The sequence below is a fragment of the Limanda limanda genome, chromosome 5 (assembly GCF_963576545.1).
Source record: "Limanda limanda chromosome 5, fLimLim1.1, whole genome shotgun sequence".
In the NCBI taxonomy this organism is placed as follows: Eukaryota; Metazoa; Chordata; class Actinopteri; order Pleuronectiformes; family Pleuronectidae; genus Limanda; species Limanda limanda.
Window position 1 is genome coordinate 27,297,900 of NC_083640.1, and position 144,179 is coordinate 27,442,078.

The 144,179-nt window shown below is 41.2% G+C and overlaps 1 protein-coding gene and 1 long non-coding RNA gene across 2 annotated transcripts; one reads left to right on the plus strand and one right to left on the minus strand.

Moving 5' to 3' along the window:
• The first annotated feature begins 19,834 nt into the window (after nt 1-19,834).
• Nucleotides 19,835-74,822, plus strand: nsmfb (NMDA receptor synaptonuclear signaling and neuronal migration factor b). Its single transcript, XM_061072394.1, has 16 exons — nt 19,835-19,905; nt 38,740-38,801; nt 40,066-40,836; nt 41,074-41,146; nt 42,383-42,388; nt 44,125-44,193; nt 50,424-50,476; nt 51,351-51,440; nt 52,067-52,194; nt 52,758-52,841; nt 54,071-54,104; nt 55,221-55,291; nt 56,091-56,170; nt 57,371-57,473; nt 67,941-68,016; nt 70,153-74,822. The coding sequence occupies exons 1-16, from the start codon at nt 19,835-19,837 to the stop codon at nt 70,248-70,250; spliced, it is 1,869 nt and encodes a 622-aa protein (XP_060928377.1). The 3' UTR covers nt 70,251-74,822.
• A 37,128-nt stretch (nt 74,823-111,950) lies between these two features.
• On the minus strand, nt 111,951-112,562 carry LOC133002428 (uncharacterized). Its single transcript, XR_009678255.1, has 3 exons — nt 112,481-112,562; nt 112,268-112,361; nt 111,951-112,176 (listed from the first exon to the last, which is right to left on the minus strand). It is a non-coding gene; the product is annotated as an uncharacterized LOC133002428 (long non-coding RNA).
• Nucleotides 112,563-144,179: the final 31,617 nt, after the last annotated feature.

Below are 144,179 nucleotides of genomic sequence, written 5' to 3' on the forward strand. Positions count from 1 at the left end.
TTGTGCAGCAGATTGTAAGAAAACTGCTTCATGTCAGCCTGGTGCCAGGTAACTGTTGACTACAGGCTCAAGAGAAAATCACTCACTGCACAGGCAACCTTGTCTGCTTGCTTGTATCAAAATATACTGCAGCTCACATGTAATGTATGTGTAGTGAAAGTCAGACACAGTTTCACACATTTGCTGTACACACAATGTAAAGAAAGCTCCACACTCTCCTCCTACACATCCACCACCCTCCACTTGGACACATGTCCAAGTTGTTTTTCATCCCAACTGCAGCACTTCCTTCGCTCCTCCTGGGTTTTTCCTTTTTCCCCGTAAAACAAATCAGGTCACACGGACAGGTAGGTCAGTGCACAGCTGAAGCTGTGATTGGCTCTGGCTTCAGCACACATGCTTATGTACTGTTGTGGGGAAATTGTGCCAGTCGCTCCCCCAAGACATGAGGCATGTGGAGACAAGGCACGTTTCTCCACAGGAATGACCTGCTCGCTCTCCATCCCCCTCACAGCCTGCTTTAATTGAATTGTCACTATAAAAAAGGATTCGTATTTATTCTTCTTCCTTCTTCTCATTGCAGTAACATCTGTTTTTTGTTTTTTTTTATCTCTTACTTATTGGAGGACTATTTCACTATAATCTGTTTTAGTTGTTACATATCTTCTCTGGCTGTAAGGATGACCTACTCAACCCGCTGTCGCCCGGTTCAGCCATCTTTGCTTTTGCAATGTGTTGCTGATGCTGCTCTGCTGTCAATCAGCTGTCACTTCTTTACTACAGTGTGTAATAAATTCTCGGCATCAAATGCACTTCACAAGACTACAGGGTCGTGCTTATTTTCCACAGCGTGTATTTATTGGTAACAACCAAGCACTTTCTTCTGCGGTCCATGTATTTTTGATGCATGGACCTTGAGAAAAGATGTAAACTTGATATTGTTCTTGGTTTTCACCTTCAGCTTTATGTCTTTAGACCTGTGATTTGACCAGTTGATACATTTTATCATGTTTTGAAAGCGATGCAGTGATGCCCTGATACTGTTATTAGGAATCAGAAGCCATTTGAACATATCTGCAAGGTGAAATGGCTTTGATTTGCTGTCAGATCACCTGGAGCCATGTTTTGAATGCAAGAGGTGACTTTGTTTTTTAGGAGCTGTTATTTCTGTGTTCATCTGCACATATTTTTTGCTGTAGCCTCATATTAATCATACAGACGTGAGAGCAATATCAATCATCTCACACATAACTTTCAGCAAGAAAGTGACTTTCTTTCACGAAATGTGAATATATTCTTTTACATGTTAAATCTGTGTCTGAATGAGTTGTAAACAGGGCCGAATTGTATTAAAAACTGCCTTATAATAACAGAGTCGATTTACTAGGATGGGAGGCAGCAGTCTGTGCTCTGCCATGAAGATAAAACTGCACAGACATACTTAGAAAGCAGAGGGAACATATACAGTATGGTCAGTGGAGGATAATTAAGGTCTGCTATTGGTGCAGGTTGCAGCAGGACATCAGTGAATGTATGGTAATTCTGCAGGATTTACATAGTAATAGGTAGGAGAGTTTAGCCAATGGCTGATCACTGGTCTATTAGAAAACAAGTAAACTTTTCAGACGTTTTTTCTTCTGAGTGTGCAGTCTCTTGTGTAGCCCCTGATGATATCTGGAGCTCAAGATAAGAGGCATCTGTCTTTGAACAGCAACAATATTTGGAACAGCACTGGAGTTTTATTTCGAGAGGAAGCGATGATGTAAGGAATCAGGTAGTTTTTAGCGTGAATAATCTCTCTGCTAATTACAGATAAGTTATGGATAATTAATGAGCGGAGAGCATCATCTTGGCTTGGTGGTTTTGAATTATGTCTGAAGTTGACTCAAATGTTGTCATTTTTATCTTAAAGTTTTAACAAGCAGCGCTGCACTGGATTAATTTGAAATCACATACAGTATACTTCATATCAAAATGCATTATAGCAACTACACAACTAAGTGGTAGTATGTGGAGCCAAGGTCACAGAAGGCCAGTGATGAGATGAAGGAATTCAGGACTGATCGGATACAATGTTAAAACCAGTTAGCTGTGTGTCCGTGTGTGTGTGTGTGTGTTCATGGACAGAGGATGGGGGAACAATTCTTGAACCACTGTACACTGTATGTAGGTTATAAGTTTGTATGTAAGTTTTTGCTGGCAACTGTAGAACATTTCCATTAATCTGCTGATTGTAGCTCCTCACATTTATCTAAGTCTGAGTCATCCAAGCCTTTGATTAGTTTGCTCAGTCACATGTAAGTTGGAAAAGAAAAAGTGAGGCTGAGAAGCTGATGAAGTTTCTGTTCCAATGGCTCCACATACTCACTCACACACCGAGTTTGGCATTTGCCAAGTCCTTGAGGACTGAATGTTCGAGGGCCCTGTCACTGACGTCCTGAGCCCGTTCTGCACACTTTCTACAAGTCTGCCTCGCTGCTGACTTTGCCAAGCAAAAAAACAACAATGCTGAGCACTGTGATGTTGAAACTGCAATGAGGAGGAATTTTTCATCTTAAAATAAGAAAATAAATCATGAAAGGAGCTTGAAAGATGGCCTTTTCTAGAGAGATTTGACCTTATATAAACATGTGTCATTTTGTGTTTTTATTGAAATCATGAAGGTGTCCTTTTGCATTTCCTTTTGTGTTTTAGTTATTTGACAAAACCCCTAATATAACCTCCAGCAATAGATCATGTTCATTACTTTCTCCTTTAACATCAGACCAACATTACTTTAACATTTAGACATTTTAATTATTCCGGTTTTTACTGAGCTAAATTGTGTGTTAGATTTAGGTGAAAGGCATCTATTGCCAGTAATTGAATATAAAATAATCGTAGTGATGTTTTCACTAGTGTGTTTCATCGGAATTGTACAAATGTTTTTTTCCTTTCCCTATAACGGGCCTTTTATATTGAAATACTTTATATTCATATCGGGAGCCATTGCATTCTATGGAGGCCGCCATCTTTTCACAGTCGTCCAAACTGGACAAACTACACACTTTTTGTGTTTTTATGACAACTGAAGGCTACCACAGGTTCTCCATCATGTTTGGAAGGGGGGCTGAGGTGAGGGGTATTCAGCTGCAACATGCAACTTCACCACTAGATCTCACTACATTCTACACACTGAAGGCGGGTTCTCTTCTTGTGCGTCACCCTCTTGTGCCGCATGCAACTAAAAACAGCATCACGAACATGTGAACTACATGCATGGCCACCATCACCACAGGCTCTCACACCTTCTGACTGGTGTCCAGTTAATTATGATGTAGCACCTTGACACCCAGGTTTAGCATCACTGCCACATTTCACTGAGAGGCTGCAGAGTGATGAAAGACAGTGAGCAGTTGCTGTGACACATTTGGTTTTGTTTCAACATGATCAAGTAATAGCATCTGTGCTCCTCCCCTCCTGTGCTGCAGGGATGTTGAACACATACCTGTACAAAGAGTCGACGAAACCATCATTTATCAGGTTTTGAATTCCCCTCAGCAGCTGATAAGTTGTAAATACCTTCACTAATTGATATTATTTTAATTTTATTTGATCATCACTTGCAGCAGAAGCCAGTTTGAGTTAATGTCGTGCAGTATGTTGAGGCTGAACTGCTCCTATCAACCCCCTGTAGGTACTTCCTTTGATTAAAATAAACTGTGATAAATCCACTGCTGCTGATCGTTCAACAGGAAGTCCAGGGCAGATTAAAGGATTTGATGACCCCAGTCCTCCCTTGATCCTCATCTGCATCTTGGTGTTGGCAGTCGTAAAAGATGTATTTAGCTCTTTTTAACAAAAATGTAAGTCCTGCAACACAAAACATTTAAAGATGAAAGAACAGCAGAATTATTAACAAAATGCGTAATGAAAATAATTTCAAGGTGGAGCCCATTTTAACTACTTCATATACTGGATGATTCATTCTATAATATTGCATTGTGTGTTCTTTGTTTAACATGTGTTTTGTATACAAAAACTAAAACATGAACAATCTTTCTCTGTGAAAGAAGAAAGTGAATAACTAAATAATTAAGTATGCATTTGATAAGATATCAACTAAAGGGGTCGAATTTAAAATTGATAAATGTATACAATAATATAATAAAATTGAATTAGACTAATTAATAAGTGCTGATTTATGTAAATTTAAGAAAAACAAATAATAAATCAGCTGTGGTGCTGGGGGACCGGATGGGGGCGCTCTGGTCTGGCATCACACCTCAACAATTTAGAAATGCATGTTTATTATAAATGTATATTATTATATAATATTCTAATAACTTACAATATTATTTTTTTTATTCATTTGTTTACTTACTTACCTAAGCCAAGACACCTTGATCGCCCCCTGGTGTCTGGCTGCAGTATTGATCATAAACCTCAACTCCTCCATGTTAGCAGATCAGACATAAGTTGAATACACAATATTATGGTTTTGTGTTGAGTTTAATATAAGCATACCCTCTAAATATCCGGTGTTAATGGAACATTATTCTAGTCACATATAATAAACAGCTAAAGTGAAAAACTTTGCACCATTTCTTTAGAGGTTGTTTTGTCTGAATAATTTATGAAATGAAGTCGCCTGTTTTGAGGATAAATCATCACAAGCTTAGTTACAGTTTTATTCTTGGCATGTATTCAACAATGCAAATTGAGGATACATGCATTAGTACATGACTTGAAGAGGAATTTGCCTTTTAAATTAATGAAGGGCACACCGATTAAATGCTAAATCATGACAAATAACTTCATTGCAAGAATGAATACCAAGTAATACTAAAAAACACTCCAGTAACTCACAATATACAAAAAGGATCTGTACTTATTCACCCGACACTATTCAGCATTACAGTAAAAATTATAAAATCACAGTGTAAAAATCTTATTTCATCATCGATCATTCACTTTCCATAGTATATGTCTTATAGTGTATTTATCATAAACTTTAAAGACACGTTTTTCCTAAATGAAAAGTCAAAGGAGGATAGGAGGAGGATGTGAATGCATGTAGCTAATCTAACAGCTGTGATGACATTTTACTAAAACAAAAATGTTAACATCATGGTGATAATATAGAAAAAGTCAGGGGATTTCTCTAGTATCATCCATTCAGTAATTGTATTTCAGAATTCCACCAAATGGTGCACATACCACCTCAAGCCATGCTGCTGTATGATTGTAATTATTGAGCCTCCTTTACTAAACAGTTCAGTTTGTTTTGTATCGAGTCAGTTAGTCACCTGCCAATACTAATTAGGCTAATGACATGAATCTCATTCATCAATCTCACATAAAGCATCGATCTCAGTCTTATAATTAAAATGATGTCAATCCATCTGATGGAAAGTCATTTGTTGATTGTACAGAAACTGCTGTCATAATATTTTTAATGAATAAGGAAAGGAGGAATAAAATATAATAAAAAACAAAATCTGGGGTGCTTTCAGGTTCTGGTGTTTCTTTAGGGAGGATTTGGGTTAACAAAGGTGTGAGCCAAAAAGAAAATAGAAATACCAAAGCGTGAAAAATAACATAGTCGCAACAACAACACAAAACACAGAGAAACATTTAGAGTGACGAAAGAAAAACAAAGCTGACACTGAAATTGATGTATGGACTAATATGAAAATGTGTGTTTGTGTGTGTGTGTATACTCATGTTTGTTACTTCTTTAAGACCCCTTCCAGCATAAACACGGATCTTGTCACAGCCAGTACACCTCTTTAGGAAAAAACCCTGGTCCCATTAACCCAAAACTCAGTTTCTGAGCTCCTGGTTAAAGTTAGAATTGAGATTTTAAGTGTGTATAATTGTAGGGTTAAGCATGAATTGGTCATTGTTAAGGTTATGTTAGGCTAATGATTGCAGGTCCATATCTGGACATGTTGTCCTGCCTGTGTTTTCAGATTTAATTCTAGATATTGTTGAAAAATTGGAAGCAGTTCTTCCTCTTACAGTTTAAACTGAAGCAAAGGACGGTTGTTTGTGACAGGTGTTGGATTTGCTTGTTGCTGGAAGTTTAATGCAACACTTGGCCCTTTAGCTCTATTTGGCTTGTTTGTTTGTTCTGTACAGCGGCTCAGAGAGAGTGAATGCGTCCAAATTGGTAATTCAACAGCTTTTAGCAGTGTGCTCTTTGCTGTGCGGCCTCCACTATCTGTTTCAAATGCCTTGCCCATCAATGGTGGTGATCGACTAATGTTTTTATTGTTAGAGTACTTGCTGTATTGGGCTTCCAAATGTGGCTGCTGCTCACATTACTCCAACCTTGCAAGTGTTACATACGGTAATTTGCTTGTCTTCTATGGGGCTGATCTACAGTCTGACTAGTGCAGCATCATACATTGTATATTTATAACTTATTAGTAGTAGTGTCATAGACTGTATAGAAAGATCAATGAAGCAAAGATATTCTGTACACGGATGCGGCCATCTTGTGTTTTTGACTTCTCCTGGATTTCTATGGACATTATACTACAAGGACAGATGAGGAGACTGTGGTGTTTCTCACTTTCTTACATTTGCATTCACAAATAAATCCCGTCCAGACTGCAGAGTTCAGTGCATGTCTCAAAGCAGCATATACCATGACCGCTGTGTTATTAATGAATTTGTGCTGGGAAATATACAAGTACATGTACAAGTGTCAAAAGGGGATTTTCCCTCTGAATTGTTGGCAATACAGCTTATTACACATCCATTTTTTATTTTTACATGGCCTATGTGAAATTCAGTGCATATTTCCCTTTATATGCATCCCCCAAGACTCTGTGACAATCAATGCTCTGATCCTAAACATTTATTTCAAACATGAATTGGTATCTCTCCTCATTAAGGTGGGGCCACACATCAGTGGTTTTCTGTCGTGTGTTTGCTGGCAGCCTCAGTATGGTGGATATTTAGGTCAAGATGATCTAGTGTGTATTTCTTGAGACACGCAGGATGAGACTCAATACTTGCTAATGGGAGGCCTGCCTAATTTTCCTGGCAACATCCGTCACAAGCTGAGACAGAGAGAGGCTGCAGGCACACTGCAAACAATGGTCCTCACAAGTCAGCAAATTCACTGTAGAATATTACAGTAAAAATAGCTTTACTGGGTAATTCAAGGGCATGTTTCCAGTCAAACTAAATGTCACTTCTAAAGTGTCCTGGCATCGGAGTAGTCTTTATTTTAAGATTCCTCAAGATATTGTGTTTACATAAGGTTAAATCTTACATAGATGATAATATAAAATACAGTAGTTCATGAGCTTTAGCTCTGCTTAAACAGATTTTCAAATGTACCAAATTTATAGTCGTAACCCAGATTCAGCGTTGAGAGGCCCTGTGCGCATGTGAGGAAAAGTCTAAGGTTTGTGTGTGTGTCTTTCAGCGTGAAAGACTATGAGGAGTAGAGAGTTAAAAAGTTATAATGGAAAGAGACACTGCAAGGACGTGTTTGTGTGAGTAAAAGAGAGCGAGAGAGAGAGAGAGAGAGAGAGAGAGAGAGGGAGCGATATATGGATTTGATTGGTGCGTTGACATTGATGGCGCACTGTCTTCCAGGCCTGCCAGAAGGCATATCCAATTTATCCCAGCCAAACTGAATAGACCAGTGCCCACTGGTTGGGTGGATCTCAGTTTTTGTCTGCATGAGCATGTGTCGCACTTCCAGACTCACAATTCCTCCCCCACATCTCACCATCCTGTCCTTCAATCCCAAAGCTCGCCCTGACTCTTAAGTGGCTACAGGGTGTCGTGTTGGTAGCATCAGGGAAGTCAGTGGGGCCCAATCTATCATCAGGGGCCGGTATTTCAAAATGATCCGACAGGATTAATCCACCTGGATTGGATTAAATCCTGATCAGATCCTAAAAACGGGTATTTCAAAGCAAATCTGATCCTGAAGATTCAGATTCAGATTTGGCAATCCAATCCTGCCTTTGATCCGGATTAAAAGCTGCTGTTGAGTATTTCAAAACTTAAGTGGGAAATCTGGATCAGTTTGATCCTAAAAATCAGGATCACCCTGATCCCACCTCGGAGGTGGATTTGAGGGAGATTACATGTTAAGATTTGAACAGTTGAAGTGTAACTGCTCCCAAAGTTCTTTGTTTAATACAACTAAGCTTCACTGCTGTTTGATCAATGTTTATTTCCTTTTCACGTTCCTTTTTTTTTTCTGCAAACATGCACGCTGTTCACTGCAATGCTTTAACAAATCGGCGTCAGAAGTGCAACACAGAATAAACATTACACTACTGCGTGTAAGTGACATTACAAACTCCAATTAACAAGGAATTATGAAGGAAAAACAATGTGATTTATTAAACAAACAGTGTTAAACTATGTAGTATACATTTCAGTCTTTTAACTGCTTTTCCAGCAACTGAATTCTTAACTTCACTTCTTCTTGTTTAAGAAGTGTTAGTTTGATTTGTTCATTTGTTAGAATTATTTGTTGCTGAGCCCGTTCCGTTTCCACCTTCAGTAGTTCATTGTAGCCATCCCCCTTCTCAGCTTGCCTTTTGCACTTACATGGTGGTTAATTTGTATTTCTCTTGATCCTCATTGATAAGGTCTGGTGCTTTTGTTTAACAAAACTTCGATTTGTATGTTTCAGTTTGAATATGAATGCCTTATTTAAGTAACAGTTTTTTTTGTTTAGTTACCCACTGATAAAGGCCTCCACTGAAACTCTGTCAAATGTTTTTATTCACATGCATTCAGCACACACACTTAATTTTCATAGCCAAAGCTCAAAAAGTAATGCCATTTGGAGCAAGTCTGTGCAAGTCTCTTCCCACAGACATCTGTAAAGAAAATCTAATATTAAGGTTTTAGGGCTGTCCCCTTTGTTAACAACTGTTTCCTAAAAAGATATGTACAACACATTTTAAAATCTACACACAATGCCTTGCGAGTGAATGCATTCAAATGGACTGTGGACCGCGACATACAGACGCTAGCCTATTTACTAGCTTGTTAGCTCCTTAACACAGGAGTCAATGGAGCAGCGTTAGCTCGCATTAGCGCGAACTCTGCTTAATTAGAGATCGCCGAGCTCTTCTTTCAACTTTGTGCTGATTTACATAATTGGTTAACTCAATATAATGATTGCCTTTCATCTAGTCTGAGGACGCATCAACACTGGCTAAGATTATATTTTAATTCAGAGACAATAGTTGAGCTACTTTCTCCTTTTTCTGTAAAATGTTGGCTCCATTTCCTGTTTCCTGTCTGTGATCCAGGGGGCGGGACGGATTTGGACATCCCAATCTGCCGGTATCAGGATCACTCTGATCCAATCCAGCAAAGTTTTGAAATACCGGGATAGATCAGGTTGATCCGTGGCTGAGGACAGGGGGATTTGGTTATCCGGATCATTCTGATCTGGATTACAAGTTTTGAAATACCGGCCCCAGGAGATGTTGGCTCGTCTGGGAGGCGCTGCATGGGTGGGGGGGGGGGGGGGGGTGTACAGTATTTAAATGACTGCTTTTAATGTTCGCCTCTGAGCAGCTTAGAGAATTGGATTGGACTCTGTGTCCTTGAGCAAGGTCAGAATTGTAATGAGTCCAAATATAAAAGCATCTTTAATGTGCAGATCAAAATACAGCACAGCAGCGGTGGCATGGGTCCTTCAGCAGGATGGAGGGGGAGGCTTTTTCGTCCTTGTTATCCCAAACGTTTGAGAGGGGATAGAGTCAGGGTGTGATCTAATGAGAATAAATGACTTGTGAACGAAGGTCTCCACTCTGAATCGACCTACTGGATAGAAAAATGTAAACATGTGACTTTAGGATATCTAATTTGCATTTCTGGGTAATAATAGAGAATGTAGGCAGCCTCTTAATGATTCTAAAGCACATTGAAATCGTATTGGACAAAGAATACAAAATACACAATGTATACAGATTGCAGAATTGAAGTGGAGATACAGATTGCAGAATTGAAGTGGAGATATATATATATATTATATATATATAATACCTAGAATGAAATATAACTAATAATAGTGATTGGTATACCAATTAATATAGAAATAAACATCTAGATTAATTTCAAAAATCCTTTTGAATTCATAATTCAGTGCAGTTGCAAATATAATTCAAACATCCTACATACATGGGAGCATGACAATAAACTTTAGAGCTCTGTTGCTTCATCACTTAGTTTTATTCCTGACTTTGAAATCTGATGTGTTCACAAATGGATGGCAGCTTTTATTCAAATGATGATGTGCACTGCAAGTGGTTGGCACTTCCAATGACAGTTGGCTATAGAGCGTCTTTAAGCTGTGTTATTTTGGCCTGAGGTAATAGTTGCGCGGGAAACTAATAATCGACGGTGGCCCTAATAAATGTAAGGCACAACCACTAATAGCTGATTCAAACTTATGATGAAAAAAGAAAGAAAACTCTGATGGAAATCTAGGGCCAAATCAACACAGACTACAAAGGCTGGTTATGCTTGGTAGTTTTTATTTAGGAAAGGTGAACAAATGTCTTATTAACCGTGTGCATGACTGCTTCTGTTCTATAGGTTCTTTCTAAAGTGATAATTAATGTTTGTTCCTAAAAAGTTATCACAATGAATCAATAACTAAATGGTTGTGTGGCCTCTGGCAGCATAAATTAAGGCATTATGTGCTGTAATGATGTACAACTTAAGGTCCATTGCACCTTAAAACACAGACACAAAAACGTTTTTGCAAGTCCTGCTGTAAATGCTCTTTCTAAGGAAGACAACAGTTACTTTCAGCTGCTCTATAAGATGTGAAAAAGGCTTTCGAGGAAATACATAAAAATGTCTGTGAGGGAATATAGATTTGAAAGAACAAAACAATTTAATAATTCTTTACAGTATAAACCAGCTTACTCATCACTATATTGTGAATAAATGTTATGAGGTGACGTGTGCAGTGAATATGCTCCTTGTTTACTGCAAAACATTAGAAAATGTAAATTTGTACTATTTGAACGGTTCAGTTATTATATATATATTAAGAATGTATTAGCAACTGATGTTGGACCTTGACAGCAGAGAAGGCGACAATCACTCAATTATGGACACTTAAAATGACTTTTTTGTTTTTTGCGGATCTGGTGAATTTATTTTGAAGAAATATTATTGTTTTTAGCCGCACCAGTAGATAAATGACCTCATTCTGTATTTTTGCAGGACAGAATGTTTTCCTGGCTTTATTTCCAGTGCTGCCCTGTTTTCCCACAAGCAGTCTGTACATTCACAAACACTTTTCTGTCCAATGTCCTGTGACCATTGCATTTTACAACCCTGTACAGCCCCATGACAGCATGGTATATCACAGCTATAAACATGTTTTATCATGAGAGGGTGTTGAACATGGCCACATAACCACAAGGATGTCATTGCTCACTCCCCTGAGCAATACATTTCCACATATATATATATACATAAAATTGTCTATGTTAATTCATGTTGTTATAGCCTGTGTGCGATATTAGATGCAATTGTTTTTAGTGCTGATATGATAATCCACTCACACAATGTGGGCAGACTGGGAAGAACAGGAAAAACCCTTGTTATTCAGTTTTGATTTGAAAGATTAGATTACAGGAGCCAGTGTGTCGTTGTGGAAAATGTTTCCACTAGAGAAAAAAACCAGCAGAAATCCTAATCTAGAGATAAGAGGATAAAAGGGAGACTGGAAGGAGGCAACAGGAGGAACATACAAACCATATATTTAGTAAGTGTACTGTTTAAAAACAAAATTACCATTTTTTACTGATTAACATATAGGGAACAACTTTGTTTTGAAAGAAGAGGAACCACATAAAGTACATCACTTTGTATATATTAGCTGAATTATTTGTGTAGCTGTTAATACTGGATTTATAGTTAGTTGTATTTGCCAGTGCAATTTTCAGTGCAAGCTTCGAGAGCCCCTCCAGAGCCCATCTTCACACTTGGTATGTGTATTGTTGACGAGGAAGTCCAATGAAGTGCAGTCTTGAAATTGGTGCAATTTGAAATGTGAGATTTTCAATATTTAAAAAGATGTGATAAAAAGCAACCAGCCCTCTGTAGCTGTGGTTTGGCATGGGGCCGGATACCTTCAGTCTGAGTTGAACATGCCTTCTTTTACGTCCTCGGACAAACTACAGCAGTGGTCGATGACTGGGTCAAAATCGTAAACCACATCCCAACACACAAACAATAAAAAGTGACGGTATTGTAAAACAGTTTGAGGAGGACTCACTAATGAAGGAGAAGAATTCTGAAGTTGCTCCAGAAAAAAAGAGTCCATTCCAAACCGGCTGGTTTAGAACAACCACTGTACTAGTCATTACAATAATATGCCAACATGTAGACTCACAACGCCACAGGTAAAGTCTTTCAATCAGCTTCAGCGTCTCGGTAAAGTACATTTTAAAGTTATCTATAGATCAAAGACGTGAGCTAAGATTGGCCACCATAAGCAAGTGAGGCTGAAAACTCCTTCGTACTGCAAAGAGCAATGGGATGTTTTATTGTTCATCAGTTTAACAACTCCCTCCATCCATGCATTCAATTTACCCACCAGAGGGAGGGCTGGAGCCAATCCTTCCTGAGATTAGGTGAGAGGTGGTAAAACCAGAACAGGTCTCCAGCCTATTGCAGCGCAGACACATAAAAAACAAACATTCACTAACCTGTCTTTAGAATGTGGGAGGAAGCTTGAGCTTTAGAGAGGAAGAACTCCACTCGCTAACTGTGAGGTCTAACTGCTTTCAGAAGGGCACTGAACTCTGGAGGTCCTCCGGACTTTCTCTGGAGTGGGTGCTCAAAGTATTATCTCCATCCATATCCTGCTCTCAAGTTTACGTCTAAATTGTAATTTTCTTTAACACCCGGACCAAACCGGCTGCGTGAGTGGTGCGTGTGCGTCACCAAATATCTTGCTATTTGTTTAGGCTCCCATGTGAACAGGTCAGACCAGCAACACTGCCTGTGCGAGCAGCGTGCCTCAGGCACCTGAGCTAGTGAGTCAGAGTCTCGCCTATTTTCTCTATGGACTGACCACTGCTTTCCCTCTTTGCCTGGTCAGCCTCCATCTGCAAAGTTCTTCTGTCTACTGTGGTTCATCAAAGTTCCCTCTTGTCTTCACAATGAACTACATGGTTGCTATTTTTCTTTTATCCGTCATCTCTAAAAAAAGGCTGGATTTATGACTCAAAAAGCTGATCTGCATTGTGTTTATGTGTAGTAATGCAGACATTCAATGGTTGATGGTGACAGAATGAAAATAAAATTATGAAAAATTGGTATATTCTTTATATAATTTTTTTTGGTAGTAAACTAACTTCGGATAAGTAGCTCATACAACACCACTTCAGATCATCCAAACTATCCCTTGAAGTGGTTACATAAATATCCTGGATCGTTCTTAGTGGTCAAATGCATATATCTGCATACAGTGTTGTACATGTTGTACTGACATGTGTGGAAACCCAGAGTTTGAATCCTACACGGACAGATCCCCTGACTTTTCTCGTAGCTCAGCCAACCGTTTTACATCTTTGGCTTTAAGTGAAATACATTATATGTCAACTGCTCTAGCATTAATTGGCATTCATTTGGTAAGATCTTAAATATCTAATAGTAAATACCTAAGTTTTCCTATGTTCCTCTCTAAGTTATTGCTTAGTTGTACTGTTAAATATCTCAACAAAATGTTGAACACATGTTGATGGTTTCTTGCTGATGTTGATACTATGAGGTTTGTATCTGTAAAGTAATATATATATGTAATATTCCTCTGGATCAAAAACCTACCTAACAACCTACTTACTTCGTGCAAAAGCAGCTGTTTGTCCTTGTGCCTGGGTGAAATTATATCATAGAGATGACTTTTCTTTCTTAACAACTTGCAAAGTCTCTCCTCAAAAGGTCAGCTATTGTTGAAATGTCTTACTCATGTCTTAGGGTTGTCTAGCTTGATCTATTGGTGACACTAGCCCCCACAATTTCCAATGGTAATGCTTTGTCTGTTTCACCTGTACCTGTAAGTTTTCATAAGTGGTGCATGAATACAAATGAAAGGAACAAAGACTATGGACAAAAGACTCCATCTGTTTCTGAATACATTAGAGCCTGAAAGGAATAGTTCACTGAAAAATGAAAATTCACTCATTATCTTCTCACTATTGAGTTGATGGAGGGCTGGGGGAAGTGTTTGAGTCCACAAAACAAAGACTCATCCAAGTATTAGCCCCGACATTCAAGTTGGACTCAAACCATGTTGATTACACCATGTTGTAAGCCGAAATGTCTGCTAGCGGTATTAGCGATGCAACCGCACACCCTGTGAGTGCCCTTGGGCGAGAGCTCATGTGAAAAAAATACAAATCCATGTGCAGTGTGTGCCAACGTGAATGAGTGAATTTGAATTTCGGGCTGAACTATCCCTTTAAGTCTATTGCTTTGTCTTTTCTGTATCTGTATTGAATCCACATGATCAGATGGGACTAATGGATGGAACTTCACAATCTACCCATGGCTAATTGAGCCCATAACACACTGTTACACTGGGACCACTTTTTGCTGCTCTTATACATTTTTTATTTCTTCCACCTTGGAAATGGCTGATCTCCAAGGTGCTATTTTCTTTCTGTTAAAAGTATGCTTGGATCGACATTATGAAAATCATCATATTATTTTGGGACACAATCTTCTTGGAGTCAACAAGCTCACTAGGCAGTGAATATTAATAGAACTTTGCTGGACATTGACAAAAAATCAAATGCATGTTGATTTATTTCATATTTACTGAAGGACTGATCAACGCTATTCATACGATTTTACTGGAAGGGATGAAGACAGTTGGCCTCAGGCTAAACTGCCTGGAAAGGTGCATTTTTGAGCCTCCCAGGCTGGAAAGGCTCCAGGATGTTTACTGCCCCTGACAAACTGTTCCAATCAGATACTTTAGGTCATCTATAGGTGAGGTTTGCACCATAGACGGCCAATTGAGATTGAATATATTAAGCCTGGTGGTTCCACCTCAGGCAATTAAGTGCTCTGAGGTGGCCAGTTTTCTCTCCTCTCCCTCCCTGAATATCAGTGCTGCCGTACATACAGCATATTCTTTGTGAGTCTGTCAGCTTCACTCTCCTCATTACTCTACATATCCGTGGGTGGTATGAGCTATATCAGTAGTAGCTGATCAGCAGTCTTAGGCTGCCATTTATCAACCTCTGAAAAATTCATGTAAGTGCCACTCACATTTACATCCTCTAAGACAAAAATTGCATCTCACTTTGATAAGCAATACTTTTTCCTTATCCATTCTTGCTGCATACATTAGACATGTTTTGGTCGCATGACTCAGATTAAAGATAAAAAGAAAACATGCTGCGTGCAATGCCACTGTTGCTGCAGATGATTTCAGCCTCATCTGCAATATATATGTGAAAATATCCTTCACTGTCTCTGCTGATGTTTCCTCTGCCTGAGCCACATCACTCCTGCAGCATCAGAGTGGATTCTGTCTGTTTGTGTCACACATGATGTGTGTGTTTTGTGTGCGCTTGGGTATTAAATAACTGTCTCTTTGGATGGGCCTGTGAGCCACACACTAACAGCAAAAAAAAAAAACAGAAGACTGCTTAAAAATTCATGCAGTCACTTTGTTAACGTGCTCTGCTAATCTCTGCCTGACTGGTCTCACATGCTGCAGGAGGAGGAGGAGGAAGAGGAGGGGAGGCGGAGTGAGAGAATAGCAAAGAGGAGGTTTAGGCGATAAGATAACGAGAAAGGACATTAGGAGATATAAGGAAGGAGTGAAGGAAGGGTGATAGTGATAGATGTGGATTTGAGGGTTGTGGTCTCTCATATGCATATATCAGTGAAGCAAGGAGTCGATATGACCCTGGTTCAAGGAGGTCAGCTCGGTTGCTTTGCTAAATTCCACTTTGAAGTCGAGCTACTAAAAGCAATATTTATAGAGGTGCAGGACCTCTCTCCTCAGATGACTTTACGAGTGTGGGGTCTAAATCTAACTGGTTTATTATCTTGGTAGCAGCATCAGTGACTAAGACATGTTTGCGACTGTCTATCCTCTTCAGATGAGACTGGAAATCAGAGGAGAGAGCTCCAATTTACAGCACTACTGCACTTAAGTGATGTAAACACGGCAGTTACGTTTGTAGACGAAACTTGTGAGGATGGTCCAAAGCCTTTACATGAATAAATGTGAGCATGTTAGCATTACTGCACTGGTGTCTTAAACATGCTAATATTACCATCACACACACATGATGGTCGCACTTTTTCTGAGAATGATGGAAGTAATTATTTTATGAAATGCCTAAAGCAGCATATCCTATTTATATTCAGTGATCAATGACCACAGGTATTTTGTTGTGCGTTTTTTTGGATGGAAAGTAAAAAGGGTGTGACGATGATGACTTTGAATATGGCTGTGTCAAGAAGAACTAGATATCACATTCTAAGATGGTGGTCCATCCATTATCAAAAGAATTGTTCATTGGGTGTATGAAATAAAACAATATCATCACACAGCTCTGTGAGACTTTTCAAACATTACTGAGCTGAATGGATTCAATCTGATAAGAAAAGGACTCCTGTGTTGTTTGGGATGCTCAGCTAAATATTAGTGTTGGACTTTAACCGTCTTTAAAAATAATTGATCGCTATTAAAGCTTTAATAAGTGGGACTCTGATGCTCTCAGGATACCCCGTCCGTTCTGATACTCTCAGCTTCAATGTTTCCAAAAGTGGAAACCGGTGTTCTGCTGAGTTAACGTGGTGTTAACACTGGCTGACAATGCTGCAGATGCCCTAGAGGAAAGAGGCTGTGGTGTGGTATGGTTTCATCACTGAGATATCACCCAAGACAAGACAAAAAAAAATGTTAGCACACCCGCATGGCCAAGTCAAATAGCTTCCAAAGTTTTTACCTGTTTTTTTTTTATCCACAATCCCCTTAGCCATAGTCCCTCAACCCTTATGATAGAGACATTGGGTCACTTGCATTGCTCCATTTGGAAAGCAATGATAAATTATCTCTTTTGTCACTTACTTTGGAGGAGTTGCTATATGTGTGTTAGAGTTTGTGTGAATCCTACTTTAATAATATTTAAAGATGAAAAAATGAGTTAAATTAATTAAATGTTCACCATCAACTACAGAAGTCCTTTTTAAGGTAGGGTTAACAAGTTGTTGAATAAAGTTGAATTAAAAAAGGGGGGTGTCTAGCTCTCAACTGTAATATTAATGAAAAGACCAACATGCCTGCCTGCACCCCTCGTGCTCTCACTGCACACAACCGGAGACTTTTCAAGCCGGAGAGAAGTACACCACTGAAGCAGAGACGTTAGCCAGAAGTGAGCTAGTCGGAACAGTTATCTTAGCAGTTGTCAGGCATACCATGTTATTGTTCATAAGGGTGTAGCTTCAATGAGAGGTTCGATGGGAGAGGGTGAGATGTATCCTTTTTTTTCAAAGCGTAGCCAACTCTGCAGCTTTTCCAGGATTACCGACCCTACCTTTAAGTCTATACAGTGATAACACAGTGTGTATTGTAAATCCTTTGCCTGAACTCCCATCCTCTGCATGTCTGTGTTTATGAACAAGTATAAAGTCTGTTCCTGAGTGACCTCTGTGCCTTATGTTGTACCAACGGGCCTGACCCTGTCGTTATTTGCAGAACTGGAATATGTTCCAGCAGGAGAATCTCATCATAGGTATTCTTTTTTTTTACACTGCCAAGTCTTATGGGCTTTCTCTCAATATTCAAGATAACGATTCAAACACAAAATCTTGGATCGGTAGCCTGTACTATGTTGATTATATATGTTTCATAATCACAACAGTGTTTTGGTTATATTGTGGCTAAAAGAATTGTTGCTTTTTCCTGGAATTGAATATTGATTTTATATTGATTTTGTTTCCCTGAACAGCAAAACAATATTCTGCATGATTCTCAGGTCAATAGACGCCTTGATGGGACTGGATATGAAATACGATCCTCATTGTGTTTACTGTGCTCTACATTTGTTAATTTGCGGTGGGGTCCCTGGGTATCTCGTATTCCTTTATTCAGAGGATCCAAACAGCTGGATTATTCTTAAAACGTTTTTTTAAACCCAATCGCACCTGCCCAGTTATTAAAGTGTAGAATAATAGTAAAGGTATTGGGATATTAAATAAATGTGATTCTCTGGTGCTTTTCTAAGGAAAAGTTTCTGTTTCTCAGGCTATAATCTACCCTTGTAATATGTTACATTGGGGATTCCACTTAATGGAACACTGACATCTCAGTCAGTACAAAACAACTCAAAGACGGTGAATACTTCTGTCACACATGCCAACCTGCTTCCGAGAGGCTTCTCAGACACTTAGTGCTGCCACCAGAGGCCACCAGATATAAAACGAGACCAAACAAGAATGTCCATGTTCCAGAAGTATGGAAACCTTAAACACTCAAGTTACATTTGTGATGTACTAGCTACTTTATACTTCTAGTCCTTTACTATTCAGAACAATTTACTTCCCTATTCCTAATCTAAAGGATACAGACACTGATTAGTTTGCAAATAAACGCTGTGCCCACCCACATAACTATTCTTAGTTACCTTGGATGATTCAATCTCTGGTCAGGTTGCTGTTATTGGAAGCTATCCTGTGGGACTTATTTGATTTCAGGAAGGGCAAAGTCAGTCAAAATGGGTTGGATGGACATCGAGTCATGATGATGGAAGTGATCTGACTCCTACTGGTGCTAGCAGAAGGTTGACATTCATGGTCTTGATAAAATGTCCAAGGCCTCTTGCACACTAGAGGATTTTTAAGTCTTAACAGATTTTAGTGGTAGACCACAGACATAATGACTGATTCTACCGAATTTAATATTGTAATCGCCAGAACGAAAAAGACGATTTGGCCAGAACCTGATACCTGCAGTTTTCACAGTGGTGAGTGCTAAAACTTGGGATCTCACAGAAACTTGCATGATTTGTCTTCTTCTTATATTCTTTATGGCGGCGGTTATAGGGTGCATTAACATTACCTTCTGAACTGGTGTGTGGGAAATTTGCATGATTAAATATAACGTCAGAAAAAAATACTCAACATGAAGGAGGATACAGTCAGCTGGCAGCATGCGCCTGTGTCTTGTTATTCAGTTGAAAACAAAAAGAAGCCTAAATGTAGATGGCTGAGCAAGCTGGAAGTGAGTTGGAAAAGTATTTTTGTTTTAAGCCTCACCTACAAGTAAACAACATCCGGTTGGTGACGCCTCCCTTTCAGCTCGCTTCCATTGGCTCTTGTGGGAGACAATTTCTAACATGTTTGATATTTATGATTCAAAATGAGGGAGGCTCTGGATCAATTCATATTATTTAACTTCAGGTGAGATGACCAGTGCCATTATTAAAGTTATTCAGCGTGTTTTTAATAAAAACGTGTGCAGTGGAACAGGTCTGATCTGTTATCCGCGCTTCCTTTTATGGTCTGTTTCCTCCTGGAAGCCTCCGCTGGATGAAGCGCGCAGAGCGCAGCGCACCTCATCCACTCTGCCTCCATCCTCCAGCGGAGCTGCAGCGCTCTCCGCTCAGCTCGGCCACCTTGTCTCTCTTTAACCGGGAGACATGATGCTGACAAACATGATATAATCACAGACGCGACTTGTCGGACACTGATGATTTTTTTATTCTAGCCCATTGGGTGATTTTTCTCTCGTTTGCTTCGTTTCCACGTCGTCGACCAGTCTGTGGAATGGTGTGCGTGTTTTCCCCGGGGTCGTGTCCACTTCAGCATGGGAACTGCAGTGTCCAAAAGGAAGAATCTGAGGAGTGATGCGATATCTTCCGTGGCCGCAAAAGTTAGGTGAGTGTGCCCGGGGTCTGTGGTGCTCTGAAGCCGGGAGGAGGAGGAGAAGAGCCGGCTGCCTTTGAACTAATACCCATTCTCTGATGGAGGATTTTACACGAATAACTACAGGATGCACATATTAAGGTGAACTTTAAAGTGAACTGACAGTGCACAGTAAAATAATGAAATCTCATGAGGTCGTGACTCCTCTATGAGTTCGGCTGGTTTCAGGGGGAGCGCAGGTTACTCTGCTCCATTTAAAGTTTCACTCTGGCTTCTAGCTTCTTTTCTTTTCTTTTTTTCAAATTCTTCCTATTGTTATTTGTATTGTCCAATTTGATTTAATTATTTTCTGTCTGATATGAATGTCTGCTCATTTTAATTATTATTATATTATTATTATTATTAACATGAATAATATATATGAGTTTCACCTGAATGTAGAAAAACCTCTCTCACGTTGTAGCCCCTCGTTTTGCAGTAAAAACATTTCTAGCAGTTTCGAACCTGAAGCCATTTTATTGACTGCCCTTTTTGAATTGTGTGTGCATCATAGGGAAACATCTGGCTTGTAAGCATATAGAAGTACCTCTGATGAAATTTGAGAGTCATTAACATTTTTGCATTATATACAATGAATGTTGGCAAAACTAGAATTATATGACTTTGACCTTAATACATATACTTATTATAACATCAAAGTTTTTTCTTAACACTTTAGTTTTAAAGTCATTGCTTTGCAATTATGACATCAAGAATTTATTTTCTTTTCTTTACCTGTTTCACATTTTATTGCAAAGCTGAATGCTGCATATCATCAATCTCAATTTGTACAGAACATTTCTGACAGAGGTGGACACAATGTTCTTTACGGCAAAACATAGAAAACATTGGAGAAAATGAGAAAGAAAATATGTATTGATTCTCCACACCAATTAAATATCCGAATATTCACATTCAGGACATGGGGTATACACAGTGTGTATTCCCTTTGCTTTAATGAGATGGTCACTGGCTTCCAGATAGACTGTCTTGGACTCATGACAATTATAATGACATTTAACTTTGTATGTGTGCGTAATGTCATGAAAGGTCGTTGTGTCATGGCTGTGAGATCAGTGTATTACTCAGTTCCCAAGGCTGCGAGGATGACGAATGTTTCCCAGTGGGAGATGCCCTCAGTGTCGCCCACCTAACCGACCCTGAGAGGCCAGGCTGCAGACAAATGAAGCACTCTCCAGCTCTACATGATAAATCAGCTAGTGTGCAACGTAATGAAGGCACATATGCTTAAAACACACAGCGCTTTTCCATCTCACTTACACACTCGGCACCACGCTGACTTATGCACACATTCGCCAACTCTATTTGTCTCCGTCTTTCTCGTGCTGTTTGCCTGTTTATCGCCTCCCTCTCTCCGCCTCGCTTGCTTTTTCCCACCTCAACTCCCCATAAATCACTCCGATCGCAGCCAGCATCCCAGACGTGGCACGTGGACTGCAGCCAAGGCTTGTATGTACTTCCCTCTCTTATCAGTAATCACAAGCCACACTCTAGTTGACAAGGAGTATAATGGCTTTCGGTGAAGAATAAGCTCTTCCCCTGAATCCCAGCCGTCCCGTCTGAGCTGAGTCGGGATTAGTAATGTTTCTCCATCCTGCTAGGAGATCTGAGTTCATCTGTTGTACAGCGAGTGAGCCAACTCAAAGCTGCTTCACCTCCACCAAACAAATCTAATAGCATGTCTTTGTTTTTGGGTGAGTGTGATAGTAATGCCATTTAGGGATTATACTGGAAGTGTTATTAATAGGATCCTGTTTTCCTGTTCACTCTGCTTTTAACCCTGTGCCTCATACATCTGACCCTGGGAGAGTTATTACTATTTTACTTGAAAACACTACAAAGATCTGTACCTTCACAATGGGTCATAGACGTTTATGTTGACACAGGTTACACTGGTTGGGTTCTCAGGTATTATTGTAAGAGACAACATAACCACACAAAGTTCCACAAGTGACAAAATCAACAGGGCAGGGAAGGCAGACTTCTAGGACCCCGGGGCAGGGGGGTACCAGGTGCAGGCTCATCTCATACTTGCTGATGTTGATGAAGAAAAAACAAGAATTAAATCACTCCACATTTTAAACTCTTTACTGAGCCACTCATTGTGTGTGTATGGCTGGGGCGTTTTGGATGAATGCACTAAGCTCTTCCCTATAACTACAGTTCTATATTTATGAATGTTAGTGGGTTGAATGTTAGATTAAGGTCACTTAACATGCTTTGTGGATGCAGGGTAAATCTGTACTTAATTGAGGTAATGTTCAGATGTTACTTATGCCAAAGTATAATCATGATGGCGTTAATGGTTTACACATCATCACCCTAAACTAAGATTTTTTGCATTGTAGTATAATATTGTTTTATAATATTTGAACCTTAACATGCTGTTACTGGGGGCCTACCCTGACCTTAAGGAAGGCCTGGACCAGGGGTGTATACACACTGCTCCCCCCAACCAGTCACTGTGTTGTATTTGTACCATAGACTGTATATAAGCATGGTCTACTCATCAAGCCTGAAGCCAAAGCATCTCAATCGCCACCTGGCATGCATAGGTCATAAGTCCCTCATCCACCATGGTAGTGGATGGGACAAAGTCTAAAAGTAAATCTCAGCAGTTTCTGTCTGTGTAGGCAGTGTAACCCCAATTTTTTTTTCAGTATGTCTTATTTTAATGAGTTACTTGATGATATAAACATCGTTAAACATCATGATTGCCGGATGAAACTGTGTCAAGCTTGCTCGAGAACCACTGCCTTGGCTCCTGTGCAGACTCTGGCTCCAAATGTGCAAGATGGCAGCATCACGATCCAATATACTTTGGCTTCATTACTGGATAGTGGGAGGAAGTGGAGATGTGTTGTCCAGAAAATAAAGCTTCAGAGAAAAGCAAACCAAGCTCATCAATTCTGCAGACAGAACGGTGTGTGAGGAGGTCCAGAGCCTGATGCCTTGAAAACTCTAAAGGGCAAAAAGTAGGTTAACATATATAATAAATCAATGTGTGAAAAAATTATGTAGATATAACACATTTTGTAGGTTATTTTTAGTGTCAGCCTGACAAAGGAGAAATGCGAACATTATGTTACTTAAAGTAGAACAGCCAAGCTGAATCAACACTAGATCTTGGTCCATTGTGATGCTAATAGGAACAGTTTTGACACAGGTTATTTTTTTATACCGTGACGATTATGCTTAGATTTAAAGTTTTCAGTAAAAAGGGCTTAATCCTTACAGAATCTCTGATATGCAGTCAATTTTCTGTGTTTAATTTTGATGTTTTGCGAAAATTTCCTGCACTGTGCATGGAGAACTGAGTATTGCCTCACACTATCTCCCTGTCCTGTTTATAAGAGATCTCTATATGACAGCACACCAAAAACAGGCCGTCTGTTTTGATTAGCCACTTGATAGATAACGTCACCATTAATATTTCAAGAATGTTTGAGTCACCTCTGAAATGAGTTTTTCAGGTCTTAATAGTTTCCACTTTGGTGAAAATGGGATTTCATGGCCTATTTCCCACAGGACGGTGCGACCATCAGCGAGCCTGTCCTCATCGCTGCACAGATTAGCTGCAGTCATGGTCCACTGAGGCTATTAGCTAAAAAACATCTGGGTCCCCACTCTGAAACAAACCTGTCAGAATCACTGGTGGAAAATTATACATGAGGCTTTGAAGGCTTAATATGACACATGATATTTGAACCCACAGTGCTGATACATACTTATAATCCTTAATTATGCTAACGTTGAATGACTTTATACGGCACATCGTAACACAGCAAAGTCAGAATGGGAGAGATGGAGGCCATGAGGCAGCATTCCTCATATGACTGGTAAATTGACTAACTAACTAAAGAAGCCAGCCAATGCTTGTCTAACTTGATTCATTCTAGAGTACAATCAACAGCTGGAATCAAATAACAGATACAGTACATAGCAGGTAGTCCTCCTGCTTTGCAGATTTTTCGTTACGCCATCTACACTGTCTGTCTAGACAGAAAATATGTATTGTCCAATCGCAGGTGCCACCATAATAAGTTTGTCCTCCTTTACTTCTCAGTAATGTCTGGAGAATTTAAAAGCAAATTTGCTTAGCTATTGATGTTTTTGCATATATTTAGTATGTAATTGTACAGTGTTGAGGCCAGTCTTAACACACCCAAGGGACGTGGTCTTGCCCTTTTCAAAGCAGGCTATGTGTTTTCAGGGGGTTAGGAACTCGGAAAGCCTCCAAAAGCTTTATTTTTGGTTCATTTAGCCATCGCACTATGGTCATTTTGTGCCCAAATGCTTCTAGTACTTTCTTAAGGATGCTTTGATGTTGTCCTTACGAATTCTGAGATAATCCTCTTTGTTCCTCCTTATTCCTTTGTGCAATGCACCAGTTTCATAGCAAAACAGTCTTAGGGCATGACGGCCCCTATTTCTAACAGTATTTACACTGGGTGTGTGTACAGTGCAGTGAGTCTCTGGTATACTGGTTAGTACAGTGTATATAGTACAGTGAAGTGTCTCCATCACCATCTTGGCCAATTATTGCCAAAGAAAGTACTTGAACTGCATTTCTACTAAAGCACAAGTGGATTAGTTGGGCAGTGGTTTGCCTTACCCCTGGCCATTGGAGTGGCCAGAATCTGTGCACTCCAATGGCCAGGGGAATGTAAACTAAAAGTCTAATCCCAGTGAATCCTTACAAACAAGCCCAATTCTGAAGGTCTGGGAAAGGGTCGAGCAGAGGAAGGGGTCCCTCTTGTGAGGGTCTGGGGGTGATCCAAAGACAGATTGTGTAGAAAGTAGTTGACAAAAAATTAAAACAAGAATTCAGTCGACAAAAGAGCAGTGAGGTAACTATGGCTGTAAAAGAGATGAGATGTCATCAAAGGGAGCAATCGAAGGGTCGATTCTCATGTCATTTGTCAAGGAACTATGGTGGGGGGGACATTTACGGGAAAAACCCCAAGATACCAGAGATTGATGTCACTCTTAATCTGTGATGTCAACAGTCATGAAGAATGACCTCTGCTAACCTTCACTGATGACCAGAAGGAACTGTAATATCAATAAAGCTTGCCCACACTGTGCCCTTGGCCTAATGGATCCTGACCTGTAATTGCCATATTTTCACAATTAGTCTTGTATACTGCGTCTAGTACTGCGCAACCTAATTAAATAGAAAAGAGTAAATAATAATGCACAAGCCAACATCCAATAAAAAACATTAGAAGGGTGTCACTCCATCTCACCCAGAACCTGCTTCTGCATGAGCAATTATCCTGCCTCCTCCTTGTCTCATGTGATGAGATACTTAACGTCTGTTTTTTTCCGCTCGAGCGGCCATTGATGAACCTTCTTACATTCTCTTGAGAAATATGGGTAATTACATGACTCATCGCCTTTGTTTCAGTGATAGCGGAGCAATTGTCTCTTAATGAAGTCATCAGCCTTTTATTAGCCCACCCTCCTATAGTGTACAGCTTGACAGGCAACAACCGGACAGAGAGATAACAATAGACACGGACCTAACTGGTGGTATAAATCTACAGCAGGTCACGTAATCTGCTCTGCTGCTTTGCCTTGTCCTTCCTTTTGCATTCAACCAACCAATCAATTATGAATGAATGGATAAAAGTTTCATGCATACAGTTATACTGGCCCCTTTACGGTATGTTATAACAAGAAGTCTGCAAATCAAGAAAAGCTACAACAATCCAGAACAACAAAATTCATAAATCACGGACAAATGCTGTGCTGTAAATTTGATAAATAAAATAATATTCTAATACAACATTGGCAACAGATACACCCTTAGGCAAACAGTAGGAAATGAAAGCACTGGAAGTGTCTGTTAAAAAGATAAAAACATTTTTAAACAGGTCAAATATAGCTTTACAAGATAAGCAATGAAGGTAGTCAAAATGAAAACTTTCATTTTAACCAGTGTTAGCGTATGAACTCTCAGCCGAATGTTTATAAAGGGATTTCTGTTGACCAGTAAAAAAACGGTTAAAACGTCAGTGCTCTTTTGCGGGCTTTTCAATTCAATTCAATCTCAAAGCACTTTACATAGAAGGTCAAGACCTTAACAATTATAGAGAAACCCAATAGTTCCCACAATGAGCAGCATTTGGCGACTGTGGTGAGAAAAAACTCCTCAATAGGTTGGGTTGAGCAGGGAAAAATGGGGAGGAGAGGAGAGGTGGGTGGAAAAAAGGGGAGAGAAGACAGAGAGAGCGGGGGTGGGGGGACTTATAATAATAATAACAATAACAATAACAATCATCATAATAATAACTATAATAATAGTTGTCTGAATCCTGAGTCGGAGTCAGAAATACCTCCAGACAGAGAGAGAGAGAGAGAGAGAGAGAGAGAGAGAGAGAGGGAGAGAGAGAGAGATTATTGGAGGCAAAAACAAAGTTAGTTACATGTAGTAATGAATTTGGCGGCAGAGAGACAGAAAATAGGGGAGAACTGCTCAGTACATGATGGGAGTTCTTCCAGTGGTCTAGACCTATAGCAGCATTACTAAGGGTTCAGGTTAACTGTATGCTTTATCAAAAAGTTTCAAGCTTAAAGCTAAAGATATCATGCCTCCTGAGCCCAGAGTGGGAGCTGGTTCCTCAGGAGAGGAGCCTGGTAGCTGAAGGCTTTACCGCACATTCTACTCTTAAAGACTCTGGGAACCACAAGGGAGCCTGTGTTTTGGGAGCAAAGTGATCAATTGGGACAATACGTAGTTATGAGTACAACTGTGTTCCGTCATGGTAAGGCTACACGTATAATACAAAAGGAAGTGAGACTCCTTATCTCCCCATTCTGGCTGCTGAGGTTGTCAAACTTCGATACGGGAGGAGTGCTGTCCTTCTGTTTTTGCAACTCAGGATCTGAAGCTTGAAGATGTGTCAGATGTAGCATTCTGCATCCTTCTTCTGGGTATTTTTAACACTATAAATCATTGTTGTGTAAAGAATCTGCAGTTATAGATTTTATCGATATATTCCAGTCTTATACTCCCCCTCTCCTTTTTCCCTTCTACCCATCCTGTCCATGTCCTCTCCCATCCTCCTGTACTTTTCTCTCCTGATTCCATCTCTTCTCCACTCTTTTATCTTTGTGGGCTTTAATGTCAAATAACTATCTCGGCTATAATGATGCCCTTGTAGTGAGTGGGGGACTTACATAATTCAACCTCCGCGCTCAGTTTGTGTTCGCACCATTGTTTACTTAATGCGGTCGGCGTCAGGCTCCTGCGTGGGTGATGACGCCGACCCCAGTGCATGCCGGGTGGCGTGATGACGTCAGGGGCCCGGCGCGACGGGAACGTAATGACGTCCGGGACCCCGGGGCATGCTGGGGGGTATTTAACGCCATCTTGTTTGTTTTGATAGGAGGCTAACTGATGCTAAATAAACGGAGCACCACTCGTGTTCCAGACTGGATGGAAGTTGTGATGTGCTTTATCTCAATTTCCACACTGGTGACCCTGACGTTAGTTTGATTGACGTTTTTCACAAACGGGACCTGACCATGGCTGTGCACGCTGTGGCCCTCAAACTCCCCGAATTCTGGGAAGCATCAGCGTCAGCATGGTTTGCCCAGACGGAGGCGCAGTTTGCCCTGCGGGACATAACAGCTGACACAACACGTTTCTACTACGTTGTGTCAGCTCTTGGAAGTTCAACAGCATCCCGGGTGGTGAGTCTGCTGAAACACCCTCCAGCTACGGACAATTATGAGGCACTCAAAGCTCACCTGTTAAAGACTTTTGAACTGTCAGACGCTGAGAGAGCCAGCAGGCTTTTCTCCCTCCAAGGACTGGGTGATAGCAAACCATCTGAGCTCATGGACCATATGCTGGATCTCCTGGGGGAGCACAGCCCCCATTTTCTTTTCACCCAGCTTTTCCTGCGTCAGCTGCCTTCCCAAGTCAGAGCTGCGTTGGCCAACACCACAATCACAGACTGTAGACAACTGGCTGAAGAGGCTGATAAATTTTTTGTGGCGAGTCAAGAGCGCTATGTAATGGCCGCGTTTCTGGCACAGCACGGCGATCCAGTGACAATGGAGGATTCCACACTCATCGCAGCAACCTCTTCTCGTCGGCAGCTACCTTCAGGCTACCAGCAGTCTTCAGGTCGGCAGCAACCTTCAGGCTACCAGCAGTCTTCAGGTCGGCAGCAACCTTCAGGCCCCCAGCAGTCTTCAGGTCGGCAGAAACCTTCAGGCCCCCAGCAGTCTTCTTTAGGCTTGTGCTTCTACCACGAGAAGTTTGGACCGAAGGCTTATAGATGTCGGCCGCCCTGCAGGTTCGGCGGGTCGGGAAACGCCAGGGCCGGCGCTCAGTAGTGGACATGAGTGTCGGCCACATCGGCAGGCTGCTGTTTATCCGGGACAACATCTCCGGACGACGTTTCCTGTGCGACACGGGAGCACAGAGGAGCGTCCTGCCTGCATCCCGTTTGGATATGGTGACCGACAGCCACGGGCCCCCTATGGAAGCGGCTAATGGGACCCCCATCCGCACGTATGGACTGAGGTACGTTGAGTTGTGTTTCGGGGGGCATCGGTTTGGCTGGGAGTTTGTCACGGCAAAGGTCGCCATTCCCCTCCTTGGCGCTGATTTTTTGTGTGCGCATGGACTGTTGGTGGATGTAAAGAACCGCCGTTTGATCGACGCCGTCACGTTCTGTTCTTATACGTGCACACTCGGCGGGGCTGGCTCCATAGGACTGTCTAGCATGCTGTCCACACCGGATGACTTCCACCGTTTACTGGCTAGTTTTCCATCACTCACTCAGCCCACTTTCTCCGCGTCTGCCGTGAAGCATGGTGTGGAGCACCACATCGCCACTACTGGTCCACCCGTCTACGCCCGTGCTCGCCGCCTCGACCCGACCAAGCTTGCCGTGGCTAAGGCCGAGTTTTCCAACATGGAACGCCTGGGAATAGTCCGCCGATCCGACAGCCCGTGGGCGTCACCCCTTCACATCGTCCCCAAGCCTGGTGGTGGCTGGCGCCCATGTGGCGACTACAGGCGGCTTAATGAGGCAACAACGCCTGACCGATACCCAGTCCCGCACATACAGGATTTTTCAGCACACCTGGCCGGGATGGTGATTTTTTCTAAGGTAGACCTCGTCCGGGGCTATCATCAGGTGCCTATGCACTCACTGGACATTCCAAAAACAGCGGTGATTACGCCGTTCGGGCTTTTTGAGTTCCTAAGGATGCCGTTCGGACTTAAAAACGCAGCCCAAGCTTTTCAACGCCTCATGGACTCTGTTTTACGTGACCTGCCTTTTCTTTTTGTGTATTTGGACGACATTCTGGTGGCAAGCACGTCCGAATCTCAGCACCGGTCGCACCTCCGAATGCTTTTTGAGCGGCTCAACCAACATGGCCTGATTGTTAACCCTGCTAAGTGCCAGTTTGGTCGCTCCACCATTGATTTCCTGGGACACAGAGTCACTAAGGACGGCGCAGTCCCTCTCCCATCAAAGGTGGAGGCGGTCACACGTTTTCCACGCCCGCTCACCGTGAAAGCCCTGCAGGAATTCCTTGGCATGGTGAACTTTTATCATCGGTTCATCCCTCGAGCCGCTCAGCTCATGCAGCCCCTGCACGAGGCCTTGAAAGGCAAGCCCATGCACGCTGTGGCCTGGACTGAGGGCAGGGATAAGGCTTTTGCTGACACTAAGGCAGCCCTTGCGCACGCCGCTATGCTGGCACATCCTTCTGCCACAGCCTCCATCGCCATCACCTCAGACGCCTCGGATTACGCTGTCGGGGCTGTCTACGAGCAGTGGGTAGGCGGGGCCTGGCAGCCGCTTGCTTTCTTCAGTCGACAACTGCGCACCAACGAGCGGAAATACAGCACGTTCGATCGGGAGCTGTTGGGTCTCTACCTCGCCATCAGACACTTCCGTTTCCTGCTGGAAGGTCGACACTTCACGGCTTTCGTTGACCACAAGCCGCTGGTTTTCGCCATGGCCAAAGTGGCTGAGCCGTGGTCCGCCCGCCAGCAACGTCACCTGTCCTACATCTCCGAGTTCACCACGGATTTACAGCACGTGGCCGGTAAGGACAACCAGGTGGCGGACTGCCTGTCACGGGCTGTGGCAGGAGCAGTCCATCTTGGCCTGGATTACGGCCGCATGGCAGCGGACCAGACCACAGACCCAGACTTACACACCCTGATGACCTCGACTACAGGTTTGAGGATAGAGGACGTCGTGTTTGGGGAGGCTGACACCACGCTCCTGTGTGACGTCTCCACAGGCAGGCCTCGGCCGATCGTGCCCACGGGGTGGAGACGCCGCGTTTTTGATGCCATCCATGGCCTCTCCCATCCTGGGTCAAAAGCGTCGCAGAGACTGGTGGCGGCGAAGTTTGTTTGGCACGGCCTCAAAAAGGACGTTAGAGACTGGGCTGCCACTTGTCTGGAGTGCCAACGGGCCAAAGTGCACCGACACACTAAAGCCCCGTTAGAGTTGTTTCCGGTGCCAGAGAGGCGGTTTGATCATGTCAACGTGGATCTGGTTGGCCCGCTGCCCTCCTCTCATGGTTTCACCTACCTGTTCACCATGGTTGACAGGACCACCCGTTGGCCTGAGGCTGTGCCACTGACATCACTGACATCTGTGGAGATGACACGGGCATTTATCGGCACCTGGGTTGCCCGCTTCGGCACCCCTTCGGACATATCCTCTGACCGGGGTGCGCAGTTCACGTCTGAGCTGTGGAACACGGTGGCCCAGAGCCTCGGAGTGAAACTCCACCGCACGACTGCATATCACCCGCAGGCTAACGGACTCTGTGAGCGGTTTCACAGGTCGATGAAGGCTTCACTTCGGGCTGGCCTCAAAGACTGCAACTGGGTCGACAAGCTCCCGTGGGTGATGCTGGGCATCAGAACTGCACCAAAGGAAGACCTGCAATCCTCATCCGCGGAGCTTGTCTATGGCCAACCTCTGCGGGTTCCAGGGGATTTTGTTCCTACCTCCAACGTTCCTTGGGCTGCGGCTCCCCAGCGGGCCACGCTACTGGACAACGCGAGGCTTTTCGCACCTGTCCCTACTTCCCGGCACGGCCTCCCTCAGTCGCACATCCCCGCTGGGCTTCAGAAGGCTGAATACGTTTTTGTTCGCCACGACGCTCATAGGGGACCACTAAGGCCGCCCTACGAGGGCCCATTTCGCGTGTTGGAGAAGGGGGACAAACATTTTGTGGTGGACATGGGAGGCAAGCTGGAGCGACTCTCCATTGACCGCCTCAAACCAGCTCATCTGGACGTGGCTAAGCCCGTTGAAGTAGCCCAGCCCCCACGACGCGGGCGGCCTCCAGTTAGGCATCCACCCCCTGTTCCCCTTATCAAACCTCCCACACTCCATGCCCCACACTCCTGTCAAGGCGGGATACCTGCCACGGTAGTGTCTCCTCCACCCCCTGTAAAACGCAGTCGTTTTGGCCGGTTAATACAACCACCTGTGTGGTGATATTTTTTGTCTGCTATGTTGAATTCTGGGGGGACGTGTGTAGTGAGTGGGGGACTTACATAATTCAACCTCCGCGCTCAGTTTGTGTTCGCACCATTGTTTACTTAATGCGGTCGGCGTCAGGCTCCTGCGTGGGTGATGACGCCGACCCCAGTGCATGCCGGGTGGCGTGATGACGTCAGGGGCCCGGCGCGACGGGAACGTAATGACGTCCGGGACCCCGGGGCATGCTGGGGGGTATTTAACGCCATCTTGTTTGTTTTGATAGGAGGCTAACTGATGCTAAATAAACGGAGCACCACTCGTGTTCCAGACTGGATGGAAGTTGTGATGTGCTTTATCTCAATTTCCACACCCTGTTGATGACTACCTCATTGATCTGACTAATTATGGTCTGGATTGCTGATCAGCTCCCAGTGAGCGGATGGAACATGGAGGGCACAGCAGGGTCAAAACTTGAACAAACCTCCTCCATCAGCCGGGGTTCGGTGCAGAGGCTGTACCCACATAACAGCCTGGTACAATAAACATAAAGCCACAGACTTTATGATGGTACTGCCTTAATTCTAAGATTAATTATTTTTAATTTCTGCTGTATCAGTTACCATAATATATTGCTTGGATGAAATATTTGCAGTGATATTCAGACAGGTGTTTTCCATCCATGAATGTTAGGCAAATACAAGGCGTTGGTTCATTGAGAAAAGCTTTATGTTGTGCTAATTCACCAGTTTGGTAATTAAAAGAGTGCCATTCAAACGTCACATAATGGAGACCATGGACGTATCGATGTCATGGAAAGTCCAGTGGTTTGTTTCTTGTATCAATTCAATAATCCTAATTGATTTGCTGAATCTGTTTCCATTTTACTTAATCACTTATACCTTTTATTGATTCAGTAACTTTTCCACCTCTATCTGTTGTAAATACCATTGTGTGGATTTTTTGTGTGTTTCCACTTACTATTTGAAAAGCCCATAAACCAAGCTTTCCAATGAGTAAATACATTCATGATTTTCCATCACTTGAGGTCTGATTGGCACTTTTATCATCTGGTTGTGCCTTCTTCCTCTGCAGTAGTATAATGGCTTAAGAATTTGCACCACAAAATGATTCAATGAAACAAGTCTATACTAACCTGCATCTTACCCATGATGGTAGTGGATAGAAAAGTATATAACTTTCTACAAGTTATACTTAGTAATACAAATAGATGGAAACTCAAAGAAAGCATCAAATCAAATTTAGATTGCTTTGCACATTTCAGTGTCCCTGATCCTTGAAATGGATTTTCATGAATCTCTGTACATTACACAGCTAAGTCAAGCAGCAGTGCACAGTTTGATACAACTGTGGTAATAAGTAATGTATGCTCAATAATTAAAACATTAAAACCAAAGGGTTATGCTAACCATTTATAGGAATTGCAAATGAACAAGCATTGCGTAGCACTTTGACCTTGACATTAGCATTATGTACAGCCACAATATGCATACCTAGTAGCCTGAAGGCAACCCAAGCGCCAGTCAGAAGATTACTCAGCATACCCAACAGAATTATGCACATAGTCTCTGTCATTGCTTGTTGACATTAAGTTGCACTAATCAAAACATGTATATTAATAAGGGGTCATATGTCTGCAGGTAATGTGAAAGAAGCTGCTTATGGCGCCGCTTCCAGCTGCAGCAGGTGAATGTTTAGACAAACCCAGTTCACAATAGCTGTTCTTTTAGAGAGTGAACATAGAGGAACATTTAACAGTTAAGGAGCCAGACATTTTTCTCCAAAGTCACTATAAAAGCCTTATGACAGTCAGTTGTCATAAACTGTCATAGTACAGCAGTCAAATCATCGCACTCTTCACCCAAATGATGCAAAGGGTTATACAGAATTTATAGTTTTATTTGTTCCCCTGGTCCTTTTCTGGGTTAATCACTGAAAGAGCTGGCGAACTACCTGAATTATTGAGTCATGCTGGTCTTATTTCCGTTTCAGCCTGATAAATATTCCACAAGGGACAACGTTTTCTGAACTAAAACAGGTCAAAATAAAAAAGAGGTGTATATATGATTGGTGTTCATTAAGCAGCTCCTCAGTCAGACTTGTTTAGCTTCCATCAGATTAGCAATGAACATTCCTGGTGCCAAAACACCATCTACCAATCGTTTAATCATCTGAGGTTTGAATTGAGTGGAGCTCGAGCATTCAGCCAAATCCAGTTATTATACTGTCAGGACTCCCTGATGACGGCGCAGCAGGACATACAGAGAGAGTTTCCTAATTTTGAAGGACTTTGAATAGATGACGAATGAGGGAGTAGAGGATGATGGGACAGATAGAGGAAAGGGTGAAGATAAGGAAATGTTGGAAGAGTAGAAATAGTCAAAGAGTAAGAGAACTGAGGAAGAGAAGAAGGTGAGCAAGGCCGAACACAAGAGCACACTGGAAAGGGATACAGGAAAAGGAGCAGAACGCTGTTGGTGTGGATGTGGGGATCTGAGCACTGGCCTCATTGGTTGAAGAACCTTAAAGAGGTCAAAAGAGAGTCAGCACCAGTACAGACTCACAGCAGATCCTGTCATAGACTATAGCACAAACACATAATATTTTACACTTGTGAATCATGAAGAGCAGATTAACACTGTGTAAGCTTGACCAAGCCCCTGCACAAATTTCATCTATCTACCCATCCATAATCTATACTGCTTATCCTGCCATGAGGGAGCTTGAGCCAATCGAAGCCGAAAGTGGGTTAGTACACTCACAGTTCACCGGGGTGTTGCAGGGCCAACAAATATAGACAAACAACCATTCATGCTCACAACCACACACCTATGGTCATAGAGTATCCAATAAACCTGCATACTTTTGGACTTCCCCCACATAAGGGCCCCAGGCCAGCTGTTATGTTTGAACCCAGAACCTTCCTACCTCTCCAACCAATAGTGCAGTTCCAGTTCTAAACCTGCTTGTTTTGAATGGGATGCTTGCTTGGACTGAGGTGATGCTGGTTGCAGCTTTATTTCCAAAACTGTCAAAGCTACCTGCAGCAATTAGGCCACAGCAAATAAAGGCCAGTTGCTGGAATCAGTTCACAGAACCCAAAGACTGGAGGATCAGTTGTGGCTGTCGTGAACAAGCCCCTTCTCGTGAACACTCTGATGTCCTGATCGACAGCGTCAGTCCCAGCTGCTGCTGCTACAGAGCACTGGTCGCCTGGTAAAAATCCACCTATTCATCCACCTTTTTTCAATATTTTAGAGTACACACATAAACAAAACCAAACTTAAAGCAACTGTTGAAATAATAACTTGTACTGTATGCACAAAATCTTTTACTCACAGGAACACTGAGAAAGCATAGCACACCTTTATCCTTGTGTCTGTCTTACTGAGGCTCTTCTGTTTGTTCTTCCAGCTCTGTAACGTTCACCACTGAAACCATTAGATCTGAATGTTTCCCCAGGCATCTTTACCCTACAACCCTCATATGTGCCTCATATATAGAGCACTCCCTCACACATAGAGTGAAGGAAGGAGGAGAAGCCTGGCATATAACCAACCCGTAAGAGGATGAAATCATCTTGTTCCTGGATCATCTGTCTCCTCTGTCCTCCCTCCACCTCTTATTTTATTAGTCTTTGCTTCGCTTATTATTCCTCCCCCCGTCATTCCACTTCCCACTCCACCCTTACTTTATATTTTAGTCCTATAAACACATCTCCCTCTTGTCACAGTGTTTCTTCTTTTCTCTGCTCATATGTCACATGGCTGCAAACATGCAGTGTAGAAAAAAAATCTGTCCAGAAGCACAGAGCAGATATGCTGGCACAGCAGCAGCAGCAGGAGGATGACGTACAGCTGGATGGTGGTCAGCAGAGTTCAGCTGTGATTTGTAATTGTGTTTAAACCCACTAACATCGAAGTGTTGTGTGGTCTCTGTTTCTGAGTGACAGTAGAAAAAAATCATACATTTAGAAACTAGGCTGACGAAGGCCAGTTATCTGAAAACCCTTATGTATTGGCATAAAATTTACTCAAAGGAATAATTTGGTAAATGTTGTAATAACCAGAATCCCTGTTTTATACCTCAGCACTGGTGACAGCCATGGCTACAAGATTATGTTTTACATTAGCGTTCATGTGATCATAGTAATTACAACTCACATTAATACCTTTTATTAAATTCCATATGGTCCTCCTGAATGGGACTTGGACTGATGGGCAGGAGTTTTGAATCAGTAGGATACCAGGCCCTGCTATTACGCACTGGCATGCTATACTGAAACACTTAGATAGACATCATCAGTATTTATTAGTTCCAGTTATGGTGTGTCAGTTTTCAGTCAAATGATGTGGTCAACCTGATTCCACTGGGGGGAAATGTTGGAAGTATTCTGTCATAATAAATGGGATCAGATGGTGAATAATGAAGTCATGTTTTTGTATGAGGAGGCTTAGAAATCTTATACCCTGTGGCTCCACATGTCAAACTAATGGTCTAGTGCATTTGCTAAGCTGATACTTATGTAGATTCCCCATACATTTTAAATATATAATATTAATATATTGCTGTTAAGATTATAGCTTTTTCAGTTTTTAGCGGTAGGCCATTTATCTTATCACCGAACTCTACTTTTATAGGATGGGAATGAGGGGAAATGTGTGGTGCAGTAAAATAGCAAGTGACAAGATTTATTCCTCAATTTCGGCCTATACAAGTCCAGTCCGTTAGCTTGGGACACTGCGACGATTTGTCCTCTGTGAACTGAGAAAACGTTTCGACATCCCCTCCTCTCAGCATAGTATATGGAATCTTTATTGGAATGAGTTCAAGGAGTCAAGCAGATATATCAGAGATGATTGCATTTTCTTTCATGTGACCTCCCTCCTCCGCTTCTGCCGTCATCCAAGCTGGGGGGGGAGTTTTTCGCGGGGAGAGCTGCCGCACGTGCCGTCTCATATTTAATTAGAGTGTCGTCAGCAGGAAGGCATATAGGCTACAGCAACAACGGAGCAATTCCATTTCACTGCAGCCCCCCTGAGATTTAGCCCTGCGTGCATGTAGAGAGCATATTGAGTGTGTTGTGTTTATTTCTGCATGCTTTTCTACATGCGTGCTCTAAGGATGTTGGAGATTGCCTGTGAGTGCAGATGGCAGGAATGCCAAGGTGTAGTGAGGAAAGTGATTATAAGCTTCACTGTGTCTTTATAAGTATGTGTGTGTGTGTGTGTGTGTGTGTGTGTGTGTGTGTGTGTGTGTGTGTGTGTGTGTGTGTGTGTGTGTGTGTGTGTGTGTGTGTGGCCTCTGTCTATTATGTTGTCTATTAAAATGTGGGTGTTTGAGGTGCAGAAATATGTATCTGACTATGTAACAACCTATTTCACACTTAAGTTTGGTAAAGCTGCTAATATTACTTATCTTGTTCCTGTTACACTGAACAATAAAATATCTAATTGTGGCAGGAAATTATTATTCAAATTAAAGTTGAAGTAAAGTCAATTTCTCCTAAGGTTTTGAGTGAGAGCAAATGAACCACAGTATTATGATACTGAAGCTGTAAGTCATTTTCTCATTTTCTATTGAGAATAAAACAGCTATTGGGTTTCACTATTTTGTACTGAGACAGCTTCAGTGCCCCACCCCCGTTTTTCAGCAAACCTACATAGTTTAAGTAATGTACTGTTAGCGTTTGAAGATGTCTCTTTACAGCATTCAGCTTATGGAAGGGCATAATGTGCCATTAAATTTGTATTTCTCTCATAAAGTGTGGGAAAGAAAGCTTAGAAAACTAGGCCAACCAGCTGGCGCTCAGACCGGAGAAGCACTATGGTGACAACCAATTTTTGCCGTGAAAAACTAAAAGCACCAGCACCTTTCAAGATCAACTAAGCCAAGATAAGGAAATACGTTATCAGTACCACTTTGGGGATATTTGCCATGTAAACATAGCAAAAGTGAAAATCAAACTCCATAAAGTAAAGATCCAATACAAACACAGGAAAAATATAAATGAAGTATATGGATGGAAATCTGTTGAAAGACCTGAATGAGATTTAAAAAGTACATGTGGTAAACTGGCAGTCTACCTCAGTAATGTCTGACCGAATTTGCTATGCTGTAGAAGTCTCCTAAGGCCTTTCATTTAGTGAGGCTGTTGCTCAGGTGGCAGAAGTGTTTGGATTTAAAAGAATGTTCCTGCCTACACTCACATTGCACCAATAAAATTGCCAATCAGAGTATCGATACAATCAGTCACTGTCAGATGGAATCAGAAATTCAACTCCCTTGGTAATAAGCTAATTCCATGAAATGTCAATTAAATGTGTCATTTCATTTCTGAAAAGGTTGAAATGTACTGCATGATACTAATGTTCCACTTGTATCATGCAGTATAAAGCTTACAATGGCATTGATTGATTCCATTATGTGCTGAGAGGTGTTTTTTTTTTTTTTTTTTATGGACTGAGGAGTTAATGTCTTGAATGCTTCAAAACCACAGGGCTTGGACCACTGTGCATGCGCTAATGACAGTCATTGAAAGCTGCTCCCTCTCTCAGAGGTGAGACATGGAGCCTTTTTTCATGCAACACTCTGGGCTTTGACATAGTTTCAATTGCAGGTATGGCTCTTGTATAGTGGTGCTTTGTTTCCACTTTCCACCAATGCCAAAAATAAATGAATGTACAAAATAATCTATGTGCTTTTAGTAGAGAAAATTATAATTTTTGTTTCTACTGTTCAGCTAAAGGCTGATGTCAGCAATGATGAGAGCAATATCTGAGGATAATTACATGTAAGAGAGAACATTATGTGTCAGAACCTAGACACTGTCTGTCACTTAGGTGCTTCACACCATGCCAGTTCTTTGCTGCCCCTGCCAATAAGCAAGATTTCATTACATTCCTGAGTATGTGCCTTTTTTCTGAGTACGTCTGGCACACGCAATGTCACAGTTCCCTATGGGGGCTATCAGCTGCGCAGGGGGAGACAAGCTGTACCTCCCAAGCTGATTCCCAGTCCTTCAGTCACTGTATAAGAACATCATGTTACCCTGGAGAGAGACAACTGTTATAAAGTATAGATTGAGGATGATGACAAAAAAGCAGCTTCTTACAGACTGGTGTCCATCTACTTGGCTGGTAGCACATATATATATAAACAGTATATAGACACCCACAGTTATAAAGCTCAGACATCTTGCTCAAAAATTATTTAGACCATGACTCTCTGTGTTTCACATTAGTGGTTGAGGCTGAACTGCTTGATTGTTGTGTCTCTACAGAGCAGCCAGAGCATTCGGAGAATACCTGTCCAATACCAACCCAGAGAACCGCAACGGAGCAGGTAGGTGACACCAACACACACACTGGAAATTAAATCTAGCGACCAACCCTGGCACTGTCTGGTATAGTATTGCACCAGCCAGTACAACAACATTGGAAGCAAAGGTTTGGCAAGGTTTTGCTTAGTTGAAAATATTACCCCAAAGAATCAGGCCTGGCATACATTGTATCCTCACTATTGGAAGAAAAACTACAAGCAGAGAAGTTTATTCTGTGATGGGGATGTTCTATTCCACTAAATCCTCAAAATGAAATGTATTTTGTTAGCACAATGTAGCTGTACCTGCTTCAACGTCAATACAAGATATTTAGGAAAAATTCAAATAGCAAGGTGTTCTTAAATGACTCTTGTCAACTATTGAATGTCAATACTCTGCTGAACTGTGACATTTTTATTTGAGACATTTTTGTAAGCTATACATTAGAAACTAAATTGTTTACTAACAATTAGTAAGTAAGCCAGCTAGTGTAAGAGATCAAGATAAGCCCCTCCGACTTGACCGGACTCGATCTGAACACAAATATAATTTCACAGTGTTTGTCCAAACTTAGTTCCTGATAGACTCGGGTCGGGTATCCACATTTTAGTGTGCACGGTCAGTAAAGTAGTTAACCACAAGTATTGAAAAGCTCCTAACACCACAGGTATTTATCAGCCACCTGAGGGCCTATGGATATAATTTGGCAGACCCCTTTGAGTTCAATAAAGGCTTTACTCTTTTAAAAACAGAACCCTACTCAAAATAGTAAATCTTCAATTTCACTGAAATCCAAGAAAAAGTTAGCTTTCTGCTCAGTTTTTGTCAATTTCATTCTCACAAGTATGACCTTTACTTGTTTATCACCAGCATAGAGAGCAAAAAAAACCTTCCCATGAGCCAACACTTATTTACAAGGCTGCAGCATTGCAGCTGCTTTCTCTGTGAGAGGGAGCATCCATCTTCCAAGACCCTACAGGACGACAGTTCCTTTGTCTCTGTTGAAGCCCTTCATGTTCTGTACTTATTTATCCATTTTTAAATCTGTCATCATTTGTCTTGTTGCTCTTTTCTATCCCTCATCCATCTTTTGGATTTTTCCTTCTCATCTTCCTAAGAGATTTGCTGCTTGTAAATGTTTATCACACAACTGGCAATTTAACAAAAATCTCTCCATTTAATTTTTGTTTTGATTGAGGTATTTATGTGATACACTTTTGGAATATTGAAATAAACGTATTGATCTGTCACCTTTTTTTCTTTCTCATTATTTCTTTCTACATCCAGATCATCTATTATCTGACACCTTCCCTGGCCAGGACTGTGACTCTCCAGACGTTAGCCGCTTGCATAACAACAATCTACCACACCAGAGCCGCTGTTTCCCTGTAGCAAAACTCAACCAATCCAGCCAATCAAATCCCAGTGCTCCTCCCCAGTGTCAGCCTCCAGCCAACAGCCTCCAGGCCCCAGCACCTTTGGGACCATCCAAACGTCGACTCTCTGTTGAGCGCAGCCTATCTGCAGAGGATCCCCCAGTTGCCAGAAGTCCAGAGGGGAGTGCGACAGTCAAGCCGGCCAGAGTTTACACGATCACTAGGGAAGGAGGGATGACCCTGGGGGGCCGTGGCAGTGAGGAGAGCCTGGAACTGGAGGTGCTTAAGAGCTCCAGGGAGCAACCTCTATCACAGACTCCTACCACTGCCAACCACAACCCATCCTGCACCAGCCAACCCTCCGCCTCTGCTGCCCACGGGAGCCATCATCGTAGTAGCCACCACCGCAGCAACCATCACCATGCCAACCAGCATCACGGAGGCCCGCCAGCATCATCTCAGCCACTGCAGAGCTCAGGGAACGCCAACAACATCCGGGACTGGGGGATGAGAAGAGGGGGGTCGCGGGACGACAACACCCCAGACTGCGTGACCTGCATTCGGGCTCCATGTCAAAGTCAGCGCTCCCTTGACCTGGATACTTCACCGCGGGATGGAGAGAAGCATCGCAAGAAACTGGAGAGGATGTACAGCGAGGAAAGACCATCAAGTGATGACAGGGGTAAGGAAAGAGGGATGGGAAAGGGAACTGTTGATATATTCTCCATCTATCATGGAGCTCTGTGGTTCATCACTTCTGACAAAATGTGTCTACACCAGAACAGTAAAACAAGGAGGAGGTTACCCCATTCAAAAGTGTCTTGTCAAGCTGCATTCACTAGCCTCCTCCCCTAATTGTAAGGCCTGTGTTTGAATGCTCTGCTCGATACGACACACTTCTTTTGTTTTGTGTTTACAGAGGACACTCCTAATAGCTGGTTCCCCAAAGAGAATATGTTCAGCTTTCAGACAGCCACCACCACCATGCAGGCGTGAGTATGGCATGGAAATCCACCCTCACTCCCACTCTGTGCATTACTGTATCTTAAACCATCACCTTGTGGAAGGATGAGGTTCAGCCTTGTTATTCAAAGACTTGCACTGCTCATCTCAAATGTGTTGTTCTACTACCAAATTGCAATGACTTTCATATATTTCTCACTTGCTGGTTTCACCGATACAAGAAGACAGCACAACTTGTTATAGATAGTGTTGGACATAGTCCAGCTGAGTTTTTCCTTTTAGGTCCCTCTGTATAAAATGCCTGTGACTGGTGCTTTACTTTTTCACATTGAAATGTTCACCTATAATATACGCCTGTGAATAATCTTGGTAATGAGCAGATTTATTAAGTAGAGAATGTGTGCTGTCCCAAAAAGTGCACATGCTTCACCAGCACACTCACACATGCCCTCCACTCTTTGTAACTAATTGTTATCTATCACCCAGATGTTTTAATTATGACCCTCAGTCGAAGCTCACCCACTACAATTTTTTTCATCCTCTCTCTCTCTCTCTCTCTCTCTCTCTCTCTCTCTCTCTCTCTCTCTCTCTCTCTCTCTCTCTCTCTCTCTCTCTCTCTCTCTCTCTCTCTCTCTCTCTCTCTCTCTCTCTCTCTCTCTCTCTCTCTCTCTCTCTCTCTCTCTCTCTCTCTCTCTCTCTCTCTCTCTCTCTCTCTCTCTCTCTCTCTCTCTCTCTCTCTCTCTCTCTCTCTCTCTCTACGTCAGCATCGCTTCTCCCTTTGTCTGTTTTCATATCTCCATGTCTCTAATAGGGTCAGACTGATATATGGTCCTGACACAGGCCTTTGATTAAAATTACTCACCAACCACTGGCCTGCACCTCTAATGTGATTTGCATGCTTACTTTAGAACTGATCAAATTATTAGTCAATGGTCATTTGATTAGATTTACAGGTTACATTTGTATCTTCATCTGTGTTATATCCCTGTCTTCTTTTCATCATCCATACCGATGTGCATGCCCTGATAAGACTTCTATCCTTGCTCTTTGATATTTTGAGTAAACAGTGGCAGGACTGCTCATCTCAAGTTGAGTGTTTTTGCCCCTAGTGTCCTCAACTGAAACTGGAAGATGGAACATGAGGCAGTGTGTGAAATATGTGTGTGGACACTGTGGAGTATCTGGCTAGCCCTGCTGCTAACCTATATTTCTTTGCTCTACTTCCTCTCCTTTCCATGTGGCCGCTTTCCAAACCATGGCTGAAGAATATCGTGAGTATCTTTTTGAACCTCCCCCACTGTTCTTCCTCGTTGCTCTCCTTCTCTCACTCCGTCAGTTAGGTAACATGTCTTGAATCCTTTTCCCTCATGTGGCTTTGCTCTATTCAGTCTTTTGTTTCCTTCTACCCCTGAAAGTGTGTCCTCTGGACTGGGTGTTTGGAGTTACACATTCAAAAGTGAAGGGAATGTACAGTACATTACAGATATGATAATCCAAAACTCTGAACTCACAGGTGGTACTGGAATATTCTCCATCGGTGGGTTGCACAAGTAGGTCATCAACATAGATTGCTACAGTAATAAAGCCTACCTTTCTGAAAGTGTTCTTTCATGTAAGACACCAACACAAAGCAACACCTGCCTAAAGCCATACACTTATGCAACGGTCATGAAAAGCCTTTTGTCAGAGCGTAGCTTCAAGCCATTTTCATTGTTGCTGAATCTAAAGATAGACACAGATGAAGCTGATGAGTAGGAACAATGTGGATTTATATGAAGAGCTGTAATGTAAATTACATTGATATTGACAGAAGATGTCTGTACTATTTCTGCTTTGAAATGGAGCTTGTGCTTACGACACAGGATATTTAGAACCCACAGAAGCTAACAATAGAAAAAGCTTGCAGGAGTTCTTTGGAAATATCAACATTTCCGTGGCGTCTGTCACATTTGGAAATATCAGCAGATGCGTCATAACTCTGAGCTTTCAGAAAATTATTTTTATTTATGGCAGATGGTGGAAGGAGTGAGAGGATGAAGGGAGAGTCACTTCTTCAGGAAAAGAGAAAGGGTTCATGAGGCAAAAGTATTGTTATAGAGGTGCACAGGCAGAACTATGGAAGTGTTTGGATAAGGAGCACTGGAAAGACTTCAGCCCGCTGTTTGTCATCCTGGACCTCATCAGCTGTCTGTCTGTTTGTCAGTCAAAGTCACACTACAGGACATGACTTCTTTTCAGACATACACTGTCACAGATGATTCTCGTTATGTCTGACATCCTGTCGGAGCCATTACTGTCCCCTTTGGCAGCGGCAAGCCCACGTTGACCAACGTACACACTGACAGAATGAGAAATAATGGATATCAAAACTGTCAAACAAGCAAAACGTTAAATTCTATTTTAAAAATGTTCAATTTATAATTGTCTTCAGGTTACAGTTACTTCACACTGAAAAGAGAGAATTGGTGGTTTAGTGGTAACTCCTCATTGTCTTTTCTTGCATTGTGGTCCTAGTGTGTGCGTGCGTGTGTGTGTGTATGTAGTACGTTACAATGTCCACAATGGTGGGTAAAACACCCCTGTGCTGCTTACTCTAACTACTGTAACCACTTACCAAAGCTAACCAAAATCCACACTAACCCCTGTTGGACCCCAATGGACCACTCACCTTGAACCCTTGTGCTGTGGCCCTATCCCTCCCTGACTGGAATTGTATATTTATGCCCGAACCCGACTCGACCCAAAGGGCTTAAGTCTGGTCAATTTCTCTCAGCTTTGTGACATTCAAGCCAGGCCAAGTTTAAAGAAATACATAACTCATAACCAAGAGTATGAGGACTATAATATAAATGATTTATGAGGTAAACTGTGTAAGTTCTGTGAAGGTTATTTACCCCTTGGGTCAGTTTGGGTTCTGACAAAAAATATTTGGTATCAGGTTAGGCGCAGCTAAAGCATAAAACTTTATATCCCCACAAAACCACTTAATGCTTTGACATCCCGGCAGGGCATTCCGAGGCATTGCTGAGAAAAAGAGGCGGAAAAGAGAGCAGGAGGCAGCCACCATGATGGAGAGGTACCGTGTCCTGGCTGTCCTGTCCTGTCCTGTGTGGTGCAAGACTGTCCCTGTCAGAGTTCCTCTGTTACACAGCAAAGAAACACATCACATCAGAGAATCTTAAAATCTCTGTGTTCTTAATGGACCATTTGGCCGATTTGTCACCTTGACTCCAGGTGTCTGTGTGTGATGTATATTTTCAATCAGTGACTGAAGCCTTTATGTATCTAAATGCAGATAGAATCTTCTACTCTGTCGTCTTTGCTTGATTTATGTTATATGAGCTACTGTCAATTAATCTAATGAATCACTAATCTTGCAGTGACTGATACTCCTTCATGGTGTAGGTGGGCTTTTATTTTGAAACAACGGCAGGAAATATTACATTTCTATGATGGTAATTAAATCCTGCTCATGATCTATCTCTATTGCTATTTACTGTATTTGTTCATGCCAGCCAGTTATGGCTTTTAGTTGAGTATTTACTGCATTATTCAACAAACCTTATTGTACCTATACTAGCTGGGACGATATTTTGTTGTTGTTGATTTGATTAGATACACGATACAGGATTTACCATTTGATTCAAGTGCAATTACACATTCAAGGACAACTATAATCATAAAAATAATCAAATAAGGGTAAAATCGACATTAACATCTCAAAATAAAACAGTGAAAGAGAAAAAGCTCTTTCACTTTCAAATACAGTTGCCAGTTACTACTTTATATGCAACGTGATCCATTTCAGGGTAAACAAAATAACTGGGCTGAATACTTGAACAAACAGCTCGCAAAAATATTCAATATGCAGCCCACAGTGTGTCCATATTTCTAACGTAGTCTGTCACAACAGTAATGCTGTGATATGGCCTGTCTGGCTCCCCTTTCATTACAGCCTGTTAAAGGACTTCGGCAGCGTAAGCTCCCATGTATCATTCAGTTTGCTGGCTTAGCTCGCCATCTCCCAGTTCTCCCTCATAGTGTGCGCTGATATTGTGGATATACCTTAGCTCTGAATAGTGGCCTGCTGCTCTCAAGCTTTCCATTGCACCTTGTCTTGTTTTTCTATAGAGATTCAGTATGAATACACTAGAACTGTTTTCTTGATGGAACTCATTATTTTGACTCCAACACTGTAAGTAACCATTAAAGCCATTTACTTTTAACTGGAGGAAATGGCCGTATGGCAAATCATTGAGTGTTTTTTAGTCATGTGGCAGTTTTTTTCATAGTAGTTTTTGTCATGTCTTCGTGGTAGTGGTGGAGGAAAGTGCTCATGTAAGCGGTTGTACAAGTCATTATTTTATGCACAGCTTACAGTCTTCATCTTGCCCCAAAATTTCTCAACATTTTACTGGACAGCTGAAATACTGCCCCAACCAGGACTTCACTAAAGGTGGAGCGTTTTCTGTTTCTGTATACATCATCATGTCCCAGTGCTTCCATCTTAGAAGGAGTGTAGGACCCAGACGCCTTCTGTTTTGTTATCATATAGCTCTTTTACATCAAAAATCGCAAGTATTTACAGGTTTTCTTAATGTGGGTAGAGCCGCTAAAATAAGGCAAGTAACTATTTCCCCTTCACCAGGACTTTGCCTTTCTGTTTGTTCACCTGGTGTTGCCACTGAAAAAATGGCTGTTGGACATTGGTCCCAAGATGTGAATAAAACAATGAATGCCACAACCTGGTTCATAGCTGGAACAATTAGGCAAAGCCACACATTAGCTTAACTTAGAAATAAGTTTGTTGAAAGAAATGAACAGGAAATGTTTATATGGAAGTACAACCAAAACCAAATATTGTGGAAGCCGTTGGGGATGGGGGGGAGGCAGACTGAGATGAAACACCCTGATGACCTGGCTCCTCCCATTAGGCTCTGAAGGGAGAGGCCTGCTTTGAGAGGGTCGTCACAATGAATACACAAACATTCATGCCTATCTGCTCGCCAACACCTGGGTGTTCAAAGTGCGTCACAAAGCTGTGCCGGACAATGTTCAGTGTAAGTGTCAAGACAAAATAAAGAAGAAGAAGAAATTAGCTGGCGCACTCGGGTGTTGTGTTTCTATCACTGCTTATTGGATGTGTTTGACCCGGGAGTGAATGCCGATTGTTTCCACTCCCATTACAGTCAAAAGCCAGATGTTAGTGGGTGTTGGTGGGATTTGTGACCATGAGAAAAGGGCATAGTGACAAAATCGACCCATTGCTCCATCCTTGCAACACAAACAATGTAGACCAATAATCAGCAGACTCTAAATAATGGGATAGATTTCCCATTTGCTCAACCAACTGACGACACCAGGCCATTTCCATGACAACCGAGCAGACATTAGATGTAAAAAACTTAAGATGTTAAAACTATTAAGCAAATGACTGTACATTTTAACACAACATCTGGCTTTACATGTGACCACAAGAGTCAGGATGAAGAACGTATAATAACTGTCTGTCCATCAATGACAAAACAATGTTAGAAGAAAAAAGTACAGAATGCCTGTCAATGTCATTAAATAATAAACTGTTGAATAATACAGAAATAACTTAGTCATACATCATCAACTCATAATTGATTAATTATTTATAAATTTAGCATCAAAAGCAGGTGAACTTAGCTCATGCTCGGTGGCAAATTTCCTGTCACTTCTACTGTTATCGCCAAACACATAGTGAATCACTCTTGACCCATTGTTTGCTTTTTTCTTGATGATTCAGCAATTTGAAAGATTGACTCTTGACACCTACACAAACAACTCCTCATGATTTCTGATTGTGCAACCTATTGATAGCCAATTACACACAAAGCAAAACACTAAGTCCCTCAACTGCTGCTATCGGGCCATCAACAACTTGTAACAGCTTATGTGTTTGTGTGTGGTGAATCCTGGAGGCTGTGGGTGGCAGGTTTAATCAGTGTTCCTCACTCCAAACTGACGTGTAAAAGCAGTGTCTCTCAATACAGGGCCGTAGCTCACTGCACTGTGACTTACTCTCAAAGTCAACAAATCAATATTTGGCAGAAGGCCGCACATACACCAACAAATTTGACACGCCATATGTTTTTTGAGCGTGTGTAGAACGCTGTGTCAGGATGCAATATTATTAACAGAAAGATAGATCTCAGTTCCACAAATCTTATTTTGCATGTTTGAATAAGAAAGCCATTTTATTATTTGAAGAGCTTTTCAAAAAAGGTCATAGCCCAATCTAGAGAGTGGAGTGGGATTTTTGCAGAATTGCAGTAACACGTATTCTTGCCACACACACACATTGACATGAATATGACTCTGTTGTCTTGGTGCATGGGGGTTTTTCAAAGCTGTTGCCACTCAGTATGAAAATATAAGGCTGGCTTCCTGATGGATCCCCCTCTCTGAGTCATCCGACTATTTCAGGCTCTGCCTTCACGACTCCTGCAATCTTCCCTGACACGTCAACCGTGTTTCTAAGAAAGCCTCTAGACTGAACCCTGGATACAAAATAGCTTCAGACAAACAATATGCACGTGGGAGGCTGTGTGCTTTGCATTTCCTCTGACATTTAGATGAACATTGCTGCATCTCGAGTTACTTTAATATGTTAGCTTAATAATGTTGTTTATGTGAACATATTGAAAAGATTTAGTTCATTATTGATTAGTCCTATTACTCTGATTCTATATCAATTTCCCTATTGATTCTTCATTGATTTAATGGATAATTGATGACCTTTCAAAGAGTTTGACAGTTTTGCCGTGTTCACCCATTCAAGTAGATAAGTTAATATATCACTTTCTCAGCTTTCAGCGGTAATTCAGGGCTTAGCATCTTGCCCAAGGACACTTCAGCCTGCAGAATTTGGGAGACTGGGATCAGGCTGCAGACATTCTGATTAAGGGACAACCTGTTCTTCCTCCTGAACCACAATTAAACTGAGAGCTTCTTGCAGCACACAGTACACACAGGTACAGCTGGTGTATCACAAAATTACTGGTTCTAAAACATTTTTCACATTGTGCAGAAACAATTGAAACTGAAACATAATTTTTTGCCCAGCCTAATAAAAGTGTACTTAGACAAATGCTCAATAATAATGTGGGAATGGGAAGAAACTGATTTTTTTCATAGCCAGTGACATGACGTATTATGTCTTCAGGTCGTCCTTCTCTCTGTCTGTCTGTCCCATTCCTTTGGACATGATATCTCTAGAATGCCTTGAGGGAATTTATAAAAATTTTGATTAGTTGTCAATTGGCGTCAAGATAAACAGGTCAGGCTAATGGAGAATTTGAAGGAAAAAAACATGATGTAGTGGTGGCATACATCTGCAGTGCAGTTTTTATACTTTAAATTAATAAAAGGAAAAGGTGGCATTTCTCAAACAATGCCCTGCCGATCCACTTATGCAACTTGAAAGCTTCTCTTTTTTAGAAAATCCATCCCTGTGTCCTTTAAACTGAGTCTGTAACATAGACTTCCATTTAGATTAATAGTCTCCAAGCCCAGTCTGAGATATCCCCTCTTCACTGGGGTTATCGCCTCTGACTTGAGCGCCAGACATTCGGAAGCCATTACACAACTGTCTTCACAGGCTGATTAGTGCTCTCAGTAGTGAGTAAACTGATCTTGATGTGGACAATCTTTCAAGTGGCCTTTAATCAACTACACAAAGATGCTCCTAGCTTCACTTAAAATGTGATAAATTCAGGGATAGGTAACCAGAAAAAAGGGACTGCGAAGCCAGTTGCACTAAAAACACAACAGTCAGACAAGATTTGATGAATAATAAAAAGCTGTGTTTTAGGCCGCACGTTGTTGCACTTTTGAATCACTTACAACTGCTTCTGTATTCTGTTTTCTCTCCTTTCAATGTGTTTCTCCTTTAGAATTCTAATACGTTGACGCTTGTGTTAAGAGCATGTGCATCAGCTGATGTATGCACATAACAGAGGAAAAACAGGGGTCCGGTGTTGTGCATTCCTCATTAATGCACCACTCTGAAATTCCCATTGTGGTGGTGCGAGAGAAAGGCCAACGTTTGCTGCGGTGCTACTGTGTGTAGATTGCTCAAACAGCGTTTTTCTGTTTCTCTCGACAAGTGAATATTTGTATTTGTCTTGTCTGCATCTGAGGTCAGCTTGTTATTGTAAATTAATAGCACAAGTTATTTTTGAGTCCTCCCAGTTCAAACTGTGCTCGCCACTGATTGGCTTTGCACAAAAGAGCAGCACAACTCAGGTCAAAGTTCAACAAATTTATTTAGCTTTCTCTGCAGTAATGTGAAGAGCCATGCCAACGTCCTGTTGGCTCCCTGCAAAACTGGGTAGGATAAACTGATTTATCATTTAGCTTTCACAGACCTTCCCGATGTTACTATATCAAATAGATCATACTCATCAAACTGATGTTGCTATGTGTAGAGCAGGAGGACCTAAATGCAAGAGCCAGGTTAAGGTGAAAAATAGAAACAAAAAAGTCCTTTAATACAGACCAAGTTCAATACGTTGAAAAGCAAAGTTACCAGGAGCAAAGCATTGTCCAAAACAAAGTCCAAAACTCAACATGCAGAGAAACACTTGGAAACAAGGAAAGACTGAGAAGCACAACTGATATGGGAAACACTTATTTACACAAGGGAGGCAGGGTTAATTTAACACAGTTGAAACACAACAGGACAAGGTACAGATGATCACACAGGCGGAAAACAGGACAAAGGAATTTATTTCAAAATAAAACAGGAAAGGGAGAACTCAGAATTAACAACCAAACAGAAACACAAATCCAAAAACAAGAAAACACGGCAAATGTCCATAAACTAAAAAGTCCATAAAACCCAAAGTCCGGACCAGAGAACAGTCTTTTGATAGTTATTACTTCCAGCTACAGAATCATGACAACTGATTAAAAATATTAAATTCACTAAAATAATGTAATCATCGTTTTACAGCTGCTCTTTTTACAATACTTGCATAAGGAAAATATGCTTTTTGGGCCAATGTATGTTGCACAATTAACGTGAAAGTTGCAATACTGTAACTGAAATGTACTGTTCCTGAGGGCTTGATATGCAAAGGAGTTGTCTGTTCACTTGTTGGATAGTGGCCAAACCTCCCATCATTTTTTAATAATCCTTTGTGTTGTGCACCACCTGACATCTGTGAAGAGGATCTGGAATCGTCGTCTGCCTCTGTTTTCTATTCATCTGCCGGCTTGACACCATTCTTGATATCTCTGTGTCTGTTTCCTCTTCTCTTTCTCTTCAAATTCAAGAAATTTCCGCAAACATCTGAGGATGGTGGGCAGCCGCAGGATGAAGGTGCAGAGTAAGTCTTCACCGGATCTGTATGCATGTGCGTGCCCTGATCTAACTATGTTTTCATGCATTCATGCTCTACAGAGTGTAACAATCATCACATCGGATGGTTATCAGAACTTAATCATGCTTTATGCATCGAGCGACTGTACTGTGCATGTTAAGGAATATTGTGTTACACTATGTTCATGAAACAAACTTAATTACCTGAAATACTTGTTTGTCATTTGTTCAGTTGGCACTGGAGTTCAGACTGGTGTGGGTGTGTGTGCAGTATGTTCACACTCACATTTTGCCTTGGAATGTATCATACTGTTTGTACACATGCAACTTCAGATGCCATTTGTGTCTAATTAGTTTCTGTCCATCAGTTACTTCACAGCTTTGTCTTGAGCCACAATAAAATGTCTCTTCTTTCCCAAGCTTCACAAATAATGCTAATAATGCTACATCCTTCATGTGCTCATACATAGTAAAATAATCAAACAGGATTTTATGCCAAATTTAATTTCAATGATATCCCAGATTTAAATACTAAATATTTTTGGCTTTCAGGTTCTGGTTTATGGGATCATAAATGAAATGTCTTTTTATTCATTTTATTTTGTTTTCAAACATTATTAACAGTATTAACCATGTCAATTTTAATGTCAATTTTATTCATAAAGAACATTTAAAACAACGTGTTTGACCAAAGTAAAAGCTATAACAAAATAATCAGGTCATTTATCTAACTGCGACATTTGTATCAGTTAAGTGGCAGTGCTCTTCACAATCACTGGACCTGCAGGACAGAACACTTGATTTCTGGGGTCAATTATGCTTCTGGATTGTGTGTGTGTGCATGTGTATGAGTGACTCTCTCCCCCGCCTAACTCCATCAGCCTACGCAGATCGCCGAGCCAAGAGCTTCAGCCGCTCATGGAGTGACCCCACCCCTGTCAAGCCTGACTCACTGCATGACTCCAGAGACAGTGAGTTGACATCCTCTCAATCACGTGCAGACATGAATAAAAAAACACACATACACTGATTCGACGTGCACACTTCTTTTCTGCAGACACACAAACACATGTCATTATTCAAAAATACACATGGAATTATTCACATACACTGGAAGAAAATGCAACTATGTGATGTTTACACACTCAGACACACAACAAATGAGTGCAACAAACACGCATACAACGATATACACAGGCACAGGCTCTTATTGTAGTGACTGTGTGACTTGTATCTGTGTGTGTATCTGTTTACAGAGTGTGTGGCCTTTATCACCATGCAGCCTGTTTGTGTTCTCCTAATCTCTGTACTTGTACATGGCTGTTGCCGTTCATCCACACAGCTGTCCACAGTCCTGTTGTACATCCGCCTGGTGCATTGTGTTGTAGCTGTCTGCATCTGGCTGAGTGCATAAGGAGAGTGTTATTGTGTCGGTTTGTGTCGTCTGCCGTCTGATTGTAAATGCTCTGTTCCTCCCCCCACTGTTGCCGGAAAAAATGAAATAACAGGTGCAGTGCTTTTAAATGGAGCACCCTTTTTAATTTCATTTGTGTGTTATCTTTTCATCTCGCCCTTTGTTCCTGTGTGCATGAGCTAGGTGGTGATCTCCAGACCTCCTCAGGGACATTAGATGAAGGGCTGGATGAGGATGCCGAGTGGGAGGAGGAGAGGGAGATGGAGAGAGCAGCCTGTGACGGCGAGGACTTTATCCCACCGAAAATCATGGTGAGGATCGAGGCAGTCACATTTCAAGCTGATTGAGTCACCTTGAACACCATTCTTTGTATAATGGTTCTCCGATTGTAACGCTGCACATGATGATCAGCAGCCTCTTACCATATTTATCTACAAAACATTGAAAAAATGTCACTTTTTAAATCAGATTCACAGCAATATTTGTGAAGTTTGTCACATTTACCATTTTTTATGGAAGAATATAGTGATATTAATGTTTTAAATCTTTATACTACATTTTAAGTGTTGAATCCAAATGTGAGGTCCAAATGTTAAATGTTTAATATAAATGTTTAATATAAATCTTAATGTTAGAAAAATTTATCTAAATGTCAAACCTTAGTGTTAAATCAAAATGGTAAATTTAAATGTTAGATGTTCACAAATATTGCTGTAAATTTGAGTTTAATAAAGTGTCATTTAAAATACACACCACTTTTTAGGGCCAAATATGGTGAAAAGTTGCTGTTGTTTTCAGCATGCCCCATATCCATAAAGTTCATAACACCTATGCAGTAAGACGTTTTTTTAAGCTTATTTCCTGTTTTCCACAGCTGATATCGTCCAAGGTCCCAAAGGCTGAATATGTTCCGAACATCATCCGCAGGGATGACCCCTCCATCATCCCCATTCTTTATGTGAGTAGCAGCAATCGACAGCTTTACACCAACATTGTGGCTTTATTACATTATGTGCTCTTGGCTATGTATTTCTTTGTGTACATTCACTAAATGCAGATAAACGCAAAGTTGTTAGATAGATGAAAAATAAAGATACAACATTGACTTCTCACATTCTATCACTATCCTCAGGAGTCTCTGCACAGAAAGGGCGTCAGCCTTACAGCCCTATTCTGTATGGGGTGGCATGTATTATGTTGTATGATTGCCGGTCAGGTAGTGCAGCCTCAAAAATACATTGTCTAAGTCATGCTTGTGTTTTTCTGCATTTTGCTGGAAGAAAATCATTAGGCCACAAATCATCCCCAAGCTTAAAAAAATGTATTTTGCCATATTTCCCAACTCTCATTAAATTCAGCTCGTCAGTACAACTGAGGCTGATGAGAATTTGATTACTTTAAGAGGTATTCTGTCATAAATTCTGTGAACATATTGATTTGTTAGTGGCACAAGATGAAGTCAGATAATCACCAATGTTATTCAAATTCACTAATGTCTTTACCAAATTTTTTGGCAATTCCTTATAGCTGGTGGCCTATTTAAATCTGGACCAACACGTTAAGGGCGACACACTGGCATCATCTTGAGAAACCTACTGGTGGGTTGATGTGTGTCAGCTTGATAGGATACAGCACATTTTGATTTATATTTATTAACATTTCAATGTCAAGAAAATAACACTGCCAGAAAAATGACGATAGTAAGTTGATCAAAGTTCAGGCCAGTTTGACAATCATAAGTCAAACCAGCAACAGCCTAGTAAGTGATGGCTTCATTCAGGCAAGTTTGACCTTCAGTCCACTTGTAACTATGTTTCTCCCAAATAATATATAGACTCATAGTCTGTAGGGAGGATAACTAATCATAGTCATCATGGTGATAAACCCAAAGTATAGAAAAACATTGTCAGGGTGGGCAATTTTAGCGGAACATTTGCACACAAGGTGGTGAATACTGTCATCAAATATGCCAATTCCAAGCAAATATAAAAAGACATTATCATTAAATGACAACCGTCGACTGTTCAATATGGAGTATTGATTGAATTGGTGTGGAATTTTAGGGTATGTCTAAAAATCCTGTCCTGTCCTGTTACCATGTGGGTCTGAACTAAACGTTGGGAACTACAGTCATACGGCATCGAGAATACATTTTATTTAATTATGAATTCTGTTTCTATTTCCCAGGACCACGAACATGCCTCATTTGACGACATCCTCGGTGAGTGTGACATGTTGTTTTTTTTAGGGCTGTCAAGCCATTACAATTTTTAATCAGATGAATCACAGGGTAGCTGTGATTAATCAGGATTAATGACCATTTGTAAATGCCAGATTTTTTTTTTAATAAAACTCAAAGATAACCTTTATCCTAAACAATTGGGTGATCTTAGCCTTTGCTCTTCTACTTTTTTTAGCAAATAAAGGGTGGTTGAATAAAACTTTTTTTCTTTTCTTTTTTAAATCATACAAACAAGCAAACCTTTACACAATTAAATGTGAATGTGAAGTCTGAATCTTGGCCCATCTGTAGAAGTAGTGTTGAGCCAGTTCACACTTAAAAATAACGAGTTCCAAGTTCAGTTCATGCAGATAATAATGAGCTAGTTCACGTTCATACTAACTTTTTTTTACTGAGATGATTTAGGTGACAAACATACGGTCATATGTTTGGTTATGAATTGATGGTGTCGGATCGTGTCTGCGTGTCGCTCCACTCATTCTGAGTCCTCACTGTGACGTCACATCTCGTGATGTACTGAGCACAACATGTTGACGAGTCACTTTCATGATGTTTGATGCAGCCTCACAAACTTTGGAGAGAATCATACAAACACCTAGTGACTTCATGTACTGATCAGGTCCTGATAGCTAGTGATGAGGGTTTATTAGTTCAAGTGAGAGCAGAGTGGAGGAGGACACAGAAACTCCAGCTCGGTACAAACCACCTGCAGCTTCTGCTCCTTCTGCTCTGATCATGACGCAGCGGCGCTGATCACTGAGCAGCTGAGACCAGAGAAACTGAAAGTCGCTTAATTTTGAACAAGCTCTGCTCATTAACGCATTAATTTTGACAGCCCCAGTTTTTTTTAGCTCTCAAGTGAAAATTACTCTCCCAGTGTAAATGTGGAAAAGATGAGGGTGGGATATGTTTGAGCTTGTTGGAGTGCAGAAATGACTCATGGTTTTTTGACACTGAGTGTGTGTGTTAGTGTGTGTGTGTGTGAGAGCGAGAGACTCAAGGGACAGCTATTTTATGTATCTCACCATAATCGCTGAGTGTGAAAAGTGACACCTCTGTTTCTCCCCCTCCCTTCCCCTGACTGTGTGTCTCCAGAGGAGATAGAGAAGAAGCTGAGTGCTTACAGGAAAGGCTGCAAAATCTGGAACATGCTCATTTTCTGCCAGGTGAGTGACAGCAGAGGCAGGCTTTCAAACTATTGTGACATTATTGGGTCATGGTTTCCTTTTAGTTAGAACTTAACTAGTTATAATGGATTGAAGGCATTATTTTTCTGTGTCAACAACAATAATTGAGCATAATTGAACTTCTATTGTATATGTTGTGACAAATTCAGTTTGATTCAGATTTTAATAAAACTTTGGACCAAACACAAAACTTAGTTTCTTTGGCTGTTGTAAGACCAGAATTCTGGAAAATATCCAGACAATTGGGTCCGGACCTTCTCTGCAGTTTAACTTAACTCAGCAGTAGATTCTCTGGTCAGAGTTTTCACGCGAGGGGATGGTGCTGCATGCAGGTGACAGGACATAATGTATTTTTTATTCTGCTGTATATATCACATGTTATATCACTATAATTTCACAACTGTGCAAGATGCAGCCACAAAACTAATCAAGTGCATAGTTGAGATTAAAATAATGGCCGAAGATGGGTATGGTCCAATCAGTATTCCTGTAATAATTTAGCCCTAAATACTCATGAGTCAAATGTCACTGCTCGTGGGCTTATTTGCAGTCCTGTTGAATATTGTTACCCATCTTTTGCTGTCTTTGATAGATACATTTGGCATAATCAATATCAAATATCACATTAAGGCTATTCTTCTACGCATGGAATAATGGACCCAGGACTTCAATGTTGTTTATCTGGTAGAATATGGATCTCATTGTTGAACTAGAATTTTACAGATTAAAGACTGTTACACTTACCTGAATCCGTAGTAACACTAAATCCTTTCCACAGGGAGGTCCAGGACATTTGTATCTGCTGAAGAATAAAGTGGCCACTTTTGCCAAGGTGGAGAAGGAAGAAGACATGATCCAGTAAGACTTTATTCTTGTTCTGAAGGTGTGACCAATAATCTGTAAGTAAAGGGTTGGAGACATCACCTCAAAACACAGGAAACGTTTGAATAAAAAAAGTGGCCTGTGTTCTTGGTAATTGCATCACAATGACTAATGCTCTATTCACACCTGCCACTAAAAGGCATTTTGGGCATTTGGGTGACGTATTGCGACTCACTAAGCCAAACCACCTCTGGGGTTGTTTACTACATAGACCACAAGTGTAAATTAAATTGTGTGGTTGATACACAGACAACAACTATGTGGCTGGAAATGTTTAATAACTCATCAGTCCTCCAAACCAGTGAGGTTGCAGCAGCTAGGGACCTAGCAGCCAATAGCCAGTAAACATAGGAAGCCGTCTCCTCAGTCCTCAGATTACTCAAGACATCTGTGGATGGAAATAAACACAGTAACACAGAGTCACTGATGGCTTCCATCTTCTTCTACTCTTCTTCTCTGTTCATTTTGTTCTGATACTGAACAGACAAATTTGGAAACACAAATTATTACATGTACAGCTAATCATGTTAAAATCAAATATGATATGAGAAACATTAAAACCAAAGACTTCCTGTTTCTATTCCTGTCAGCAACTCTTCATTAGAACCTTCAGCAATGTAAAATCCTCCTCCAGCGAAGATGACATTTTTAAACGTGTTCCCCTTGTGCCTTTTTATGATAAAAGACTTATTTTGAGCAAAATAATCGGTCAGCATGGCTGAGTTGTCTTGTGTAAATACTCCAGTGAACAAATGCCGGTCCTAAAAAAATGGATTGATGTTTTGTGATGTCACAAACCTAAGAAACCAATCCTCCCAGCTTGTGGGTGGAGCTCAGTAGCTGGGAAAGGCTCCGTGTCAGCAGATGGAGCTGTTAGACTCATAGCTAAATTGGCCTATTCATGGATTCCAGATTTCTTTATAGTAAACCTTTTAAATGTGTAGTTTTGAGTTTGAGTGTGTTCACACTACTTGAGAGGGACAATTAAAGGAAATAAAGCAATACGTTTATGTAATAAAACGACCCTTTCACAAACAATTCAATGAATTACATCAACGTGATCACAGTTGGCACAAAAGCATTTAGTGAAAATCCTTCACTTTTTTTTCACTTCCTCTGATTCTCCTACCTATTTGTTGTTGATCCTCTAACATCTCGCCTCTTCCATGTGACCAGGTTCTGGCGTCGGCTCAGCAGGCTGATGAGTAAACTGAACCCGGAGCCCAATCTCATCCATATCATGGGCTGCTATGTGCTGGGGAGCGCTAATGGAGAAAAGGTACAGTTGTTTTTGTATTCTGACTCGTAACGAGCCTCCAGAGTAAATCAGACTCCCGCACTCTGCCGGTCTGTGTAAAGGTTTACTTAAAGTTTCTGATTGCATATGCAGCACGCTTACTAATGATTACATGCACACTCACAGCCACATGCTTCTGTGCAGATAAATCATTCAGACAATCTGTTGGCTTTGTCTCCTGATATCGCAGAACACTACAGAGTCGAATGAGGTCATCACAAGAGCACTTTTTGAATTGGTTTGCTAAAATACTGAAAGGACAAGCAGTTTTTGTGCAATGACGTATGGAAAGGTTGTTTTTTTCATAATCTTGGGAGCAAGATTTCTAACCTTACCAGCACTTTCTGCAGCTGTCACCCTGCTGTCAGGCTGTCACACAGCACAGGCAGGGGGGAGGACAGTGAAGAAGAGGGCACGCACACACACATGCACACAGCACCTACGAATTGCAGGAAAATAGACTCCTTGACACCCACTCAATTAAACCACACACACACATGCACACACTCACTCATTGCAATTACACTATACACACCCACACACCTCCCTCCTCCAGTGCTCCTGCCACGACCTCTCCAACTCAACAGACCTATAAAGACTTGCTATATGCAGACACACACATACAGAACATGTCCATGGACATGCAAACACACTCAAATATTCATACGTTCTCATGCTGCCCTATCTAGGACCACTGCACCAACCCGGCTTCTTATGGCTGTTTACTGCAATACCTCACTCTCCTCTTCACTTTGGTGGTAAAACTCCATGTCGTTCCCGACAGCCTCTTACAAATCTGGATAAAATGATAGTCCTAGAATATCAGAGATAGGTGCAGGGTTAAGAACAATTAAAGCTTGAATATAATATTTATTGAAATATTGAATGCTTGTGTTACAGGGAAAAAATAACTAAACCATCAATTACCACAATATACCATCACTGAAACTAGCAGGCCCTGCAATACAATGTGTAGTGTATGAAACATTTAGCAAAAACAAATAAAACAAAACTACAAATATGCTTGGTTATTGGTGGGTGAGATGTTGAAGCACTGCAACTCTGAATTGAAAAATATGCAAATAGATAAAAGCAAACATGAGGAGTGCAGATAATTATAATACAGAAATCAACACACTGACCAATTTGACAATACTCTGGCCGTGTAAAAATGGTTCTGCAAATACAAAAAACACACACAATTTAAGAAATTCTGCATGTTGTGCAGAAAAATACATTTAGTCACAACATGAAAAACAGCAACTTCCCCAATGACCTTTGCAGGAACTCAGGGGTCAAATTAGGTACTGGGATAATATTGTTACCCCTCAAAGGGACACTAATATTCTGATATTTACCTGATAAAGACAATAGTCTGAATAAAACACCAGCATGTAAGCAGTATTTTATGATTAATTTACCCTGAATCAGGTCATATGCAGAATAAGAGATAATCAAATTAAGACATCGTTTTATAAGGTGCTGTTGGCAACAATAGGCAGTTAACAACTGTTATATGTGTACATGCCCTGTGTGTAAACATGATGGAAAAATAAAAGGAGTTGCAAAATTTTTAAGAAATCATCCAAAATGATGAACAATACATAAATCAACCTATTTGAAGTTGGGTTTTTAGAAGTGGTGAAATATTTTGGACATAATGACTTGAGTCATATAACCTGTCCCAATGACCCCTTAGCACTACCACTTGGCCCGAACCCTTCATTTTGCATGTGACCATGAAGGTGTAGTGTTGTCCCTTTTCTCATGTGATGTAGGGGTAGGGGCCATCTAACCCTTCAAACATCACTTCAACTGGAGTTTTTTCAGAACCTCTGAAAGGGATAGACAGAAATTTACGAATGCTTCACGAACGGACGATGTGAAATAACATGCTAACCGCTGTGGGTAAACAAATGTGAATATGAAATCTTGCAAAATAACCATGAAATATTTTGTAAAATCCAGCAGAATATCTTATTTTTAATCCAGTAGCAAATTAAAATGTCATGAATCACTGTGAAAAGCATTTCGAGAAAAGTGAGTGAGAGAGTAACGAGTAACAAACCTTACTCACATGTTCCGCATATGAAGTTTGAAAAAAACTTTCCTGCTCTTGTAAAACGTTTGCAGCCCCTAGATAAGTTTCTATGGACAGGACCGATTTAAACATGCTGACTGCATCATTCAAATGCTCCCGTTTGTCCTGCAGTTATCAGATTCATCAGTATTATAATTGGTTGATAACGGTTGTTGATATAATAATGTTTGTTGATATAGATTGTCACTGTTAAACGTTGGTTGGCTGCTGATGACATAGCAAGTGTGGTCACATATTATGGAAGAAGATTTTCTTGCCCTCTCCCTTGTGGCTCTGTTTTGAGGGGACACTCCCAGTGATGGTAACTTCATATCTAGGGGTAGGACATAGGGAAAGGAATTGGGACAGGGCCATAATTACACTTTGCTCTCTAACATGTAAACAGGAATATAAATGGAATATTCTATTAGCAACTCATATAATCATAATCGTTGAATAATTGTGAGCTTCCAGCCACTGTCTGACGTCAGAAGTTATCGAGAAAAACAGATGGCTGCAGTTGTAAACATGTTAACATGTTGTTAATTGTTTGCTTTATGTTTATTTGGAGAAGGAGAGGTCTTCTTATTGCTACACACAGATACAATGTTTTCATCTGCTGTTATTTCTGTTCCCTGCAGTGGAAGCTTGAGTGACAGATAAGTCACGAGATTCATGAAAATAGAATGTTTTTATCATCCAGTGAGACGACCTGACCGCAGCACATCTCTGTCTCAGGGATACATAGAATATTATATTATGACTCATATTCTACCATTTGCATTAAGCAACTTGTGAAAATAGATGTTTCACAAATTGTAGGCCAATGATTGTAACAGATGGATTATAAATGCAGCAAGGATTAGGCCCCCGAATTGAGACACAGCTCCCACAACCTCACTCTCTGTTAAGTCATTTCATCTAGAAAATAACATAATCTTTGTCACTTGTGTTTTTAAAAATGACAACCAAAAAGAAGCATTTAAATGGATTAGCAAATTAAACTGCACATATTGTTCAGGTCTTGATAGCATTGTTTAAGCCAGTTCACATTTCTATAATCACTTTATGTGGGGTCCTCCTCCTCAGGGCTCCCAGATTGGCCCTGAGGCTGAAGAAAACGCTTTGCCACATGGCTGCTTCTTATTACAGTTATTACAGTACGAGGGGAACATGGCACAGGAAAAAGCAATTGGTTTATTGAAAATAAAGTTTGATGAAGAAATCACAAGCCTCAACAACCCTTCATTAATCTTCACTATGCTTTTATTTGTTAATGGTACTTACAACCAGCTGTTAGAATTAATCTGAAGGTGATATATGAAGCTTTCAGGATGGAGCGAGAAACACATTTACAACACTCATTGTTTGCTTGTGGGAGCAGAATGAAACAGCTCTGCACTGTAGAGCTGTAGTGTGCTGTGGGAAATGAAGGATCAGGGGACAATGCCGGCAGGCTGCTATTAACAGAGCACAAAAATAACCAGCTGTGTGTGTGATAAAAATACCCTTTTCTCAGGTATTCCATGATCACAAAACTACACTTTTGCAAACTGATGATAACACGACCTTTAAACAAGCTTATCAGAAAAAACTTACACCCTGACTATCAAATGAAGTCTGGTTTCCAGTTGACCCACAAAAAATCTTAGTTAAATAGTTCAATTTATATGAGTATCACAAAATAACCACTGGAAGAAATAAAGAAAAGTGGGTTAGCTGTAAATATTGCTCTTAACACCACAACTGGGCAAACCTGTTTAAATATATTTATGAATAGGTATAACGTATAGTATAGTATGTAAGTATAGTATGAAAAATCTAAATTTATTATGAGGCCCATAGCATTAAATAAAATGATGCAAAATTGAAATAAAGTACATTTAAAGGTAAATTAAGATTTTGTTGGCCACTTGCTGGTTTAAAGTCCATGAAAATTCCTTTTATTAATTATTAATACAATTATTTATGGGGTCTTAAAACACCTTTTACCATTTGAGTTTCAGAAGTTAACATACTTGAAATAATTAAAATAGCCCATGAGTAAGAGTTCATCTTGCATTGTACAAAGAGTGTTTCGTTTCAACCTTACATCAAATGAATTATTTAATTAGTCTTCACATGAAATTCTGACGTCATATTATTTATCACTGTATCAAGCACAGAAAACCGTTAGCTGTGTGTGCGTGTGCGTGTGTGTGTGTTTGTGTGTTTGTGTGTGTGTATGAGAGTGTCAAACACACACAAAGACATATACTATGCAACACAAAGACACACAGATTTTTGCCCTGGGCCTTTATGTTCTAGATACACATAACTCCTAGTGGTTGCACTGTGTCACTGTGACATTTGGCATCTTCTCCACAGTGGTTCAGTACAAGTAGCACGAGGAGGGATATGGACAGGGAAGGGCTTACTCGCTGCATTTAACAATGTTTCCCCCTGCTGCTGTCTGTGTGCTCTCCTGCAAGCTCAGCTGGTAAGCCACTATTAATAGACCGACTGATCCACCTTCAGATGATGCTTCACTCTTCCGATCCAGCATCCCTCCTCACTGCTCCTGCTGTCAGCCGCTGTAGACTGCAGCAACTTTAAAAATTCAGTGTAAGACTTTGCAGCTGTCAAGTATGTGAGGGCAGGATGGTTTTTTTCTTTTCTTTACTTGCTTACTCCGCCTTCTTGACTTTAGTGTTCTTATTACTTCTAGTCTTCATCGATATAAGCATTTTGGTGACTGTATTTTGTTCGCAGATATTTAATGAACCAAACTATTTCAGTTTCAGAGATATAGACCAAGATAATGTCATGATCCAAGATTTTGAACTATGGCAAATAACATCATTCATTACATTTAGTTTTATTTAAAGAAGCAGACCTTTAAAATGTTAGTGTCAATGTGTAAAATGACAGAACATTATGACGCCTACCAGATACTGAACATACATTATATTGTTATTATGTCTTTTTTCATGAATTAAGTCTTCAATCATGCAGGAAATGACACCATGGCTGCAATACAGGTAGTTAGACAACATAATAGACTTAGAACTGACTTACTTTAGGTAAGTTTATCTTAATTATACAAAATATGACTATATTATTATCGATTATAAAAGATTTAGTATTTTTTGTATGAAAACATTCATTTTTAATCAACCAAACCAAGCATTTTGTATTATGAACATATGACACTTGTACCAAACCAAACTGCTTTAAAATCAATTTTTTATTCTATTCTATCACTGTAAAGCCACAGGGACATGTTGAGGTGGAGCTGGCTCCAACACACCTAGTCTCTTGCAGGTTGTGTCACCTTTCTACTGAGCTCCATTGTTAAAAACACCATAAGGTCAACATTCACTACTGTCATGATGACTGAATGGCGAGTTTACAATAAAGAAGATTCATCGACGGAAATGGACAATCCCATAAAACAGTCTGGACATAAACCACTGACTATTTTTATCATTGAACTGAGCCAGCTGTTTCTACTCTTTGTGCCAACCTTAGCTAAGCTAAACTAAGCTAACTGGCTGCTGGCTCAATAGCATACTCTGAAGTGGGTGGCATCAATCTTGGTCAGAGTAATGATAATGTAATAATACAAATCTTGTCAAGAAAGCAAATAAGCATAATTCCCAAAATGTAAAACTACCAAAACTGCATCATCGACAGCTTTGGCTCTGGGGGAGAATGTCTTGGAGCGTGGAACCAGGCCGATCCACTACCAGATGAATCGTGAACATTAAACATGAGATTCTGAACAAAATAAGAATATTTTAAATTGGAAAATAGCCCACGCCTCAAAACTGTGTGTATGTCATTATTTTAAGAGTGAAGGTACATAGCATCCCATAAACCATTGTGAGCCCCCACTGACACCACTCTTCAGTACATGACCTGACATGATTTTCTCCCTTTGGACTCTTTTCATATTCACTAAAAAAACGCCCCATGTTAGAGAGGGAAATCATAATTGTTCGGTGGTAAACCCAGTGTCAGGCTTAACCCTCCGATTGAATGATTTCCCCAGTTGTGGTCAACATTTCCATGGTAACAGCCCGGTCCGTAGACACTGCTATTACACCTGAGGATTGTGGGTAGGGTAGTGCCTCTCGCCAATGAAAGTGTTTTTCTATATGATAAGAACTTTTGGTTTCACAATATCATAGCTTGTAGTAAACCTACCTTGGATGGTAACAATGGGCCTCATTTACTAACAATGCGTACGCACAAATCTGTGCTTAAACCATGCGTACGACTGTCAACGCACAAATCCGGGATTCATAAATATGTTCTTACCTAAATTTGTTCATACTGTCAGAACAAATTTAGAACTTCCTTAGACCATGCGTGCGTATAAATGATCAAGGCCAGACTGTCCTGGAAAATGTAAACACACACCCTTTTGACTAAATGCATAGTATATTAAAACTTCATTTATTTAAATAAAAAAAGTAGATAGATAGCAGTTATATAATTTACTAATGCATTGACCAAATGTATTAAATAACCATGAAATTGACGCCCTTTCATTCTCATCATCTCTATAAAAACCTGCTGAATTCATATCAATATTTCTGGATAAACGGGGCGTCGCTTCTTCTGCAACAATGAAGTTAAAACACAGCGCTGTGTCTGAAACTTCTGTCTGCAGGAGTTTGTGTGTCTGTGTGTGTGTGCGCTAGTCTCTGTCCCTCTTCACACACGAACGGATAATCACATGTATTTAGTTATTAATCAATGATGTTAGATCATGTTACTTTAATCCTGATGTCCTGACTGTGCGCCTCACGTTACGTCTTGTGTTGTATAGCATGTTTCAACATGTGTCTCATAAACTCTAGAGAATCAAACACACACAAAGTAAACATCAGCACTGTACGTGTCCTAATAACCTGTTATCAGTGCTGGTGTTTATTGTTAAAGTGTAAAGTGAGTGCAGGTCAGAGGGGGAGTGAGGAGGAAAAAGACAGAGACTCCTACAGAGACACAGGACGAGAAGGCCACGTCCACGTCACTATGCATCTTAGAGAAATGTCCACAGCTCTATTGCTCAGCTCTGTGCAGGACACAGCATTCACTACCTCAGTTATTACAGCCAAGGTAAAAAAAAAATCGTCACACCGGAGGACATGCTACAGAGTTCTGCTTTTGTAAGATTCTTCTATTTTTTACCTTTTGGGGGGATCTCTTAGATCTTCGCTGTTCAGCACACCGGACTCTTCATGACAAACAGATGTCCTTATATGGAGAAATAGAGGCGTGTCAGTATGCTAATTGCAGAGAGCAAACATACGCCTGACAATTTAGAATAATATTGATTCACAAACATACGCATGATGGCGAGTACAAAATCAACTGGTGCACACGTGTATTTCACATCCATCTCTAGCATTGACTTAGTGAAAGCAAGAATAGTTTCACAAAACATGCATTTTTGTGATTTCAATTTGGTATATATGAATGAAAATGTTAATGTTGTTTATGACAATACCTTCAACCAAAGCCATTCCTTTTTTTGTTTTCCCCAAATAATAAACTTATTTTAGATTCAGTAGGTGTTAATCACACATTTTGTAATTGTTTCAACTCAAATTGCATTGTGCTTTAATGCTTTAAAAGAAATTATTGAGTTTGAAAAAGGTAAAAACTAGGTCATACCATCATGTACATACATTATAATGTAACCTAATAATATACATTTTATAAAGGTGGATATGTATAGAAAGAGATGAGTTCCAAATAATTTTACAAAAGTAAAAGAAAGCGAATCAAACCAAAGAGCATTTCCCTTTCCTCTTGTACTGATAGATTCATAGCAGTGTTCTGAGATGAAACCTGGAAATGCTGCAAGGCTCCATATGTGATGGCACACCAGCTGGCACTGGACCAGACCCCAGGGAGTGAGAGGCATGGATGGGGAGAGGTGGAAGAAGAGGGAGGAGGAGGAGGAGGAGGCAGGGAGAGTGTGGGGACAAACAAGCAGACGTTTCAATGAGCGTGATAGACTTCCAGATGCACAAGTACACGTCTGGGACCTGCTGTAGGTCATCAGAGGATACAGTTGATGTCTTCATCTTCTGTCCTACCAACATCCAGCTCTTTGTAAATACCATAAATAAGTACATGAGCACACAGTGAAGTTGGTGACTCACAGGCACAGACATACTGAACATGCTGTGTCCCAGTTCAGGGGCTGCCATCTATCAAATCTACATTTTTAACACTGAACATGTCATACTGGGATGAAAGAGTGTATCAGAGGCTCTTCAAATGAAGCCAAGAGAAGTTCTGATCGTGTCCCAAACCCAGCATGAGTCCCGTTTGATGTTTGAGGTTTATAGGGGGCCAGTGATGATGCTATAATTAATCGTCCTGTGTCTTGTTACCGCTGGGTGCACAGATCCAGGCCTCCACACATCTGTGGTCCTAGTTTTAGGAGCCAGTTGACCTGGATGCTATCACTGATGTGGTGGTAGTGCAGAGAAGGAACTTTTATTTCAGACAACTTATACTCCAAGGAGGTAGCGGCTAATGTTGTCTCTAAAATAGGTGTTTATGATACAGTTTATAAGGTTTTCTACTTTTTGAAAAAAATCTACTGTTGCTAAGGTGAAACTAAAGCCTCTTCACACATGCACAATGTTACATCAACACTACAGTCTTAATCACTTCTTAAAAAAAAAAAACCTTTGCTGAAGGGATCTTTAGGAGTAAGGAGGATCTGCCCCTGTCCAGCATCCATCCTCTGAAGTCAGGCTAAATCCTTGAGCTAAATAGTGTTAGATGATACTTTGGATGTGATAGGTTGTTATAAGTTTGGCTTGAACAAATACAGATAAATGAAGGTGTTTTGAATTATTTAATTTACTGACTTGTGCATTGGGAACATCCATTATGAAGGAAAGAAGCAGTGCAGCTATGAGCAGCAAATTCTACAAAAACCCAGTCTTGCAGTAATTGAAGATCTCAGACCTAAAGTTATGTAATAATGAATTTCCATTAAAGCATTTCAGAGACTTAAACCCTGACAACAACGTCACAGACATTTTGCAGAACAAACTTTTTCCTCTGTGTTTGAGCCTTGCGACCACATTTTAAGTCTCTAAGACGTATTGAGTACAGATGTTCTATAACTCAGTTTTTTGTGTATCCATGTGCAGATACAAAACGAAAAAAAATTGGTTTGTGCAATGAGCATGCACCAGAAACAACACATATTACTTGGACCACGGATTCTTGTGTGGTGTTTCACTGAGTTTTGATGAACACCTTGTCACCTACTGGCCTGTCATGCTCGTTTGAGCGATTATTGTCATTTTCATGTTCTTGTCGGGACAGAAATATTTTGAGAAGCTAAAATCATGTGGACAGAGATTTTTCTTAAAAATGGAGGAGAAAAACTATCTGCAGTAGTGTAGACAATCCTTAATGTCTTGTCGATCTGTGTCATAAATGATAAAGTAGGCTGTTAAAATCCAGTTTCTTATAACTACTAAAAGAGTTTTTGAAGGGACTCGAGCTTCCTTTGCACTCACATAGTCATTAATCACTGTAAAACAAGTTTCCCACCTGTAGGGGACCTCAGAACCATTTTCATTATTTTCCAACTCACTGTTACTCTCCGGCCGCAGCACAGCTCACTCTTCACACCAGGTGTCTGATATCTATCATAGCTGACACAATATTTTGAATGTTTAAAAGAGCCATTACAAAGCAGACATCTGTGGATGAGCAAAAGCCTTTGATCAAATTGATGCGTAAAGCAGGCAACATTATGTCTTACATATCTGAAAAGGGCTTTAATGTTTCCTACTGTATATCCAGGAATGTGTTTAAGGTTGAGACCATCTTAGGAGTGGGAACCACCAGCCTTTAACGGGTGAATTTAATTTTTCGCTCAAACTCAGGTTCCTACTTACAGTATATCATGAATTACCTCACCACCTGTAATGGAGAACACAACCGTCTGTATCAGCCTTTAAAGGCAGCCGCATTGAGTGAGGAGACTTTACTCTTTCCTCCCTCCCTCTGGGACCCTGCTCTGCCTGGTCTTTGCATTACTATGGATCCACTCTGACAGATGTGTCTGTATGGACAGAAAACATCACCAGGAGTGGCTTTCACTTATACTGAGCTATTACAGTGTAAGTGGCATGATGACCTTTTTCATATGCACTCAGCTGCAGCGCTGAATAAACAGAATAAAATTGCTGCAGGGCCCCCCTCCGACACTCTCTCTGCATCATCGCGGCTTTGTCGGTTTTCATTTCCTAGCGTCTGATGTTACTTAGGGAAATTAAGTATTATCTCACTTTTTTTTCACTCTTTGTCTGTTTCTCTCTCCCTCACCTTTTCCTCTTCAGCTTATTCAGACTCTGAAGAGGCTGATGAGACCCACGTCGGTTGAATTCAAGTCTCCTCTAGAGCTGTCTGCACAGGGTGAGAGCACCACACACACACACACGCCATATTAGTGGTTTTCTGCTGTCTTCATGTTTATTGCACTGCATGCACACACACACACACAAAACAACAACTACACCCAGTGGTGTTTATATTGAATTAGCACCTTTGGCCTCACTGGTACAACCACTGAATGTTAATAGTGGACATAAATCAATGCCAGTATGCTGCTCAGCAATGAAGAAAGCATATTAGGGAGTTAAAATAAAGGAGTGAGAAGTCTGCACAGCCCTTAATGCATCCCTCATCAATCATTCGTCTGACATCTATTGATGTTGCGCTAGTTATTTTACTATTAAAATGTCATTATCACCTGTGTAGTACCACATGTAGTGCAAAAAAGCATTCAGCACTTATTTTTAATTCACATGTCTGAATTCACAGTTTCCATGAAAGACAATTCAGATGCTGGCGCCTATTGATTGTTTGGTTTTGACCAAATGAAACTATTACTGACTTATAAATCTGAGGAGTCAAGTTGTTGAAGGAGAGCTAGAAGAATGACAGTAGATTTGTGATAAAGGACCTTTTATGTATGGATGTATTCATTTGAGTTCACAGCACTCTTCAACTCGTTTTTGGTTCAATATTTTATGTCCCTGAAGGTTAATTGCTGTACAGCAAGGTAATCGAAGAAGTCAACCCCATGTCGACCGTCCATTCTGCAGTGTCTGACTTCTCAGTGTTGATCATCAGGACTTCAGAGTGCACCATAACACTGACCATGTCACTTGGTGTTGTGTCATTTTATGAAGAACACACCAGAGATAGAAAAGAAGTCAGAAGTATTGTAGCCAGGATGGCATACCCTTTAGCCATCGGCTTCATCCCCAACAATATGTATCAAATGGTCACTGATGCTACAGTATGTTTACACCTGTCATCAACACTATGTCAAGTTTGGAAATGGTGATGCAGTCACCCATTCTTGTCTCGACTCGTCTGCCAGAGGTGAACACAAAACATCAGTCAATAACCCTTCCCCAAACTGCAGAGTACACAATCTGCTTCCTGTTTGCATGAGCACACACACGCCAGTGAACGTGGAAACTCCTGTGGACAGGATGGTAGACAAAAGATGTGAACACAACAGGTTCTCTCAGGTGTGGCCCAAAACAGCTGCAGTGAGTCACTGTCATCTCAGTGCAGTCAAACATTTATTCTGGAGGGTGAGACTTTGAGATTGGGATTTGACCTTGATCCCTCCTGTGTTTACTTTCTTGTAACCCCTCCAGACACATCCCTCCAGAGTGAACATTCTCACATGGGTTTTACTGATACTTACCTTTTTATGTGCAAACCAAACCAACGGGTCAAAATTGAAGTAGGTACCGTTCGTGGAACATTTCATGGTGAACTAATTGATTGGCAAAAAAAAAATTTATATAGAAATTTGTGAAGCAATGACTGATGACACCCTGACAGAAAATCAATCGCTGCACCTCCATGACCCAGATCCTGCTCCTGCCCTGATTACACTAATGTCAGCAAGTCTGAGGATGACAATTCCCATTACACTCTGACAATCATTAATCATGTCTGATGCCCGTAAGATACAAATCTTGAACAAAAGGTGTAATGGGGTATAATACACTTAATATAATAACATCACTGCAGCCAGTTGAGTATGTTTTTTATCTTTTATATATTTAATGTTGAATGCTCTTTCTGATGCTGCCTGGGTTCAGGGGAGATGGAGATTTAACACCCAACTACCACCTGAGCCATGCCCCCCAACCCTAGAGGATTACACATGTACATCACGGATTAGATGTCTTTCATTGTCTTTCAACTTCACGTGTTTAAGGGGAGTTTTTTTATCCAATCATCATTGAGCGATCAGGCCTGCAGTAACTTAATTAGCTCAAGATGGATGGTTACCCTGAGATGGCAGACAGCCCAGGCATTAGGGTGTCAGAACACATACACACACACAATATAGACAATAAACAACGCAAACAAGGTATGACACATGGCTCAAACATTGTGGTCTGTACTGAGCTGTGGATTTGGTGAATTGTTCCACCGTTAATTAGATGAGCTCAGGTTTTTCAGTTTTTTACAATTTTGCACAATTAACTTTGTTGTTTTTTTTGTGTTTTTTTGCTGCAGGCAAAGAGATGATCGAGATGTACTTTGATTTCCGTCTGTTCCGCCTGTGGAAAAGCCGTCGGCACTCGAAGATGCTGGACTATGAGGACCTCTTGTGACGTCAGCCACTTTCTGTTGGCTTGTCGGCCGGTTATCTCATGTCTAAGCCTACTGATGTACGGTGACAGGGCGTTTGGCTGAAGGGCCCTTCAGAGGCAGCTAGACCAGCTCTGTGGCAGAGCAGGAGCAGCAGCGCAGCTGGCTCTGTTTTTCACCTCTGAAGTGACGGAGGTCCTGTAGATTCAGCCAGTGGTGTGCTTTTTCCTCCCTTATCCATTTTCCATTCTGCCTATCTCTCTGAGAAAAGAGAAAAAGAAGGACGAGAATAAGGAGGAGAAACAAGGGACTCATCATCCTAGCCTAAATGTGTCAGCAGACACTAACTAGAGTTTAGATTCCTGAGATCATAGCGATAGTGATAGCAGAGCGACAGAGCAGAACGAACTCCACACTTCTGAGTTTAGAGGCTGACAGATTTATTTATTTAGTTGGTTGCGTTTTGCCTCTTTTGCCTCAGCTAATCTTTTAGGATGCAGGTTTATAGGACAGAATTATTTTCTCTGTCATGTGTGGATGTTTTCTGCAAGGGAATTAGAGCTTATATGTAAATAAACAAGTGCTTAGCGGAGCATTAGAGAATCAATTTCCAGCATCTCTTTGTCATGTGAAAATCTAGACAATAAATTAATCAGATCTATTTATCACAACTGTTTTAAAACTTCAAATAACTGTATTAGCATTTTTTGTACAGATTGTTGTGTTCACTCAGGTTAAATCCCTTGTTTGATACTAAGAATTGTATTCAGTGTTTGCAACATACTGTAGATCAGAATCTGATGCCTACATACTCCACACAAAGCCATTGCCAGTGGTTTACATGACCGTCAGGGATGTCATATGGAGGCTGGAGGTTTCCTATATTTTCATAGTCTGTCAAGTCAACAGTAGCCAAACATACAGATGTATCTGTGCATCTTTCTGAACTTTACAACATTGCGTTTGACCCGGCTGAGCCTACACCAGCTTTTCTTTCTGAGCTGTCGGTTCATGGTCCTGAACATTTTTAGTGTGTTGTGTGTCTCCATTGGTGACTTCTGCATTGTGTTGTTCTGTGAAGAGGTTGCAGGTGGAGTCAATAACACCATCGGCAGTGTCTTTATAAGGAGTAGGAACATACATGCTGCACTGTATATTTACTTTATTTCAACTCTCCATTTACTGTCATCTTTCCGAGTGAATAAGAATTTCTTATTGTAGACTTAGTTTGACGTTTTCAAAGTAGCAATTACGCGGTAGAGGTGACACTTAACTCTGAGTTGGTTTTTTCACCTCACTACTACACTTTGGTTTATGTGTTATAAACAGATTTGCTGAATATCACAAGATAAAGGTCTGTCATTGTCAACAGTCATGTTTGGTATTAATATCCATTGTTAATAAACAAGGACATTTTAATTTCAAGACTTTTTAACTTAATGAAGTTAAGGTCAAATTTGAGCAGTACCCCTTGTGACAGGGATCTTAATAAAATCTTCACTAGGCAGAGAGAAATAATTATTACCTTTCTTATAACCTTTCTTATGACCTTATCTTGTTGTTGAGTTATTTCAGACTTGAACTAGTGTAGCCCATCTAATAACAAAGGACACTATTAGCCTGATGCTGCATTTCTGTCATTGTCTCTAGTTGCTGAAAGCAATCCTGTTTTTTCTTTTGTTTAAAGCATTTTACTGTATAGCTATGAAATACTCAAACTATTGCTAAATATCTAGCATTAATTTATTTTATGTTACTAACACAAAATATTTTTGGGCCAAGTGCCTTTTGAGAACTTGGTCATTTTGGAACAATATAACTACTGGCATTGGATAAGTGTAGTTTCAAGAAGGAGAAGTGGCATTTATATATCACCGTTTCAAGCTTGTGCTGAGGCGGCCATGTCCTTTGGTATATTCATGTATATATATACATATATTCTCTCTGAGATATATAGCTACATCATCATGCAATGTCCTTGCAAAGATAGGGGAAAAAAGGAAAATCCACTGAAAGTTAGGGCTTTTTTGCTTTTTCATTGCGTCATTAACTTGGTTGCCAGATCAAGATTCAGGGACTATCAGTGTAGTCAGACAACAGTATGTGTAATTTATTAACACACACCTCCTAAATGTTTATCCCAGCTTCCCTGCACATCGTGTGTCGTGACTTGTGTGTGCGTGACAGCACTTTCGCTGCTTATCGGTACATTCAAGTCTGTCAGCGGTGATGCTTGCTGATCCATGTGAAACGTTTGAACTGGAAGAAGAGTTCATTGCAGTGGAATGAATATATTGAACTCTATAAGGAGAGATGTGAACCAAAATGGAAATACTGAGGCATTTAACCCCGCCCTTTTGCCAGTGAGGTTGTAAAACATTCTGTTTAATAATTCTGAAGTTAGTTACTGTCTTAAGAGGCCTGTTCTAATGAACTATAGCCATTTAAGTGGATGAAGAAAATGAAATGGACTATTCTTGACTTTCCTCAGATACGTTGATGCTGCTCTTTGCATTATTTACTTCCTACCATGAAAGTGAGCTGACATATGTTTCTGCATTTAAGATATTTGTGTATCACTGTAAATTTTATTTATGCCTCGTGCCACATAAAATGTTCACTCATTCAGTACATACTGCTGTTAAGGTATCGTTGTGCTTCAAACTAGCTTGTGTCAAGATTATTGTGATAATTTGGTGTAATTTCTGTAAACAGGTAAGACCATAGTGGTTGCTAATGTCAACAGAAAACTTGTTGGAAACACTGGTATGTTCATGTGTTGGAATACTTATATTGCCCAGTAGTAGCAGTAGGTTTATGCATAAGTAACTACTCCTTGTTTGTATCATTGTTCCGTCCAGCACACTGTAAATTCTGAAACAGTATTCAGGTACTTTAAAGGTCCAGTGTGTAGAGTTTGCCGGAAATTCTATATAATGTTTATAATGATGTTTGCATCAGTTCATAATCACCTTAAGCTAATAATCATTGTGCAACCACTGAATAGGCCCTTTATATCAACATTTTGATATGGTCATTTACCACAGAGTCCACTATGTTGGACTGCCATGTTTCTTCTACAGTAGCCCACAATAGACAAACCACACTCTTGTCTTTTACATTAAGTCATCACGGGCTCTCCAACACTTAAAAGGGAAGGGTGAGAGGATGAGTTTCTAGTTAAATGCAATCTGCACCCTCACCACTAGATGCCACTAAACTTCACACACGGACCCTTTAATTACCTGAAATGCAGAGAGACATGCTCATATCAGAAAGAGAGCTTTATTTTGAAATTCCTGTCTTTAATGACTTATAACTGTGAGTGTTATAATAAGACACTTTCTGTGTTTGCTGTAAATGCAAACATTTTCACCAGTTTAATCCATTGCCTCAATAAAATTGGTTACATTTACACATCAGCAATTCCATCAGTGAGTACGAGTGAAAAGAGAATCAATCACATCAACTACAAAAACTAATTTAGTATTTATTTCTACTCTCATTTACAATTAGCATCTTCTGTTTGTGGTATATCACTGATCCTGTCAGTGGAACACTTCTAACAAATGTTTCACAATCTGTGCAGGTATGTTGTTTTTCTACTGATGGAATTAGTTATCTGATCATGTATATAATGCTGAAATTATTTTGTGAACTAGTACCAGTATTTCCACCTCAGACTATGAATTGTATTAATTGTCACACAGTCAGTAGACATTCTTGTTGATGGTCTTGCATGTTAACAGTCTTGATAAAATCTCAAAATTAATGTAATGTCCATTCCTGTTAAAATCATATAACACTTAAGGTTCATGAGAAACATCACATCCTGACTCTAGCTCATGACCTTTGCTGTCTTGAGTGCTCAATTATTTCTTCACCTAATCAATCTGACTTTAGAAATTGTTGTTCATTCATGATTTTGCTTTGTGTAGATATGTATTTGTTAAAACATCAGCCGATCTGCAAATTTTTTTCCGTAGCAAATTATAGAGTCCTGTGTTGAGTACATTTCTTTAATGTACAGGATGGAGTACATTGTTCAAGGTATTGTTTTAGTCTGTAATACCTTAGATTTTGAAAGAGTGTCAAATTCCAGTGCTGTCTGATTATGGACACAAACAAAGTGAGAAATACATGGAAGACTGACGCAGCTGATTGCAGTTTGTTCACTACTCGGCTCCTTAATATTCAAATGGAGTTTAGTCTAGCACTCGTAGACTCCTCTGTCTCCTCTGCCCTAGACTTTAAGTGAAATCCGTCCCCCAAAGCCTAATAACACACCTGCTCAAATGTGGGAAGTGCATCTTAAGTCAATATATTTGATCCTGCTGCTTTTGAGCTGGATTCAATAGCAAGTTACACTCGGAATTCACACGAGCCTGAAGGGTTTCCTTCACAAAGAAAAGGGAGATTCACCAAGCTCATTAAATTCTCCCTGAGGCTGTGATCAGTTGATACTCGCCTCTCTTAGCGTTGCAAAATGGTTGATAGCTGCTCATAAGCTGCATAATTAGCACCAGCTAGCTAACCGTGATTAGTAAAGTAGTAAAATCATGCAACAAAAAGATCAGTTAATTGTTTCTGTTTGATGTTTCTGTCACATATACATTTTAACATTGCCAAATTCTAACCAACTGGTTAAGTTATTATTATTATGAATTATTATTATTATTTTATTTTTTTGGTTACATGTAAGTTGTGGAGAAGGTGTTACACGCACCTTTGAGACATACACTGAACTCTTGATTATTTCCTGAAATTCATTATCCGGAGGGGCTATATGTGAGAATGCATGTGAGTCTGCTGCCCCGACATTCTCCAAAGTTTCTCCGACCAGCCCCCTAGTAAAAAACGCAAGATAATGTAAAGTATAAGAATGCAGCAGGAGAATATCTGGAGGATTCATTGCGAGTGGGCCCATTGATTGATTAACTCACAAAGGATGCAAAATGGAAAAAACTAACAAAAAGAATACGAACATCTCAGGATGAAAAAGAGGTGTCAGATGTAGAAGACACAGACGAAGATGTCAACTTGGAAAGACACCTAGAGAATTTAGAGCTTTTGGTGAAATGAGCCACGCCGGTGTTTATGTGCTTAAACAAAAACATGTGATCTCAACAGGGGAATTTATAGATATGTGTCCTTCCTCATGATGCCCAAACCCTCCCCTGAACGATCCAGAAATTACTGTGCTGTTATGAATGTGTCTGAGCCAAGAATCTCCTGCTGCGTTCTCAGAAAAGAATGTCAAGACTCTTTTGTGGGGACATTCTTTGGAGTTCATGTCTGAGCTGTAAAACATGAAAACCAAAAGGAGATTAAAAACGAGAAAAGGCTAAAACTCCATTTAATCACAGAGCAGCCATAGCTCAATGCTAATTGTTTAATTTGAACCCCTCTGCGCTTCATGCCAATTCTTAATATAACATATATTGCTTTATGGTGCACGTGGGCTGTGGAGGAAGCAAGAGACCTCGTGTAAGATAATGTTCCTAATACTGAAGGAGTCAAGCAGTGAGACCTGCAGATAGTCAAGCTATAACAGCCATGGCAATCTTTGGTTGGTGACGGCAACTTTGAGATAACAACCAAATATCATGTTTACACAGATATCTTGGCCTCCGGATGTCTTGTACTCATACTTGGATATCCAGTACTCGAGTTAAACAAGCAAGCGACACACAGTTTGATTTGTCTCGCTGTAACAGCCATTTTTATTTCCTGAGAACAATTATACAAATCAAGAGATTGATCAGTGAATACCTTCCCCCTTGCTTTCCAAAGCATTGTTGCGCCCCCCCTGCTACTTTTGACGTTTTTTCCGTTAAGATTGCAAGGGCCCAGTTGGAAGTGTGATTTGAGTTTGATGAGGATGATGAATTGATGCTGCTTTGATTACCCTGACACCTCCAGTAGGGCTGTGATTGTATTTTCAGAAGAAAGGACAATAATATGTTTATGTAATGTCTGTTTAACTTTGCGTCAACTTCTAAGTCACCTAACTGAGCATTGAATTTTTGAATATCTTTCTCAGACTAGCAGACAATAAAGACTGTACGAGTGATTGATGTTACAATAAGGTTATTGATAAAGAAAATCTTGTTTATTAATTAATGGTATAAAAGCAATTACTATTACTGTATACTGTACCTGGTGATTTTGACACTAGTAAAAATTACAAATATATCTGGGTAGCTTTGATGAGCTGTTGGGTTCTTCCTTAGGATAGATATTAAAGATGGAACTTGAAGTGAAAGTGACGACTTATTGTATCTGAACTACTAACAAAGGATTGTGATTGCATCGCAATTAATTATAATTTGTTTGAAAAATTTCCTTTTTTTCTAGTAAACCTTAGTCCTACACAGCCTGTGTCATTGTCTTGTTATTGTGAGTGGTCCTTCATACTTTAGAAAGGTTTAGGCAGCAGACACATGAAAGATGAAACACATTCTTCTCCTTTCAATGGACATGTTAAACACAATATAAAACCAAGGCTTAAAAATGACAGAGTATAAACACTAATGCTTCTGTGGCAATGCTTACATGCTAATGTTTAGCTTCCTCCAACAGTCCAAAGACATAAGCTGCTTTCAGACATGCCCTGGACTCCACAGTTTGTGGGATGCTGTCACCAGGGATAAAGCTTTTTTCAACATAAAATCACATTAAACTGAATTTAGAGTTAAATAACATTGTTATCTAAGACTTCTCTCTCTGGACATGTCCCCATCATTTTCAAAAATCTGACAAAACACAGTTGACAGACACAATAGTTGACATGAATAACACAATTCACAGGACACGTAGGAAGAAAAAGAGAAACCTCTAAAAATGTATTTTCAACTTAATTAATTTCATCGACACTTAAAAGGACAGTTCACAGAAAAATTTTAATGCACTCATTACCTACTCACCACTATGCTGATTGGGGGGGGGGGGGGTGAAATGTTTGAACCCACAAAACACTTTTAGAGTTTCAGGGGTAAACAGCGTTACAGCCAAATCCAATAAAATTGAAGTAAGCTTGTTAAATAAAAAAACTTTTCACCATTTACTTCAACAGGAAATTAACTCACTGAATTCAACATTCCCCTCAGATTGGAAGTCATATCATACGGTACTGGACATTTGACTTTGGAGCAAACCATTGCTGAGTTATAGGGGTTCTATAATTCTTTAACATAGTTGACAGCAATTTCTCGAAAACACACAAAGTGAATAATTGAATGTATATAAATAAGTCAAACATTTTTGGATAAACCTTTGTCATGTTTTAGTGATTATTTTTCAAACATAATGATGAAAATAATATTTAAAGCAACGAACTCCGTCTGTACACCACTCCCTCCTCCCGGTACGCGGACACCACGTCCTCCAGCAGTGGTGCTTGCCATAGGCTCTCCAATACACAGCCAGAGACGGAATTCGTCGTTTTCAACATTATTTATTAATTACCACACACACGTGATCAAACATATAAACTTCAACACACACAAAGTAACAAGTTTTCCAGCTTCTCTCAGGCAAAGACGCTGCGTTTTAAGTGTGAGGACCAATCAGCTAACAGCTCTCACCTGCGCTGATTGATCCTCTGCGGTGCAGGTGAGGGTGCTCTCCCAGCCCCCTCACCAGAGGGAGGGCTGCATGTGCATGAATAACATATTAATGCTGATCATCAGGGGCCAGTTTTTCAAAAGTAATCTGATCGGATACGGCTATCGGATTGGATCAAATCTTAAAAATGGGTATTTCAAAAGAAAAAAAGTATTCAGAAATTGGATTTGATCAAGTAATCTAATTTTGTTGTTGATCCGGATCAAACCTTGAGTTTGGGTTTTTCAAAACTTTTTGGTAGGATTTGGATCATTTTGATCCCAAAAATCAGGATTAAACTGATCCCAGCAGGAGGATGGATTCATAGTGGATATCAGTAATAAAACTAGGTAACTAAAATTGGTTAGTTAAATAATACAACATTTATATCATGCATTTTACAGTATTTATATTTATTCATCAATTTCACTTGAATTGTTCAACAGGAAGTACATAAAGTAGGTAGGCTATGTAGGCTAGCAACCTTTCAGTACAGCAAATTATAAATTATAAATATTTCGGTCCCATAAAATAATCCCCCAAACAGCTGTCAATATTGAACTCAAATAATAAATTCTGTCTTTGTTCATTAAACATTAATCACACTGACTCAATCATCAGTCATGGACTTATCAAAAATAGTATCTAACAATTGCATCTCTTATTGGTCGTCCAGTCGGGCCCTCATTCTGACAGAATGCCGGAGGTTGGTCAGTCACTGCGGTTACATGTGTCCGATTGAAATCCGATTTCTGGCGTTGTCGGGTTTCAATCGAAGATCCATTTCATGTAACTCCACAAATCTAGATTTCTTTTGTCCGACTGAAGTCGGATAACCACCCCCAGATAAGTAGATCGGATTTGGCTGTATATCGGACAACGCGCGCATGTAACTCTGGAAGCTAGACAACAACTGGAGATGACGTCTTTGCGCATGCTTGAGATCCTGCCCCCCCCCCCTCCCTCCTTGGCCGTGACCCGGAAGTCGACAGGTAGATAAAATGTCGCTGCCCGGTGCCGGCCGGCACAAACAAACAAACAAGAATATGGAGAACACCGCAAGATCCAACACCAGAGTCTCGCATTACTGGACCGACGATGAGACGCTGTTCATGCTAAACCTTTTGAAGGACATGAACATCATCAAGTACATGGATGGGAGGAAGACGAGGAATGGAGAGCTGTTTAAAAAGGTGGCCACGAAAATGACAGAGGGAGGCTTCCCGAGGACCGTGGAGCAGATCAGGATTCGCTGGAAGCACATGTTGCGGGTGGAAACAAAGGCAGGAGGCGTCGTTCTCAAGTTAAAATTAAGCAGGTTTATTCAGAGGTCACAGGTCAGGAAACTGCGGTGTCTAGCAAATAATCATGCATGGTCCACTGATCCTGGTCAGGAAAAATGGCCCTTAGTCAGAGTACGCACAAACCTTATATATTGATACTGGGCATGACAGAGGTTCTTCTTGGATTGGGATTGGTCGGATCTTGTTGGGTCGTCCTCCTGGCGTCACTGGGTCTTCTTCCTGGCGTTGCGTGATGACGTGCATGCTGAGTCGCGGTTACTAGAGTTCATGAGCATATTGCCTCGGTGTGTGTGCTTACATAAGGAAGCTGTACTTCCAGGCGAAACGGGACAACGGGGCAAGTGGCCGTGGTCGCACTACGTGCCAGTTTTTCGATGTCTTGGATGAGCTTCTTGGGAGCCGACCGCTATCCCAAGTCGAGGACAACGGCGTCCAATTGCAAACCACCATGGGTAAGTTAATTTTAGTTGCATCACACCAGTAGATCTTCCCCCTTACTTGCAAGGAATTACGACGGTGAAAACACGTTACAGTCAGAAAACATAAGGTTAACCTGGGTCCCACTTGCCAAACCTAACTTTCGAAGCTAACATGGGTGCCACTTGCTAGCTGGCCCGTTGTCTTTGAGAAACGTGCTAGCAGTGCTAAATATGTGTTAAAACACGTTTACCTTCCCCTAACTTGCGTAATTAAACCGCCGATGTAAAAAAGGTACATTCATAAAATGACATCGATGCCACATGCTAGCTGGGCTATTGTTTGAGGAAATGTGTTTACGTGTAGTAGACCTTCTCCCTGACTTACATTTCAATTTAGGATGAAAGCTAGTTGCAAGGGTAATAGTGTGCATTACATAAAGTGTACATGCCATAAAGTTAACTTTGATCATGAACGTTTTGTGCTGTACCATCTTATAGATGCTACAATGGACGCTGAGGAGACTGAGACCTCGCTGCTGGAGGGCTTACCTGGATCCTCCTCACCTAGGGAGACATCTACCATTTCCACTCCACCTCGATCAAGTACGCCACTACGTACAAATACGACAGATCTACCTGGTAAGTGCTGCAATAGTAAAACTGCATCAACATATGGGCATCACAAAAAATCTTCATGTGATGCATCCACTCATCCTGTGTAGTATAACAAACAGCTGATGTCAAGATGGTTACCACCACATGCCAAACCGGTAGGGATACAACTAACTTTATACCTGTCCTTTCTTTCTTAAGGGACAAGGACCCAGCAGCAGTCAAGGCGATTGAGGGAAACTGATCTGCTACAGGAGATGAGACTCATGGCACAGGCATGGAAGGAGGACGTTGCCAGAAGTGAGGCCCGGGAGGACGCTTGATTGGCAGCATCCTCCAGAGCACTGACGCTATGATGGAGAGGAAGATGCAGAGATTTGAAGCTTTCCAATCTTGGCCAAACGCACCACAACAACCACAACACCATCAAACCCTGCATCATCAGCCACCACACCATCAACCGCAACATCCACAACCACCGCAAGACTTTTATGGCTACCCATCCACCTCCCACTACCATCAGCTGGACTAGTGTCATTGTGTCATTTTTGCACTTTTGCACTTTGCACCTTGGACTTTTATACCTTTTATATTTATAGTTTTGGTTTTCTTGTGTGCCTTTATACCTTTTTTTCTTGTGTGCTTTTTACCTCGTTTTACCTATTTAATATTTTCCATATATGCACTGTCCATATACACCGCCTTACTTATTTGCACCTTACCGTTCATACAGCACAACTTCATAACTCTACCTCAATGTATATGTATACCTTTTATACTTGTGTGCTTTTATACCTTGTTTTACCTATTCAGTACTTCTTATAAATAGTCAAGTCGAAGTGTTTATTGTCGCATACACCAAATTGCTTCAGTGCAGCGAAATTCTTGAGATTTGATAAATAAAACACTTAATCAAAACTTCTGTGAGTGAGTGTTTCTGTGTTTGTGGGATGAAACAAACATGAACTGTATAAGAATTGTATTTACAAACTATAAAAAAACTGGCAATAATGTATTGAATACCAAGACGTCTAAAGGTATGGTCGGCGCAGGGGGAAGTTTGCACTCAGGTAATCTGTGAGGGCGCCTCTGATCCTCTGTCCATTTGTGTTGTCTGCGTGATTGTTGGCACGGACACCTGGCTGTGGCAGGTTTGATGCAAGTGTTTCCGCTTCCACTGACCAGTTGGGATTCAAAACTTCCTTCTCATTTTCACAGAAATTGTGCAACGCACAACAGGTAGCAATCACTTTAGGGGTGAATGAATAGTGGAAGTCACTTCGCTTCATCAAAACTCTCCAGCGTGACTTCAGTCTCCCAAACACAATCTCTACCGTGGTCCTTGCAGAGCTTAAGTACACATTGAAGGACTCCTGCTCAGGGGTGATGTTTGGGGAATGGATGTAGCCTTTCATGATCCAGTCCATGAGAGGATACGCTGGGTCTCCCAACAGGAAGTGGCCGATGGAGACGCCATTGATTTCTCTTGGTTCCTGGGAGGAGAAACAAGATGGTTACCAGGGTTGGACTCGTTCACTAAATGGCACATTCCCATTGTTTACTAAATGGCCCAGCATATTCACACAAAGGGCAGAACTCTAAACTGGATCACCAACATTCAGCTATTCACACATGTATGCATATGTAAGAGTGCCCGTCCTTTACAAAACTGCATACTACTTTTGGACTCGTTCACTAAATGGCCCATTTCCATTGTTTACTAAATGGCCCAGCATACTCATACAAAGGGCGAAACTCTAGTCTAGACTGAATCACCAACAATCAACAATTGTCACATGTATGTCAATGTGGGGGTGCCCGTCTTTTACAAACCATCATACCACTTTAAGCTTTTAACATACTAGAAATATCAATAGCTTGGTGGTAGCCCCACTAGTTCCTGCATGAATAATTTCAGTTGCTTAAATCATTTATTGATCTTATTGATTTTATCTATACATTAATATGTCATGAGAGTACAGTTGGACTTACTTTAGGTAACAGGTGTGCCTGGCTGAACAACGTCGATTGCCTCAGCACGTTAGCGTCATGAGAACACCCAGGCATCTTACAGCTGATGCTCCAGAAGCTTAAAGATAAACATATCAGTTAGTATACATTCACGTTGCACAGTGCAGACAGCTAAATGTATTTGGCCCAAACTTACCGATACATGTCGTCCACTACGCCTTGGAGGACATACGAGGGCCATCCTTTGCGATTCACGAAGTCTTTGTAGCCATCACTTGGAGGTAAAACTGGAATGTGGGTTCCATCGATGCACCCGATGATCTGGGGGATGTTGAACTTCTGTTCGAATCGGTTCGCTATGTTGATGGCTTCTTCTGTCGTCGGCAGCTTGATGAAGTGTCCCAAGACCGACGTAACCATTCCTGTACAGAACTGGTACACCATCTTCCTAACCGTCGCTTTGTGGACGCCAAACTGTTTGGCCACAACTCTGTATTCAGCACAGCTGGCCAGCTTGTACAGAACGATGGCGACCCTCATTTCGAGCGGTATTGGTGCACGAACAGTCACCTCCTTGGGCTTCATGACTCCTTCCATAATCCCACACAACTTGTGGAATGATCTGCGAGTCATGCGAAAGTTCGCTTTCCAGTCCTCGTCGTCAAATAAGGTCAACACATCTCTCTCCCAGAAGACTTTGTTTCTGCTCTTCATCCAGAGTCTCCGTTTACACCTTTGCGGTACAGTGGTAGACTGCAACAACCTCATGTGCATCTGTACAAAATTCTCCATGGCCCTTCGCCGGCAGCGTCTTCTCGCCATTACCATTCTAATCAAATGCGCCGTTCGCATTCGCAGTACTCCTAGAGTAAACATGCACAACATCATGTAGAGGGACGTAGCTTCACCTTGCTCTCCATTCGTCATCTTTCTCGCATGCTGAGTTGAAGGCTGTTGTTGTTTTTTGTTGGTAGTGGTGACGAGGTCAAGCGGAAATGGCTGTATCACCACTAGCTGTAATGAAAACAGCGCCACCTATCGTAGCGGGGTATGAAATGCTTTCGGACAAGAGTCGGATTTCTCAGTGCCATGTACCCTGAGATAGAGCAGTTAACCCCCCATGGATAGAGAAACCGGGCTTCAGCCGAAATCCGGTTTATGCCATCATGTAAACGTAGTGAGTGTCTCCAATGGGCTCAGGTGCATCAGGGACGTCATCACAGAGAGGGACTTTTCACCTGGTTGCGATGTTGTGTAGGACAATGCAAGCAAGTATTATGTTGCATGCTTTCTGTGGTTCCACTCTCAAGTAGTTAAGGCATGTAAAGCGCCTCTTCAGAACTCCATTTAAGCGCTCAATGGTGCATCTTGTTTTGCAATGAGCAGTGTTGAAGCGTGCCTGCTCAGGCGTGTTTGCAGCCAATAAAGGGGTCATCAGCCATGGTAGAAGAGGGTAGGCACTGTCTCCTAATATGATACCATTTGGTCGGTTGGTCTGGAGCTCTCTATATAGAGCGCTCTCCCTCAGGATGCGTGCATCATGGACAGACCCAGGCCACTTCACAACGCAGTTTGTGATGAGGAGCTCAGCGTTGCCCACAAGTTGAACGTTGATGCTGTGTTTCCCCTTTCGGTTTACAAACTCCCACTCATTCTCATGAGGTGCTTGTATGTGCACATGGGTGCAGTCGATTGCTCCAATAGTATTGGGCATATTCCCCAAAAGAAAAAAATTCTGCTTGGCCTGGATGATCTGGTCATCCTTCGGAAATGAAACAAATTCATTAATCAGGTTGGCCAATGCAGTTGACACACTTTTCAGAACATCACAAACAGTTGATTTTGTCACACCCATGTAGTCACCCCCAACTTGGTAGAAAGTCCCACACGCATAGAAGCGAAGAGCAATGAGGACCTGTTCCTCCACAGACAGACCATGACTCCTTTGGGTTCTGCGTTGGAGGTTGGGCCTGATAAGGTCCACAATATACTGAATATCAGCTCTTCCGAAGCGAAACCGAGCATACAGCTCCTCATTGGTATATTTCTGCAGTGGATCTATAAGCTCAACATACACCCTTTGACGGTATCTTCTCCTGTGGTGGCGATGGACAACACCTGCCATGTCACTGCCTCTCTGTGACCTTCTCTCTGAGTCCTCTGAGAAAGGCTGGATATACATATGGCTGTGTAAATGGGTCCTCCCAAACACACCTGTTAGCTTAATTGCTTTGGCTTGTGTTCAATTAATTGAATCATAATCAAGGCCTATAAAATGATGCTTGCTACATCAAAGCGGTGGAACCATGGACTCAAAAAGCCCGAATTTCTCTGCTGCTGAAACCCACGCCCTACTGGAGGGTGTTAGGTGCCATTATAGGTCATTGGTAGGATCTTTTAGTTCTGCCAAGGGTGGTGAAGTGAGCAGTAAAATAAAGAAGGAAATTTGGGCTGAAATCACACAATATGTGAATGCCATGGGGTTTGGCCAGAAGAGGAAAACAGAGCAACTAACATTTCGTTGGAAGAATCTTAAGGCCAGGGCAACAAAAGACCACGCTGAAGCCAAGAACAGCCAAACAGGCAACAACCCATATAAGAGGGGTGAATACACAGACATAGTCCTTGATATTATTGGAGGTGAAAAGTCGGAAGCTCTGAATGGAATAAAGAAATGGACAATGGAGGGGGATGTTTATATTGTTTGTTTGCTGTTCCAGTCAGTCCTGTTTTCTGTTCAAATAAAGCATATTGGAGTGACCCCACACTATTCTACCTGTTGTTCTTTACATAGCTACATTGTGATAGTCCCATTTAGACCACAGGTAATCCAGATTTGGTAATCCTGAAAAGTTTGAATCCGGATCAGAGTAACCCACATTGCTTTGAAAAACTAGTATAAAAATAAAATGGATTACGTGATCCTGGATAGCAGAAAAAGAGATTTCCAAATCTGGATCAGTTTGATCTAGATTAAAACTTTTGAAAAACCGGCCCCTGATGATCATCTCCACCTTGAAGCCAATGACTTCATGTTGCAGACGCAGTTAAGCTGTAATGAGTACATCTGACAAACGTGCATTGTGAATAAGCTTGACATGGCTGAATTCACTCACTTTGCTAGAGAGCACTTTCAATATGATGGCCCAGGCTTGCGAAGTTAAGTCACCGTGGATGATTACGCACTCATCACCTCTTTGGGTGGATTGGATAGAGTGCATAAGGATAGTTGAAAAAGGAAGACAAAAGTCCAAAAAACTGCTCCTGAGGCAAACTAACATTTCAAGTGGTGAAGCAATGGAGATAAATCTCGGCCTGGATGCAACTGTTTCAGGCCAAAGAGAAAATAAATAAATTGAACTTCGCATGACCTTGTATGAGCATCTCAAAGGAACAGACAAGTCCACTTTTAGCTACATGTCCCCTAACGTCCATGAACCAGAAAATCTGCAGAACCTTGTCCGTCTCCTTATGAGGAAAATATTGTGATCATTGCTCTTTTCATAATTTTCTCTTCCAGTGCCACCGTCTCAGTGGACCCCCGGTGGGGTAGAATGCTCCGTAAAGGAGGAGGTTGACAGCAAAATAATAAATGAAATAATCGTACCACCTCCTCTGGCTGTTCAGCCAGGGAGAGAGAGTATTAGGGATATTCAGGGGATTTAATGAACACTTTCACTCATTCTGATGTCCCCACAACTCCGTGTCATAGCGGGAACCACTTACAGGAACGGACATCCTGCCTCTAAGCTGCCTCCAGGCATGTACGTCATGCTTAGCTGATGAAACCTTCATTGACTGAGACCATTAAAAAATTATTGTGCAGGAGCTCACTTTGCACTGTGCATCCGGGACACAGGGTGCATGAGAAGGGTTCATGAAGAGCAGATAATAAAATAAATTAGAGGAAGGCTTCCCTGTCTGTGTAGTAGAATGGACAAAAGTAACGCTATACGTTGGACATACCTCACGCCATGCAGCGCTTGTGAAGATATGAACTCACTGCATCGCACTTGGCCTGAGTTCGCTCCCTCTATTCCACCCTACATGAGATGAGGTCCTCTGGACCCAGGTGGGCTAACTCTCGACCAACACTATTTAAAAGCATTAGTGTGCATCGCCATGAATACACAGCTGGCGTGGGACGGACAAGCCAGGGGAGAAGGAGCAATAGCTATCAAAGGTTGAAACTGCACAGTGCTTAGGCTGAGCGGAAACACGTGTGGTGTGTGTGGGTGTCAAACATATATATCTATTATTTTTTTGAAATAATTGTTTCCTTTTTTTTCTTAGTTCTCCTGAATCTCTGGCAAACTGGTTTTTGCTGTACATAGTATAAAGGCATCTTGAAGTGCTAAGATGTATCGTGGCTCCTCTGTGATTAACAAATGTTATTATTAACTGAACAGATGGATGCAACATATGTGCAGAGGCGACTGCTTTGTTAGCTACTGCCATAAAATGGAAGATTCATTACAATCATACTGAAGTCCCCGTCTGCGTTCAACAACTTAAAGGTAAGGACCAAACTAAAGCACACAGATGTATAAGCTGATTATGGGTTCACTGAATAGATTTAGACAGTGGTTCACCACGCACTGATGCACACAAGTGGCAAACAGGGACACTGTAACCCACTGAAGCCAGCAGCACAGTAACCAGCATTTGATGAATAATTGAAGAGAGGTTGAGGTGAACCAGACCACACCAGAACAAGAACAAAGTTAAAGCTCAGCACTCGCGAGACGAGCTGCAGCAAGCGAGGACCTTTGTACGTATGAAGGGAAAACCTGTGTACACCCTGGACAGGTCACCCAGGGTCAAACTTGACCAAAAAGACAATGTTGAGTCTAGAATTTGATGATAGTGTGACAACCCTGGAGTTGTCTGCTGTGCTTGTGCTTGTGTTTGTGTTTCAGGCTCCTGTAGGCGGAGTCAGGCCCTAGTGATCAGCGGGGATGTGGCACACCTGGGCTGAACAATACTTAAGAGGCCTGCAGACTGGGCTCTACTTCACCGGGTCTACCTCCACATGGACATGTGGAGGTTTTCTTTGTAGTTTTCTTTATAGAATAAATACTATAACTTTGTGGCCATGTTTCTTGTTGCACAACATGAGCCCATGTGTAACAATAGTTTGAAGTGAACTTCACCCTTAGGTTATGGCGGAAGTGTCTCTCCCTGAACACAGCGCTGGGAGTCAGGTTCAAGACTTTTTAATGAAGTTGTAGGTCATTACAACCTGAACTTAACCTTGACCAATGGTTCCCAACATAGATGTCAAGAAATAAACCAGAGAACTTGTGCAATTCTGAGTTTAAAAGAAATTCATGGGAATTGTATCTATTTGTTTACTCATGACATATCTGTTGAAGAGCTTTCTGTGGTCAACTCACAACATAACGAGAATGTCTTTAGGTGGGGATCAACCTTTCAACCATTAACCACAACACTGCCCTTCTGCCCCCGTTCCCCAGCTTCCCTGCTCTCGCCAACTTGTTATCCAGCAAGAGGATCATTCTTGTCCTTTTAGCCAGGCCAAGAGCACCACCAACAACTACCATGTTGACTTTGTTGTGAATCCTCTGCAGCTGAGCTTTAGAGAGAAACACCATGCCTGCCATTGTCCTTACCCTCAGGTGCTGTAGGTCTCTTCACGTCCCTCCTCTCATGGCACCATCAGCTCAACTAGAGTTATTTTCTGGTCTTTAGTTGACCACAATGGTCTGGACAGAGCGTTCACCACCTCAATGAGCTGCAGCCTTCTTCCCATGCACATCAACCCTTATCTCCCAGGACCTGCTGGCAGATTGCAGCATATTGGCTTTGGTCTTTCGGGTTGAGAAAGGACTGATTCTCTCATCCTGCATCCCTCCCACAGTGGTCAGGACGGTCATCATGATACAAGCACCCTGTTTTGGCACCACCTGTAGCATCCTTGGCTTAAAGATATCTTCTCTACAAGTGCCTATATATTTTATGTTTTTCACATACTGCACATTCAAGAAACAGATCAGAAGCTTTTGGTGCTGACACTTTGTAACATTATTTAGCAGGAATAGTATAAAATTATCTGCAAAAATGTGTCTCCTTTGTGTTCCTTCATAATCGTCTCTGCAGCAGACATATGGATTGCTCCAGCCTAACATCAGCTTTTTTCCTGATCCTCCATCCAATGGGCATAGATAGGCCGCGGAGGAAAGCACAGTGAAAGCAACGAAACAAGGATACACAACTGATTAGATAAGTGGCCAATCAGGTAGGCTGTCCTTGATTGTTTTTCTCAGTATTAATCGAAAACTGTGGTTAATCATTTAGATGCAAAGAGTTTCAGCTTCTTAACTCTACAATACATGAATAAATAACCTGTAATATTGCATTAAACAATTCTAGATAATCTGGTCGATAAGACAGCAACAGGGTTAAAATGGAATGGCCAATACAATCACAGAAGAGATATAAGGAAAATAATTCATAATGTTTAGGAAAAAAGGAAATTATTTTTTGCATTCAGAGAGGCTCCCTTTGAGGATGAGAAGACACACATGGAGCCAAGCTAAGCTGTAGGATGAATTCAGTTGTTCAGTGAATGCATCGTGTCTGAGTAGAAGCATGCAGCCCCCCAGGTACATAATTACTGGATGTCTCAGAAAAAGAGTCTAGACAGTGAATGAGTGCAGAAAATCTAGATGAATGTCATTTGATGGGAGGAGGACCAGGAGGACTGGCTTACAAAGCCAAGTCCAGTAAGTGGAAGTGGTTGTGACAAGTAAAAATCTGAATTAGTTTAATTTAGGTGAAAGGGAGATAATGATTGGGAGACCTATGAGATGTGCTGCTGCAGTGGGTAGTTAAAGGGAGGAGGGAGAGGTCTGTGGGGTGGTCACAAAACAACATTTAGGTGATGGATGTACGTAAAAAAAACTCATAGTGTTCTAATATCATAAACATAGTGTTATGTTCAATATCATTTACATTTCTCAGCTATATTTTTCTCTCCAATATTAATTAATGCTTATAATCATAGAGGTAAAACAGGGGTTATGACAATAATTGTTAAATCTGCACTGGTACTGAAAACATGTATTTTACTTGTTAAATAATATTAATCTATGATGTAGGAAAAAACTAAAATGTCAACCCTGTCAGCTAAAAATGACATGATATGCTCATTTCGAACGGCCAATTTATTCCAAAGGAAACCTTTCCCTAAATGGAGCGATGCTTGCAAGCTAGTTCAGGCTGCTAACTGCTCCAATCATGTGACCTACTTCATGTAACATACCTCACTTTCCATCTATAACCCACATTATTCGATTTTAAGCAGAGAAAATGTCCCATCACTCCCTTTGCTTGCCCCTTCTGCTGCGCCACTATTGCTGCCAGTTGCTTCAGCCCCTCCACCACCGCAGCATCCACCAGTAGGAAAAGTGGAAAGTGTATGACCAAGACCCCAGTACCCAGGGAAATCTCCAGTGGATGCAGCATGTGATGATATGTGATATATTCGATCTGGATTTATTCACGGCTGGATTTGACACGCTAAAGGTTCTTTCCTCATTCCTTAGTAAGGGAGAGGATTGTGATGTAGCTGAAGACCTTTGGCCTGACCCGGACCAAAGACATGATGCAGAGGCAGAATGAATGATTGACATTGCTAGCGGTAAAATCATTCAGTGCATTTTTTTGCAAATCACCATCAGTAAAAATGTTCAGTTATTTTCAATAAAGTGTTTTATTTCCTGCTACGCCCAAATTGCAGTGTGTTGCATATTTTTGTGTCGTGTGTAATGATGGCTGAGTAGAGTTTTTGCATTAGCTGGTTGTGTTATTTTATGGCAGTGTTTGGTTTTTGGTAAAGATCAAATAGTTTTGAATTAATACATTTTTCAAAAACAAGTGTAGCTTGAATTTTGAATACAAAGTTTCAGGAGATGCAATTCAGCAATTCAGAAAAACTGTAAAAGAGCAAAGATCCAGCTTCCATAATGAATGAGTGAGGATTCAGGACCAGAGCTCACCAAGAGTCCACGTTGCTGGAGAACCTATAAATCCTATTTCAACTGTTAAACAAATAAACCTTAGATATATTGACCTGGACGGATACAGTTGACATATAATTTAACTGAGCCTATATGTTTCTAGTCTCAGTGAAAGATGGCCTCCTTCATGTCTCACTGTAAAGAAACAAACAAGAAGAATTATGAATGCTGTCAGCATGATTAACCTTTAACTTGTTTGTTCTCCTCCTTTCAGCCTCCCTGCAGCTGACGTCCCCCCCCCCCACACTCTCTTTGTTCCTCTCTGTCTACCACAACACACAGACAAGCAAAGGTCAATTGAGCTGAACTCCAGGTATAGATCATAGAGTTGGGGTCAATCAGGACACATTACATCATTAGACGTGTGTGTGTGTGTGTCTCAAGAGTTATGTCATCTACTAAGATCAAAGAAAGTCCGCCAAATATTAGAGATATTTCACAAGCAGGGTGATACTTGCATAACATTATTGCGCTAAAGGAAGGACCGGCTGAGATAGTTACATATAGAACGCTGTTACGGCTGCAGCCGTCCCCTGTCCGTGTTAGTATGTATTGTGTGTGTGTCTCTCCCTCTCTCTGTGCACATGGAAGCCTGGCAGATGCTCCTCCTCCTTAGGGCCTGGTGTCAAAGACGGTGATTCCAATTGGAGTAGCATCAACCCCAAAACACTAATCAGCAAGAAGCACTTAAGGAAGGAGGCCGTATATAATCTGTCCAGCTGGATCAGTCGGGCAGCTGTTTGTCCTGTGTGAACCGCTCGCCAAATTAGCTGCGATCGTGTTCGAATTAAGAATAGACTTTGACTAACAGTCAGACTGGAAGTGTTACTGGAAAATGTATGACTTGATTTGAAACTGTTGTGTTATTTGTGAGTTCTGTTTTTCGTTTTGGTTTACTCAAAATAGCTCTTAAGATTCATCCCTTTGTTATATTTGTTTTTATATTTGAAATAGCACCTTCTTTTTTCTGGTCAAGTAATATTACTGGCGTTGTCCTGCAATCTTAAAACCAGGTTTAAACAGCTTTCAAAAACATCTGGTTTTACGTTGCCACCTCATTCCTACCGAGCTGGGTTGTAACAACCGCCGACAGAAAATGCAATCGTAGATGATTATTTACCTTGCAACGTGTGCTTTGTGTTTTTATTAAAATTTGATTTATGGAGACATAAATGAGAGTGCATCAACAGTTCATAATGCTGCTTCAGCTCTTCTGCCATACAGAGGACAGACATCACAAAGGTGCTTAAAGATTGTTTGCAGAAAGCTAAGAGATAAGGTGTCTCTTGAAGCGAAAAGTGACCAACTCATACGTGAATTTGGCGATAGACTGCTGGAGAGATATTAGAGCAATGCATCAAAAGATAGTCATGTTAGTCAAAAGATGAGGGAGCTGCGTAGACTTGCATTTGCTGCCAAGTCCCTTGATCACAAATTAGAAATAACACCACAAGATGTGTTGAAACGTCAAACATGTTTGAAGTCTACAGAAGAGGAGGCCAAAGAGAAGCTCATGGAAAGACTTAACCCCACAGTAAACAAGACTCTCAGTGAGTGCCTTTTTTTCTTCAGAAAACATTATTTTCAACCGAAGACGGCAGGGTGAGGCAGCAACAACGTTCTGCAGACCTACAGGGACAGAGCCAAACGAGGACACTGTCTTTCAAGACTTAAACAGGATTTGAGTAAGGAGTAAACCTGGTTGGTGATCCGAGGGAAGAGGGGTCAAAAAGTGTTTTAGGCAGCAATGAATATGTTTTTGAAAGACAGAATTCAGATTCCCATTTCCATTGCTCAGACTGTTTGAAGAAGTATGCAGCGACAAATTGGGCGACGAGACCTGAAACACTAAAATCAACCCAGCTCAGGAAACATCTGGCTACATTGAGAGAGTTAATGAACCTGAAAGAAAATTAATTGGATCAGCTTGCTAATTTAATGGGACATGACATTCGAGGTTCATCGTGAATATTACCTGCGAACAGAAAACACACTCCAGATTGCAAACTGTTAGTCTTCAGCTGTCAGTCTTCACTCGCCCTCCTCGTCTTTGCCCATTTATTGGTTAGCCAGGAACTAGGAGGAGTTGGCACTGGCAAGATGGCGCCGGGTGAATGCCAACTGCGAGCCTCATTTTCACTCTTCAGAAACCGGGTTACGTCACAGACACTACATCAATCGATATATACAGTCTATGTTGCAAACATAAGCAAGGTAGTGTTGGAAATGGAACTCAGACCTGATGTCTAAAAAGGCAGATCCCTTGACAAGATTGATTCAGGCTCAGATTATAGTTATAAACACAAAAATAATTTTGTCTTCATAATTAATTCAGTTAAACAGAATGCGACAAATAAACAATGTGTTTTGTATGTGATGTATTAAAAAAATAGGCTTTGTCTCTGAAACAGGACAGTACAAGAGTCAGTGAAAGGGGTGCTGAATTTTTTCACTGAGAGGTCTTACCAACAACTTCAAGACTCGGATGGAATGAATAAGTCTGTTGATTCCAAATACCAAAGAGTCCAAAATGTCAAACAAACACACCTAAATCTAGAATCTATACCAGGCAAGTGGTCAGCATTTTTGATTGAAATGATGGAGAAATATAATAAATTGATCTGTTTTGCTTTTCATTCCTTTTTGTCATTTATAATGAGACAGTTTCAGATAATGAGGTAAACATAGGTAACAGTTATCTCTGTGAAGCGGAAGCTCAGACGGCAGACTGCTCTGAACGCTCCCTGTCCAACGTTTTTTCTGCTGTGGCCGGCAAGTGAATGTCAGCTGGTCGGATGTATTTCTTTATGTAGTCAACTGCATTAAGCGCAGCACTTTCCAGAACTTGAGTATTATTTGCAGCATACAAATTGCTGACAGAGCTTGTAACTTTATAGTAATTTGGTTCCGGCATAATGATATTTTACAAGGAATGTTTTTGTATATCCTGACAGCAGACGTTTCTACTTGACTGTGCATTTTAGCTCTTTTAACACATACAGTATTAATGCAGGCATGATCAGCGCGCACCCTCACTGAGACGACACCCTGCAGAGCTTGTGTGATTGCTCTTGTTTCCTCTGTTATTCAGATATTTTTTGCTTTATATTATTGACAATACACAACTGTTCACACACTTTAACGTGTAGTCAGATCAGTGTTCGAATTACGTGGGAGCCAGAGGGGGCTGAGCTCCCAGAGAGTGAGGACTAGCTCCCATGAAAGCAACAAAGTCAAAAATCTGAGGGGGTCTCTCATATCTGAAGTAGGGGTGCACCGATTAGTTAACGTCGTCTACAAAAATCGATGACAAAAATAGTCGAATTTACTCGTCGATGAATCGTTGATTACGTAATAGCGCGTGTTTCTCGTGCCGTGCAGCTGAACTAAAAGTCGTTTTACCGGAGGTGCTGATGGAATTAGCTGAGTGAGACATCTCGCTTCCTTCCTATCTCTGAAAGCCGCGCATGTGCAATAGCGACAGAAAATGGACCAATGGTGGCATCCGTTCCATCGCCTACCAGGAAGTCAAATGTTCGGGAGAACTTCACTCTTAACATGGCCCGACAGAAAAACTACCTGCAATATCTGTGCGGCGGACCTGCTCTGCATGGAAGCAGGACACGTGCATTTGAGGAGGAGGCACGTTTGAGATCGTAACGGAGACGATGCGGACTCGCCTCAGTAAGATGTTATAGTATATGAACGTATATACCTGTGCACAGGATTCTAGAATCCATTACAAAAATATGGTTTAAACTTTTTTTTTAACGAGTTTAAATGCGAAATGTTATCCTATTGCCTGACAAACGTCTTTTTTTTAATCACAATTATTTAGTCCGAAGAAGACTGTAGTTTGGTTTGTGGATGTTTATATTGCTGTTATTTTCCCTGTCATTTTTGTTAACATGAAAAATGGATTCTTGATTTTAAATTAATATTTTTTTATTAGCACTTTGCCTGTCCTTGTATTTAAATGGAAAAAAGCTTGATTTTTCTTTTCTTTTGTGTCAACAGTACCCTTATATGCAGCAAAGTTTATTAAAAGACATTTTTTATTAATGAAGTATTGACCTTTATTGTCTTTATTGTCAGTCATCACATGCCTCGAACAACCTCAAGCAAAATTTAAAAGCTGTTTGCTAAATAAGAGCAATTGAGAATTTGTGTCATTCATAATCCGATTAGCCGATTAATCGGTGACTAATCGACTATCAGAATAGTCGTTAGATGCAGCCCTGATCTGAAGGTGTCTGCCATATGTGACATTGTAATTTAATGTTAAATAACGCTCATTAGCCATCCCTGTGTGGTCTCTTACCATTAAGACGTTAAATTAAAATAGGATACCTACCTGACGCCCATGAACGCAGCATGACTGCACTTCACCACCACACCACTAGGCTGGAGCAAATCGCGTAGTAGATACGAACAATTTGACAGGTCATAAAGTCAGAAGAAGAAGTCGTGTGCTTTTAGCTTGACATGCTTTTGAGATAAATACATCTACATCTAAAAAACATCACGGTCAGTTATGCCACTGAAAAAAAGGCCACCGGAACCGAATTCATATTCGACCTTGACAAGTTTCGGGTTTACAGCCAAAAAAACAAAAAATAGTAGAAGATTTAGGATCAGAAAATATGGGTTTCCTTTCCGATTTGGCAGTAATGAAATGAAATATATATGGACTATTATAATCAATAATATGTTGAAATTAATTAAATAAAATCAATTTCTGTACAAAAATGTCTCTGTCTGTTGTGTGCGTGCTTCAAGTTATATACAGCCTATGCCTACTGTGCGCAAAAGCGCTGCTAGCGCCTTGGCTATTTAATTGTATAGCCTTGGTAGGCTATGTGCGCGGTACGCCAACTTTTTTATGAGATAGAGACCCCCTTAAAGACAAAAAGATAATTCGAACCCTGAGTCAGATACACATAATGTCCTTTGAGCGTAAACGCACATACATTCTTCTTCTGCTTCTCAACTTCAGCGTGCACCTCACACACACACACACACACACGGATAATGAGCGGACCTCAGCCCTCCCTCCCTCACACACACACACACACACAGTACGACATGTGGTTCTTCTTCTCAACTCCTGCCTTTGACTCCTTATCAAAAAGGGAGTCTGCCACAGCGGACAGATTGGACTTGGAGCAGGCTTTCATATCTTCTTTTCATGAATCGCTTCATTGTGTTGGTTCTGGGACGTCCTCTCTCATGTGCATGGTTACCAGTTCGTTGCTATGCTCGTTGCACTTTCTGTGGTTTTGCTCTGTGTCTGACCCTGTGCCTGAGTCGAGAAGATGTACATCATTCAAATTGAGGGAAACAGTTTTAGTGTTATCTCAACTGATCCTCTTCTGCGTCAGGTGTTAATCATACAGGCGGTTTTCAGCATCATCAACCCGCGACGCCAGGACTGCCTTGTGAACCAGCCAACGAGGCACCGCCGAGCGTACAAGAACCTCTGTCACGCCCAGTATATCAATATATAAGCTATGTACGGACTTTGTGTAAGCGCCTTTTTTCCTGTGCAGCTTACTGCGTAGGACTGGAGGCCCATGCCTGGGCCCACGCATGATCATTTGCTAGACACAGCAGTTTCCTGACCTGTGACCTTTGAATAAACCTGCTTAATTTTAACTTGAGAACGACGCCTCCTGCCTTTGAGTTCCACCCGCAACAATATACACACAGCACTGTCTCCAAGCAGTGTCTGGAGGCATCGTATGTAGTTGCTCATAGAATTGCTAAGCTTGGCAAACCCCATACAATTGCTGAAACACTGATTTTGCCGGCCGCGCAAGACAGAAAATGTAGAATAATGATAGGAGAGAGTGCAGCTGCTAAACTCAGCGCAATACCTATGTCAAATGACACTGTGTCACGCAGAATATCAGAAACGTCTAGTGATATCAAAGAGCAACTAATACACTACATTCAAATCAGTCCTTACTCTGACTGCAGCTGGACGAATCCACAGACATCGCTGGACAGGCCCAGCTTCTCACTTACGTTAGGTATGTGCGGGAAAAGGAAATTGAGGAGGACATCCTGTTTTGCCGGCCTCTTCAGACCCGTACAACAGGGGAGGCAAGCTTTGATGTCCTTGTTCATCCAAGACAGTGGTTTGGGCTGGGGAAAGTGTATTGGCCTCTGCACAGATGGCGCACGGTCGATGACAAGGCGTGAGCGTGGCCTCGTAGTTCGCGTCCAGCAAGTTGCTCCTCTTGTGCAATGGACACACTGCGTGGTCCATCGCGAGGCACTTGCTGCCAGGAAAATGCCATCGCTCGAGTCAGTGCTTCACCAGGCCGTGAAAATAATTAAGAGAGAGGAGGTAAAGTTTTTTTTGACTGAAAGTCAAACAGATCTGGCAAAGCACCTGGATGATGCCATGTGGCTTGCCTCTCTCTCCTATTTGGTGGATATTTTTGACCAGCTGAATGGCCTTTACAGGTCTTTGCAAGGCCGCGAATCTAACGTTCTGCTCCTCGCTGATAGAGTGAATGCCTTCACGCAAAAAATGCTCTCTGGCATGGTCGCATCAGTTCTGGAAAGTGCGACATGTTTCCCAGCCTTGCAGACTTCATTGCCGATGCACGTGGCACTGATTTCTCCTCTCTCCTCCAATCAGCTGCTGATCACCTTTTAGCGCTGAAGAATCAGTTTGGGTCCTATTTCAAAGAGGACTACCGTTCATTCGCCTGGGTTCAGGATCCATTTCTCTGCTCAGCAGACGAGCTGTCAATAGACATGCAAGAGCAGCTTATTGAGCTGAAGAGTGACAGAAGACTAAAGCATCTGTTTACCACCTCCCCTCTTTCTTCATTCTCGGTAGCATTGATGCCGGAATTCCCTCAGCTTTGCGACATAGCCTTAAAAATTATCTTCCTTTTCACGTCGACTTATTTGTGCGAGGCAGGCTTTTCAAGACTGACTGCGCTAAAAACTAAATATCGCAACCGCGCACAGATCGAGGATGACCTGAGGATATGTTTGTCAAACATTGCCCCAAGATTTGAGGACCTTTGCAAGGCAAAGCAGGCTCATGTCTCACATTGACAGACCTGCAAGATTTTTTTTAAAGATCACAAAAGGCCCATAATAATAACAGTATCCTAATGATAGCAATAATAACTATATAATGATGGTGATAATGATGATTATTATAATAAGAAAGTATGCAGGCTCACATAGCTGCTAATATTAATAGCTTATTACTACTGATCATAATCATAATAATAAATAGTTAAAGTAAAAATAATTGTCTGTATGGGCCTAACAATAGCCTAACCTTGACATGTCAGGCCTATCAATAACAATATGCTATCTATCTATGCACTCAAAATGCACTTTATCTTGCCACTTATATTCCATCTAAACAAATCAAGTTATATCAGTCTATCTTGATTGTGTTACTTGAACACCATATAGATGTGTGGGTGGAATGTCATTTGAATATGTTCATTCAACTAATGTGCTTTTAATTGAATTAAAATGTTTGTAGCTACTTAGTCTAGTCTAACTCATTTAGGTTTAGTTTACCTTGGTCAAACACTTTAGTGCAACACAATTCAGTCTTGTTGATGAACTAATGTAGGTTTTGTCTGCTATCCTAATGTCAATCTTGTTGTTTTAATAAGTGTTGCATTCATTTGAATTACATTACCAAATATTCACTAACATACTGTTGCGGGTGGAAATCAAAGGCATGAGGCGTCGTTCTCAAGTTAAAATTAAGCAGGTTTATTCAGAGGTCACAGGTCAGGAAACTGCGGTGTCTAGCAAATGATCATGCATGGTCCACTGATCCTGTACAGGAAAAATGGCGCTGGGGCAAAGTACGCACAAAGCTTATATATTGATACTGGGCATGACAGAGGTTCTTCTTGGATTGGGATTGGTCGGATCTCGTCGGGTCGTCCTCCTGGCGTCGTTGGGTCCTCCTCCTGGCGTTGCGTGATGACGTGCACGCTGAGTCGCGGTTACTAGAGTTCATGAGCATATTTCCTCGGTGTGTGTGCTTATTTTATGTGTGTGTACTGATGTGTGGGACGTACCATGCACAGGAGAGAGGGTGTCTCAGAACTAATATAATGAAGTTATTCATGAAGCCAGAGGTTTGAAAACCTGTTATCTGTCCGCTATGGCAGACTCCCTTTTTAAGGAGTATGAAACATTCTGAGGTTGAGAAGCAGGAGAAGAACTATGTGTTATGTTTGTGTGTTTACGCTATGTGTATCTGACTACACGTTAAAGTGTGTGTATATGTGTGAACAGTGGTGTATTGTCAATAAATCCCCCTTTCCACACCTGATAGGTGTGGACAACACGGGGAAGGCAAAGGGCAGAAAAACAAACCCAACTTAATACTCAGTAAAAAACAAAAACGTCAAAACATAGATGTGATTCAAAGAATCACAGCCAGCAAACAAAAAATCTCAAAACAAACAATCCATCTTAATATAAAAACATCAAATTATAGCTGTGATTAAAAGAATCACAGGCAGCGAAACAAAAATCTCAAAACAAACCTGACTGTGAACATTCGGAACAAACTGAACCCAAACAATGTCATACTGACTTTGCCCCAGAAGGAACAGTTCCTGGATCTCTGTGAGTTTAATGAATCTAAGGGAATAAGCCTTTAATATCAGAAAAGTTAATTATTAACATTAAGCAGCAACAGTTATTAAAATAATTTGTATAATATCTAGCAAAAACTGTTCCTATCTTTATTGCTTAAGAGTTCAATCAGACACAGACTATAGTTAAAAGTTTGAAATCCCTCCAGACTCTCTCTTAATCCCCCTTTAGGGTGTGACCACTTACTGGCGAGTTCATGTACCCCTCAACCATCATCCCATCCATTGCAAACCCGTCCCCCTCCTCATCATCGTCGTCGGGTCGTCATCTCCATCGGCCTCAGCTTCCTCAGCTTCAGCTGTACAGCATCAGTTTCCCCTTCAGCATCCACAGCATCCATCGCATCCACAGCACCCATCCCCAGTTCAGCATCCACAGAACAGCTGGGGATGAGGCACGTTTTCCTTCATCAGAGCAGAGTCTACAACCATGTCATGTCATGGTGCGTAGAGGTGGAGAGGGCACTGGTCACCCAGCCACCAGGGGCAGTTTGGAAAAAATGTCTTTCAATCACTTCCTATCAGTACACACACATAACCCTTCCTGCCAGTAGAAGGGGCCAGGGCCATTCGTTTCTGTGTGACCATAGGAGCAGGAGCGAGTGTTAGCCCCTAAAATCAGGGGAAAGGACATGAAAGAAGCAGACACGTGGATGCGGGCTGCAGGTCCAGTTGTAATGCCTGAGCCAACCCCCTCTGCTGTCCAAACACGGAAGTGTAAAAACATCACAACGACCAAAGCAACAGATCCCAGTCAGGCCAAAGCAACACATCGTAGATCACTGATAAATTACGAAAATTACACATCCATTACACACTCCCCTTCAACACAGATGTCAGATCAATGTTTACAGTAGTCAGCAAGGGCATATAATGCAACTGTTCCTTTTTTAAATGGTCCACACATATGGTCTACATACAACACTCTGCTCATAGAAAGTTCATCATCTCATGAAGCTTGTCGGAACACTCAGCTTTCTCAACAGTCCATGAATGCATATTTATATAAACACTAGGGTTTTGTTTTTTAACAGTCCATGAGTGTATGGATATCTGAGCACTCTGCTTTCTTTAACAGTCTATGAGTGTATGTGGGGCGTGTGCATAAATGCCTTCTCGGTGAGGAAGAACAGGCTGGTAGTTAAACTGCTGCACTGGGGCCATCCACATGCTTGTTCCCTGGATTGCTTTGTAGGATCCTGGCGGGCACCAGTACCTGAAGTTACTTTGGGGTCCAACGCTGTTACAAACTGGGTTACCTAGCTGGTTGTATGTGAAAATCCTCGGAGGTCGTCTCTCTCTCACCGGTCGCTGGCATCCTGTTTCAGTTTCTGTTATTTTCACTTGGAACAGGGGACGGCGGTGCTCGTCTTCTCTCTCCCAAAGCAAGTTCTTCTTCAACTCTCTCTCCTTGGCCTAATGTCTCCTCTTCATCCAACGCCACTCCTCTGTCCTGAGCTTCTTGCGGTTGGGGTATGTCCTGGCACTGATGCTGCACATTTTGTGAGGGCCTTGTGAGTTCCCTGTCAGCATCCTCTCTGTCTGTGTTTACCCGTGGCTTCATCACAGGCTGAGGCTGAATCCTGGGCATCTGATAATACCCACAGTCATCATCGTAGTCATCATCGTCACTATCATTCTCCTCCTCTTCTTGATGAGGTCCCTTCTTGTCTCTGCTGGTCCGAGCTGTTCTTTGTCTCTTTGATGTTGCAGGCTTTAGCTGGATCTCTAGCGGAAGGTGGTCACATGGCAACAGGAGATTACGGTGTAGTATCCTGCTTCCTCTCCCTCTACCTTGCTCCGGCAGTACTTCATATATGGGCATGTCTTTTCCCATTTGACGGATGACTTTATGAATGGAATCCTCCCAGTGGCTCCGAAGCTTTCCCGTCCCACCTCTGGGTGTCAGGTTCCGAACGAGGACACGGTCACCCTCATGCAGCACAGAACTCCTTACTTTGCAGTCATAGTTTCTCTTGCTCCTCTCAGCGCATTTCTTTGCATTTCCTGCTGTGATGTCATAGGCCTCTTGCATCTGTTGTTTCCATCTTCTCATATATTCCTGATGATCTGCAGTGCCTGTCTCAGGAGTCAAACCAAACATTAAATCAACAGGCAGCCTTGGTGACCTCCCAAACAGGAGATAGAATGGGGAGAATCCGGTAACTTCACAGCGTGTGCTGTTATATGCATAAATGAGCTTGGGTAGTGACTCTTTCCAATTTGATTTCTGCTTTTCAGTGAGCGTCTTCAACATTTGCAGCAGCGTTCTGTTTAACCGTTCGACTTGACCATTCCCTTCTGGGTGGTACGGTGTGGTTCTTGAACCAATCACTCCACAGTTCTTCTGTAGCTGTGCAAATAACTGATTTTCAAATTCGCCTCCCTGATCATGGTGAATTCTCAAAGGAAATCCAAACTTCAGTGCATAATCATTAAACACCTTATCTGCAACTGTCTTGGCTGATTTAGAAGTTGTAGCATAAGCTTGTGCAAATCGTGTAAAATGATCCACTATCACCAGTATGTATTCATAACCCCCTTTACATTTGTCTAAGTGTAGGAAGTCAATGGATATCAATTCAAATGGCTGTGTCGTGACGATGGGAGTGAGAGGGGCTCTAGTCTGTCTTGAGGGCTTCTTCTGTTTGAGGCATGTACAAATCTGAGACACGTAATGTTCTATCTCTTGCTGCATGTGTGGCCAGAAGAAACGATCTCGAATGAGGGATGTTGTTCGCTCCATACCTTGGTGTCCCATTTCGTTGTGAAGTTGTCTCAGAACTGTTGCCTTGTACTTCTCTGGTAGCACCAGCTGTTTTCTGTTGGCAGTCTCTCGGTGAAGTATACCGTCTCCATCTAGGCTGAGTTTCTCCCAATCCCTGAGTAAACACCTGCTCTGAGCACTGAATAATTTCAGTTCCTGCCCCACTGGCTTCTTATTTAACTGTTTTGCATGTACCACAGGGCCAACATTCTGATCGTCTTTCTGGACTTGACGTATAACTGATCTAGAGAAAAGCATAGGTGCCCCCACATCTCTCTCTGCACTCTCGATAGCCCCTGTGAACCACACTGTGTTCACATCTACTGTTTCCATTGCTTGCACTGTTGCTTGTATGGAAGGAGAAGACATTTCCTCTGTACATTCTACTATCATTGTTCCTATTTCATAGGGCATTCTTGAAAGACTATCAGCATCACAGTTCTCTTTTCCCGGACGATATCTGATAGTTAAGTGAAAATCTGCCAGTTCAGCAACCCACCTATATCCTGTGGCGTTGAGTTTAGCTGTCGACAATACATAAGTAAGCGGGTTGTTATCCGTGTACACTGTGCACGGTGAACTTATCAAATCTCGAAAACGTTCAGTAACAGCCCACTTCAATGCTAAAAATTCTAATTTACCTGAATGAAGATGGTAATTCTTCTCAGCTTTGGTCAGTGTGCGGGATGCATACGCTATAACACGTAACTGTCCCTCCTGTTCTTGATACAACACTGCCCCTAGGCCTTGATTTGAAGCATCTGTGTGCAGGATGAAGGATTTGTGGAAGTCCGGAAATCCAAGTATAGGGGGCTCCACCAAACAGTCGATCAGTTTTACCAGGATCTGCTGGTGCTGGTCAGTCCATGTAATAGGCTTGTGTGAAGGTGCCCCTTTGCTTTTTCCTTTTACATTCCTTGTCTTTGCATAGCTGGTTTTTTGTTTAGATGCCTCAGGGTCGGATTCTAGTAGAGCATACAGAGGTCCCGCTATTCGAGAGAAGTTCTGAAAGTACTGTCGGTAGTAGCTCAGTAGTCCCATGACTGCCCTCACCTCTCCTACAGTTCTTGGTTTCTTCTCCTTTTAAAGCTCTCACAGCCAGAGTATCAGCCGGGTCCATTTTACTGCCCTCAGCAGACACCATCCGCCCGAGGTATCGGACCTCACGTCTGAACACTTCACATTTACTCGGCTTCAGCTTTATCCCATACTGCCGTAGTCGCTGTAGTACTGTCCTCACATCCTCTACATGGTCGTTAAATTATTTGCTAAAGACCAGAGTGTCATCTAAATATGGAATACAGATCTCATCCCTCAATCCTGCCAAACATTCCTCCATGCAACGCTGGAAGGCAGCTGGGGCGTTCATTAGGCCAAAGGGGATCCTAATCCATTCATAGAGGCCCCAGGGAGTTACAAAAGCAGTCACAGGTCTGCTCTCTTTGGCCATGAAACCCTGGTGATAGGCTTTACCTTGGTCCAGCAGTGAGAACCATGAGTTTCCTCCAAGACCATCCATGATATCTTGTACTCTGGGAATAGGCTGGCGGTCCGTGAGAGTTTTCCTGTTCACCTCACGGAAGTCAATACATAGTCTTAAACTCCCATCTTTTTTTCGAACACAGACGACTGGTGATGCATATGGTGAATTTGATTTCTGAACCCAGCCCTGTGTGATGAGATCATGCAAATAGTCTCTCATTTCCCGGTACAATGGCTTAGGCACTGACAGATAGGTTTTTGCAACAGGTTCTGTGTCTTTCAGTGATATTCTGAGTTGCAGTTTTTCTACGCAGCCAATGTCATCATCTGCTCGTGAAAAGGAGGCAGACTCCTCCCTTAACATCTGGTGAGCTCTTGCTCTCTCTGACTCACTAAGGTAGCTCAAATTCACAGGTGGGTCCCATACATCGTCAGTGGCTTGGTTACTTTCCACTTTCATGTTATCCATCATGTGAGGGGCAGGACTGGATCCTTCTAATATGGAGGCTGGGTAAACTGCCTGAATGGGCTGGGCAGTGCCAATCACAGTTCTCCCTGCCAACACTATGTCATGGTCTGTGGGGTTCTGCACCCTCACAATAATGGATGGTTTGTTACCTTTAATCACTTTTACGAGCGTGTCACAGAATTCGAGCCCCTCTGTCCAGCGGGGGTTCACATCGGGCTCCATGATCAGTGTGATGTCATCTTGTGGTGAACACATGTGCACATGGCCCTCCACCTGGATAGACGTGTGTTTCGGGATGTTGATCCTCTCCTTCTTTGTCTTGACAGCATACTCATTTATCTGCTCCGCACGAATTTGTTCCACAAAGGCTTTTGCTTGAGTCGGTCCTAGGTCAGGAAATACTGCCCTCACTGCATTACCCATCTGTTCCCGGTCAGTGGTGTTGGCCTGTTTCAGTTCGCTGTCTATAATGAGCTCAATAACATTTGAGCCAATTATTGGTCGAATAAGCTTATTTCCTCTCATTACAAGTGTGGGAACTATGACTTCTGTCATTGGAGCTTCTCCTGCAGCTAGTCTGAAAGTGACTTCTACCCACCCTGCATATGCCATGTTTTCACCATTTGCTGCCACTATGTCTAGTTTGTCGGCTGTGTCCAGTATTTCAGAAATGTCTTTTAGTCTTGTGTCAGGCAAGTATTCTTCTTTCCATAACTCATCAATTATTGTCACTTGGGAGCCTGAGTCCCACAAGGCTTGAACCCTTTTATCTTGGATGTAACAGTCAAACAGATACTTTCTCCCCACCAGTGGAGCCATGTTTGCCCGTTTTTTTCTTGTAGGGGGAGAGTTCATGTTCATACATAGAAGTGGTGCACATTTCTCTTAGTGCACAGGCCAATTATCAACTTGACATGGTCTTGAACAGTAGAGCACTTTTTTACATGAGGCACATTGTTTTAATGTTACTGTTTTTCCCGTTTTCCCACAGTTTGCACAATGTGGGGACACTGCTGTGTAATCGGTCACTCCCTGTCCCGTGCGAGCAACCCTTCCCCGTTTAAAGTGTTCCCTCCAACATATCTTTGTCCTTGAGCCCGGCAGCCAGCCAGGAAGTGCTCACTGCTGCCACATCTGTAACAGTGTGTGCAATACTCTTCAGTTCCCCGCTGTTGACAACCAAAACATCTCCTCATACGTCCACGGTTTGGTGGAGGAAAACTGCGGCGTGGGGCAAACCGCTGCTGGTACTGGGCAGTCTCCCCTCGCTGTCCAAGACCAGGTTTGGACCAGTATCCTTGTGGTTCTTGCATCTGCTGGCCTGGAAATTGCTGAACTGATGTGCCCTCGGCCCCACCTGCTGGTGGATATTGTCTATGTGTGTACTGAGGCTGCTGCATAGACTCTCTGATTTGAGACACTTCAGCTTTGAGATCTTTCAGTACAGCCATCTCAGACCTCATCTCTTCAAGCTGGGAGAGAACCATAGGGGAGATTTTATCTGAGCTTTGTTGGGCAGACAATTTCTCTTCCTTCTCAACAGGGGTATCTTTGGACTGGGCTGACTGAATCATGACAGGACGTTGTTGTCCTATTAATTTTCTCTTACTTTGTCTCTCAGCCTCACATGCACACGCTGCATTCATTCGCTCAAGTAACAACTCATCTGAGATGTCAGTCTGTTCAAGATATGGTTGGAGATCACGTTTCACGTTATCACTCTGTAGACCAGTTAACACAGTGTGCAGGAACATGTTCTGTACTAAACTTGGGTCATATTTAAGGCCTGACTCTGCTTCCTGCGAGGCAAACAAAATCTTCTGTCTCAGGTCAAAGGTTCGGATGAGGAAGTTCTGTGGGGTTTCTTTGATGCCCTGCACCTCACAGGTGAGCTGTTTATAGAGCTCGTTTGCACTCTTCTCCTGATAATGAGACCGAAGTATACGTCTCAATGTGGCCAATGTCAGGTTAATTTTCCCTTCTAAATAGCTGCGAAGTTGCATACCAGGAGAAATTGCTCTTATCACTGCATCGACAATCTCAAGTTCTGGAAACCCTTTACTTAGGCCATGTTCAATTTGACGGGCTAAACTTGAAAATGTAAGCTTCTCTTTTTGTCCTGGTTCACCGATTTGGCCAGATATTTTAAAATCCTTGTGCCATGGGGGAGGTACAGGACTGCTCTGTGCGTTGTTGTTGCTGGAAAACCTTTTTTTCTTTTCTTTGTCCACTTGCTTATCTTCCTCACTTGCTTTCTGTGTCTTTTCCAACTGGAGCTGCAAGGCCTCGATCTCGTTCAATATCTTTTCCCGTTCCTGATCCTTCTTCATCTGTTCCTCATTCACAGCTTCTCCCTGCGTTTTTTCTTGTTCTTGTGTGTCACTATAGGCAACTACCTGGAGCTCAGCCATTTTATCCTAAAAATGCAATAGAGAAGACATTCCCTTGTCCTCCAGCTCTTCAAGCTCCTCCCTCTGTATGTGGTTTGAAATTAGTGTCATGAGAGCTGTTCGACTCTTGCCAGTTACAAACTCAAACCCTGGCCCTGCGATGATTAGAAAGTCACATAATTCCACCAGAATATCTCTAGGAAGTACACACAGTTCTCTGATTATCTCCAGCTGTAGCTGTTCCATCTCTGAAGAACTCATCTTTCCAGTAGAGCGTGGGGATGAACGTTGACTTGTGGTCCCTTTAACTCTTGCGAGGAAGGTTGGTAGCAGCTCTCCTGGTGTTTAATAACACCTCAGATAACATGTACGCCGTCCTCACGTTGTCAGGATCCCACTGTAGACACTTCACCACCGGCTCTTGATGTCTGTGTAAATTATAAAGGGCTGCGTGACGGTTGAGGACATCTACTTCCTGTCGAAGCTGATCCAGACCGTACACACTTCCCAGCGGTGCCTCCAAATGTTACGCCCCTAAAATCAGGGGAAAGGACATGAAAGAAGCAGACACGTGGATGCGGGCTGCAGGTCCAGTTGTAATGCCTGAGCCAACCCCCTCTGCTGTCCAAACACGGAAGTGTAAAAACATCACAACGACCAAAGCAACAGATCCCAGACAGGCCAAAGCAACACATCGTAGATCACTGATAAATTACGAAAATTACACATCCATTACACGAGCTGTTCAGATATCAGCTTCTTTCCGATAGAACCTGAACAGATCTACTCCCAGAACAAAATTATCAAGAATTGTCAGTGAGGCTTTTTCAATTTTAAGAGTCAATGATCTCGATCTTAGCCTTGTAAAGATCCTTTCATGGAATTGATACTTGCCAACAGGCCAGGTGGTTTAAGCTTGCATTGTACAAGCCAGGCACAGGGCATAGTCGGTCGTGGTGGAGGAGGTGGAGTTGACACTGAATGGGAGTTGGCCGTGAAGACATGAAGCCCAGATCCCAGAGTTTGAAAGGAAAACAAACAGAAAAATTATTAATTTACTGTGATGCGTAATTGAGATTAAAGTAGATTATATAAGCTTATAATTAAAAGAAACAAACTAATTAATCGAACAAAACATACATACCCTCTTTTGGTATTCAACAATTTCATAAAACTTTTGAGGTGTGGTCGGCCGAATCAGTGGACAAAAAATAAAAATTAAACACGTGGCATAAGAGTGACAGAAATCTTTGGCATTTCATAAAATATAAAATGATCAACAAGCTGAATTTCAATAAGCAGCAGATATGACAATGTTTGAGTATTTGAGTTCAAACCATTTTCCAAAATTTCATTCGACTGCTCCATAACACGATAATTCAGAAGCTTTGACGTCAAACTGTCCTGTGATAAAACAGGAATCACATACAAAATACAAATGTGTGAGACATGAGATTCGCTCAAACGTTTCAGAGTTGACAGCTGAAACAATTCAAAACAATTTAAATAAAAGTTATTCTGCCACAATTTTCTTCATGATGAAATAAAAACAATAATTAGAGCTTAAAATCACCTTTCAAATTAAGAGCAAAAGATGTTAAGATAACGTATAAAACAGCAAAAAAAAATCAAATAAAAACCTTCTTCCCTGAATTTAAAAGTTAGATATGACATTCAGTAAAGTGTCTAAATAGAGGGGCTTGTACTATGGTTTGTGCATTACATTTAAGATGAAACACGCTATGAGTTAAAGTGTATTTGACCTCTGACCTTTAATTCAATTTAGATTTATTCTTCTTTTAAAATGGTGAATCTATTTATTTTAGGTATCCAGAGTCTAACAAGAGTTACATGGGGGTGAATCAAACTCCTAGTTTAAATTCCAACTGTAAATAGATTTAACATGTCTTGATTATTGAATTTTAAATGGATGCTTTGAATATGGAATTAAAGCAACTACAGGTGAAAATAAAGAAAAATCTTTGATTCTAGGCACAGAATTAAGTTTAAAGTCAAGTTTGAATTTCTCATCCTAATATGATTGATTCAGCTCATATAGAAAGCACATTATTCAGCTCTAAGAAAATAAAAGTCAATGAAACAGCATTTCAACAACCAAAGAGAAGAGCTAGATTTCCCATCTTATCAAACCTCAGCAGAGTAAAGCAGATCAGCTATTATCTAACTTTCACTGGGCTCATTGCATCGGAGCAGCAACTCCTCCAGACTAAAAAAACAAAAACATTGTTATCATCATTGTCACAAAGCCACAGTTGCAGATGAAACTTTTGTAAGATGGCTCAAATCAAATAAAAAACAGAGAAAATAAAGGAAGAAACATTGCATATTAACTGTACTTAGAGATGGGCTTTAATAAGAGACCTTAATGTGATTTTGTTAATCACTCATCCTTGATTTATATTACGAATCAAATTAATAACTTGTGAAGTATTAAACTGGTGTCTACTATTATCCCTGCTGTGTCAGGTAAAAAATAAAATAAGATCAAATGATTGGGTTTTATATAGAACTTTGGAGGCCAGAACCTTTCTCCTTTCCTCTAATGGATAAGATATATTTTGGAAATATCTGAAAGAACAAATTTGTGCCAAAAAGTGTTATTTTAACAATTCCCTCTAGAATTCATTACTTCTGAATGAAGCAATATTAAAAACAAACAAACAAACAAATAACATAGAAACAAACAACCAAGCCTCTTTGTGATCTTAACGTCAGTTGTAAGCTGTAAGGATCTGGCCCTCCCCCTTTTCATCCTCTGCTGTGCAAGTCTTTATCTATCTTTGGCAAGTCCTAAACACATTTACCCCTCCCACCCATACATACAACATATATCAGATGGCAAGCGCATATATCACCTCTATAGTCTAATTCCTATTTTTTTTCTATTCTGTCTCTCTCATTCATTCGACCTTGACACACTTTTTACTCTCTCCCGTTACACACACAAACACTCCCTGCACACAAGCACACGAACATTCACAGCCAAGCTTGCTCTCTGCCTTGTTTTTTTTTAAATTTCGGGCAGAGACCGGACTCCCTCTTTTGAGATTCAAAGGGCCGCGCCCCAACGTTTTCTACCAGTCACTCAGTCCAACAGCCACACACTTCCATTCATACTAGTTACTTCACATCCTCTCTATATTATATAATCAATAGTAGTATAATAATTTTTATATAATTAATTTCCTCTTTCAAATCCTTATTCGTAACATCCTTCCGTTATTTGTGCCCAATTGAAACAATGGTGTGTCTGGTTTGTAAAGCTCCTGTTGCATTATTCAAATCAGTTCTTATTTCAGCCAATGGGCGGGAAGGTGAAGGTGCTGGGGTACAATGTGTCAGGTGGTGCCATGGTGCGCCTGATTTACCTTTTGACCTGGGCCGAGTGTGAAGTAACCTCCTTCACTTCGTACGGTCCAGTCCACCTGGGTTCTGGCCACTTTCTCTTGTGAACCTTGACTCTTACCCAGTCACCAACTTTTACCTTCGGTTCTGCAGCTTCCTCCGGATCAGTCGCCAGGGCCCTGGAGACCTGATTGGAGAGAGCTGCAGTAAGAGCAGTTAAAATCTTCATATAACTTGACATTTCAATCTCAAAAACATCCACGGGTGGCACGTGACCTCCATCCCTGGGTATTCTTTCTTTTTTCTTTTTAAGTGGTTGACCTGATTTGTGTTAAATTTGAAGCTACTACTCAAACACCAACCTGTAGAGCAGGCATAGTTATTTACAGTGTGTGTGTTCACTTTTATTTTGAAGTGGAAGACCTGATTTGTGTTAAATTTGAAACTACTACTCAAACACAAACCTGGAGATCCGGCATATTTATTTACAGTGTTTGTCTTCGTTTTTATTTTTGGAGTGGGAGACCTGATTCGTGTAAAATTTGAAACTACTACTCAAACACAAACCTGGAGATCAGGCATATTTATTTACAGTGTTTGTTTTCGTTTTTATTTTTGGAGTGGGAGACCTGATTTGTGTGAAATTTGAAACTACTACTCAAACACAAACCTGGAGATCAGGCATATTTATTTACAGTGTTTGTCTTCGTTTTTATTTTTGGAGTGGGAGACCTGATTCGTGTAAAATTTGAAACTACTACTCAAACACAAACCTGGAGATCAGGCATATTTATTTACAGTGTTTGTCTTCGTTTTTATTTAAATACAACCGTCACCATTGCATAATACACAGCATTTTCAGACCATTTTAATTACTTTGTTAAATTTATCATATGTACTTGTATACACCCTCAGGACTTCTGATCAAAAATTTAGGTTTTCTATCACGACAATATGCAGATTTCAATTAAATAGGCTCTGCTTACCTTTTTTAGTAGTACAGCGCTGCTTTGATCAGTTTCACAAGGCGATACGAGTCACTTCAGGACGGTTCTTTTGCCGTCCGAGAGACGACCTCCTCCCCGACTAGTTGTTTTCCAATCCGCTCTTTCAATCCTCTAACCATCCTCTGCTACCAATTTGTTGCGGGTGGAAATCAAAGGCAGGAGGCGTCGTTCTCAAGTTAAAATTAAGCAGGTTTATTCAGAGGTCACAGGTCAGGAAACTGCGGTGTCTAGCAAATGATCATGCATGGTCCACTGATCCTGTACAGGAAAAATGGCGCTGGGGCAAAGTACGCACAAAGCTTATATATTGATACTGGGCATGACAGAGGTTCTTCTTGGATTGGGATTGGTCGGATCTCGTCAGGTCGTCCTCCTGGCGTTGTTGTGTCCTCCTCCTGGCGTTGCGTGATGACGTGCACGCTGAGTCACGGTTACTAGAGTTCATGAGCATATTGCCTCGGTGTGTGTGCTTATTTTATGTGTGTGTACTGATGTGTGGGACGTACCATGCACAGGAGAGAGGGTGTCTCAGAACTAATATAATGAAGTGATTCATGAAGCCAGAGGTTTGAAAACCTGTTATCTGTCCGCTATGGCAGACTCCCTTTTTAAGGAGTATGAAACATTCTGAGGTTGAGAAGCAGGAGAAGAACTATGTGTTATGTTTGTGTGTTTACGCTATGTGTATCTGACTACACGTTAAAGTGTGTGTATATGTGTGAACAGTGGTGTATTGTGTATAATACATAAAAAAGGACAATATACATGACAATTTGACATTTTATTAAATATTTGGCTTTTAAAACTGCCAAGATCCTGTTCTCAAGTTTTAAAACTTTAAGTGCAACAATTCTACTTTTTGAACCCATTTATAAAAATGCAATAAAAGGACATTGAAAAACACCAAATATTCTCAGCCCATATTACAATTATGTGTGCATGACAACAACAATTTGTCAACAATGAGTCTTTCACCTCGCTGTGGAGGAATTTTGGCCCACTCTTCTTTGCAGAATTCTTTTAATTCAGCCACATTTCACTAGAAAAGCAGTATTATTGTCACAGTGAACCTCTACGGACAGGCCTAATCCCCTGCTGTAACCAACTGTTTCCATGATGTTACCTCGGCGTTCGCCAGTGAAGACGAGGTGGGTCTATCGGCGTTTGCGGACCTTAAGGGGGATTTGGAGAACAAAGGAGAGAGCCGCGGGGGGGCTCGCTGAGCCTCGCGGACCGATCGCGACGTGTGATCTAATTAGCAAATTAATCGGAGTCCAGCCGCTGGCTAGAACCTCTCTCTACTCACCATTGGAGGAAACCACAGACCCTTGAAACTAATGTCACTCGTGATTGGCTGGTAGAAGTGTTGCTATTGGTCACCTTATGGGTCATTGCAGTGCACACGTGGGGTCACAGCATTCCGCACGTGGGGTAAGCCCCTCCCACACAATATTTATAATAAAAATGTATATATTAATATTTATTATTATTTATAAGTAAGCCTTTACCAAAAGCACTGCAGTTAATTAAAACTTAACATTCATGTGATGCTATAGGTGAACATATTGTACAGGGAACAAATGTGAACAAGGTATATGTGGAGTGAAAGCTTTATTTTTTTTACAGCAAAAATATTGTACAAAAACTCAGATGAGGCTTGAAATGTTTCTCTGCAGCCTCTGGGTCATGACTTCTTTGTGGGACTCTGTCTGAATCTTCTCCAGTGTGTAGACGTCTGTGGTGTGTAGCTGTGAGATCAGTGTAGCTTCCAGTCTTATATGAAGTGTGGGACACAGGTCGGTGCGCTCCTGGCTGTGGAAGGATGGATCCATGTCATCTGTCCCGCTTCAATCAGCTGTAAACACATTCAGTAACATTAGCACAGTTCAATGACAACATACACCTTTACATGTAACTGGAAAATGATTTAATGAATATAACCTTACCCTCTTTCTTCTCCGACAACTCCTCAATGCTGATGTAAGGTCTGGTCGGATCATACTGGCTCATAGTGTGTCTTTGTACGTCATGGACAGACAGCTGGAAAACAACACATGTAACATGACTTTATTATTAATAAACGGAAATAGCCGCGCTGCATCACCGTTGGAAGATCCACAGCAAAAAAACACCAAAACAATTCATAAACAGTTACTTACATTCAATGGCTTAATTTTCTGCACTTTAAATCCGGACTTTCAGCGTCTCAGCCTAACGCCTCTTTGTTTGTGTGTGTGTGTGTGTGGGGGGGGTGGCGGCTGAGGCTGTGAAAACATACAGAAAAAAGTCACGTTGATGAGAAAACTTAACGAGAACAAACTGTTACATCTAAGTAATTCATACATATTTACACATGCACTAGATCTGCTCCAGCACTCGATGCTGTATTCGTATTTTAGCAACTTTCTCGCTATCCCAAAGAGTGGCGGACATGCTTTCAGATGTAGGGTTAGCTTAGTGGTTAGCATGGCGTCTCTAGCTTAGCTCTCACCTTAACTCAGGGACTGTGCGCCCGTCTTCTCCGCCTCGACTCGTCCACACCGGGCCCGCGGCTCTGCTTCCCACGCACTCATCTTCTCCTCCAGGGAACAGTGTCGTGTCGACTTCAGCAAGTTATTTACCCCGAAAACAGAGTAACTCGTACGGGACAAGCTAAACACGACCCGCTTCCTGTCTGCGGGACACTCGACGCTGCTGCACTGTGTTTACGAGGCTGTGATCAGCTGATGACGCGAGCGGGTGACGTGAGCAGCGGTTACTTCATATAGGATGAGTATGTGACTGAGGCCAGGTTTATTTTTTGTGGTGTTTAGTACATTTACACACATGATTCACGCTGTTCTGTGTTCGTAACCTTATAGTTGAATGCACTTATTGTAAGTCGCTTTGGATAAAAGTGTTGACTGTTTTAATGGAATACTGAGAGTTTAATAACAACAATTAGACAATTGAAGTTCAAATTATGAAGGAATTTAAGCTCTATATTGTGTCTTCTTTATATTTAAAATAATAATCAAACTGAGTGGAGATGTATGTTGTAGCCAAACAGCCGGCTGCTGTGTTTTGTCACTGTGCAGTCCATGGGGGATTAAATATTACACTGAAAGAATAAATCATTAAATCAATGAATGTTTCATAGCAATTTTGAAAGTAGTGGTGAAAAGGTACCATTTATAATTCATGGAACAGCTTAGTTTGCCATTGACATGTGAATTTAATGCCAGTATTTTGGGAGGACAGATATTTTTATGGAAAGCCAGTAGAAGTTTGGAGCTTACAGGACACAGATGATCATACCCAGCATCATTTATTTGCTGGTAGAGGTGTGGTTAACACTTCCTCTGTGCATTTAACCAGCACAATTGAAAAAGTGACTGTAATCATGCCACTCTGTACAGTTGTTGAGATTTAGGATTGTTTTGGATGACAATAAAAATTTGAAATAAAGTGCATTGTTTCATTTCTTTTGACTGCATTGACCTTTGTTCGTGGAATACAATATAATTCATTATAGCACACTTACTTACTTAAGAACAATTTAAAATTTCAGGTTTAATATTTATTTTAAGCCTGGTTTACTCAGCCAGATAGTTTGTTGGTGCCTCTTACACATTGGTGTTATCTGCTCTCAGGGAAACTGATTTGCATTTGTGAAGCTCAGAGCATTGTCATTTGCATGTGAAAGCGTCCTCTGGGCGTTGGAGCAGGGGGGTCAAATCTCAACAGCTCACAGGCTTGACAACTGCAGGAACCCTGAGCGTTTCCTTTGCTGCCTGCAGATACGTGTGAAAGTCGTTAACCGAAGGATGTGCCAACACTTCTCTGCGACACAGATTGACACAAACGCTTCTTTTCATGCAGTGTTTGATGGTTTTCGAGCATGAACGGCTTGTTTGAAGTCATGCCACAGCATCTCAATGGGATTTAATTCCAGACTTTGACCTGGCCACTCCAAAACCTTCATTTAGCCTTTTTTGAGTCATTCAGTGGTGTGTTTCAGATCATTGTCCTGCTGCATAACCCAAGTGTGCTTGAGCTTGAGGTCACAAACTGATGACCGGACATTCTCCTTCAGGATTTTTTGTTAGAGAGCAGAATTCATGGTTCCATCAATTATGGCAAGTCATCCAGGTCCTGAAGCTGCAAAGCAGCAACAGACCATCACACTACCACCACCATGTTTGACTGTTGGTATGATGTTGTTTTTATGAAATGCTGTGTTAATTTTACTCCAGATGTAACGGGACCCAACCCTTCCAAAAAGTTCAACTTTTTTATTGATCAGTCCACAGAATATTTGCCCAAAAGTCTTGGGGATCATCAAGATGTTCTTTGGCAAATATGAGACTAGCCTTTGTGTTCATTTTGGTCAGCAGTGGCTGTCGCCTTCGAACTCTCCCATGGATGCCATTTTTGCCCAGTCTCTTTCTTATTGTTGAATCATGAACACTGACCTTAACCAAGGCAGGTGAGGCCTGCAGTTCTTTATATGTTGTTCTTGGGTCTCCTATGACCTCCTGGATGAGTTGTCGATGCGCTCTTGGAGTAATTTTGGTAGGCCGGCCACTCCTGGGAAGGTTCACCACTGTTCCAAGTCTTCTCCATTTGTGGATAATGGCTGTTACCTTGGTTCGCTGAAGTCCCAAAGCCTTACAAATGGCGTTGTAACCCTTTCAAGACTGATACAGGTCAATTACTTTGTTTCTCATCTGTTTTTGACTTTCTTTAGATCGCGGCATGATGTGTTGCTTTTTGAGATCTTTTAGCCTACTTCACTTTGTCAGACAGGTTCTATTTAAGTGATTTCTTGATTCAACAGGTCTGGCAGTAATCAGGCCCAGGTGTGGCTATTGAAATTGAACCTCAGCTTTCCAAAAAATGTGGTTAATCAAAGTTCATTTAGGATGTATCAAGAGGGGGCAAGTACTTTTTCACAGAGGGCCAAGTAGGTTTGGATAGCTTTTTTGCCTTTAATAAATGAAATCATCATTTATAAACTGCGTTTTGTATTTACTCTTTCTTTCTTTGTCTAATATTAAAATTAGTTTGATCTGAAACATTTAAGTGTGACAAATATGCAAAAAACATAAGAAACCCGGAAGGGGGCAAATACTTTTTCACAGCACTGTATATACAAATACCAGGCTTCTATCAGTCTTCTTAAAGCGTATAAACAGTCCAAAGGGCAGAGCACAGGCAATCCATACCCTCAATCAGGGCACCAATGTCCTCTGGCTCATCTTCAGGCTCCGCACCCACCTTCTTTATGATGTACACTCCCATCACAGTTTTCCCCATGGAAGTGTAGCCTCAGTGTCTATGTTCTGTGAAGTAAAATATCACAATAAATACATTTGATCTGAGTCTAGACAAAGTGAATTATGCTAGTTGCTGATCATAAAATTGTCAATTAGAAAAAACAAACATTAGAAGTTTTATGAGGATGAGGTACAGAAGTGATTCAGATGCATACATTAAAAAAATGGTACAAAATGAAATCTAAGGTTGGACACCCCAGTGAGCACTGAAAGCATTCATTTGAAATGTGGGGAAAGAGTAAGACAGAGAGACCAACAATCACTATAAAAGAGCTACAGACTTCAGCCGCTATGAGAGAATATGGATCAACTACATCAAGAGCACTGCAGAAAACTGGCCGTCCATTTCCTAAGAACCATATCAATCTGCACTATATTTTGCACTGCGTTAGGTTACACAAAGCTGACCATTAGCGTTCAATGCAGCATTACAGCTGTTTATTTAAATATATATATATGATAATTATATTTTGTAGGCACTTCTATACCCAAACACAGCTGCTAGTCTGCTGCTAACACATACACACAGTACTGCTGCTACAGTAACCAGAGACTGGTTATGGTGTTAGCTGCAGAATCATTAGATTATCAAACCATTGCCAATATGATCAAAAGGAGCTGCTTGAATAAAATGTGATGCCTTTTGGACAGAGATAAATACGTGGATACATTTTTGATTTGAACTGAACCCATCTGGTGATCAATGAAGACTTCCTTTATCTTAATGCTGCGTTCTGTTCATTTGTGTTTTTAATTTATGAGTGTGCATGAATGATACCTGCTTGGCTCAGTACAATATAAATTAAAATGGTTAATAATATTGTTTAGCGTCCTTTAAAAGGTAATTAAGTAAGTAAATATGTGCTCTCTCAGACTGGTCTTTGGCTACTTTGTAACACCTACTATAGGAAACTCACCATATATTCCTTGACTTTCCATGGTCTTCGTTCAGGTAGATGCACAAGGACTTCAGGATGCATGCTCGTCTTGTATGTATTGCATCATCCTGTGGAAAAATAGGGAACCAATTCTGAAAATATTCTGTTCTGCAGCAATCTGCAATTTTTTAGCATGGTATTTGTGTGGTTGATAATACTTTGGTCTCAGGAGCCCCAAAGGCAAATACTCAACATATGCACAGATAATGTTCACCTCTTCCATAATGATGATGTACTTTATAATGTTTTAGTAATTTGTACATTCTACTCTCCTTAGCAACACAATGTTTGCACTGCCACATACAGGTCACTGAAAGAAGAAAAAAAAATGTATTAGCAAACAATTAGAACAAATATACCATATTTCTCAAAAACAAAATATCCAACTACAGGCTGGGGGGACAAACAAGGGTGGATAAACTCCTGGCCCAAATATTACCATGTATTGTTGAGGAGGTGCATACACATCTCAAGGCATGGGGACACTGCTTTATGTTTTGATGTATTTTTGGTAAAAAGAGAAATCGATTAAAAAAGTTAAAACATCAGTAATATTTCTTTTGTAAATGGGCTAAGTATTACAATAGATATAATAACATACACTGAAATGTGAAGAATGTACAATAGATATAATAACATACACTGAAATGTGAAGAATGTTACTTAAGGTTTTTCATACTAGGTGCCAGTTTATTACTCTTATTGGTTGTTTAATTGTGATGGCTTTTACAGTTACTTACAGTAACATATAAATAGTTTAGCTGTCATCAACTCTCCAGCGCTGTCTCCTCTCCTCCGCTCCGTGTGTGTGTGTGTCTCCAGCGCCTGGTGAGAGAAGACCGACCTGTGCTTCCAGAGCTCCACTGTCATGGCTCTGCAGGAGGCCAGCGAGGCACGCCGGGTTCACACCGGACGCTGAAGCGACGCTGAGGCGCCGGGCAGCGCTAATAATATCACCCATTGACCCAGTAGTATAAAAGCATATGGTCACTTGTTGCTCCAACATTAACTGCAACAGCGTCCCAATTTAATGTCATCCATCTTCAAGAACTTCTCCGCTGTTTGCTCCGTTCAATGTCGGGTGTCGAGGGTAAATTACGTACTCTCCACTCAAGCCTATGGAGAGCCCCCCCCCTCTCTTTATCTTTATGACTGCTTGTGTGGCTGTAGTGGATGGGCAGAGGGGGGCATTTAATAATGTGATTGGTAAAATTGGTAAAATTAAAACTCCAGGACAACAGAAGGGGAATACAAACTATGGGATGCATACTTTATCATTTATATCATATAAAATATGTCATCAATATCGTTTAAAATCATTTTTCAGTGTGTTTCCTGGCGCGAAACACTCGCGTCAAGCGCAAAAAATAGACTCGACGCCGAATCGATCGCTGCACGGCGCGAGGCAGTCTTGGCGCAGCGCGGGGCTTCAGCCTCCGGTGGGACCGGCACAGAGGTGGGAGTGGATGGGAGCCGGACATCCAGCTGGCCCGCCGCATCGGCGGACAGAGAGTTTAAACTGCTGCTGCTCCACTGACTATAACAACGCCGCAATCATACACTTAAAAAATGCAATACAATGTGGAAGTATTCCAAGTATTCAGAATACGTTACTCAGATTAGTTAATGTAATGGAATACGTTACAGATTACATTTTTGGGCATGTATTCTGTTTTCTGTAACGGAATACGTTTTGAAAGTATCCTTCCCAACACTGTGGAGAGGAGAGGAGACAAGAAACTAAAGCGACCACACGTGACAGCAGAACACACAGTCGAGCCTATATATGTTATTGCCCTAATGTAAGGGAACTCAGTTCATACGGCTCCGTGTGGGAGCTCACTAATGGCCGCGCTGCTCTGCTTCCAGCTCCGTGTCTCGGTGAGGCGGGGGCTGCTCCCCCCCCCCCCCCCCCATCCCTTAGAGCCACGCCGTCCCCGTCATCCCTCCACATTACACGGCTCCGCCGATAAGTGTTGCGCTGTAACTTCAGCTTCTCTGGACACTGACTAATGACTTAAAGTAACTTCACCACTCCAAACGCAACCGTTTACCGTGACTACATCCTGGCATCCCCTGGACTCGCTTGTGTTGATCACAGAAACACACACACACACTTAAATAAAACCTAGCTATAGCAAAGTTAAGCCAGCGCTAACGGTGAGGAACACGAGGGACTAACTGAGATGTCGCACACATGTCAATTAATTACTATGTATTACTCACCCTGTGTAACTAAATAGATTAATATGTGAAATGTGAAAATAACAAAACCAGTCATAATGACTTGTGAACAAATATAATTCACGTCTTTCTATACTAAAAACACAGAGTGTTCATTTCTCCGGGAGACAGTGAACGTCCCTCGTACATCTCCAGCGCTCCTCTACTGAGCCAATGCAGGTCTCGTGAAAAGTTTTCCAAAGACTCGTACCCGAAGACCCAGTCGGGAAATTAACGAATCATTTCTGCTTCCTTGACTGAGCCTATGGAACAGTCCCGATGCGCAGTGAACCTGAGTGACTGAGAGACAGAGAGCTGTTCTGTGAGTGAGTGAGCAGAGCCGTGTGTGAAGGGGAGGAGCGCTGTGACGCTGTGTGAGGATTTTCATTCAGTCCGAGCACAGATAATGACTCCGATTTCTCGTATTATACTCGTAATCGGCAAAAGTGCTTTATCCGTACCGGATACTCGGTTCAGCCGAGTATCCGGCTCATCTCTAATATCTAAATTACTCACCTTAATATCAATGATGCCAAACGAGCAGGTGAGAGTTGCAGGTGCTGGTCAGTCGGTTAACATCCATGTAACGTTCCACTCGCGCCTATTCAAACTTTTTCTGTATCCGGTGGGCGCAGCGCATGCGCAATAGCTGAACTAATTTCGGAATCATTGTTTTGAAGGATCTCATTCTCATTAGGTTGACACATGAATTAATTATATTCATCAGAAATGTATTTGAGTCTTGTACATCAAACAAGAACGTATAATGTAATGAAGATAAAACCGATTAATTAATTTAATGTAAACATAATTGTAGTTAACTAATCAAACACATGCCCTAGTTGATTTTTCTGTGTGTGGAGGTGTAGTTGAGGGCGGTGGGTGGGTGCAGGCACCCCAACTACCCCTAACCAGCTTTTGGGGGGGCCAGCCTGCTCTAATCGTTAATTTTGTCCCACAGATCAACAGATGGGAGTTATATTTACCGATCGGATCCTGCTGTAATCTTTGTAGCTGTAGATGTTCGTGTCGTCCACTCTCATATTCCAAATCAAATTTATGCTCTAACATGAGTTCTGTTCTGTTACATACTTGAAGTCACTAGTTGCTCAGTTTTAAGGTTTGTTTTAAGAACCTCCACACAGGTAAGAGGAGGAGGCGGAGCTGACAGGTGCTGTGTGTGTTTGGTGAATCACAAGACAGCGAGCTGAGGCCTGTTTCAGTCGGGCTCAACTGAGGGGCAGCACAGGCCACATAAGGACTTTATGAACTTGGAACACTGAATTTAAAAGAATAAGTATTTGCAAATTAATTGCATTAACATAACTATTTGTTATGATCGAGTTTTGTGACAAGGAGAATTGTCATTGTAGGTCAGGTTCAATGTGAAACATGCCAGCTCGTAATATGTGATGGATGAAACCAAATCATTTTGGCAGACTTTATTTGGTCGGTGTTAGAGTATTTATCAGTATGAAAAGTTGTACACTGTGAACCAAAATGTCTACATTTAAAGGTAAAATACGGCAGCTGTGGTTGCCAGAAATTCACCGTAAAAATATACAGTGACAATGTAAAAAACATTACCCTATGATTTTTGGAACCGTAAATTTCACAGTCGAGAACTGTTGTACTTTACGGTAATATATTATGTAAAAAAATTATAAACTTTAAACCAGTTTACGGTTATGTTTTCTAAAAACAACAGTTGTAATATAAACCTCTGAACGGTAATGAACGTTACAAAAACGTCGCCCGTTTCATTTGCCTCCTGTTTGCGCATGTTAAAACGCGCGCGCTCATATACAATGAACAATGAAGAAAGACTAAAATCCGTGTCTCACTTTTGTGTATTCATGCTGGTCTGTAGCACTTAGTTTTAAGCCTCTCAGGACGTCATCTGCTTCGTCTCCCATGCAGTATATCAAGGTATTCACCTGGTTGTCTTCAGAGCTTGCAGACAGATTACTTGCCTGACGGAATCTCTCAAATCTCCGAATCCATTTTGTCCAGTCGTTCTGCTTGGAAAAATCGAAGGGCTCCGGCGGCTGGATGTTAAATGTAGCGCTGGGAGCGTTAGCCGCCATGTTAAAGTTAGCTGCTTCCCGGTCCTGCTCGTTATCACTCATCTAACATCACCAAACACTTCTTCCGAACTTTTACCTACGCCCCTATGTGATAGATTGATTTTATTAGGAAGCTGATTATTGATATAAGTCATAGGGACATAAAAACAAATGGAATTGATTTATAGTCTTACAAAGGGGTTAAAATGTTAAATCTATAAGAACAGAGTACTGTAAAAAGTTTAAAGTTTTAAACAAAAAGGATTAACAAAGTTAAAAACCTTTTTGTTAAGAGAAAAAGGATTTCTAACTGCCAGTAGCTAATCTGTGATCTACTGGTATAGCCTGTTTGAGAAGTGACATTTGGTGATTGATTAGTCATACCTGCATAGGCCGGATAGGGGAGCTCTCGGCCATGGTGCCATTCTCAATGAAGCTGCCAGAGAGGAAACATCGAGTCCGAGCATCTTTATTAATATCTTCTCTTTTCAGTTACGGAATGAATGTTTATGCTCTTGAACGTGGAAATATGTTTGCTTAGCTGTTTTGTTACCATGTAACTATTATTTTGATTTGTCCGATTGATAATTGTATGCTGTTATGCAGCTGGCTAAACTCTGTTCTTCCAGTGGCAAGCATGGAGTGGCACGAGGTTAGCATAAGTGCAACAGATTGTGTGCATTCTGACCATGTTTAGCTCAGTAAGACACACAATCAGAGTATGAAGTTGCTAATGTGTATGTTAGTGGCTACATTTCACTATGTTTATGGGTGTGAATAATTAGGGCCCGAGCACCGAATGGTGAGAGGCCCTATTGAATCTGTAAGGATTATTCTTATTATTATTGTGACTATTCTAAATTTGCTTTTTGAGGGCTTTCCCATGCTCAAAAAGTTGCTAAACTTTGCAGTATATTAGAACGTGGTGAAAATGACAGTATTCTGGAGTATTTGGAAATGAGCGTGGCAAAATGGCTCAACAGCGCCCCCTGGAACCCAGCCGCTAGGTTTCCACATAACCGATTTTCACCAAAATCGGGCGAGAGGTGTATCGTGACGAATGATGAAAAAAAGCCTCTAAGAGCATTATGAAAAACGCAACAGGAAAGGTATAGCAAAAACCTGTATTATAAAAGCATTTTTGAGTAAACATTGTTTATTACATCAACAACATACTAAATTTGTTCCAATAGATGTAGCTGCAAACTTAGTGCAGTTTTTAATATGAGACTATTGTTTGTCAATACATTTTAGAAATGCTTTTATGATACAGGGAATAAAACCTTCAACAATACACCCATTAAAATGACATGCAAAACTAAATATCAATGCAAGTAGATCAAACTAAGTTGTCCCGTAAAATAACCACTACAATGCAACCACCTACAGCTGTTCTACTCCAATGTCCATGTCCATCGACCTAGATGTAAAAGAACATGTAATCCCCTCGTGGACACTAAAGTATGTTGGAGAAACTACAGTTTCTATGTCATAAAATTTAGTTTTTATGTAGATATGGTCGATTAATGTACCCTTCTCAGTTGTTGCTTGGGTGACATGTTGGATGTATCCTTTGTTTGCCATAAAGTTCGAAATACTAGAAGATTTGAAAATATTATCATTGAAATCTCCTATTACAGCAACTGTGGTACTTATTGGATCTAACCAATTAATTAACTTGGTAAGATTGTCTTTGGATTGAGACATAGGATAAGATGGCGGCCGATAAACGACTGCTATCAGTATCCTGGATGTTGTGTAGTTGTACACTAAACATTCCAAACTCAAATGTGGTACTTTGATGACCTCATATGGTAAACTATCTAAACTATACATGCCAACTCCACCATGTTGTTGTTCTTGTATGTTTGCCAATGTGTGGTTACTGCTACTATAAGACGAACTACGTGGCTGGTTTTGAAAGCTGTAACCTTGAATATTTACAGATTCGCTTGAGAAAGCTTCAGGTAGCCATGTTTCGGTAACAGCAATACAGTTAAGCTGCAAATGCTTTGTACACGACACCAGATCTGTAATATTTCGGCTTAAATTTTGCACATTCATCAAAAACAATGTGAAACTATGTGTGTTTGCATTTGTGAAGCTCTGCCTTGAAATACTTTCGACCAAGAAGGGAGGCATGTTTTTAATTGCATCTTTAATGTCATCCTTGCAATATATGAACTTGTCTTCAAAATCCTGTATAACCAACCCTGACAAACTTCTAACACGGCTTAATGCCACATATGCCTGTCCAGGTGCAAAGATTCTTTTGAGACACACTACAGCCTCATCAACAGTTAGACCCTGTACTTTATGTACAGTACAAGCCCAAGCAAGTTTCAGTGGAAATTGCCGGCGCAAACCGCCCTTAGTGGTTACCCTTTCCTCCTCTGGTCTAATACCAGTAGAGCCCATCTCAATTGCTACAGGATACGCACAGCGTTTCCTAATCTCTGCACCAACCTCCTTGTCATCAAACTTAACATACACTGTGTCAGGGAAGTTTCTACTATCACTCGGGTAAACAATATGGGTAACAGTGCCACATACTCCATTTACCAGACCGTCTGCTACGTCTACATTCTTTATAAGCATAACACAAGCATCTATTCCCAAAGCCAGTGATTCATCCAAACAAGTATTCTGTGCTCTTGAATGATGCCCACTTATCAACTTCAACTTGCCTGTTGCCTTACAATTGACAAAATCTTGAGCCTTGATCGACAAAATCAGGACAAGTCTTTGCAAGTTGGATAACATTATGCTCATTTACCTGTTTGTTCGTAGAAAATATGTGTAAAGCTGAGCTAACTTCACCAGTTTCACAACGTTTCAAAATGTCAATGTCACCAGCTAACATTGGGGTCCCTTTTGAACGAGTTCTAACTCTGTTCAACAACTGAGCAAACGCGTCATCTTGTTGCTTAACAACCGTTTTTAGCTCTACAACCTTAAATAGTAGACCACAAATCAATACCTACATTACTTATATACAGTGGTTTCCCTCTAACAGGAGACAACTGGAAAAAATCTCCAACCAAAACTACACTCACATTACCAAATGGAACAGAATCACGACTTTGTTTCATCTGACGTAATCTTCCATGGATATAAGCCAGAAGGTTATGACTAACCATGGAAATTTCATCAATGATCAAAATCTGCAAACTACTATATTTGGCCCGCAACGAGTTCACCTTCTCTTCACCTAGAGGTATGTAAGGTAAGCGTACATCCACCCCAATGCTTAAGGCACTGTGAATGGTACTTGCATGTAAATTGTGGGCAGCTATCCCAGTCGGAGCTGTCAACAACACACAAATATCGTCTGGTTGACGACTCACTGTGGACAATAACCTTGTTGCTTCGTACTGAATAGCCTTTATTAAATGGCTTTTACCAGTACCTGCACCACCTGTAATGAACACGTGTAATGGGTCTGGCTTCTCCCCCATTACCTTTGCTAAGCACCACTGTCTAATCTGATAAAAAATACGCATCTGTGTCTCATTCAGAGATCTTAGTAAAGCCACACCATCATTTCGACACATGACGTTAACTCTCTTTTCTAAATGGGCAACTTGCTCCCTAGTCACTGCTAAATCTGGAATGAGATCGGTGTGCTCATCCACTACCTGATTCTCATCTGCACGTAACTGAACACACTCTAAACGATCCAATTCTGCTTCTGGGCACAAGTTGCACCAGGCATCTTCTTTAATGCCATCCCTATCAATGGTGTTTTGGATTTTATCCAACTCATCTGCATCCATTTCATATGACCTTCTATTTACATCAACAACTGACTTAACAGAATGCAGCCATCCATCATCTAATTTTACATGACCTCCTTTGTAAAACTCTTCAAATGTCACAAAACCTTCGGGTCTCAACTGCACATCGATCGGATAAGGCAAAAACAATTGCAGAATGCTCTGATGTAACAACTCTGGACTCTTGGTTTCTGAAAACCGTACAAAACGAATAACGGCTGGTTGGGTTGCGGTTGCCGTGGGCTGGTTCGAGTTCTTCTCAAAATAAACCCACAATCATTGTTCAATGCAATCCTATTTGGGGGCCGTTCATTCTTTGACAAAATGCGATACTCTGACGCAAACGTTGCCAAACACATATCATTAAAAGTACGGTCTTTTGGCCTACTCTTATACCTGTCAACCAAGCTAGTCATCCACATGTCTTCTGTGCTGAGGTCCTTCGATGACGCCTTCTGTTTTAAAACACTTAAAGGCAAACTCATTTTAACAGCATTTTCCCCTACTGGCACAAATACGACCTTTCTTGAACACTCCTTCAGATGCATATTTGCTAACCTATATACAGCCTCCTGAGCACAAACATCTCTGTTGTGTAAATACACACTCCCTAGATTTTTTAACGCATCTTTTGCACTAGCATTAGCCTCCTTGGCAGCTTCCCTCTGTGCATTTGCCAGTAACATTCCCATCTCTCTCTCCCCTTTCGAAATATACGAAATGATGTACACAACACAAGCATAGGCATCAGCAACAAATTGGATGTCAATATTTGCATTCCATATTTTGAGCATGACTTTGCTGCAGTGATTAATCCAGATCGCATCAATCCGCCTCTTCAAAGTTCAAATTCACAAGTCACGTACTTATCAATAAATGCAACTACCTCCTCATCTGTATTTCTATCAATGACAGGTGCATCCTCTATCCAAAACAAACCATGAATGTGTGGTGAGCCACGTTGCTGGAATTCCACACGATAGTAATAATCAGTGATCTTACCAATAGGATTACATGGAGACATCAAAACCTCCCTCAAAAAACAATGCCATCGAAAATCAAACAGTCTTGCCGCAGTGACAGGATTACGACGTAAAAGTTCACACCTGTCTGCCCATTCTAGTTCCTCGACCGTTTCTGTTCTGCCTTCCTGTGTCAAAATACTAGTCAGAAGGTTCTTCCACCGCATATCAGCACAGGAAAATGAGGCAAACCACGTAGGAATACCAAGTTGACGAACACAAGCCAACAGTTCACGTTGTGCTCCCTGCCAAAAAGATGGGGTACCTCTAATAGGTTTAGGAAAACGAAACCCATCATCATATTCCAACAACCTCTTCAAACCCTCCTCATTATTCAATACATCTCCAGTAACTTTTTGGAATTTGCCACCTTTTCCTTTCCTAAATGCTATAGATACACACGACACAACCTGTTCTACCTCTGACATGTACAGAGCAAAAAAGATATACTCCACACTCTGCGCAAAACGACCATCAGCATAGCATGTAAGATGCGATTATTAAAATAGCGTGACAATGTCAACCTATGTTGACGAAAATCTCGATATGTGGGGCATCCTTTTGGAAACAAAACAGGGAAACATTTGGCCTCATTTGTATCATCAGATAACAATCGCACAGGATTATTCCCTTCAGCTGGAGCCAAGTTCAAGACAGTCAAAAGACTGATCCAGTGCTTCCTGACCAATGTCCACTGGCATCAGACATGTGTCCTGATACATACAATGCTGCTGTCTGTCATGCAGGAGCTCGTCCTCACCATTATCAGCAGATACTTCAGCACCATCTCCAGTGTCGTTTTCTGACACATCAGAATTCGTTTTCTTACAAAACTCATTCAACCAATCCTCATTGAACACCACATCTTTATAATGCACATTTGTGTCTTAACAACTTCAATGCCTTTCGGATATGAGTGTCATCAACAAATTGATACTCGTAATGACCTTTATAAGTAAGCTTTCGCTTCAACTTCACTGGCAACAATGATCCTTCCATACTAGAACGTGGCCACAAATTGCTAGTTTGCACAATATTTGCTGGAACACACGTTACAGGACCATGGACTCCATTTTGCCCACCTTTAGGTAACGCCAACATCTTCATGAACGGAATATTTAACGCGATTAAATGCTGCTCTAAACTATTCAAATACGCCAACTCAGCCGGAATGGGATCAACAACCATATTATTCATTGCACATTCAGGAGGCAATACACCTTTGTTAATCGTACCATGACAAGTGTAACAGATCCACAACTGACTTCTAGGTGTGTCCATCAACCGACATGGCAATACACAATCGGCACTGCATATGTGCAAATACTTCTCATTGATACATTTATCAGCAAGATAAGCCATTGCAGTACTTTTGTTATAGTCACCTCTTTTACAAAGTAAAACTTGATGACAAAATAACATTCTATGGCAGACGCAACACACAAAATCCGGTCCGTCTTTCACTTTATCCAAAAACTGCTGCATAACAAAGTCAATTTCTTCTGACTTAACTTTTTTCCCCTGCCTTTTACGTTTGTTACCTGCTGTAACACGCATCTTATGCTCTTGATTTCCATGGTACTGTCTACTACTCCTGGTTTTAACAATATGTCTATGCTTTGGATTCAACCAATATTCTCTCTTGCTTATTGCCTTCATTTTTTGCCTGTGAACAATATTTTCCTGATATTTTCTTATGCTCATGTCCTTTACATTCTGCCTATGACCCAGATTGTGCTTATATTTCCCTGTACTCATCTCTTTTACATTCTGCCTATGACCAAGATTTTCCTTATATTTCCATTTGCTCGCTGCCATACGTTCCTGTCTAAACAACACGCTTTCATTATATTTCTTGGTCCTCCTTTCTTTACGTTTTAGACTTAAACTATTTTGAAAGTCCAGTTTTCTTTGCAAATACTTGGAATTTTTTTTATTTGAGCTACATGCGTTTGCATTACTCTGACTGCGGATTTGAAATTCCAGAAGTATCCACTTTACACACTCCAACGCAAAACTTCTGTTCTTTGTTTTGAACACAAACCACTTGCTCAAAATGACTCTCACCACACTGCTTCAAATATATGCCTTCGTCTGACACCTTATTTTTACAAGTGTTTGCCAACTCTCACCACTATAGCAATATATATCCACGCCAAAAGCATTTGCCGTTGCCTGGATTTCCACATTCGTGGCACTACTTCCGACATACTTCACTTTCGATTTGGTAATGTAATCAGTAGAGATGAGCCGGATACTCGGCTGAAACGAGTATCCGGTACGGATAAAGCACTTTTGCAGATTACGAGTATAATACGAGTAATCTGAGTCATTATCTGTGCTCGGACTGAATGAAAATCCTCCTCCCGTCACACATGGCTCTGCTCTCTCACTCACAGAACAGCTCTCTGTCTCTCAGTCACTCAGGTTCACTGCGCATCGGGACTGTTCCATAGGCTCAGTCAAGGAAGCAGAAATGATTCGTTAATTTCCCGACTGGGTCTTCGGGTACGAGTCTTTGGAACATTTTTCACGAGACCTGCAATGGCTCAGTAGAGGAGCGCTGGAGATGCGAGGGACGTTCACTGTCTCCCGGAGAAATGAACACTCTGTGTTTTTAGTATAGAAAGATGTGAATTATATTTGTTCACAAGTCATAATGACTGGTTTTGTTATTTTCACTTTACATTTACACTTACTTTACAGTAAAGTAAACCTCTATTAAATACAGTACAACATGACAGTTTGTATGGTTTGAAATTGTCATCTATTATCACACTGGCATTTAATTATCACGGCAAACAATTACACAGCACTAAACTTTAAGTGTTAATGTAAAGTTAAAATAACAAAACCAGTCTGTATGACTTGTGAACGAATATAATTCACGTCTTTCTATACTAAAAACACAGAGTGTTCATTTCTCCGGGAGACAGTGAACGTCCCTCGCATCTCACTCACACACACACACACACCTGGTGTGGAAATAAAAAAAATCATAAAAAAATGTCAAAGTTAAAAAAGAAAGTTATGTTGAACCAGCCCACTTCCGGGTTAAATCACACCCACTTCCGGGTTAGGCCCCGCCCACTCCGAGTTAGGATACTTCATATGGTTAACAGATACAGTTACAGATAATGCTGTACTCGCTCATCCCTAGTGTTTACATTCCAACGAGTCCACACAGGTTGAACATTTGTCCACACAAAACAAACAATGTTTTTGTAGGCGTTTTAGGTCTAATTCACATTTGCAACAGCAATATGCATACGAATGCAGATAGATAAAAAGTCTGATGTCGCATGCTGCAAGAAACTTATTTAGACTCTAAGTGCCATCAAAGAAGGTGTCCTAAAGCAATTTGTAGAAATCCTTAACTGACCAATCAGCATGAGTTAGCATACTGCTAATGGCAGATTTGGTCAAACTAAAAAAGAGATTAAGCTACAGCATGACTTGCTAGCAGTTGCTCCCTGGGTTAGCTCTAACTATTGAGCAACACTGGCTGGCTCACTTTAATCTGGCAGTTATTCACCACTGTTGCATTCAAAACATATGGTCCTTGTGTTGCTGGCACCCAGATGGTGGATATGGTGATATAGGGGCCCGTTTCACCCCCTGCCTCATCATAAGGATGTTAATAAGACCATCATGCCTCATAAGGCCTGTTAAATGGAGTCAAAAGCCCAGAAGGAATAGCAGGTGTAGAAGTTAGAAATTATGTCTGTGGATGCCGCACTGTGATGGATGATAATTAATGCTGGTGAGCAACACAAACAGGATGCTATTCTCATTCTATTGTAAAGGGATTTATATTATATTCCTTTAAGCTTTTCAATGAGATACCCCTTCCCCTGACTTTGCTGTAATGTATGTCATGATGCTTGCATCAGCTATTTATAATAAGTTTCGAAAGTCTTGGTTGAGATTTGCTACTGAATGTAACTGAAGACCTGTGGGTAGGGATGCACCGATATGGAAATTCTTGGCCCATACGGATGTTTAAAACAACAATCTGGCCGATAGCCAGTACCGATATTTGTTTATTTTGTTTTTGTTGTTAATCATTCACCCCTTTGTGCCAGGAAAATAATTAAATCATTATTTAAAAAGCACTATTTTAAATAATTTCAGCCATTTATCACTCTTATCTTTTAATGAGCACAAATTCAATCAGATTTATGAAACAATCTTTAGTTTAACTAAACTTTATTTAAAGGAGACATATTATGCCCATTTTACCACAAGTTGATATGGTTCCTTGGGGTCTTAATGAAATGTCTGTAACATATTTGGTCAAAATACCACAAGGCTCATTTAAAAGAGCACCCTTTTTACCATGTCTAAAACAGCCCTCATCAGATTGACCTGTTTTGAGTGTGTGATAGTACCACCACCTAGGGATATAATCTGGATGCCAGATTGGCAGGCTGCAGAAAACAGAGTAACGGACTGGGTTTATGCTTATGTTTTGTTATGACTTATGTTCAGTTAAGACACCGTGTTAAAGGAGTATTGAGATGTCCTGAGGGTCAGTGAACAGGTCAGGGTGGGGCATGTGACAGTTCTAGACCAATAGGGTGGGGTTGTGTGGAATGACAGGTTCTCATTGGCTGGTTTGTTGGGGGTCAGGGGTGAATGAGGAAGGAAGTGTCGAAGATGGTTGTTGATGTGTATGAGTGTCGGAGAAAGAACAAGGAGTGTGACATGTTCGTGTTGACTTTAATAAAGTTACAAATAAGAGAAGAAGTTCTGTCGTCTTTGAGGCGGGGATGTTACAATACCAATGAACATCGGCCAATGCCATCGGTGAAAGTTTGACAGATGCGCCGATGGCAGTATACGGTGCACCACTACCTGTGGGCCTTGTTTTTTTAGACATGCTCCTGGTATCAACTTTCTCCATATGCACATGATCACCGAGTTCTTCAAATGTTTAGGGTACAATAATTTCTTAATACTTTCTACAAGGACTTTGCTAATTTAGAGAAACACAAAAACAGTGTAACTAAGCAGATTTAAAGTAAATCAAATAAATTATGCATTTGGGTTGATTATATTTGTCATTTGCATTAAATGTGACTAGAAAAAAAAGGGTTGACTCATGCTCCAAGGAGCATCTTCATGGCCAGGGGGTTCGGATGTAAACATTTACGTCAATATTTACAGATTTGGCAGACAAGGGACACACAAGCTGCAGTACCGTATTGGAGTAAACAAGTACATAGTAGACACAGGTAAAGAAACAAGTATACATTTCTTTGTCATTTAACTGTCATTTTAACATCCTTTCAAAAGCACAAAATGTTCCCATTGTATGAATTATATTTGCTCAAGGTTGAAAAATGTGTCTTATTACGCTGCCACTGTTATAGACTCTAATTTGTATAGAATTCTCCAGAAACTTTGAAACCTCAATAATGTAAAACATTGTGAAGAATATATAAACAATTTTTCCTTACATTTTTGGTCTGAGTTCGTAAAAGGCTATTTTAAAGCTGCTTGGTTTTCAATGGACTGTTTCAGCATTGTTCTATAGCTTTGTTGAGTCAGCTCTCCACCTGCAGTAAAACCTGCATCAGTAGCACTTCACCTGGGGAGCACAGAAGAAAAACAGAGATGGTGAAAATAGGAAAATTACTGAACTCGTGCACCTGCTGTTACACCTCTGCTGAGTATGTTTTCCTTCAGCATATCCCTAATGCAACTTATACTGTCCAACTGCAGCTGACGCAGGAATGATTTACTTTAGAAACGTTTGAATCAGCAGAGGTTGCAAACACATATTGTATCACTTTTATCATTACCTCCATCTCCTCTCTAAATGTCCAAAGGCCCATTCTAATGTCAAGTTTAGTTAAAGTGGTGTTAAGATGAAATTTTGGCATTCTTCACATTAAACTTTCTCTTCTTAGCGAAACGGGTCAGATCATCCACTCCCAGTATTCCTGAGGAGATTTTTGTACAGATGCCCGATGACCAAGAGGAAGGACTTGGTAAGTGATCATAGTTTCTATATTTATATCTCTGTGCCATGTTTGATTGGCAAACATATTTGATGGCCCAGCCCATACTTTTCCTTATCAACACCATTTTCTCTTCCTGAAACAGAGAATGCACTTAAAGAACTTGAGTCTTCTCAGTGTTTTACACGATGACACTGATGTCATTGTTGATGCCAGCACACCAACAACAGCCAGCGACTGGAAGACTCGAAACATCTTCTCGTCAGAGAGATGGAAGGAAGCCAGACATCAGCTCATTGACAATATGCTCAGAGCAAACTGCATCAAACCACAGCTCTGTCAAAGATGCTTGAAGGACGCCACAATCAGATGTGCTGAATGCATGCCCATGCAATATTACTGCTGTGATTGTGACATTAGCCATCATCAGTCCCAAGCACTTCACAATCAGGCTTCCACAAGCCACTGCCACCAACAGTTGTTGTTAAAGATGATGCTGACGGGCACTATTCTCATCACACATGTGGTAAATACATTTTCTTTTCCCTTAGTAAGAATATTGTGAATGGCTTCCAGAGAGTCTAAATGTTTTTCCAGGGAGGCCTATAGTCTTCATAAACATGAAAGGTAACTCATTAGCATGAACGTTCCATACTGTCTGACAAGTTTAGGCTTTTAAGCACCTTTTCTTTATATTCTTATCACAGAATATAACAGGAGTTTTGTTCTTTTCCAAGGGTGATATGATCTGAACCTACCAGAGCTGCGGTGTGGAAGCTGCTGTGCTAGCTAGAAACCAGAGCTCAATGATGTCCAAGTTAGCGGCTACTGGCCGGCCACCATACATTTTTACACACTTTATGATGTAGCCATATTTCAAGGGTTCAAGGAAATGAAGCTGGTTGCACCAGGGAATTCTCGCTTGAGCTTTATGAGAATTCTCGATGCGCAAACAACAGAGTGTGGCAGGGTTGGTTGGCATATATAATATGTTTACAATATCTATCATTGTCTCCTTATAATTCTGCATACGTATAACTTAAATTGTAATGGATATTTCAACAGACTGGTAAAGTGTGTTCTGACACATTCTACAAGAGCTTCATGGAGTGGGTGATATGTTCTGACAAGATGAACAAATTGTGTTAAGAGCAGCAGTTCATCTGCCCAGCCTGTTGTCCACAAATGCTGGCTGTGTACGTCGATGGAAACAGCAAGCACCACCGCTTCAAAAAGGATGGGTGGTGTGTATATGTTTTTATGTTACATTGTCCCATCATGTCCATGTATCAGCTATTTTTGTTATGTCATAGTGTTTGTGTAAATTCTTAAGCAATGCAAACTGTTATAGTGGGAGCCAAACAACAAAAAACCCACTTGAGGGATTCTTAACACATTCAACCTGTTGTGCTCAAGTGATGGAACCTTCTATTTTCATTTAAATTGTTATTTGTTTAATGTTAACAGATTTAATTTCAAAATGCCTACAAATAATGAGCTTGTGAGTATCTATCAAGAAACTCATAGAGCCACACGTGGTTGAAAATCTGTGTTTTTCCTCAGATTGGGATTTCCCACAGCTGGGACTCCCAAATTTAGATTACGTGACTGCTGCAGCAGCAGCCACAATATTTATGTTGCTAAACCCACAGACCTCCACATGAAGCATGCCTTAAAATGTGCTAAAACAAATATTTCAAATGATTTAAATGATCATATATAGCTATATATGTTGTCTAGTACTTATGAAGCAGGTTACTTTGAGGCTGTGGTTCTCTGCAAAGGTGATGAGGTGGAAGCATTTGTGGAAGACATCCAAACAGTGTTGCCAACTCCTCAGCAAGGAAAGTAGCTATTGGCTGTCCTAACAATCGCTAAAGTCGCTTAATGACGTCATCACCTAATTTGCATAATTGTAATGGTCGCTGTAGGACATACAAAAAGTGAGAAAAAAACACCCTTAATATGTTTAGAACTACAAATGAGCTTTCTTCTACAGAAGCATATTGCATTCACTTGAAAAACAAAATTCTGTATATTTAGACAATTATCTTATCCGAGATAAGTTCTCAATAAAACAAAAAACAGAACTTTTTTTTTCTCAAGTGAATACAATAGGCTTCCGAATTCTTCTGTTGATTCTTGTTTTTTTTAATCTTGCCATTGAAATAGACCATCTAGAGGTGTGGAAATGTCTTGATTCTTAGATGCATCGATGAGACTGAACACAATGACTCATGTTTTCCAGTGACAGTTAAGATACATTGACACTTACATCTCGCTCTGTAGCCAGGGAAGGATCAGCGGCGGCTTTGCGCATGCGCAATTCATTTGCAGTCTGCTCTCCTCTCTGCTCTGACTGCAGCTACTGGGAGACTGACCGCCTGTGAGCGCTCTGGGACGGCAGAGGGGCTTACGGCAGCACCCGCTGCTCGTTGAGGACAGTAACTGCAGAACGATACGTGCTTTTACGTCAGTCTCCAAAACACCAGAAAGTCTCCAACAACACCAGAAAAAGTCGCTAGCAGCTTTTGACAAAAAAAGTCACCATAAGGGTTTTGAAAGTCGCCAGATATAGCGACTAAGTCGCCAAGTTGGCGACACTGCATCAAAAGGAGGACCAAGCATGTAAGAGTTTCTGTTTTTAATCACATAATTTGTCATTGTACTTTTTATACTGCAAGCCCAATTTCATTTTAGATGAGTACTACCATTTGCAAAAGTATTTTCTGCAAACTTACAACTGAAAATGTTAATAGATGAATTAAAATGAACACTGTGACTGTTTTGTCATTTTTAGGTGCCAGGAAAGGGGGTTTGTGGCAGGTCTCAACTGACTGCAGCCAAAGAGACGAGTTAGAAGAGTAGCTCAGGCCTTGATGAGCAGGTATGTGTTGAAAGATTTCTCTTGGAATTACTAATTACCAAAACTAAGTCCCTAATAAACATGCTAATTCAGTTGCAAACTTATGTAGCTGGTATCAAACTGGATCTATATTTTATTAAGAGGTATGTCTTTTTTGTGTGCGCAGTTTTATTTTCTTCCTCAGTAAATTTTTTTTTAGCAATTTCTTTACTGTAAGGCTAGTTTGCCATTGTTAACTTTTCTACTATGCAGACAAATTATGTGAAATTAGGTGTACCATTGTTCCACAGGGTATAGAAGTAGCTGTGTGCTGACATGGTATTATTCTTTGTGCTCTGAATATGTTCAGGCAAGTTTGATAACCTTCTTACTAAAATCCATTCGACTTCTTTTGAAATGCTCACAAAATGAAAAAAATAACCCTGCAACTTAACCAGCAGAATGCTGTAGGATATATTGCACCTTTGACTAATGCTTTTCCAAAAAGGTTTCACCATTTCAGGACATATACTTGCTAACACGATATACTCCTCTATAAATCGTAAACCTAACTTTTTTTGAGTGCTTATTATGTATTGACATAACGCTGTAATGCAATCCTACATGGGTGAGATCTTTGCTTATCCAATGTCATGCAGAAGGAAGTCTCTGCCATCAGTCCTCCAACCTTCTTTTACATGGACGTTATTTGCAAATATTGGCCTTATATCAGCAGAATTTGTGAAGCCTACCCTGAATACCATCACCTCACTGCCATGACACCCTATCTGTCTGTGCTCCATGCTAAAGCACACAATATCAAGTGTGAGGTAATTTTACACATCAATTTTATTTCCATTTGTTAAATTACTTGTTGGGCTACAATATGAAAAGGGGTATGATTCCTACATGGTTTTACAAATATGAATGTAAACCCCCTCATGTTAAAGCTTAAACTACACGCTTTATTCTCAATGTTCTATGTAAATGTGCTGGATCACAGAGCCAAAACAACAGTGAATGTTTCTCTGGCCTTACACTAATGGGCTGCACGGTATCATCCTAAAATGACAGATAAAATGGGGAGGAGGAAATCAGGATGGAGCTGGTTCCACCTTGGGAGAGGAGGTGGCAATGGTCAACTCCTTCCTCTCCAGGACTGCCATAAACACCAAGTTTATGGGTAAGGAGGTTGCTGTAGTTTCTGACTTATCTTATATAATAATTGTACATCCAGGCTAATCAAGCAATAGCATTACATGACAATTAGCACAATTAAGAGTGTAACGCTGATTGTATTGTTAATTTGACTTGTTAGGAGAGAGAAACTTTACTGAAAGAGTCAATAAAACATTGGTGGGATAAAAAAACAACTGAATGGTATTCAGTTCATGTCAACGTGCTGTAAAATAATTTTCTGTTTGTAACAGCCCGCACAGACATGCTGACCAGATCATGGACTGGAACAAAAGGAAGGTGCAAAACATGTGTAATACCTAATGTTCCTGATTTCATAAAGTAATTGTCATATATTTTTTAAAAGGCCACATTGCAATCTCAGTGATGAATAGATAACATTTGTATTCTCTATTTTCCCCACAGACACAAAGGGATCTTCAGAGGGAGAGGCAGAGCCTATAGGCTATCAAGGAGGACCTGTCTTTAAACGATGAGACTGTGCATCAGTGGGTCACAGATGTACAGGATTGGGCTTAACATGATAGGTGTCTTATTATCTCCGTGTTCAAATAAGAACAGACAACAGACTTGGCAACATTGCATTACACAATGTACATCAAAATTACACTATTGCTTTGTGTTGTTCAGATTCACCAGCTGGCAGCAGTGATTATCTCCTTGAAGTGAGGAGAAGAATTGAGGAGAATTCACTGGGCTTAAGACAGCGTAGAGCCCCCGTCTTTACAGTCATAAAGGTACACACATTGTGGAATATGTAATATGTAATGTTCCGCGACACCAACTCAGGACCATCTGTGATTCGTAGCCGCATGTGGAGGGAAGGGAACCAGCTTGAAGTCCATGTGGCGCAGCATGAAGAAATGGTCCAGCCAACACAGCAAATTGGCGCTGTTGAAAACCTCTTAAAAGCTGGCTACATCTTTCCATGGCTGTTGCTGCCCAGTGGTATATTACCTATTAAATTATTTGTCATGATTCTGATTGAGGGTGTCCCAGGTGCCAGCAGGTGTACTAAGCATTGTGGACAATATGGACACAACTTTATTGGTATTGTTGTAGCATATACATTGGTCAATGGTTTGCTTAGACCATCTGCCTTAACTTTTTGTGAATATGGAGTCATAGGGAAAAATGGTGATACTATTATTTTTGAAATAATGTATCCCATTTGTTTGTAGTTTTAAATCTGTTTTCCTCAATAGTTTTACCCCTTCCACCACTGTGAACAAATGCATGGAATTTTCATGGATGCATTTCTAGATGGCATTGATTTCCTTGTAAAAAAAAAAAAAAAGGGCATATGAGGAGGAGAGGGTCAGAATCCTTGCTACGGAACTAAGGCAGAATTGGGAGTTCCATAAGAAAAGGAAGGATGACTCGAGTGGTCTTTTCACCAGCATAGAGGGTAAGCATTGACCCATAAATTGTATGGAATTGTCTCTGCTTAGGGACCATATAAAAATGTAAGTGTAATAGATTTTTTCTTCTTCATAATTAAGAAGGTAGCCACAAGAGTCTCTCCAAAGAAGCCCTTCAAGGTCTCCAGGGAGAGCTCAACCGCAGATTGTTTCAGCAGCGATCTCAACTTGCCCGTTAGGCATAAATACTTGGAGCTGATAAAGGCAGGGCTTCAAAGATCAATGCTTGACCTTGTTTTGGGGAAAGAGTCTGAGGAGCAAGCTATAAGAAGCGCTTATGAAAGCTGCTCAGATGAGTAGGACATGCAGGTGATTAATGACATTTTAACATGGGACTGTGATTAGTTGAATATTGTTTTATACATGTAGGAGAAATGCATTTTTCTGTGGATCATACACATTGAACGTATATAGATGCATAAAATGCAAATTACCATGTCTTTCCTTATATCTTCATATAGAGGGTCTTGACAGTAGACAGCAGATTCCACAGGAGGACATTGTTGACCCTTAACAATTCTAAATACGGCTGTAATGGCACTCGAGTGAAAACCTCCACCAAGATCTATCTGTACCCTTAAATTCAATCAAGCCACACCCAATTACACACTCTCATAGATATCAGTTCTGCAAATAAGTTATGTATTATTTCTTCAGGAATGTGTTATAAATGTCCACAATGTTAAAAAAAAAAGGAAATCCTGGATCTGCCCCCTGATCCGTATCCACACCAAGGGGCAACATCCTGGGCTGAGCAATGAGGCCGATACGGAAGTGTAAAAAGCTGCAGTTCCATGGGAAGCCGCTACGCCTGGCTCCAAGAAGCAGATAGTTCCCATTGACTCCCATGTTAAAAAGCCAGACTTGATAAAACTCTGAGCAATGGCGTGGTAGAGAGAAGAGCGTGGCACCGTCTCTCCCCCGTTTTTCACCAGCTAATCCAGCATACAAAAACAACAAACTATCTTCTTAACCCCACTTCGCAATGCCGAAGCCTACAAAACAACAAAAAGTTTACCAGCTCCGGGATACGGCGGAAGATCCTGTTGACTCGAGTGAGGCTAACGCTAACACTGAGCACGCTGCTAGCGCTAACAGCTCGTCTCCGGAGTTTTCTTATGATGCGCTGCTGAAACACATCGCCACTGTCGTTGCTGAGGAGGGCACGCGGACGCAAACTAAGATCCAGCAGGTCTTCTCCAGCTTCGAATCGATTCTGGAGGAAAAAGTTGACGCTCCCGACATCCCTCCGCTGGTCCGGTCTGCACGCACAGCCTTCAACCCGGTCTGCACCGAACTTATTAAGCGAAACATCCGCTTCCAGATGATCTTCCCTGCCGTGCTGTCATTCAGGATAAACGGGGTACAGAAGTCATTCAAGGAACCGGAGGATGCAAAGACATTTTTGGACGGTAACGTGTAATCGGTGACATTACCTGCCTTTCATGGAACTGCTGGCAGCTGGTGAGTCAGACATTTAACTTCAGTGACCTGCTCCTCACACATCACATTACTTAACCCTCCCTTCTCTGCTTTATCAATTGTGTTTGATATTGCTAATTGCACGCAGTAACTCTTTGTGTGGTGGTGAGGTCATCTATCCAGCCATCTGAACGTGGGAGATGGCCACCTTTTGCGGATTTCCTTTTTTTTTTTTTTAATAATTAAGGAATCCTTTGTTTTGTTTTTTGTTTTTCTCTCAAGCTAGTTGAAGTAATAACTTTGACACCTCTTTGTGGTTATGAAGTCTCGGTGGAGACTAGCTTATTTTCTTTCCATAGGAGTTACAGACATGCGTGTTCTTGTCTTTTCCTTGTTTTGTGTTTACATTTGTTTTGCTCAGACGTTTTTGATTTATTACAGGTCCAGAGGTTTTTCTTTCCCCCTTCGCTTCCCCTGTCCGAGATTTATATCCATAGTCGACAAATACGCTGCCCTCCTTTTGCCTCTGTCTCCACTTTGTAATGGGTGAGGGTTTCCAGTTGAAAGTCCTAAGCCTCAATACAAATGGTTTAAATAATCCAGTGAAAAGAGTTGCTATTCTTGACCTCCTTCGCAAACAAGGAGCCCATTTTGCTATGCTACAAGAAACTCATATGGTTAGTCGTGATGTGAACCGTTTAACTAATAGATTTTTCCGGATAATTGCTCATTCTTCTGCCACCAATAAAACCAAAGGTGTAGCAATTATCTGCCGTCGTAATCTGCACTTCAAATTGCTGGATACATGGTCTGACAATAATGGCAGGATTACTATTGTCAAAATTCGTATAGAAAATACAAACATTGCGCTTGTATCGCTTTATGCTCCTAATACTTTTGACTCGCAATTTTATATTATATTAATATTGGACCACTCTTTTGATAGATCCGGTCAATCTGAAAACAAAGAACAAAAACAGAGTTCGGATGCCCTGCGCTCTTGGTCAAATAACACTGGTGTGGTAGATTTATGGCGCTTGATGCACCCTACCTACAGAGATTTTACCCACCTCTCAGCAAGACACAAGTCCTTTTCGCGTATAGATTTTATCTTTGCCTCTAGAGGCTTGTTTCAAAAAATTATGGAGGTCACTCTCTGGCCAGTCACTCTTTCAGATCACAAGGCTGTAATTGCTCTTGCCTTGATTCGCTCCACCCCATTGCGAGCTCCTAAATGGCGTTTTAATAATACTTTACTTCGTGATGAGTCATTTAGAACTCAGTTTATGGCTCAATTTAATGAATTCATCAATATAAACAAGGGGTCAGTCAGTGACCCGAGAATACTCTGGGACGCTGTTAAAGGCTTTATTAGAAATAATGCTACACTGTATTCATCTAATTTAAGGAAAGCCCGATCCTCTAGGTTGACCCAGCTGGAGCGCAAACTTTCAACATTGGACAACTTATTACAACAAAATTTTGATGATCAGGTTGCATTGCAGTACGATCTGGTGAAAAAAGATATAAATGCTATTCTCAAACGGCGTGCAGAATTCTTGATCCATAGAACACGCCAAACATATTATTTTAATGGGGCCAGACCCAGCCATTTACTGTCGTCGAGACTGAAGGCTAACGAACATTTCGCTGGAATCATCTCCATTAGATCAGAAGACGGGCATATGTTAACAGAACCCTCTGAAGTCAATGCTTCTTTTCGTAGTTTCTATGCTGACCTGTACAGCTCAGAGGTTCCTCACGACAAAGATTCATGCAACAAATTCTTGAGTTCCATTCAACTACCTAAAATGACAGACATTGGCTCCCAAATTTTAAACGCTCCTATCACTTTAAATGAACTTAAGGCTGCAGCAGATGATATGCATAAGGGCAAATCACCTGGCCTGGATCCCCCCAGAATTTTACACAACTTTCTGGTATAGTCTGGGGCCCTTATTTTTTGATATGATTCAGGCCTCCTTGGAGAGAGGTGCTCTCTCCAGAGATGTGAATGTAGCTATCATTTCACTGTTGTTGAAAAAGGATAAAGATCCTTCTGAATGTGCCAATTACAGACCATTATCCCTTATAAATGCTGATATAAAAATGTACGCTAAGCTTCTTGCACGTAGGCTCCAACCCTTTATGACAACTCATTAATTGTGACCAAACAGGATTCATCAGATCCAGGCAGCCAGCAGACAATGTGAGGAGATTAATACATATAATACACGGGGCCTCCTCATTACAACTACCATCAGCGGTCTTCTCATTAGACGCTATGAAAGCATTTGATCGTTTGGAATGGCGGTTTCTCTGGTCAGTTCTGGAGTTTTTGGAGGTGGGTCCTCACTTCTTACATATGATCAAAGTTTTATATACAAATCCAACAGCTATGGTACTTACGGGCAGGACTTGCTCCTCCCTATTTAACATTGTGAGGGGCTCCAGACAGGGATGCCCTTTGAGTCCCCTCCTGTTTGCACTCTCTCTGGAGCCTCTCGCTCAGTCAATCCGGATGTCTAAAGCTATCACTCCTATCACCGTGTTTGGTACCACACATTATATATCTTTGTATGCGGATGACATCCTTTTATATCTAGGGAACGCACAACAGTCTCTACCTGATGTTTTATCTATTTTCCAACGTTTTAGTGAGATATCGGGGTACAGAATAAATTGGACAAAGTCAGCCTTCTTACCTCTGAATGACCAAATGAGAAACATAGCCTTACCTACAAATATACCAGTAGTCAACCACTTTAAGTATTTGGGAATTAAGATTAGCTCATCGGTACAGACCATTGTCAAGTCCAATTATGAAGAAACTCTGTCCAACATAACCCGTGACCTTGATAAATGGTCCACGCTACCAAATTCTCTTAGATCTCGTGTATCTATCATTAAAATGAATGTGCTTCCCCGGATTAACTTTGTGAGTGCAATGCTGCCTTTATCACCACCCCCACGTTTTTGGGTCAAAGCCCAGCAGATCATTTCTAAATTTGTCTGGAATAGAAAGCGTCCTCGCCTCAGATTATCCACAGCACAAAGAGATAGAGCTGACGGGGGTCTCTCATTGCCTAACCCCAAATTTTATCACTGGGCCTTCACTTTGCAACCTCTGATCAGCTGGTTCGACGAGGGTATCGAGACTTCATGGCGAACACTGGAGGAGAATATGGTTCGTCCATTGAAACTAAATGAAATCTCAAGTCAGCTATGGTCCCATTGTGTCTCACGTATTAGCAGTCTGGAGGGCAGCGGAAAAAATTTGTGGTATTGTATCTAATTGGAACCCGTTTTCACCTATTTTTTATAATGATTGTCTGTTGTTGGGTAAATCTCCAATTAAGTTTGGTCAGTGTCGCCAGTGGTATGACAAGGGGATTCACTCCCTTGGTGTTATTCCTGACCTTGACCCCGACTTCAGCTGGGATGGGGTCTGGGAGGCAGTTTTACAGTCATCCAGAAACCCTGACCACCAACAGATTCATCTGAATTTCATTCACAGAACATGCATGACTCCTCGTAAACTGTACTGCATGAAAATTAAAGATAATCCGAACTGTACACTATGTACTACTGGCACTGTGGGCACTGTGAATTGTCATTGCTATTGTCCATTCCTATCCCCCTGTCCCCATCTGTTTTTATTTTAAATGATATTTCTCAACTGAAACTCACAAAATCCTCAAAGCGCGTATTTCTGGCTGGCCTAACTGCAGCCAAAAAGATGATCGCAACAAGGTGGAAACCACCCCATATACTATCTAGACGACAGTGGCTGCTCAACTTCATAGATGTTGCGCTTCTTGAATTGTCGACAGCACGCGTCCATGGTGCAAAGGAGGAAGTGTCATTGTACTGGGCTCGAACAGTGGAGGCTCTCAAGGGCTTTTTGGTGTGAGCTGAGCCCCCCCGCCCCCCCTCCCCCTCTGGTCCTGCTTTCTTTTCTTTTCTTTGGTTTATATTGCCTGTTTATGTTTTACTGTGTACTGTAAATTGTATTGAATAGATCTAACTAGGTTACACTTCAATGGCACCTTTTTCCTTTTTGCTTCTATGACATATGTATTGCACTTAACTGTTCCTATATATTTATCTTCAGATATCGTTCTATTTTATTTTTATGTCTTCATTTTATCATGAGCCAGCGTGTATGTGTGTATCTGTGTGAGTACATGGGTATACTTATGTTTGTATACGGTAATTACTTTATTTATGAGCTGCTGAATGATGATTGTTGTTCTTCAAATCCAATAAAAATTTGATCACAAAAAAAAAAAAGCCAGACTTTAGAGCAGAATTAAACCGGTTTACAGCCTGGTACAAAAATTGGTTTTAGTTTCAATCGCGAGGTTCTTCCTTCCTAACAACTCTGAGGGGGGTGAATTTTTTTCTGACTCCCTCGTTTAAGCAATATAGAGGTTTAAAATTAGGCATAATTAAGGGCGTGGTCTATTGATTGACACCTGGCCATAGGCTACGATGCGGGCACAGGTTATCGCTAGCTCCCCACTAGCCACCTGCAAGCTGCTCGGTCCACTCATCGGTTCATGTCGGCGGATTCCAGTTGCTGCAGACCATCTAAAAACTATGTTGTCAAGTTCTTCAGGTGAGTGAAAATCGTTTTTTTTATTTAAGTTATATATTAGTACCGTAGCAATAATTAGCAGGTAGTGTTGTATTGACAATACACCACAGTTCACACACATACACACATTTTAACGTGTAGTCAGATACACATAGCGTAAACACACAAACATAACACATAGTTCTTCTCCTGCTTCTCAACCTCAGAATGGTTCATACTCCTTAAAAAGGGAGTCTGCCTTAGCGGACAGATAACAGGTTTTCAAACCTCTGGCTTCATGAATCACTTCATTATATTAGTTCTGAGACTCCCTCACACACACACAGCGGACAGATTAGACTAGAGGTTTTCATGCCTTTCTCACAGTTTTCTATGACCTCACTTCACACACACATAAAATAAGCACACACGCGAGGCAATATGCTCATGAACTCTAGTAACCGACACCGCTTGCACGTCATCACGCAACGCCAGGAGGACGACCCGACGAGATCCGGCCAATCCCACTCCAAGAAGAACCTCTGTCAAGCCCAGTATCGATATATAAGCTTTGTACGCACTCTGACTAAACGCCATTTTTCCTGAGCAGGACTGATGGCCCATGCATGGACCCATGCATGCTCATTTGCTAGACACCGCAGTTTCCTGACCTGTGACCTCTGAATAAACTCGCTTAATTTTAACTTGAGAACGACGCCTCCTGCCTTTGATTTCCACCCGCAACAGTTGCTCATGATGCATGGCTTGTTAGTTTATGTGGGGATTAAGCTTATGTTGTTTAAGCTTGTGTTCGCCGCATAGACTGTAGGTTCGTGTAGTTTTCCTCTAGGTGATCCTGAGAGGCTAGACCTGTGGGTGCGCAACATGAAGAGACAGAATTGGAGTCTCTGCAGTCAACATTTTGAGAGACAACACTTGAGCATTGACAAAAGGGTACACAGAAATATTTTAACAACTTCTGAGAAAACAAGCAACTTGATTGTTACATAGCAACTACAATTTTAGCATGAACTGTGTACTGTACATTTCTACTCTATTTACAATGAAATTTAAACCACATTGGC

Bases quoted from the DNA above. Each gene is read 5' to 3' on its own strand.
- nsmfb (XM_061072394.1), top strand. From the start codon at position 19,835: ATGGGAACTGCAGTGTCCAAAAGGAAGAATCTGAGGAGTGATGCGATA. The intron at 57,474-67,940 runs GTACAGTTGTTT...TTTCCTCTTCAG, and splicing joins GGAGCGCTAATGGAGAAAAG to CTTATTCAGACTCTGAAGAG. The intron at 68,017-70,152 runs GTGAGAGCACCA...TTTTTGCTGCAG, and splicing joins TCTAGAGCTGTCTGCACAGG to GCAAAGAGATGATCGAGATG.